The 144179-nt window shown below is 36.9% G+C and overlaps 3 protein-coding genes, 1 non-coding gene and 1 pseudogene across 8 annotated transcripts; 2 read left to right on the top strand and 3 right to left on the bottom strand.

Annotated features, from left to right (window-relative positions):
* The first annotated feature begins 3447 nt into the window (after window positions 1–3447).
* LOC118613929 lies at window positions 3448–3566 on the top strand. Its single transcript, XR_004956014.1, has one exon. It is a non-coding gene; the product is annotated as a 5S ribosomal RNA (ribosomal RNA).
* Window positions 3567–34411: 30845 nt separating this feature from the next.
* On the bottom strand, window positions 34412–53168 carry IFNG (interferon gamma). Of its 5 annotated transcripts, none has more exons than XM_036237136.1 (6): window positions 52928–53168; window positions 50730–51055; window positions 50367–50405; window positions 37883–37951; window positions 37606–37788; window positions 34412–35138 (listed from the first exon to the last, which is right to left on the bottom strand). In XM_036237136.1, the coding sequence occupies exons 2-6, from the start codon at window positions 50832–50834 to the stop codon at window positions 35010–35012; spliced, it is 525 nt and encodes a 174-aa protein (XP_036093029.1). In that variant the 5' UTR covers window positions 50835–51055; window positions 52928–53168; the 3' UTR covers window positions 34412–35009. The 5 variants fall into 5 exon arrangements, 4 of the variants coding, with proteins under 4 accessions (XP_036093029.1, XP_036093028.1, XP_036093027.1 ...); XM_036237135.1 differs by having other exon boundaries at window positions 50730–50943; XM_036237134.1 differs by lacking the exon at window positions 52928–53168 and having other exon boundaries at window positions 50730–52914.
* A 22017-nt stretch (window positions 53169–75185) lies between these two features.
* IL26 (interleukin 26) lies at window positions 75186–92910 on the bottom strand. The gene is made up of 5 exons (XM_016148461.2): window positions 92686–92910; window positions 92544–92600; window positions 92251–92385; window positions 75357–75422; window positions 75186–75272 (listed from the first exon to the last, which is right to left on the bottom strand). The coding sequence occupies exons 1-5, from the start codon at window positions 92854–92856 to the stop codon at window positions 75186–75188; spliced, it is 516 nt and encodes a 171-aa protein (XP_016003947.1). The 5' UTR covers window positions 92857–92910.
* A 3294-nt stretch (window positions 92911–96204) lies between these two features.
* Window positions 96205–96323, top strand: LOC118614349 (annotated as a pseudogene).
* An 11195-nt stretch (window positions 96324–107518) lies between these two features.
* On the bottom strand, window positions 107519–112016 carry IL22 (interleukin 22). Its single transcript, XM_016148460.2, has 5 exons — window positions 111779–112016; window positions 111299–111364; window positions 111030–111173; window positions 110038–110103; window positions 107519–107665 (listed from the first exon to the last, which is right to left on the bottom strand). The coding sequence occupies exons 1-5, from the start codon at window positions 111962–111964 to the stop codon at window positions 107588–107590; spliced, it is 540 nt and encodes a 179-aa protein (XP_016003946.2). The 5' UTR covers window positions 111965–112016; the 3' UTR covers window positions 107519–107587.
* Between the last annotated feature and the right edge of the window lie 32163 nt (window positions 112017–144179).

The raw sequence follows: 144179 nt of genomic DNA, 5'->3' as shown, positions 1-144179 counted from the left end.
GGGCTTATTTTCTAAGAGGACAAACAGCTTCTATTTCTTCCCTCTTGAAAACTGATTTTTGTCACTGTGTAGAGAAATTAGTTACCTGATAAATGGACATTGAACATGTCCATGTGAAAAGGAAAAAACCTTGGAAATTATATAGAAAAAAAAAAAAACTGTCATCCCAAGTAAGCCTTCAGATGATTCCAGCTGTTGCTACCATTTCACTGCAATGATGTAAGAGACATCAACCAAAGCCAGCAGAAGAACAACCAGGTCACCTATGGAAATAAGAAAAATGTTAAATAGTTGCTACTGTTTTAAGCAACCAAGTTTGGGATTGGTTTGATTAGAACAATCATTTAATTAACCTAAACAGCTTCCTATGTAAAGATCCATATTTCATTCACCTGTGTATCCACAATACCTAGATGGGTACACAGCAAATATATGCTGGATAGAGAATGGACGTTGTCCCCCTTTTCAGTACTTCTTTGGAGCAATATCTACCCATCTATCCTTATGATAAAAAATGCCTCTTCATAGTGATATAATAACACCATATGACAATAGTTAAAGCAAATTAGTTCCTAACAAAGATAGATCGTTATTAGACAAACATCATGTCCTTTCAAAAGTTTACTGTACTTATTCAAATAGCCCTTCTAGATTGGCTAACATGTCTACCTTCTCTTCCCTTGGTAAGTATCAAAGGTCTCTCTACTCTTCTACCTGACTTCCTTGGGGATCCTCCTCCCATGATGACACCAAGGCAAGATTCCTGGAGGGAGTAGATATCTGAGATGTCTGAGATATAGATAAAAGAAAAAGAAAACTTGTGCTTTTGATCTGTTAAATAGCTTAGCTATGGTCGTAGTCCAGTTTCTGTTTCTGTCTATGCAATTTTTGGTAAATGACAAAATCTTAAATTTGAACTCTGAACTTATGTCTTTTTTGCACAACAAAATCTGTTTCTTTTATCTCTATACCATTTGCTAATTTCCTATACTTTCTGCTCCTTTACTTTGTTCTAGTCTCTTGTTTTTTTATGCCTAGGTGTTTCATCTTTTATATGCTATGTTCCCTATCTCTATACCTACTATAAATTTGTCATTTTGTGAAATGCTTTATATACATTATCTCATATAACCCTCCTATCAATCTCATGAGTTAAGCATTATTATTTTCAATTTACAGGTAAGGAAATCTAGGCTCATAGAGATAAGTAACTGGTTCACAGTGTCACAGTCAATAGTAGAACCAGACATGCAGCCGAGTCCAGATATACCCAGATCTGTACTGTTCTATAACACAAGAAGTGGGAGATCAGGGAAGGAATTGAGAATAAAGTTAACTCATGTCTTTAAAAAAAAAAGGAAATTGAAGAAAACCGTCAAGTGTGTATTTTGCATGAAGAAACACACAAACTTCTTGAACACTGTACAGACAGAGTTACCCAAGAAAAGTGTTTCTATTTCCACGTATACTCTGGGGTATGTGAGGAATCTATTTTTATTTTTCTTAAAATCATTACTCTGCAGAATCAAAATGAACAAGTGGTGACCACGTAACTGAAAATGTGGTCAAGATATGCTTATAACTTTATTCTTGTTGGCATAAAATTCTACACCACAGCCATTCCTTAGAAGCCAGCTCATGGAATCAAACAAGCAAGCAATATCTACTTCTAAATTCTGCATGCAGAGCCCCATGATGTTCTGCATTGGAGCATAGTGGTGAGTTACTCTGTACCCAACCAACCTCAGTTGCTGTTCCACCACAGTAACAGGGAACTGCCGAGAATTTTTCTCAAACTCACTACCATGGACTCCACAATAAGCAGACACCTGGTGTAGAGTCATTAAGTGTCCAGGACAACTTAATGAAAAGGTGGGGATCAGAACTCTTTGATAAGCTGCATAACCACCATAATCACAAAATGCTGCAACACAAGAAATGGCCCCAAAAATGTTTCAAGAGGTGAGAGCCTTGTCTTTGCATTTTTAAATGATAGTTAAATATTTTGTCAAAGTCAATGTACAGACTTTCATGGAATTATAATGTACCAAAAAATAATAACGTCATCATAAGTCTCTGAGTGCTTATTGCAGATCAGGAACTTCACTCCATCATCACAGCACTTCAGTGTGGATGGTACCCTATGCCCATTTCACAGGAGGACACCAGGCTCTGAGATATTTGGTGTCTCTCCCAGTCACTACTTGATGAATCAGGACATGAATTCCAGTCATTTGATTAAAGAAACAGGAAGATATGGTGATATAAAAAGCAGGATTTGGGACCCAGGTTGCTTATACAAAAATCTGAGCTCAGCTACATATTCGCCATATGACCTCATTCAAATCACTGTGCCTCAGTTTCCTCATCTGTAGATGGGGTTCATAGTAGTATCTACCTCATATTATTTTATTATTTTATTTTATTATTATCATAAGGATTGAATTAGTTAATATAAATAATACACAATGTCTGACATATATGCTATACAGGTATTATCGATTATTATTATTGATTCCAAATCCACTATTTTACTTCTACCCACTCCCCACTCATGTGTGTGTGTGTGTGTGTGTGTGTGTGTGTGTGTGTGTGTGTGTGTTAGAGTTTTAAAATCTAGGATGGAGGTGAGAGGCAGAATCGAGAGAGGACTGAGTATGGCAGCAGGGAGTTTCCAGTAGGTTCTAGGCTCTGACTTGATCACTAATTAAAAGAGCTTGTGCAGCTCTCTGAAGGCAGCAGAGTAAGGAAGTTCTAAGCTCTGCAATCATGTTTCAGGGCTAATGTCTTCTCTCAACTAGAAAATAGATGGAGATTCCAACTTGTATGATCTAGGCCTTTGCCAAGGTTCTCGGTCCATTCACAGCAGAGTCAAAATGAGATCTCCAGAACCTAATTACAATTCAGGTCACAAAGTCAATATTCTAACCCCCTAAATTCAATATCTGCTCTATTAAAGCCCTAATCTACTTGTATATATAGAAATTGTTTTTAGTTGATATAACTATTTTAGATCCTATCCCTAGAAACAGAAGTAAAAGGATTTAACATTTAAACCTCATCATGTATATTGCCAAACTATTTTCTAGAAGTTTTGCCAATTCACACTGGTTCTGTCACACCCACCCATCACTGAGTATCATGATTTTAAAAGGGAAAATCTTTGTTAATGTTGGAGGAGCCATTATGCCTGGTTGATTTAAATTGCACTTCTTTTACTATTGAAGTCAATTTTTTGGAAGCCATTCATATTATTTATTTTAATAGTATTTCTTATGTCTTAAAACCTCTATTCTGTTAGGAGAGTTTGCTTATTTAATGATTTATGCAAGATCTTTATGTAGCAATAATATTATGCTTCAGTTAGTCAAATGGTAAAGACTTTCCTAGTAAGTTGTTGCTTATTAATTTATTTACTTTTAAAACATTTTGTCTATAGCCATGCCAGTCTACGGCCACATCACCCTGAACACACCTGATCCCATCTGATCTCAGAAGCTAAGCAGGATCGGGCCTGGTTAGTACTTAGATGGGAGACCACCTGGGAAGACCAGGTGCTGTAGGCATGAAAAATAAAACAAAAAGGGATTGTAAGCTTACAAATTCCTTGCAATCTGTGAGGTCAACCAAGGGTTGCCTCGCCTTAAAAAATAAAAAGTAAAAAAAATTAAAATAAAATAAAATAAAATAAAATATTTTGCAACAGAGCTTTGAAGATCTCATAAAAATTCCTATATCAAACCAAGGTATTTAAGAAACATATATATCATTCATTTTTTTTTTTAGTCAGAAGTATACATTATTTAAAAGAATACACAGGAATGTAAATTTTATTAGAATACCAGCTCTTTGAGAAAAGAGACCCAACCTGTTTACTCCTTGCTATGTCCCCAGCCCCCATAACTGTTCTTAGTACATAATAGGTGTTCTATTTGTTGTACAAATAGGTACATTGTTATTTTGCAATTTGCAGGAAAGCAGCAAATCAGACTTCCAAAGACTTTTCAGGAATGAAAGACAATTACTGCGGGCATGCAAGATGTTCAGTGAGATTGCCTGGTCTTCTGGCTAAAGTATATTTCATTGTCAGAATTTTAGAATGCATGATCTGGGGCTTTTGTTTGTTTTGTATTTTAATATTTTCACAACATAGATAAATGAAAATTAAGCATGTCACCTGAGAGCTACTTGCCCTTCAAAAACATACCTGCCCTTCCTCTTACTCTCACCAGTGATTGTCACCACTCTAATCTAAGTCAGCATCATTCTGACCTGGACTCCTGCAATGGCCTCTCTCCTGCTTCCTCATTTGTCCTGTCCCAATACCTTCCTATACGGCTTGGAGCATGAGCATCTTAAATCATCAATCTGATCGTTACACTCTCTTACTTAAAACTTTTCATTGCTTCCCTGTGTTTTTAGATAAAATTTAAAATCCAAAGCTCCACATGATCTGGAGTAGGAAGTCCCACTCCGCCTTCCCAATCTATCTTCACTGCGCTCAGCCACACTGGCTGCGTTCTGACTCACGAAACAGGCCTGGCGCATTCCACCTGCGCCCTCCCCACAGGCTGCTGCCTCTACCCACATGGTTCATGCACACTCATGCCTGGCCAACTCCCAGCCATCTAATCATTTCCTGAGCATCGCCTTCCCTTATGACCCGCCCCTCCCCCAGGCTACATTTGGTCTTAGATGTTTCCAGCACTATGTGCTAAACCTTAAGTGTAGGATATTCCTCACGATTTGTCATTATATACTTACTTGTGTAATTCTTTTCTTTGTTTGTTTTGGAACAATTTTTTATTCCTCATTTAGCCAGGCTTTATTTGAAGCAGTACTAGCTCCCCAATACAATAATGCTAATCGATGTTTTTGATGAATCTAAATACTTAGGCCAAGGAAGCATGTATCCTTAATGAGAAATATAATTAAGAAAAAAGTGTCTGTCATTTCCTCTTTCTCTGCCCAGCCAGAGCAACAGGAAAGATTACTGGGTAGGAGTTTGGATTTCTTTCTTGCTTGTGTAATTCCTTGCTTTACCTCTCTCTCCTTAACTAGGTAGTAAATTCATGGATCCAGGGTTTAGTTTATTTTGCTCATCTCTATATCTCTACCACCTACCACATAGCCTGGCACCCACTTGGCACTCAATAAATACACACTGAGTAAATAAATGAATGAGAACAGCTCAAGGCCAACCTCTCCCAGGAGTCTTCCTCACTTATACCCAGACTATAGCAAGACTTCCCTACTTTGAATAGCTAATAGCATTCTTGTTTACGACAATTTATTTTGTCCTGGATGATATGTTGTGCTGCATTACATAATGTGTCTTGTTTTTATTTTTCTAAGTCTGCTTGTTTTCTCAAACACAGTATTCTTTAAGGGTAGGATGTGGCCCAGAGCTACTTCTAGAGCTGCTTTCTGTCCACATTCCTCCTCACTGCCCTATGGACACACTGGCCTCTTAGCTAGTTCTCAAACACTACTGGCTTGCCCCGACCCAGACACTTTAAATTTGTTGTTCTCATTTGGAACACTCCTCCCCAAGATATTTGAATGACTACTTCCCTGATCATTTAGCCTCTGCTCAAAGGTTATCTTCTCAGATAGACTTTGCTTGCTTTCTGACAACTGATCCTACTTCTTGTTCTTCCCAGCACTCCTCATAGAACACAGTGACAGTGGTTTATTATCTGCTCCCTTACCAAAACAAGGACCCATGGGAATCTGCTTGATTCCCACCACATACCTGGCATAGTACCTGGCATGTAGTATTTCTTATATACCTGGCATATAAATATTTACTGAATGACTGAATCCCAGCTCCAATGAGAGTCTAAAGTTCCTGCTCAGACAAAAACAAGCCAAGTAGATTTCAGCTGTTTTAAGAAGCTGATTGAACCTTCACTTTAGGGTCCTGACTCAAGGAATAAGGTAGGCATTCCTTAAGTGATAGATTGCTTCTGATGCGAAGAGACAACTAAAGGAAAAGGTTTATGAAAAAGAAGGTGGAGAATAGAAGAGGGAAAAAGTCAACTGACTCAGATGAAAGAAGAAGATGTTAGAATTAACTATAAGAATTTTGAAATCCTTCCAGCAGCTTCATGTCAGCCATAAAGTTCTAAGTTACTCCTCCTTTTGGCAAACATGGCTCTGAATGAAATGCCTCCTCTTCATGCTGGTAAATCAGCTCAGTACTCATGTACTTGATGAGATATGTCATGCAAAGACAGTAATCAAAGGAAACTATAGAAAATAAATACAAAAGGGTAAAATAAAAAGAGAGAAAGAATTATAGATGGTAATAAAGAAGTTAAATGTTAATATGAGGAAGAAACATTTATAAAAGTCTCATAATGAAAGTGAGAGAATATTTCCTTTGTTAAACATTACTGATATTGTATTATAAGTGGGCTTATCTGTCCAGAGTCCCAAAAGGAAAAGGAATTGAAATGTTTCCACATTAAAAACTGTCCCCAAATCTATACCTTTACATTTGTATGTACACAAAAATATAAAAAAGGTGTGAACGGTATGGCTTTGTTATCATACAATGGTAAGAACTATGATGAATTGGAATGGGGGAAGGTTTTCTGTTATTTGATTGCCTGACTCAGAAAGTAAATCCCAAAACAATTATTTCTCTGTACCTGATCACCCCATATGAGATTAGAATTATGCTGGCAGTTTAATGTTTGATATTTAATTCTTGAGGAGATATGTATAAAAATATCAAGTGTAACTTAGGAATCTGTGATTATCTGAAACAGGCTGGCTTCTACCACTAGCCATTTAACTAATTTACATATCAAAAAATTAAATCTTATCTGAAAGAAGATCTTAAAGTTCTCATTTTCTTCCTGAATAAACTGAAAATCTAGGCTATAAAAATCGCAAAATAAAACTGAGAAGTTTCCTTTGTTCATTTAAGGTTGGTATTTATATCACAAATCAAGAGTTTGAAAAGAAAAAGAAATATATATAAAGTCAAATTCAATAACCAAAGAAAATATAGCAGAGTATGGGAAAGGTAAGTAGAGAAAACAATATATTGAATACAACTGGCATTTATGTATTTATCTTTTCATTTTCTGAAAAACCGAACCATCCCTTAGCAAAAAATCGATAGCATATATTAATTATTTTAACCTCCTTCTCAATAAACATTCCATGTAAACTAAGAAACTCTTTCTTTATATAAGGACAGACTCAAAGCACATAATTTTACCTCTGCTCTAATTTGAGAAGCCCGGGCAATTGGATGCAAAGTCTTTTCATCACTCCCTAGAGCTCCAAAAGTTTTATCAGTCAGTATCTCTTCCCTTCCTGTTTCTCCTTTGCTAAAATGAAACTTACTAAGCCAAAGAAAGAGAAAAGAAGGCAGGAGATCGAAGGGCCAATTTTTTCTTCACTGATAATTTACGATGAGTTATGAAATTTTATTTACAAATGGCCTTCATAATCCCCACCACAATTTGAAAAAGTAGAAAGCAGAATAGTGAAAAGAAATATACCAGTGTTAAAGCCTAAAAATGATGCCATGTCATAACCTTGGGCCATATTAGAGTTTGAGGGAAGAGCCCTTGGCTCTACACTTCTGACCTCTGAGAGTCTGACAGCTCACCCTAAGCTAAGAGGTCAAGACCCTGATCCCTATTCCAAGACACTATGCCACACGAGAGTTTTGAGCAAGTTCATTAAAACCATTTGCAGACTCATCGCTCCTGCCTCTGGAAGGTCCAGAAACAAGTTCACTTTAGCAGCACAGGAAGCACATAGTTGTTTAAGTCCCAAAGGATCCAGAAGCCATTTTAAATGAAGAGACACCAGAGACACTATGGGGGGCTGGCTAGCACTGGCAGAAGTTCCTGAGAGCCTCCGTCAAAGGAGCTGATGGTAAGAGCACATTGATAAAAAAAAAGACCTAGGGCACCTTTTGAGCGAAACTGCTGCAGAGAGCACTAGCATGGCCCAGAAATGGGGGAGACGGCGGTAGCTGTGCCTGGTCAAGCCAGCTACCTGAGAACACTGGTCTCTGTTCTTTCTTTCTTTCTTTCATTATTTTTTCAGAGCAATCGTCTCAATTGTGCTTAGTTAATTATGTAGTCATATGCTTTAAGTCTGTCTTCCCAGCTAGATTATTACCCCACAAAGTCAGAAGCAGTTTCTATCATCTTCATATTTTCCCCAATACCTAGATTAGTATCTAGTCTATGGTACCTGTTCAATAAATTGTTGCTTAATTGAGATATGCCAATTAAGGAATAGCACCTGCCTTTGCTAATGTCTTTGGGATGAAGAGTGCACAAGGCAGAGAGGCTCAGAAAAGGAAATAGAAATTGTTAGTATTTCATTACATTCACCCTGGAGCAATTTGTCTCAAAATATAATAATATTGGAAGTCCTGAAATGAGTAAAAGCTTGAGTAATAACAACAGCAACAACAATAACGACAATAATAATAATTCAAAACTCTAATTTGCACCTTAATAACTCTTTATTCTTCCCAAATACCACCATATATTTATTATTATTTGATTTTCCTGATATAACTGTTTTCATCTTAAAATGAAATTGCTGGACCCCAGGGAGATTATACCTTGTCCTGCACCACAAAGTCAATAAAGCATGGAAGCAGGAATCAAGCCCAGGTCTCACAATTCCACATCCAGTGTTCTTTCCACTTCAACAGTATTAAAATAATAAAAATATTATTAGACTTAAATTTAGTAGTAGATTAGTAGATTTAAATTTATCATTGTGGCAGATAGTCCCTTTGCTCTGGGAAAAGAAAAAAAAATACTTGAGAGGAGTTCTTTTGTGCAAATAGTGAGCATTTACCTATCTTTCTTGAAGAAAACCAGAGTGCAGTGAAACAGCCCTAATGTTAATGCTACCCCATATTTACTGAGTACCTCTATGTGTTTGTCACTGTTCAGAATGAGACACTGTGTACCATATGATAATGTTTACTTGGAGTGTCTTTCAACTAACCTTTATTCCCATGAATTACATTTCAGAGAGAGAAATTTTTCCTTCCAATAAGCATTTTGTCTTCTCTATTTAACCTATGTCTTATATGGGCCTCTTTATGAAGTCAGGTGTGTTGATGTTTGAGTTCTTTGCAGGAGCTGGGATGCTAGGAAGAAGAGACCTACAAGAGGAAGTGCAGGCTTGAACCTCCCTTCATGTCATTGTGCTGAAGCAAAGACCACAAAAAGGACATTGATGGGTTTTGGGGCCCTATGACCCAGGCTAGCATGCATAGTCCCACTGAAAACTTTATTTAAGAAGAGCTCAGAGGCTGGGAAGCAGTGATGTCTGATTCGAGAGTTCTGCTGATTTGCAGAAGCAAGAGGCTAAACCTATACCCTGACAAGTAGGAGTAGGGTTTTTCCTTAAGGAAATAGATATTCACAGTAGGTCATAGTGAACAGACATTAATTCCTGTACGGAGAGTGCGATCAGAGTGGCGAGTTTTAGACAGAATGTGGGGAAGTCTGCTTCTTGTCTCTGGGGCCCAGGGAAATTTTGCAGGATTTCTGATGCTTGGGACCTTATTGTAAGTGGGGCGAGGGGCAGGATTTTGTCTCTACTTGGTGAAGGCCAACTGGAAGCTAAGCAATTTTGAAGGCTCCAAGAATAAAACAATTAAAAGAGAAGTGATTTAAAATTGTACTTCTTCCGTGCTGTCTCAGTCGTGTCACAGAGAATTGCAAAAGTGACTACCCCACAGTTCAGTCAGGTGGGCAAATGGGAGAGTAGGGATCAAGGAGACTGTGAGGATGATCCCCAAGAGATGGCAGGTGTGATCAGAGCAGGCCAACCCCCAGGGTGTCCATGACTGCAGTGGGAGGACAAAGGACATTGTATTTGTTTCTGAGAGCTCCCAGTGTAGTGAAAGAACAATTTCGGCAGGGGGTGCTAATTTCTAGCATTTGGGCCAAAAAGAGGGAAAGCAGTTATATAATTCAGGCAGTTACAAAATTAAAAAGATGTCTTTATTTTATAGTCATAATGATGAGGCCTCACACATGAGTCAAAGCTCTCTGTCCCTAACTTCCTCACCTCCGATTGCACAAAGCCAATGTGCTCATGAAAAAAGATTCTAATAACTCTGAGACAGAGTCAACAAAATACAAATGATTAAACGCCATTCTGAAATACTAAATTACCTTCAGCTGCCTTTCCTTCCTATTTATTCTCTTGATGGCCCCAGAACTCTCTGATAGGCTCTGTCTGAAAGACTATCTGGGTTTCCCATTAATTATGTCCCAGCCAAGCCCACACCAGCCCACAGAGACCTGTTTCTTCCTGCCAAAACACGAGGTGATCTTTGAAACACACTTGTGCGAGGATCAACCACTTGAAAGAATGAAAGGGATTCATGTATCCATCACATCACTTCATGTTCCTAATTTAATCACATTTTTTCGTAGTTTAATGCACATTTTCAGAGTAAACAGAGAAACTTTCGTCTGCTATTTTGTACATAAGTATGTACCAAAAGTCAGGAAGTGATTCAGAACTCACATTGGCTGAACATGAAACACAACCCATTGATTTCTATTTAAATAAACCACAACTGAGACAAAACACATAAGTAGCAATTTAAAAACATAGACTTGGATCGGATTTGGATTTGGGTCATGATACATCCCACAGATGCCCTAGTATCTCAGGATAGTTATTTCTTAACCAGAAGCCTCGCCTGACTTGACAGCAAAATGGACATGATATAGTTATCTTCCTCAGAGGGTGGTTATAAGAATTGAATTATTTAATGGACGTAAAACGTTTAGAAAAGTGCTTGACACATATTAAGTGCTCAATGAATATTACTCTTACATATTTTAATATTTTTAAAATATTACTGAATTCAGATCCTGACAAATGGGACATCCCAAAAGACAAATTTAGGGGAAAAAAAATAACTGGTTAGATTCTGAACAGTACTGTGTTGTGACTTCGTCACTTGCCACTTCTATCTATTGCTTTTTTGATAGCATGCTGGAAATTCAACCACAGTTCACTCTAACACCGACGCCTAGCAGCTCTCTAAATCACTTGTTCTTAAATGAGTCAGCACACACCCAAGCAATTTGGTCACTAATCTGTTGTACACAGGCTGCAGGTTCCCAAACAGACTTGGCTGTCGCTTAAGTAAACATTTGCTGGCAGCATGCCAAGGAGGCTGGCGAGGGTGGGGGTAGTGGGGTATGCTGGTATGCACCTCCCCAGGTTTCCTCATGTACTGAAACTGAGCTGGTGGCTGCATGATCCCTGCATCTGCTACAAAACAAGCCCAAAAGGCAAGGGAGGTGCACGAGCAGTTGGCCCAAGCCGCCTAGAGGAAGCGTCTTCTGCCCACATGCCGCCTTGCTGTAACCAGGGCTCCAAGTCCCACAGTTTCATGACCGCCAACTTCACACAATGAGCTGAGCTATATACAAAACCGTTTCTATCTGTTTCTACTTATAGTTTTTTCCTTGAGTTACAGAACCCAACTAACAGTTTTTAAAATTGTCGATGATATCTGACGAGAGTACTGGAAGGCTATATGACAAAGCGCTTGGTTGGGAAATCAGAAGATCTGAGTTATCTTCCTTGGACATATTACTTATCTCTTGGACCTCAGTCTTCTCTCAAGTAAAATGAAAATAGCTCATCACTCTCACAGGCATCACAATTTCATGGTATTTTGAAAAGCTTTAAAAAAAAAATTCCAATGCTAGATGGAGTAAAATGTAAAATCTCAATGAATGCAATGCTTGGGCAAGAAAGCGCTTTGGTTTTCAACTTTAGGTCTGTTTCTAGCCTTTTACTAAAAAACTTTTCTAAAATAAATTCACCCACTGAACAAGTACATTATAATGACAATTTTTGTTTTGAGAATTTGAGATCTGGAAGTCAGTCAAGGACATTAAATAGTCCGTCCACGTCTTTTGATTTGTAGTTACTATTTCAAAATGAAATTCTTGAAAAAACTCTGATCAGCTGGTTTCCACTTATAGTTGGTATTTCAGCTACTAAAGTTGTTTCGTTGCTTGTTGTCCGTGCCCCTACTCTCCCTTCAACCCCCAGAATGAAATCGAGCTCAATTCTTCCCTTCCATATACAAAGGTTATAGTAACAGGAGCACCTCCATCTTCAGCTCTTAAGGGAGAGACCAGGAAGCTCAAAAAGGAGGGTCTGGGGCAAGACTATAAAGTAATTAGTGATAAAATCAGGTTTCAGAATGAGTTCAGATAATTTGTCTTAAACTAACAAGGTGCTTATTAAAGGGAATGAATGTTAAAAATCTGAATTAGTTTTTTAAAAATAATCAATTGTACATATTCTGAACAGAAAGACAATGGCTTGCCTAGTTTTAAAAAAAAAAAGGAGGTGGGGGTGGGGTAGGCAAGAGAGAGAGCCTGCATATGCACTAGATTACCACAGCTTAAATAACACAGACAAATTAGATTTGTCGCTTCTTTCTCACTTCTCTATTCAGGCTACTGCTGTCTTAGTTCTGCACTGCCACCCCGCCCCCGACACCTCTAAAATTGTGACTGCCAAAGGTCACTAGTGACCACAAATTGGCAAATGAGTGGACATGTTTCTAATCTTAGGACTCATCCCCCTTATAACATTTGACATCACCAACCGTGCCTCACTCTCTTCCGTTTGCTTATGTGATGTTCTCTCTTGTTTCTCCTGACACCTCAGTTGCCTTTTACCAGCCTCCTCTTGTCTTCCTTTGTACTTGAAAGTTTAGTCTTTGTCCCTTTTCTCTCTCTCTACATACACACTTGGCAACCTCACTGCTTCTTATCCCAGGATCTAGAAAGATTATCTCTTGGACCTCCTGCCTCTGAACACATCATTCAAAATCTCTTTTCCTAAAACTGTTAAACTTCTATGTACTACTCTGAAAAAATCTTTGATCAAAACTATTTTTTAAAGAATGTGGGACAAATGCAGATAGGGAAAGAATAAGGTATAACTCCTATTCCTTGATTTTAAGGCATCTTGGAGGAACTAACCAATATTAAGAACTTCTCAATAACAAAAGACGAATGACCAATATTTATTCATTTCTTTCTTTCCACAAATATTCATTGACTCTTTATTTTGTTATAGGTGCTTTTTGTGCAAGCTGTGGTGGGGTGGGTAACAGATGATAGACAACTAAATAAATGAGAAAATATGAGAAAATAGTAAATGATGCTATTCAGAGTATATATAACAGGGAGTAACTTGAAAGCTACTTTGAACTGGGAGTCAGGCAAGAGCTCTCTGAGTGGGTGCCGTGTAAACTGAGACCCAAATAATAAAGAGAAGGCAGCCGGTAGGAGGATCAAAGGGAAGAGTATTCCCAGCCAAAAGAACTATTTATGTGAAGGCCCTAACAGCCTAGCTAGGTCAGTTGGAGAATTAAAGAGGAGGCATGTATGGCTGGAGAACGGTGGGCAAGGGATGCAAGGTCAAAGATCCATAAACTTCAAAATAATCCTACAAAGTAGTTTTTATTATTCTCACTTAATACCCAAGGAAATAGAAGTTAAGAGAAATTTAACTTCATGCAGTGAGAAAGGAAGAACAGATTTTTCTTTGTGGTGTCTTTGATTCTAAAACAGTCTGCTTTCTCGTGGGAGGTTATTCAAGTAAACCCAAGATTTGTGACATTCTGGAAATTTTCCACATCAGTCTAACCCCAAACTCTGCCCAGTTTCAACCCTTCACTGTAACAATAATTTGTTTCCCCTGATCTTTTTATAAACAAGGGGAGCTTTTATGAGACCTCTCATAGTCAACAAAGTTGTTGAGAGGTGTGAAACCTGGGAAGCCCAATGGTTACAAAATAAGTCTAGTAACTGTATTTTTTTAAAAACATATTTTTGTTTTCTGAGTGCAAAAATAATGTACTTATTAATTAAATTAAATTAAATTAAAATAATACGGACATATAAGGGAGAAAAAATAGTCCATATGTCTGTTTTAAATTGGCTTCTCCTTAAAGTTTATAGTTTATTTTGTATTGTATTTATTTGTTATTTAATTTTATGTGATTTTTAAACATGCCCAAGGATGCTAAAGGTAATAAATTACTATATCATTATCCAGATCAGGAAATAGAACATTACCAACCAATACAATGAAGCTTTCAAAATTCCCATCTCCACTTGTACTTATTTCTAGCAGAGATAATCACTATGTTCGATTTGATGTTTGTTACTCTATGCATTTTTTCATACTTTCATTCATTTATACATAGTTTTTCTCAAATCCAAGAAGAGTTGAGGTAAAATAATTGACAAATTGATAAAGACCAGGTGAGGGCTAATGGAACAAAATGAAGCCCCTGGGGGTCCCAGAAATTGAGGAAATTTTCACCCTCTGGGAAGCTCTTTCTTCATAAAAACTACTGGGTATTCACAGAAAAGACTAACATCGAGCATTGTGGAATACCCAAATGTTGCTGAGAATGCAAAATATAGCCACTTTAATAAATAGTTCGGTCAGTTTCTTATGAAGTTAAACACACAGTGACCCTATCATCCAACCATCTACTCTCAGGTATCTATCCAGATTTTTGTTCTCACAAAATATGTACACACATATTTATATCAGCTTTATTCATAATCACCCCAAATCGAAAACAACCCATAGGTTTTTACTGGTGAAAGGATAAAAAAATCTGTGGTGTATGCATTCAATGAAATGTCATTTAGCAATAAAAAGAAACGAACTATTGATTCACATAACAACACAGATAAATCTTAAATGCATTTGCTAAAAGAAGCCACTCTGGTTTCAGGGTTGCATAGTTGTTAATGGTTTCTCTATCCCTATCTTTTTTCTGTGAGTACTGCTTATTTTCGCAGTGTGATTTGAGGTTTCTTTGGTATTTCTTATATTGAGTTATAATGGAAAAAATCTGTATTTCTTTTTAAAGGCTTTTTATTATAAAAAAATTTCAAAAGTTTTTTATTATAAAAACTTTTAAGTAGACATTAATACTATATTGAACACTTACGAATTCATTATTTTGTTTTATCTATATTCTCCCATCTTCCCTCCCATAATATTTTGATACAAATCCCAGAAACTATATAATTTTATCTATAAATATGTATCTCTAAAATATAAGGAGTCTTCTTGTAACATAACCAAAATTCCATTACCTAAAATATATTAAAAGAGTTTCTTCAAAGAGCCAGTCAATATCTGTACTTGTAATAATGTGTGTATGTATATACATACATATATGTATGTATTTGACATAAATTAAGATAAAGTTGTTATTACTATTAGAAAACAAAATATGTTTGAATAGTTAACTCATGACTTCTCTTTTACCTCCAAACTGAGTTCTTATTTCTATTAAATCCAACTCATTAGATTATCTTCTTACTTTCTGAAGATATTGGGCAAGAAATATTCCATCCAAGGCGGCAATGTATGTAAATGGATGGCTTGGAGGCTGGTATAGTCAGTTGTAACTGTGGCTCCAATAGCCAAACTTCCCAGAGACCTCAGGGGAGAGTGGAGATTTCTCCATTAGCCTCCAAATGCCGGCTTGCTTCTCAACAGATTTGTCACTCTGAAATGTCTATTATACTTTCACTCTTACAAAAAGGAAATCACCTTCAATACAAAGCATTCGTGTGCTTCTAACTTTGGCCAGTGGGAACTCTTTGGAGTTGTCTCCTGCTGTGCCCTTTCTATACATATAGAAATATATACACATATGTAGAGATATGTATATACCTTTTTAAAACCACTTTCTTACTTTTCGGAACCCCGAGATCCTCCAGTATCTTCTCTACACCAGCGCTGGAATCAACCAGGGTTATATTCCTTCTCTTGGAGAATAGGTTTAGAAACCTAGATCTGAATGCTATATATGCTAATTACTACTGAGTTATCACCAATTCTAGTTTCTCCCCATGAACTGAAGGAGGAAATGTATGTAGAGACACTTACTCATGCATATTTCTGTACCTATCTGAATACATATTAAAAATAATACCATGAGTCATATTCTAGCCTTAACACTTTCCTTATTTCTAACTTTTTTCTCCAGCAGTGAGACGTCTTCCTTTCATTATTTGCAATATGTTTATGTTAGTATACAAATAAAGCAGTAGTTTTAGAATTGCAAACCCATACCTTCATGAGGAACAAATTTGTCAGCTAGAGTACAATGTTTATATTCTTTTTGTTTTGACTCTTATAGTATCTAGTCAAAACACTGTTTTTCCTTAGATTAGATTAGGGTCCTATTGCACAATTCCCTCTTATAGTTACAGGGGAGGAAAAGCTTCCTTGGGAGGAAAGAAGTTGGTGGAGATAACTAGATGACAATGATTTGAAAATCAAAGAAGCTGCTATTAAAATGCAGCTTTCCCAGGATAACATTATTCTGTAACACTTGAGCTATCAATGAACTTTATAGGAGCCTTACATTATATATTTGCTTGTCTGCTTTGCCATTAAATTAAGAGTTCCTTCAGGGCAAGAATTGCCTCTTAGAAATATCAATATCACCAGTGCCTATAACAGTGTTTAGTTATTTAGATGCTCAATAAACTCTGTTAAATAGATGATAACCTAATTCATTTTGTTAGAGGCCTAAATCTAGTCGGTTGATGGTGGCAGTAATTGAATTTGATTGAATTGAATTCGAGGGAATGCCCAAAGTTACATCTTGTAGTAGGGATTGCCTTGGACTGTAATTCTTTTACGACTTGTTTTCCCCTAAAACAAATCTTTCGACAGTGTTCACTATACTACTGCTTGAACACAGAAAGGGACATTTGTTGAATGTCTTCGCTCAATGCATTATGTGGTATAAGAAATCCATGTGAAATTGGTCCTGTCTCCCTTTTGGGGATAATCCACTTGAGAGCTGAAATAGAGAATAGTGCAAGATAGCATAAAACAAAATGCATTGTAAACTGTGCATCTCATTTAAAATGCTTCCCTATAAAGACCTCTCTGCTTTGCATGTGAGCAAACTGATCTGTCATTGGTGCCCCGCAATTTATGGAATGTAGACAAATCTCCCCACCTCCTGTTACAGGGCCTGAAGCTTATCTCATAGAATATTATTATTTTTGAATGTCATTGACAACCAAGAATATTCCTTGAAAACAACATCTCCAGGATAGTCACTCAATAGCCTGCATTCAATCCAAGTTAGAAAAAATTTGCTTATCAATTTCTTCCACCTTGGTCAGCCAGGTGAAAGAGTTACAGAACAGGTGAAAGGTATGACAGGAGAAACAAGGAGGATGCACTCCAGGCACAAGGCCTTGCTGATGGAGGAGGGCAGGCTTACGTGAACCATACACAGAGGGATCCTGAGGAGACAAAGGGCTTTGAGGTCCTGAACAGGTTGGGGTGTGAGGATCACAAAGAGGAAGTGATTAGGCAAGGAATACATGTCTCCTACTTTGCAGATCTACCCAAGGTGCTAGTTTTCTCACCAAGCTTTAACTTTTGTCTGGGGCTCCGTGTCTAGATCTATGAAGCGCTACCGGAGACCCCTGTGATCATTTCTTCTCTATGGATTACATTGCTTGCTCTCCTGCAGCTGTGGTTACTTCAACATCTGGCCAAGCTGCTTCTTCTCCTCATTTCCTGGGCAATGCCAGGGAGATATAGGCCCCAGGAGTGAGGGGAAGGTGGGGAAGGTGGTGTGGAGGGCATATCCCAGTAGAATAAGTGGCTACGGGCCCTACCTCTGGCCTTGACCCTGCAGACCCTCTCTGCTCACAGCTTCCGTTTGGGCTAAGGGATTCTCTGTTGTGCATGAGGGACCCATTTCCTCTTCCTTCAGTGTCGTTCCAACTTGCTACCCAGACACAACCCCTCACAGGTACCAGCATCTTCCATTTCTGATTAGCTGTGCTTTCTCTCCTGCAATATGTCCTGATGGAGAGCATGATTTCTGGGGCCAGACTTCCTGGGTTTGAGCCCTGGCTCTGCCACTCACTAGCTGAGCAATCTTGGGGCTCACTTTCTTCATCTGTAAAAGGGAAATAGTACTAATATGCCTCTCACAGAGCTGCATGTGAAGCATTCGGAACAATTTCTGGCACATAGTAAGTGCATGCACACATAATAGTACAAAATAAGTGTTTGCTGCTGTCAAATTTTATGACAGAGACCTTAACCTACATAGAGTTGGAGGGTCTGTGGGAAGCACTCTCACACCCTATGCCAATCACTGAAGTCCTACAGAAAGAACTTTGTTTATAACAGAGCTCTCTGTTTGGAACCACCCCTTCCTTTAACTTCCTCTTCCTGGCTGTAAAAGGGAGCTTCTTGCTTCTTCTTGCTTTCTCTTCATGCACGTGGCTCACCATTCATCTCCACATACCGAATTAGAATCCTTTCTTTTCCTTGACTAAGTCTTTTTTTGTAATGAAATACCGAGTTGATTTTTGTTTACAGTGGGCCCTACCATTAATATCTCTATGACTACTCCAATTAATCATTCTATCGACAAGTGTTAATTAAGAAGCTACTTTATGCCCACCAATGGTCTGGGAATAAAACACTCCACTAAAATAAACAATGATAATGATAAATAATGACCTTCACTTAGAGTGCTTATTTTGTGCCAGGCACTGTGCTAAAGATTTTTAGTGACATGCATTATCTTCTTCACTCTCCCAAAGCAATAAGGAGGCGGGGGAGTGGGAGGTACTCTGAGCATCTCTATTTTACATAATCTTCACAAAGCCCCTTTTGCTCCCCCTGAATCGTAAGGTCTTTCTTAGAGCTGGGAGTGATCTACTTCACCTAACTGCACTGTCCTGCCCCTGTTACTGCTAGCTGGTGAAACACCTATAACCCTCCTTTATTTACTTTTGAATCTTCTACCAGCCTGCTTTCCTGTCTCCCCTACCACTCCCATCAAATAAATCTAAATATGGCCTCTCTTCAATTCTGAGAAACTGTTTCCTGTCATCTCTTCAAAGACTACCTCTTTTCTACTGACTGTGTTTAGTGAGGAGCAGAGAGCAGAAATCTAGCCCTCTTTGTCAGCAGAAACAGAAACATTCTTCAGCCACACCTGAAGTCTCTGCATTGCTGGGACAAAGTCTCTTCATATTTGCCATTTGGGGTGTCATTGTTTTGGTGAGCAGTATGTGAATGTTGGTTTTTAATACCAACATTCTGATCTAGTCTTTGAAATAGGAAAAAGATGAAAAATATGTTTCCACATTTTAGGGTAGAAAACCCAGTCTGCGGTTTCCCTGGCACTATTGTGCCATTCAGAACTTCAAGTCATTCAGTCCTATAGGCTGCAGTTTTTCTTATTTGCTAACTTGGTGTTCAAAATTTAAAAAAAAAAAAAAAAAAAAAAACCTGGTTTCCTTAGCAGCATTTGATTTTAATTTTACTGAAACTTGTGTGGTTAAAAACATTCTTATACTAATAGCTATGTGACCTTTAAGATATTTTGCAGGGAAAAAAAATATCTCATAAGATTAGAACCTTGTTTCCCAACTCGGTGTCTTCTCACTTCAGAAACGGGGACCCCTGAAACGATTCTCTCCCTGACTATGCCCCGAATCTTCTCCTAACCACTCTTCTCTCCTCTTCTCACATCAAGAGGGACAATGGGTCACTGTCCCATTATGGAAACGGTAGATACTGGTCCACAACTATTTCTCTAGGTTTCAGACTTTGCCTGGCTTTCTTTGTGTCACTTGATCTGAGCTCTTGGGCAAGGGGATGAAACAGCGGCACCGAAGCAGCAGCAACCACAAGACTTATCGTTAAAAACTAAAAAATGGTATTTAAACTGAAATCAACCAGAATTACATGACACAGCTCATTTCTCTCTGGTATGCCCATAGGTTAAAATCAAATAACTCGATGTCTTTGGAAAAACGCAAAGTCCCAGGTGTCCCGACAACTGTTTGAAAGCCGTATGAACATTTTAGGGATTTGTGGTTGTTCAGTGATTTATGGCGTGTTCCTCTTTGTTGCTGCCTCCTATGACTATGTGTTCTCTGCTTTTCTGATTCATCTGTGGAAGCCTTGAATCAGATATTAAAGTAGAAAAAGAACTCAAGGAAACAATCATTGCTTTTAACTACATTATGACAAACTTCCTTCACTGATGTTATTCCAGAAATTGGTCGGTGTCATATTGTCCTGCTGTCATATAGACATGGGCACACTAGCAGACTGCTATGGCTTGGGGTCTGGCCCCTTCAGTTATGGCAGATTCAACCCCTTAGTGTGTTAGCCTAAGGAAACCGACGGTGGGGATTTCCTGACTCCTGAGCCAAAGTTTCCAGCATGTCATTTTCCAGTTATGCAGCATTTTCTACACTGGTCGTAGTTCTTCAACTGAATGATAAAAACTAAAGTAGCTAAGACTCGGTTAACTAAGATTTCTGGTGTGCCCCAACTCACCCAAGGGCAGTTACTCATATTCACGATGCCTGCTATCCTCAGTGTATATTACTCAGTACATTACTGTCAATGAATGAAAAAACAGAATGAAAAATAGTTGAAACAGTCTTGCCAAACCCACTAGTTTGGCTAGGATGCAATTAGAAACAAAAGAAAAGCAAGGATGCAAAATTATGATTTTGTATATGCACAGATCTAGAAGGCTCTTTAAAATTCAATTAGCCCGGCGGCCCTACAGCTAAATGAGTGGTATTCATTTCCCCATGCCAAATTAATTTTGGGAATGTGCATGGGCAACTTTAATTGTCACATGATTCCAGAGGTTCTACTGGAATTTCATGGGTGGTGAGACCAGAAATGTTAGAAATCTTGCAATGCATGAGACCATTCAGTGCCATGAATAATTGCCCCATGTCCCATACAACTTACATACATTATCTCCCTTAATTTACACAGGTATTACTTTTATCCCCATGTGACAAACTTTTCTGCATGTTAATGGGAAGACTTCATCATCCTTAGTTGTTTGGAACTCTCTATCCCTAGGAGTAATTATCCTATTTCAGCATATCCAGACAGTATTCCTCTTTCAATCTTTTGGCTTCATATCCTCATGGGGCTTGTAAAGACCCTCTCTAGCGACCTTCACTGTAACATCAAAGACGATTCACCACCAGAGATAGCAAGAAATCATTTTGGACACCAGAAAGCTCCTAAAAAAACCTCAAAGATTAATGATTCATATTATTTTTAAATGGGAAGAATATATTTTTGGTAAAATCTGAGAAAATTTCTTACAAGTTCATGGAAAGCTCAAAATTGAGGCATAAGCCTCAAATTTGGGATATACCGACTATACTTCTGTGAAGCTGCAGAAAGATTCTTTCTACTTCCCACTTCATTTTAAATCACAAAGTGAAATCTTATGAGATACAAAGGATTCATTTATTTTTTTCTACACCAATTGAAAGTGTTTCTATTTTCTTTACTGCATGCAAATATTAACAAATAGCCTATGCCTTAGTAGGTTTTCTTTTCTTTGCAAAGGGTAGGATTTACACATTGAACAAGTAATAAGCCTTCAGGTAAATTGTTTTCATGTCAGGATATGTATTAGAATAAATACTGGGTTCTATCTGGTTTAACCAGGAAATAATTGTGGTCTTTGAATGGCCTACAATGGAAAAATTTTCTCATTTCCTGGGTTTTTGGAAGCAACACAGTTTCAAGGTGTTTAATTAATTCCACGGTCAAGTATATGAAATGTAAAACTACATAAGTTTAAAAAAGAGAAATAAAAGTAACCTGCTCACTCACATGTATCTTAATGACCAAACATAACTGAACTGAACTTGGCAATTGCTACATCAACAATTAATAAAATACTTCCATTGAAGTGATTGGTCCTCTTCTCACTCCTCTGTGAGGCGTGAGCTTGATTGGGCACCCTCACCTTAAAGCCAAATTGAGAGTTTGCTTTTCCCTTGAATCAGCTTACTTCACTTTCTCATGTTTGAAGTCTATTCTGCTGAGACTTCTTTGTTTACTTTATGTCATCTGCTTTTCAAAGCTAAAGACAACTCTTACTTAACCAATCTGAGATAAAGTAGGAGCACCCACATAACCATGTAATGATACCTGCTCCCTTAGATTTGTTCAGCATTTTTTAAAAAAATTTTCCATAATACACAATATTGGTTCATTTTCCTTGTGCCTGAAGGCCTACATTATAGGTCATTCATTAGCTTAGCAATGGATGCTTTAAACTTTTTGAAATATTTCCACTAGTCTGGGCGAAGTCTTCAGAACACCTAAGCAGCAAAAAGCAGTTTTGTAAAGACTTATAAGTAATATATTTGCATGCTGAGGTAGCCCAGGTCCCATTGAATATGCCAATAACTAGTACTTTCTAAAAAGCAGCAAGTTCACCTTCTTAATACTAATGATTTTTCAAGTATTGGTGAATCTAAGCATCTGCTAGTGGGTGTTCCCAAGCAAGATAGATGAAAAGTGATAGAATTATAAATAATACTGTTGGATTCTACCAAAAATAGACTTTAGCCCATAAAAACTTCTACTAGACATAAGAATGATTATTCTTCTATCCATAATTTTGCTGTTGTTTGCTGTCCTTATTTTCTATCTATACTAATAAATGTCTTGATGCACTTATAGCAATATGTGTTAATTACATAAACATACAGAGATTTCGTTTTTCATTTTTCATTAATCATTAATATCATTTTCTCATGGTTAAAGAGCAAGTGTATTCCTATTCTTGCTTTCATTCATTCTATTCTTCAACTGCTGCTGTGGCAATAAATAAGAAGGATGTCAACCATGTTTGTTAAAATATAAACAGATAAATATAAAATAAAATCATATATTAGAATTTGGTGAAACATCAACAGATTTTTCTAGCCCGAAATAGAGTTGGCTTCCTAGGACCCCTTATGAAATTCAAGGAAAATGGTCCTTAGAAAAATGCTATCTGTGCGAGTCTAGATGATGAATGATTACTTTATTGAGACAGAAGCTGGCTGACCTACAGACACTCTGTTCTGGGCCACGTGATTTTCTCAGACTTCTTGATATCCCAGAGCTCACCAACTTCTCCCTCATCACTTTATTTCTAGTTCTTCCTGTGCCTTCTAGCCAGGTGAGTCCTCATTGGTCTCAAGGTTGGAGTAAGTTTTGTTCCTCTAGCTAATGATGATGCTTCCTCTCTCAAGTTGTTTGTCTATAACATATCTTTTTTGTTTTTTTTTTAACATCCTAAGCTTTTGAAACTCAAGTGAAGACTGTTTTTTCTTCATTTTCCATTGTTACATCACTTTTCTGTGACAACAAGCACAGAATGATCTGTTTCAATGGGAGATCAAAAATACAGAGAAAACAAATGAGTTAAAGATTCAAAACAATTTCACTACACATTCTTAACATGAACCACAAAATCCTTTTTAAGGCAAGTTTTATGAGTAAGAATTGAAAAGTTTTAAAGAAATTAAACTTTGATAAAACCCCAACAAAATTCAAGTAATCAAAAAATCTGTTATACTTCCTCATCTCATATGGTTCTTGAATCTTGGTACCCAAAATATTACACGGCTCCTCCCAAGAATCATGTTAGCATCATACTATCTTACATTTACATAGAACTTTGCAATTGATAGTAACAAAAATTACATCATTTAATCCTCCCAACGAAGCCAAGGGTCTTTATGACTTTGATTAAATTTAGTTTTAAATCCTAGCTTTAGAAATCATCTCTCTTTCTCTCTACCCCTCAGGGACACAGCCTTTCCCCCTGGATAATCAGCAATCCCCAAGGCAGCTGAAGACAGTAGCCTGGGCCTGATTAATGGTCACATGGTCAGACCTCTGGCAGGCTAAAGATAACATTTTGACCTAAGGTACGTTTCAGCTCCTGAGCCCTAAGGTCCACTGACCTTGGCTACTTTCCCATGGGACTAAACAGAGGGACTCCGGAAAAGACCTCAGAATTTTCACCAAAACCTGAAAAAATGATTCATTACCTTTACCTCATCTCAGCTCCCAACATGACCATGAACCCTTAACTCACAGTATCTTGTGATTTTGCCCTATATAATCTGTAACCTACATGCTATCAGGGAGCCAGGTCTTAAGAGCGCTAGCTCACCTGTGTCTCCAGCCTTGGTGTTATTCCCTTAAATAAACCTCTATTTTCTTTACTGCAAATCTCTGTCCATGTTTCCTTTGGCTGTGATGCGTGCAGACAAAACAAACCCCTTGAGTTTGATAACACTGATACCTTCTGGGTTAGCCAAGGTCACATAGCTATGAGTGATAGTGTCAGATCTTCAAAAATATTTGGTATTTCTGAAAAGTGAGTGTTCCCTGAAAGGTCACAACCTCAGTCAACTAGAGTTTTTATCCCAATGTAGCCACTGAATCATTTGGACTTCTTACAAAGCTTATTGCATTTCGAGATTATTTTCCCATCTGAAGTATGCCGTCAAGTCCCTGTGTTGGCCCTTCCTAACTTTCTGGTTTAAATCTCAGCCTGTTCATACCACAGGGCCTGAGCCAATACTGATATGGACAGGATATAATAGCCAAATCACTTTTACATCCACAGCACACTAATAGGAATCAGATGTGACAAGAGTTCTGATAGTATTTTGACTTCTCCCTGGCCCTTCATCTTCCCAAGTTGTTCCAGTGCACTTGCCCAGAAACCCTGGTCAGTCCCCATTTCCCACAGGCCAGTTTCCTGCTTAGGACTAGATGCTGCCAAAGAGAACCAGCTCATAAGTTGGGGTCCAGCCTTTAGTGGACAGATCTCTGAAAATCATACTTGCCACACTATTCTCCACACTAAGGTTTGGATTACGATCTAAATTACCTTCATCTTCTCTCCCTAAAATGCCATGTCACAGCCTCTCCTCATCTTTCAGAATATTCTGTACCTTCCTGACCTAAATCCTTGAAGCTGGGCAGGTTTTATAAGCCCTGTACATGCCAGTCCTAAACTTCAGTTTTTTCTGATAAGCCTGAGATGTGAAACCTCACAGAACTTACATATTAGCCTAAGTAATAATACTTGATGCCAATGAAACCTCAATTTAAAAAAAGCAAAATCAGTGTCTTTTGACTGTCTTCCTTTGCTAGTTGCTTCCTCTCTCTATTCTAGAAATGAAAAAATTTTCAGATCAAGAAAAATTAAATAGAACTTGTCACAGTTGAAAAGCTAATGACAATGATTTACTGATTTATTCAACAAAAATAGCAAGAATAATAATAGTTACAGTTTATACACAGCATATTTTCTTTTCCAACCATTTTGCATGCATTTTTAAAATTTAATCCTCAAAATGACCGTATGATTCCCACTTTACTGAAGAAAGAAATGAGGCTTGAGGATAATAAATAACATTCCTAAAATTTTGAAACTAATGAAATCTAGTTCTAACTGAATTCTGAACAAGGGTTCTTAACTATAGCACATGTTCACTAGTTGCTAATCAGTATTATTTTATACAAGTTTATTACACATCCAAGGGGGGGGGGCAAACCCAGGATGTCAATGGTTTTCTGATGTGGCTTTATATGTATAGCTCAGATGGCGATGGCACTTTCACCTTTGATCCTTCATCACCATCTGCCCAAAAGACCTATCATAGGGCTGCCAGATTCTCATTCTAGGTAAAGAAACAAGATAAGTAACTCTTGCCTTTATATTTTCTTCTGTATAATGAGGTTCAGGACCTCCTCTCCCAAAATATAGCACCTTGATATTTTGAATATTACAACCTGAAGGAATTTGAGAAAAGTCATGTGCAAGAAGGACTTTCTAATCTTCTCCTGAAGAAGGTTATAAAATCTATACCCAGAGAAAAAGAGCATCCTTATCTCTGAAGACAAAGGACACAGAGATGAATCCGAGCAGGCCTTGCTAAATTTCCTCCAGTTTACTACACTTAGCTCACCTTTGTCTTGTCATATCTTCCCATGCCTTTCCACTCTTCACCAAACCTAGCATAAAAACACTCGGGTATAACAGATTCTTCAGGTCTTTATTTCCTGTGAAGGCTCTCATGTCAAATAAAATTTAAGTAAACATGTATGCTTTTTCTCTTGTTAATCTGTCTTTTGTTAATAGGAGTGAGGAGTGCGGAGTGCCCCAGTCCAGGATTGAGAAAAGGATATTTTTCTTTCCCTACCAACACTCAGATGCAATTACATTCCAGACAAGCCAAGATTACTTCAGTCCTTTCCAATTCTTTCAACTATCCATTTAGTGAAACTACTTGATAATGTCTAACACATAAAATTACTGTTAAAAATAAGACAATAAAACTAAAAAAGGAAGAACATTTGTTTTAGTTGCTCATATAATGATTTTTTTTGTGTGTGAAGAAGCCTGAGTTTGTTGTAAATGATTGCTAAAACTTAGACTGGAAGCTGAGCCCCAAGAAATGGATTCCATTTCAGTCAAAATTAAAGAATGAAAAAAAAAAAAAAAAACCTCTGTATAATAAAAGAGTGAGGAAATGAAAAGTTCCTGGGAGGATATCCTGGTAGGGAAAAGAAACTGGGTACTGTATAGAGAAAGGAGAAAAATGCCTATCCCCTGTGATGGTACAGCTGGAGAAAAATCTTTAGAAAACAGAAATCTCTTGAAAGTGGAATAGTCGATCTTGCCTTAAATGTCCTGCGAAATCTTCAGAAAGCATTCTAAATTAATGAATATTAATGCCTTGATGTGAGTGTGTTATTTTGAGGAGATAAGCTCTATGTCTGGGTTTGAACATGTCAAAAAATAGACCCCACACATCAATACAGGAGTCAGAGTTCATGGGGGAGGCTGGCCTATAGGTCACTATGAAAACTGATGTTGCCTACATCTACATAGCTTAAGTAGCATAACTCAGACCTGAGACCACCTGGGCCAAGATGATTTAGCTATTTGTTCCAAAACTGTAGACTACAGTCTTACAGACTATAAGACTATAAACCAATAAATAACTTCACTGTATACTTCATAAAATTATTAAAAATTGATTTATCTAAAAAATAGTTTGCTTAATTGGACAAGCAACCTCCTTCTGAAGACAATGTGTTACTCACCTAAGTAAACAGATTATCAAATAATTGCTTATATATCAAGACTTTCTTCAAGAACCTTGCCTCCCTGTTTATACTAGACCAAACATATCACATACAAATATCACGAAATCCCGCAAGCTCAATTTCCCTTCATTAAAGACTCTCCTCACAGCACTTGAGTCCATACTCCCTTCAAAGCCCTATTAATAGCCCCCTTTCTGAGACATTAGTAAGACTTTGTCAAGATTTCTCTCCCTTACTGCAGTAGGTTCAACAAACTTAGCTTTGATAATCAATGGATGATTTTTTCTACGTGCTTAATAGACAAGGCAGAATAAAACCTATTTGCTTAGCTATTATAAAATGATGGTGATATCAACAAAATGTTAGGCAACAAATAACATGTTATGAAATAATCTGAGCTCAACTGAAATTTTCCATCCAAAATACGGTATAAATGTCTTTTTTTGTTATTGTTGTTAATAGATACACAAGAGCATAAGAATTGTTTTACATGAACACCTGGTATAGACCTGTGACCACAAAGTGACCCTTGTACTGAGCATAAAAAGTACCAACATTTTTTATTAAGTCATAAATCCATGTTATTTCCAACTTAACTGTTAATTTTCTCTTTTTCATAAATAAGAGTTTATAATCTATTTTTCTTTCACTAATTTTGATATACCATATTACATATCATCATCTCAAGCAGGAATGGAAATGATAGTATCATTCTCCCAGAGTTGGTTGCCAAGTCAGCACCAGTCCAGATGATCCATCCCATCAGCATCCATCGAGCACCAATCTCTTTAAAAGAACATCAAACAATGCACAAGTATAAGTCTTCTACTGTCCAAGAAAAAGTGTCATATAATTAATAGACAACAGCAAAGTTATGAATAGAAAAAAATAACAAATTCGATATTGGACCCACATTTTTTATTTTTGTGGATATCCATGCTATAATTTTGGTCTAGGATAATTTTTTTGGCATATTAAAATCCAGTTGTTCTGGCACTGTTTGTTGAAAAGATTATTTTTTCTCCATTGAACAGCCTTTACTCCTTTGTCAGAGATCAATTGACTATATTTGCATGGGTCCATTTCTTGGCTCTCCATTCTGTCTATTGATCTATGTCTATTCTTTTACCAATACTATACTGTACTGATTATCATCATCTTAGTAAGTCTTGAAATCAGTTATGTGAGTCCTCCAACTTTGTTCTTTTTAGTATTCTTTTAGTTATTCTGGGTCTTTTCCCTTTCCATATAAACTTTAGAATTAAAATACTTGCTAGGATTTGGATTGAGATGATGCTTAATCTATAGATTAAGTTAGGAAGAATTGACATGTTAACAATAGTAAGTCTTCTAACCAATAAACATGGACTATTTCTTCATTTATTTGGATCTTTGATCTTTTTCATCAGTGCTTTGCAGTTTTCCTCATATAGGTCACCTATATTTTGTTAGATTTATATTTATTTCATTTTGGAGTGCTATTGTAAATGGCATTATTTTAAATTTGAATTACTTATTATTGGTATATGGAAAAGTAAATGACTTTTGCATGTTAACCTGTATTCTTCAACCTTGTTATAGTCACTTATTAGTTCCAGAAATTTTTGTTAATTCTTTAAGATTTTCTGCATAGACGATCATGTAATCTTTGACGTTCTATTTCTTCTATTTAAACCTATATACTTTTTGATTTCTTCTGTGAATTTGCTAGATTAAATAAAAAATAAAAATTAAGGTTGTTGATGAAACTAAGATTGGTAACTAGATGATCTTGAGATGGAGAAATTATCCTGGACTATCTCAAAAGGGTGATGTAATCACAAGGGGTCTTATGAGTAGAAAAGGGAGGCAGAAGGGAAGAACTAGGAAGATAGCTGCATGAGAAGAACTCAGCCCAATGTTTCAGGCTTTGAAGATAAAGGAAAAGGGCCATGAGTCAAAGAACGCAACTTTAAAAAGCAAAGAAATAGACTCTCTCCTAGAACCTCCAGAACAAACACAGCCCTGCCAACATCTTGATTTTAGCCCACTGAGACTTATTTTGGACTTTCAGCCTTAAGAACTGTAAAATAATAAATTTGTGTTGTTTTAAGCCAGTAAATTTGTGATATTTCTTGCAATAGCAATAGGAAACTAATAGGACATGTTTTCTGACAATAAATCTGTTGTAATTTTAATTTTTGTTCTTCCATGGGTAAGGTGTTTTTCCCTTTGGCTCTTTCAAGATTTTCTCTTTGTTTTTCTGTAATTTGAATATGATATTCTTTGGCATAATTTTATGGGAATTTGTTTTGTTTGATGTTCTTTAAGATATGTAGTTTTGTTACATTTTTTGAAATTATTGCCAAGTTCTTAGATGTTTCATTCTATGGTTGTGCTTTTTTTAATTTTTTTTTTTCCTCTTTGCATTTTGGTTTGGGAAGTTTTCATTTACTTATATTCAAGTTCCCTAATTTTTAATTTGGCTGTTTCAAGTGTGCTGATGTGCCCATCAAAGTCATTGTCCATATCTGTTACTGTACTTTTTATGTATAGCGTTTATTTTTGATTCTTTCTTAGAATTTTCATCTGTGCTGACATTACTCATATGCTTTTTCATGTTGTCTACTTTTTCCACTAGAGCTCTTAACATATTAATTGTAGTTTCTTTAAATTTTCTGCCAGAAAACTCCAACATGTGCCATATCTGAGTCTGATTCTGATGTTTGCTTTGTCTCTTCAGATTGTGTTCTATGTTATCTTTATTTTTATATATTAATTTTAATATATTACCTTCAATATATTTACTTAATCAATCCCCCATAAATAACCAATCTCCCATCTACACTAATATACTTTCCTTGTATGAATACCCTTCTTACTTCACTCTGACTCCCCCATGCTGGGCTACCCAACTGCATGGATGTTCTCCTCATCGTGAGTGGGCTCTGACACCCCATCCCGGATCATCCATCTATATGGACAACTTCCTCACTCTGCTGTAGTTCTGACTTTCCATGTTAGGCTGCCTCTCTGCAGTGGCTAAATAATGGTTCCCCACAAAGATGTCCACTCTCTGATTCCCAGAACTCATGAATCATAATTTATGTAGCAAAAAAATAGACTTTTCAGATATGATTAAGTTAACAGTCTCGAGATGGAGACATTATGCTGAATTATCCAAGCAGTCCCAATGTAATCACAAGGGCCCTTGTCAGAGAGAGAAGGAAATGTTAGAATAAGAGAGAGATTGAAGGACGCTATGCTGCTAGCTTTGAAGAAGGACGGGGAGACCACAAGTTGAGGAATGCAGGTGGCCTCTAGATGCTGGAAAAGATGAGGAAACAGACTTTCCTCTAAAGTCTCCCAAAGAAGTGCAGCCATGCTAAAGTCTGGATGTTATCTCCCGAGACTGAATTTTGGACTTCTGGCCTCCAAAACTGTAAAATAACAAATGTGTGTTGTTTTAAGCAACTAAGTTTGTGGTCATTTGTTACAATAGCATTAGAAAACTAATATATTCCCCCATTCCTTATTGGACAATCTCCTCATTCTGCTCAGGCTCTGAAAACTTCCACACTAGATTTTCCCCCTGCATATACACCCTTCTCACTTTGTTTGGAATTTGACTCCCCATAGTGGGCAACTATGGACACCTACCTTATTCTGCTCACAAAATTGCTTTGATTTTATTGCTCAGGATAGGAAGGGATGGAAAGAGTGAAAAGAAAAGAGAGGAAAATTAATTGACTATTAATGATGAAATTGCCTAATTGTCAAAATCACCCTGCCAGCAAAGGTGTACCAGCTATTTCTGAGTCACCAAGGGTGAGACATTATACAAGAAGATTCTCCCACTGCATGTCTGCCTGCTGCCTCTGTTGCTCCTGAGCCTAGGGAAATAACTACTGTTACTGGTGTTGAGAGAGGAATCATTGCTGTCCCTAGCTCCCTTGTTTTAAATCACAGGCCATTGCTTCTATAAGCCCCACAATCCTTCTGAAATTAGGTATGTACATAAGGGAAGAGGCAAATAATATAAAGAATAATTTATAACTACTGTATAGACCAACTCAACTCAGGTTCTCTTAAAGGGTCTTCTCCTTATCTCATTCCAAGCTTCCATCACTTCACTTAAAGCAGTCTATATCTCTCCATGTCTCAACACCTATACCAAACTAATACTATCTTCAGACAGAGGGTGGTTTATGTAGCTGCAGACAAACAACCACCTCCTGGGGCTTCATATTCTATTTCATGATTAATGACTTTTCAAGATAATTGACAGTAAAAACTTCCAATCCCTTCCACAAAGGTATGATCTGATTTTATAGTTCAGACAAGATTATCTCACAGCAGTCCTGCATCTGTAGATATCTTAAAGTCTGCATCAACCTTAAATGCTAATAAGAGTGGAGACATCAGTAGCAGCTCACATCAGCTGCAGTTAGGCCAAGATCAGCCCAATTTATTTTCAGCCTTACCTCATTAAAGACTCAAAAGTTTTAGACTCAAGCCTCACCTACTTTTACTAATAGTAATCAAAATAATGTCCCCCGATTATTGTCAAGAACTAAACTGACCCCTTTGCACAAACTATTTTACTTAACCCTACTGTTGTGGAAGAGTTAAGTGAAATAGTTGAAAAGAAAGCCCCAGATACCTAATTCTTTCTGTCCTCACAATCTTGCCACCACTATATGCCCCAAGCGAGCAGAACTAATCTCATTATATCCATTATCATTGTTTATGTCAGTGATCATAAGAAGTCCCAGACTCACAACACATCTCTATGTACATTTTTTTTCATGATCTCCTCTCTTACTCCTACTCACTGCGTCATCTGGAATTTACTACTCAGCTCTAACCAAATCCATCCTATCTCAACTTTCTCATACTCAAAAGATAAACTAATTCTCGCCTAAGGACACTGCTTCCGCTATTTCCCCTTTAAAAGGTAGCTGTGTTTGCCTCTCATTCTTTGGCATGGAGGTAGGGCAGACGTCCTTTCGTCCAAGTACTTTTTCATCCTTCTTCAGCAACCTTGATATATACTCTTTCCCTTCCTTCACCATCTTAGCATTTGTCACCAATTCACTAACCATTATAAGCACACCTTTGTATATTGTCATGTCACTTTCTTGTCCTCTCTCCCTGTCCTACTGGCTTGGCCAAATTAAAGTCTGCTAAATGTAACTCTCTGCCTACTCTGTATCTTTACTCTCAATATGGATAGAAACAAACACTCATCTATATCAGTTGATGTCCCACAACTTCATGATTGCTTACCTCAAGTGGACCCTTAAAGCTGCCTGGCAATCCACATTGCACTCCTCTGATGTATTTATTCTTCTGCTCTTTCCAAGCCTCCAACGATCCCTTTCCGAACCTCACTCTCAGCTTCTTAGTTCATTGAAAAAACTTTAAACAACCAGTGAAAAATTCTTAGTGCCACATTTAGAATCAAATAATCTACCTTCCAACCTACTAACAAAGATGAACTTTCTGTGCACCTGCTTAATGCCAGTTCCTCCTGTGTCCTCAGTAGATCTCTCTTACTTACTCATGGAACCACTCTGCAGTTCTTCCCTCTCTATCCTACATCATCTATGGTGTTCTCTTAGGTAAGTCATTTCCATCAATACATAAACATGCTCTTTCTTCTCCCATCTTAAAAGCAACAACCAAAAGAAGTTAAAACTTTTTTTGATAGCTCTTATCCTGGCAGCTACCTATTTCTTTGCTCTTCCTCACAATAAAAATTTTAAAAGAATTATTCATGCATGCTGTCTTTAATGCCTCTTTTAATCCCATTTCAATCAGGCAACAGAATGCTCTTCTCCAAGATGACCAATGGCCTCCATGTTGTTAAATACAGTGGTCAGTTCTCAGTCCTCATTTAACTAGACTTATCTGCACTTGACACAGTTTATTCCTGAAACATTTTCTCCACTCGATTTTCAGAATGTCTCACTTTTAAGGTTGTCCTCTTATTTCACTGGCTATTTCTTTTAAGCCTCCTTTGCTGGTCTCTCCCTAGCCTCTTAATGATGGCATGCTCGAAGATGCAATCTTTTGCTCTCTTTCTTGTCACTATATAAACCCATAACCTTTGTGAGTTTAACTGGTATTAGGTCTTTAAATACCTTCTTTATATGCCTCAACTCCCAAATTTATGTCAACTGTCCAGACTTTTCTCTCAACTTGACTGATTTAGCCAATTCCCTACTCAGTGTCTCCACTTTGAAGTCTAATGAACTTAATGTTCAAAATTGAACTTCTGATTGCCCTCCTAACCCTGCTCACTCCCCTTTCCCCATCTCAGTTAATGACAACTTCACTTTTTTAATTGCTCAGCTAAAAAATTGGAGTTATTCTTAACTCACTTTACTCCAACCACACTGGTCTGTCGGCTTTTCTTTTACCATGCAAGGCAAGTCTTCACTTTAGAGCCTTTGCAAGTATGTTTCCCTCACCTGAAATCCAAATGGCTACCTCCTTCAACTCTTACAAGTACTTCCTCAAGTGTCATCTCTTCAATAAAGTCAACTTCAATCTCTCCATTTAAACTTCTAGCTTAACCACTCTAAGCTGTTTACAGTTTTCTCAATTCTCCCATCTTGCTTTACTTTTTTCCATAGCACCTATCACCTTCTAACACACCATACAATTTACTATTATGCATTTTATTTCTTAACCGTCTCCCATTGCTAAATTTTAAATTCCCCAAGAGCAAGGACCCTCATCTGTTTTGTTCACAAAGGTATCTCAAGTGCATAGAAAGGTATCCGGGCACATAACAGATGCTTCAATACATATTTGTTAAGTGAAAAATGAATTCTCACCACAACATTATGAGGAAGGCACAATTATCCTTGATCAGATGAGAAGACTGGAACTTAGAGAATATAAGTAATTCATTAAAAGTTATACTACTTGTAATGTCAAGACCAAGATTCCAATCCAGGCCTTTCTCCCTAAAGTTCATACTCACTATTTCACACCCAGTGATATTTGCCCAAGGTTGACAGAGGAGAAGGGGAATACCCAGGTGAAGGACACAGTGGGGAGTTAAGGGGGGAGTGGAGATGGCATATAAATCAATCTGTGTGTGCCAAGCTAAACAATTGGGACTACCTCCCATAGCAGAAGCTCTGAGGTAAATGATGACATGGTTAAATCTATATTTTGGAAAGATAACTCAAACAGCTTCCAAATGGAGCAGTGGAAGCCAACAAATTGCCAGTAGAGAGAAACACATTTAATGGGACGTAATCTAATTCTAAGGTCTCCACAACTGAAAATGATTTTTCTCCTACTAATTCATTAGTAAGTAGCACATTTACCACAGTCCTCACTTAGAAAAAGTCTGACACAGCATAAATAGTTATTAAATTATATTTTATTCATATATGTTAAATATTGATAAACAACAAATGAATTACTTTGCATTTGGGTACAGTCACAACTGTCGACAATATTCTGAAACATCAGGCATGAGATGAAACACTATGTTTTTATTAAGGGACAAGTCATATGATCTGACATATTTGGTGGTGTGTGACATGCCAGTAAAGCAGTGGCTCAGAATGCAGATATGATCACATATAACCAGTGATTGGATAGCATCATTTCATGTATAAATGTTCATTATATGATCAAGTGAAATAAATGCACAACCCAGAGTCTTGCTTAGGTTGGCTGCCTACTTGGCCCCTGAGATAAAGCCTTGTAATCACATAGTCTTACCTAATTAGTTTGAAAACAAAAAGAGTCAAGTGAACTAGTCACAGGATATAGGAATTATAAATAATACATATATTAGATATATAGATATTCATTTTTATTACAAAAAAGTTGCTATTATAAATACTTTGATGAGTTTAAAATATATTCCCCATATAAATAATGTAAAATATTAAATATTAATAAATAGATTTAGATTTAAAATTCAAATGTTGCAGGCAAGATGACCATTATTTCTACGCTTTCCAACCACGAAACGGACTCTGACTCCTTTTCCTCTTCCTTAGGTTAGATTTTGGTGACAGGTCAGTCAACACATTGAAGAGTTCACTTATTGCTTTGCGCAGGACGGTCTGATTATTTACCTATTGGGAAAGAACACAGCAAAATTAATTTCAGGCATATAAGCCATCAGAATACTTTGTTGTTAATGTCATGGTCCATGGAAATGGAAGTATTCCTTTAAAAAGGTAATTTTTATTGACAATATATTACCTTAATAGACAATGGTGTTTTATTCAGCAGTTAAGACTAAAATTATAATTAAATTGCTAATTGTACTGTAATATGGTGGGCACATGATGTAGCCTTAAATTTACTACTACAGAATTCTCAAAATTATATAGTAACAGAAGCCCTGAAGTGGAATGGCAAAAAAGTGTGGGTTTGAATCCTGTGCGTGCAATAACTCTGACTTTGAACCAGTCACCCAACCCCTCTGAATCTCTTGTTTTATCATCCGAACAATGAAGAGAATGTTTAGATGATTTCTAGGCTCTCTAACTAATTCAATCACCTTGTATTTTAGTCTTTGCTGTAAATATTAAATGAGTTAATATAAATCAATGGTTCTCACCTTTGGTGTATAGCAGAAGAACCTAGAGACCTAAGGTAGAACTTAGAGGCCCAGGTGCATGAAGTCAGAGAGGGCCTAGGCCACAATGTGGTCACTAAGCTCCCCTGGTGATGCTGGTATCCACCAAAGTTTGAGAACCACTGATATAGGTTTAGCACTTTGTAAATACCAAGTCCAAGGTAAACAAATGCTATAATTTTTATTTTACCTCCAAATTAGGTCGGTTTAATCATTTTCACTTTGGAATTAAAAGTAAAAATGAATCATTTTTGTATGGCAATAATCAATTACTGATAGAAACATATAAAATTAAGAATCACAGCTAATTTCTCTGTGCCCTGACTTCTATTCCAGTAAATAGAACTTTTTTTCTCACTCTAACCAATAAGAACATTTATGTGAATTCATGCTTAATAAATGAGGATAATTTGCTTTGATCTTGGCTCTGCCACTAGATTTCTTTCTTCCACCTTCCCACATTTCTGAGAATGACTAGGAGAATTCTAGACTGCAGGACTAATTACTAAAAGGTATAATGTGCCTTAAATATATTAGCAGTTGAGCAAAAGAGGACAATGGTTGAGAGTTCACTCAAGATTGCCCATATGAAACAGGAAGCTTGAAGTTTCCAGAAGAATGAAACCAACAGATTTTTTTCCAAGGCCCAGTTATGGCAAAATAGAAAAAGTGTCTATCAGCTGTGTGTTTGTAAGGTTTGTAAGTGATGAATTTACTTGCCAGTGTTCAAAGCATCACCCAGAAACTATGAGACTTATCCAGGACTGAAGAACAAGCCAATGGCAGCACTAGATTAGAAACACATGCTTTTTCAGTCTCTAGGCTCATGGCCAAAGATCTGCTGATCATTAGAAAATGCTATCAGTGGAAAGTAGTAATGGTCTTATAATTTTTCCAAGCCACTTTTGCATCATCTAAGATACTGAGGACTAGAGAAATCCTGAAGAACAAGCACTTATTTCAGCTTCTAGGGCCTTATCTGAAAAGGGTGAGAGGCAGACCCAGGTATAGTGAGAGCTGCACAGAGCACAGGTTATATCAGGGCCACTGCCTTTCTTATAATTATATCAAAGCCAAACCCAAAGGAATATGGAGGCTTTTCTCTCTTAACTAAAATTTTGGAAAATGTGATTTGTCTTTATACTTTAAAGTTATCTTGTAGTTTCTAGACTCAAGCTTTAGACTCAAGACAATTTCATGAGATAAAGCATGAGAGCCTAGGATTTCTCCAGCTGAGACATTCTAGTATCCAAGAGTTGATAAAACAATTATTTCATAAAGTATAAATTCTACCTGTTTTCTTTTCTAAAAGCAAACAACCACTCTCACCTCTACTTGGGCTGTACAATATGAGAGGTTAACCAGAATCTGAAAGGGGAATGCCCTAATGCCTTTCTCCTACCTCATACTCATTTTTAATCCATGGCATTGTAAAGTTTTAGAGCGAAGGAGACCAAAAAATTATAGTGAACCCAACATGCTCCTTTTAAGATGAGGAAACTGAGCCAGGCTGGGTTCATACAGTTCCTTGGCAGCTGAGCTGGGAGGAGAGCACAAATCTTCTCCCCCCCCCTCCCCCCCCCACCACTGCTCTTTTCATTAAGAAATGCAGCCTCCTATCCAAAGCAAGAGAATTTCCATCACACAAACAAGGGGCAATGAGAGAACTGCTTCTCAATATTCCCCTCAACTTATTCTCTATGTCCTTCTCACTGGATTTGTCCATTCACCTGTCTTTATGCAATAGTCATAATGCCAATATTTTCCCAAATGACAAAATTAAATAATCCCCATACTGACCAAAAGCACGAATGGAATCAGCAAGGAGGAGTTTTAGGCATGGGTTTATTTCACAATTTTAACGACTGTACCAGTAGCTAATTTCTACTTTCTGGAAATTAAGTACTTTTGCAAGACCTTCTGCAATGAAACCAAAGAAAGAATTAAGATAATCTCACCGGGATTTGAATCACTTTCTTGAAGTCTTCCAGTTTGCTGTTGTTGCTGTTGAAGAACTTAACACGCAGGTCCTCCTTGATGACCTGCACACTGCTTTGAATGGTCGGGTTATCTTGTATTTTTTCGAAGAGTTTGAAGTAGAAGGAAACAATTTGGCTCTGAATTATTTTTTTGTCACTCTCCTGGGGAGGAAAGAGCACAAGAGAGGTTGATGTGAATTTATCCATCAGAAGATAAACAATAGGAAAATCAGGCAAGTGGAAATATTCAGCTTACCTCTCTCCAATTCTTCAAAATATCTAGGAAAAGAGTCCCACCATCTGCTACATTTGAATTACTTGCATTCTGGGAAGAAAAAAAAAAAAGGAAATTTGGTTTACAATTAGTCCATAAATTTCCCTGAAAGTGTACGTTGAGTTTTATTGCACTCTGATACTCACAATAGTCACTTAATTTTTTTTAACCTTCTGTTTTCTTCTAACAAGTATTCCCAAAAGCTGGTATGTTGGCTATAACCAAAGACTACCATGCTATTTTAACTTTCATACTTCCTAGCATAATCCTTAAATTGAAATATCACAAATGAACTAAACAAGGCCAGTGATACTTCAATTGTCCCAAATAACTATAGTAATAAATAAATAAATGTATTTGTAAGCCTAGTTAAAAAAAAAAAAAATCAGATCCCACTATAAAATACTGCCCCCCTATGGTACAGATCTTTATAACATCTACCTGTGTCCTACGTGTCGTTATACCAGCTTTAAAAGATAGTTCCAGATACGTTTTTGTGAAAGATTTGATTTGATGTTGTGAGAATAAAATAGCTTGTTAAAGTTTGAACATACGTACAACAGCTATAATTATAATACTAAACTTTAAATAAATAATAAAATATTTTAAATGCAAAAATTAGTTTAATTAATCATAAATAAAAATTTTAAAGCAACTCATAATAAAACAAAAAATATTTTAAAATTCAAGCCAGATTATAATATAACTCCTACAGAATCTCAGCAGGTGACTGAGTTTAAGGGTAATTCATAAATGACATAGACAAGGTAGTAGAATTTTAAAAGCACTTTTTGGAGAAAAACATCTATAAGTAATTTTTTAAAGCCAAAATTTTAATTGATTCTTTAATTGATTAATTATTTCAGATTATAATTTTTAATGCTAACCTTAATCCTTTACTCTCACCATCATGGTCATCTAAGAAATTGGAAACTAATAGCCAGTCACTTTTTTCAATATACATACAACTCGACATGACAATTAAACAGATTCGCACCACAAAATTATCAACATCATCCTGCTTTCTACCCATATTATGCCCACCTTTTGAGAGATTTATGAATGCCTCTTTAGTCTCTACAGAAAATCGAGTAGATGGTTAAAGCAAAATCTAAATAATTTAGTCAAAAACTCATCTAGTCAAAATAACACCAAGTCTTCTCAAGATGACTATGGACTAGAGATGACAGCCTATCATAGGTACAACTCCAAGTCAACATTCAGTCGTTTCAACCACAAACAAGTATTATTAAAAGTTCATACTTACAAAATAGTCCTTTAGGTTTTCTATTTCTTTAAAAAATGTAGCCTGGCAGTAGCAGCTAGAAGAACCCAAAATCACGCAAAGCTGAAAAGCTAAGATGTAACTTGCATAATTCATCATTTCGGAGAGAGAAAGGCCAAAGTCACTGAAATCAGTAGCTCCTGTATTATGCTGATCAGGTCCAAAGGACTTGGCTGATCTTTCTCTTTGAATAGCTGATCTTCAGATGATCAGAAAAATGTACTGCATCTCCTTTTGCTGCTGGTATTTATACCTAATTGGAGTCTCATCGGGATTACGTATTTTCACAAGTTTTTTAAGATGAGATGGTGACAGATAGAAAGAGATGCTAGTTAGTATGTATTAACAACTATGGTTTTGTGGCATTTTGGTGTTGTAGTTAGAGTTTCCTTTCAACTCCTTGGGTCTTTTGACAATGAGACAGACCCATCATGCCCACTATGCCATTCTTGTGGGATTCTCTGAAAGCATTTTTACTTCACACTATTCAGGGATTGGAAATTTTTTGATACATCCTATCTTTGCCCTGGTAAAACATTGTTCCAGTGCATTGACAGAGCACATTGATCATTTGTTTGTGGTTGGGAGCTAGTGAAAAGGAAATTCTAGGGTCTCTGAAATGTTTACAAAGGGGGTGCCTTTTAAAATTTTTCTTGCAAATGGACAGAAAGCAAGGAAAAAATTGTGGTTAAAACCCCAATGTGGTGAGGAAGTCCTTCATCAGAGTTAGTAAAATATCTACCACAACTTTAAATTGCTCTGGACCAACAACACCCAATAAAAATAAAATACAAGGCAAACAGCTAATTCTAAATTTTCTAGTAGCCTCATTAATAAAAGTAAAAAGAAACATGTAAAATAATTTTTTAAATATGTTGTATTTAAAGCAATATGCCCAAATATCATTTCAACATGTATTAATACACATTATTAAGATATTTTACAGTCTGTTTGTCATTAAATCCTAGAAATACAGTATGTATTTTATACCTGTAGTACATCTCACTTTAGACTAGACTTATTCCGAATATTCAATAGCCACATGTGGCTAGAGACTGCTGTGTTGAACAATACAGCTCTAGATGACCTATTGTTCCAAATAATTATTAATAATGGAGATTTTTTTTTTACTTTTTTGTTTCTTTTTCTTGCAAATACAAAAAAATATATAATCAGATTCTTCTTATTCCCTTAGTAATTTATTTATGAAGTAAAACACGTGGGGATGGTACAGAAGGCCTGGCATACTTTAGTTCCAGCCCACCTCGCATTTCAGCCTGCACTGTATACACTAGAGTATTGCGTTTATGGATGCAGACTTGAAGCCTGGCTCCACTGCTATCCAGTTATATGATTTTGAATAAGTTTTTTAACTCCTCTATGAAGGAGAAATGGGCCTAATACTAGTATCCCCTTCCAGGCTTCAGCTGAAAATTAAATCACAGAATACATATAAAGTGCTAATAATTTTGCCATGCATATAATAAGAAAGATAAAAGTTATCTCTTGCTATCTAGGCTTGTTGGATGACTAGTCGTTGTCATAAAAACACACCCTGAACCTTTGCTTATGCAATTCCTTTGGCTTTGAGTTCTCCTTCCCCTCATCTGTGCCCCTGAGGGTGGTGTCCATCTATCCAAACCCAGCCTAAAAACCATTATTTCCATGAGTTCTCCAAAAATTATCCTTAAAATTAATCACACATCCTCTACAGAGGGCTAGAACTTGGTTCATACTTTTTTTAGAATCCTCATTCCTCAATCTCATATTAGAGTTAGTTACTCATGTGTTTTCTGACATGTTAGACTGAGTTTCTTAAAATAAGAAATTGTTTCATTGCTTCTATAACACTCTTTTCTTCCCTAAAAACATTTTAGCCTGAAGATGTACCCACAGATAGCACTGAATAAGTGTAACTTTGAATGCTTAATTAAGGATCTACTTTGAGGTTTTTTCCCTCAAATTACAATCCTAATACTATCAAACCTAAACTGCAGGAAACTAGTTTTTAATTAAATAGGATTTATAATTATGTTGGAAACATGATGCTACATCATTAGTCAAATACTGCTTCATTTACTATATGTGGACAATTCCCTTTATTATTTTATGTGAAAAGACCAGAAAATTATTTAAGGGCTATCTTCCCAAACATAAACAAGATCCAAACATTTGTGCAGGACCAAGCCCTTATGTTAAGCCAGCGAAAAGTGTGGTAAGTACACTGCTGCCCACGAAGCCCTGGTGTGGCTCTCCTCAAGGAAAAATATGGCCCAGGTAGTGTGTTTACAGTTGACATAGTGATATGAAACCTTTATCAAAACCTTGAGACATGTTACAGGCATTCAATGCCATCCAGGAATCCACTGGCCAAACTCCAAATTGCTGGAAGAAATATTCCCAATTTTCTGGAAAAGAGTAAAAATTGGTTCTGCCCATCCCTTCATTTATCCACTGGAATATGGTATTGGGGATGAGGAGTTAAGGATAGAGAGATACACAATTGGGAATTACATATTGTCTGGGCATTTGTAAATTAAGAATGCCTATTGAAAATTACAGATATATTTATAGGTACATTTATAATATTGTCAGATATTCAGGATTAGTAATCACATAGCTAAAATCCAAGCTCTAATAACTCTTGATGGCATGCATGACCAAATGGAACACAGAATTACGGAATTATAGAGATTATTTATGGTCTCACTTTTTAGATTTGTAAATCAAGACACCTAAAAACAAAGTGCCATGCTGAAATTTATTCAACTGGATAATACAGAGCTGAGTATAGAACCAAGACCTTTTCCCTAATCAAACTGTCCCCCAATCAATCACTATCCATTAAGGTTACTGTATGTGCCTAAAACTGTTAGATATGTGAATTCAAATTATAATATCCTCTCAGGCTTTGGTTTTAGGGATTTTTTTTTTCTGTAGAAATTGTGAGATAATAGCCTCTAATGTGTGCTTAAAGGTAACTGAAAGACTACTTATAGTCAGTTTTTAACAAATAGTAAGAATGTGAATTAAATTTTTTAAATTCTTGGTAAAACATCCTAGGAGGCCCAAATTCATGGATGTGAGACCTGCACCATCTATCAGAACCTCCACTTAGAATAGCCTACTTTTGGTGTAACACTCTGTTGTTACCTCCTTGAAATTCCTAATAACTTTTTAACCTGGACCCCTCATTTTTATTTTGCACTGTTTCCTGCAAATTTGGTAACTGGTTCTGCATCTCAGGCTAGAAGTGATGATAAGCTATTGTATTTTCATCTTTCAAAATACAATTCTTTGGTTCAAAATGTTGTCACTATAATAGTACATCCATCTATGATCTTTTCCTGTCTTATCAACTTTACCAAAGAAGACATTTCTCTCATTTCTGCCTGTAAAACACCTTGCGTTGCACATGCAAACTAGAGGTTTCACACTTTGTTGGTTCAGCCAACACTGAGACTGCAGAATAATTCACCACTAAGATATCCTTTCAAAGTTTTGTAAACCCACCAGGAGCCAAGGTGTGACCATATTACTAAAACAAAGGGACTAAGAACTTTCTTTTTTCTTTTCAGCTAGACTTTCTTTCTGAAAACTGGCAACGGTTAAGCATTAAGCGTCAGCAAAGTTTTCGATCATACCTCATGCCATCCTCAGTCTTAAGTGAGTCGTTAAGACAAAACTTACACCTTGGTTGCCTTTTTTCCTCTGTGATCAGTAGTCATATCCCTAGCAGTCACAGCCAAATTATCTCATCCAGACTTTAGTGTAGATTTCTTCCACTGAGTATGAGTCAATATTGGATTCATTCCCCCACGCTATTTTGACTTCCGGATCTCCTGACATCATACAAACTTAGCCTACGGAAGAAGAATGACATACAAAATGGAAGTCAACGTGAAGTCAATTTTTCCCCGCAATTTGACTCATAAAATCCCATGTGTTAGAGAAGAGTTTTCTGAATCCCCCTTTTTCTTTTATGCCATCTGGGAAACTTTGAGAGGTAGCTCAAAGAATATAGAAGACACTATATTTATGTAGTAGAGTCATCAGCTTACAATATTATCGATTTTATGTCATCTAAGATTGTGCATTAGATTTATGGTCATACTTTAAAGGTCATACTTTTATACCACAAGGAATTTTAAAGCACCTACTAAGTGCTAACGACTATGATTGATCTATGTGTACCAAAGAAAAATGGGACAGTTTTCTCGTGAATGTTTTTATTTATAGCCTAATTTCAATCAATTAGTAAGGTTTTATTGAGCACTTAATATATACCTACAGCTTTAAGGGTTACAAAGAAATTAACAATGAGACAATCTGGTAAAAACATAAGCTAGCAAGTTGGTAAACTAAGGTTGAGTCCTCTATTCTGGTTAGTGGGTAGGTATCCACATTCTCCTTATCTCCTCCATATTCATCCTTCCCAGGAGGTTCATATGATTGAAGAGAACTGATTATTGAATATATCTGACATATGTATCACCTTTTCTCCTCCTATGCCGAAGGCAGACGTCACTAGTTAGTCATGGCAGTCTCTCCAATTCAGTTTAGGTACAGCTTGTGAATCCTTTTGAACACTGAAATCTACTACCAATTTATTAAAGTTTCATTATCAATTTTTTTCTTGAGGCTAAAGTTTATTTGTTACTATGGCTCTTACCTAAATCTGCTAAATGAGTTTTTTTTTAATTAAAAGAAGTAAAAGACATGATCTCTTCCTCCAAGAACATCAGTACTAAAGGAAAAACAAATAAAACAAACAAAAAACAAATAAAACAAACAAAAACAAACAAACACAACATTACAACCCACGAATTAATATAGCAGAAAGAGCTATGACCTAAGAGGAAGGAGTCCCAAATTCTGATCTTAGATCTGCTACTGGTATAGTATGGGATTTTGAGCAAATCCTTTACCCATGCCTTACATCTCAGCTACATTATCTTAGAAAGAAGAAATGAATCCAATGAATTGTGTTTCCTTCCATTTCTAACATTCTATGTTTCTATGACTGCGATTTATGAAGAATATAAGATGTTACTATGACCTAAGGTTACATGATGTAGAAACTCCAACAGATTTAGGAATTCAAAGAGAAATAATGATGCAAAAGTTGAAGAATTTATCAATGGCTTGAGTGTTGAATTTGAGCTCTGAATTTGAATTAAGCCTGGAAAGAAATATAGAATTTTTAAGTCAGATAACAAATAAAACTTTACAGTTTGTACTTAATCCTCTGGGCTATGCGCATCTTTTCCTAATGACCTCAAGAAGTGAGTTATCCTCTAGGTGGCCCCTGAAATGGCACTGAGCTTTGAAAATATGTGCATCTTTACAAAAAAGGCTTCCTCTCTCTTCTATCTCCCATCATCAAAGTTCCACACAGTAGTTTTAGATTTTCCCCAGGTTAACTGGAAGAATTCTGAATCCATAACCATCCAATAAATAGTAATTTTTTAACCAGGGTTTGATAAGTTATTATTCCTGTGTCCTGACTCCTTGTACTAATTTATAAAGTACCTAAACCAAATTCCCATTTTAGCTTTTCAAATGGAAATAGTTTTTAACTGTTATAAAATTATGTGGAATCCTTTAAATAAAAAAACTAGACAATCCAGAAGAGCACAAGAAAAGAAAAAATCACCACTGATTTTAATACCCATAAGTACATAGTTAGCATTTTGATACAAATTCTTTCATATTTTATCTATATACCTACCACAGTGTCTGGCACAAAATATATTATTTCCTTAATAAACTTGTGTAGATTAATTAAATATGAGGAAAAATAGCTCACTAGTTAAATCCAAGGCTCTAGAATCAGGGTGCCTGGGTTCCATCATAATTTTACTGCTCATTATTTGTTGAGTGGAAGTGAGTTCCTTAACATCCCTGTGCTTCAGTTTTCTCACATATAAAAAGATGACATAAATAGTAGGTGTCTCAAAGGATTTCATACTGTAAATTAGGTTAATATGTGTAATGATGCAATGTCTGAAATATAGTAAGATCTCAATAAAAGTGTGGTCAACATTATTAGTGACTTTCAATATCCAGGCTAATTTTCTTCCTGGTACATGAAATAAAACACTTCACAGTCTCTTTCCATTAAGTGAGATCTTGTGATTTTTTTTGACTAGGCTATTTTGAGTTTAAATAATGTGTGTCGTTTCTGGATCAAAGGCTGAGTAAAGCCCCTGAGAAAACTTCCAGTTCTCTCTTCCCTTGCTGCAGTGATGGTGGAGGCCATATGTTTTAAGGACATGAAACAAGGAAGATCAAGAACATATGTTACCTCTACTTTCTTTCAGAACTCTTATAATAACAATAAAGGGATAAGAAGGTTATAAGCGCTCAAAGAAAGAGAGAAAAGAAGACAACCACAGATGAGAAATATCAATAAAGTTGTGAAAGACGAAAAGAGGATGAGCAAGTGAAAACTGACTTAAACTTTAGTTTTCTCCCTTGTGACAAGTACCCAAGTAGAAGAATTTAACCAGATAAAAATCAGTTCATAACTGCAGGTCTACAGAAGATTCAAGAATTTGTCTATCAATAACCTCTGAAAGAGTTAAGTTTACGGCAGGATTGTTTACTGGACACCCAGTTTAAAAGATATATAAGATGTATATAAGTTAGATCTTTGCTAGGCCACTACCCCTGTCATACCTTGTTTCAAATATAGAAGTTTACTTTCCAGAAAGCTTCTAGATATCTAGCACAACTGAAGAGGACATTAAATGTCCTGATAAGATTAAGATTTCATTAAAAGTGAGACTATTGGCTTCCAAAATCCTTACTATCAGTCCTAGTTCCTTGAAGCAGGTGACTAGGAGATTCATCTTTAGGGAAACTGGTCAGCCTAAAGGAAAAGACGTATTGATGTTTGAGGTTTCCCCCAATGAAATACACTAGTTTCAAGTATCACCATACTAGAATGCTTGTAAGTCAAAAGCTCTAAGCATGTAATATACATATTCAAACAATTAGAAATTCATTATTAAACCTAAAAACACAAGTGAGCACAAAGCACTTCAGAAAACATTTTAAGGTAAAAGATAAAGTTCAAAAAAAACCCAAAAAACAAATAGAAAAAAAAGTAGAGGCAAAGTAGAAAAAATTAAAAATGATGCAGAGGGGAAAAAAATAAAAAATAAGAGAAGATTCATGAAACAAATTTAAAGAATAATAATTTCTCAGAACTTAAAACTATAGCAATAGAATTTTTAAAATTAATGGAAGGATTCAAAGATAAAGGTGAAGAAATCTCTAAAAAAGAACAAAAAGACCAAGAGCTGAAAAAAATATAAAGAAAATTAGGAAAACTAAAGAATTAATTCAGGAAGCCTAACACCTAAATAATAAGAGCTCTAGAAAGAGAAAAGACATAATTGAAGGAAGAAAATTATGACGAAAATTTTCCATAGCTGAAGAACATGAGTTTCCAAAATGAAAAGCCCAATGAATTCCCAGCCAGATGAGTGAAAAAGACAGACTCCAGGGTACATCATTAAATTTCAGAGAAGTCATATATAGAGAGAAGTTTCTCAAAGTTCAAAAGAGAAAAGCAGGTCACATATACAGGGTGAGGAAAGAGAATGTCATTAAGCTTCTCAATAGCAATTCTGGAAACTAGAGGCTGATGGAGAAATATCTTTAATTATATAAATAAATCTAAATAAAATAATGTCCATACAAGAATTTTATACTCAGCCAAACTATTATTAATCAACTGTTAGAATAAGGACATTTTTCATTGATGTGAGATCCCATAACTCTATTTCCCAGGTAACATTTCTCATGAAGGATCTTGAAAGTTCAGAAAATATTTAAGCAAAATAAAAAATTAAATCAAGAAAGAAGATCTGCAATCCAGGAAATAAAGAATCCATCATAGGAAATAAGCTAGGGGATTTTCCATTATAGGTAGGTAGTCCCAAAAAGATAGTTGTGCAGCAGACCTACAGAGCAACCAGCACTTGTTGGAACTGAAAGACTGAGAAGACCCAGAGTGATGCTTCCAAGAAAAAAAAAAAAATGTAACTAATATGTGTTTCCTACACTACAAAGAAATTTCACCCCATCAGAGATGGGTTTTGGGAGATGGTAAATTAGTAATAGGTACATGGAAAACTCAGAAAACCAACCAAACAACACCACTTATTAACTCTAGGAAAAGCAAACATTGTGCAAGAAAGAAGTGTAAAAACATACAACAAATACTATGAACCATATATATCTAATCATAATAATGTAAACTTTACTCCAAAAAAAAAAAGTAATATAGCTATAATGGGAAGATAGTAGGAGGGGATATTAAGTGTATGTATATAGGGTAAAATAAGTCAATTATAATTTTCTATAGTATATACACACTAGCTAGCTGAAATAGGGAAAACGCAATGCAAGAAATTTTCTAGTGATACAGAGCTAAGTAGAAACTGAAATAAGAATTAAAGCTAAATGAATTAAAAGTTATCGCCTTGGATAAGTATATTTCAGGAATGGAAATGCATGGATCAGAGAGCTGCTAATTTTTGGTCGTAAGCTTTTTACTATTTGCAAAGTTTTGGAGTCCCCAAGACCACCCTCATTTATGACAGCAACTGCAAGTTCGGAAGTCCCCAGACCACCTTCAGGTCTAATAGTTTGCTTGAAGGACTCACAGGAGTCAAAAAAGGCATTATATTCATGGCAATGGTCTATTACAGCAAAGATTAAATACAAATTAAAATCAGTAGAGGGAAGAGATACATAGGGCAGAGTCCAGAAGAGTTCCATGCTCAGAGCTTCCAGTTGTCCTCCCCTAGTGGAGGCATAAACAGTACAAACTTTTCCCAGTAATAATGTGTGACAATATACATGGAGTACATTCAACCAGGGGAGGTTCCCCAAGCCTTAGTATCCACAGTTTTTATTGGGGCTTGGTTGCGTAGACATGGTTGACCACCTGCATAACTGATCTTAATCTCCAGCCCTTCCACAGGTCAAGCTGGTACCTTGTGTCTGAAGGACCCCAGTTAAACACTGATACTCTTATCAGTCCAAGGGCTTAGAGGTTACCTCCAGCCATTTGAGGGCAAGGGTCACACCTTTCTTTGGACAAGGTTAATTCACTACACCACAATAATATTTGATTTTTTTCTTTGTTTTTATATAGTTTTGTTCTGTTGTAACATGTGTTAATATGATTACTTCATTCTCAATTGGCAAGTAAGAAAATGATATTAATAAAATGTAGAATTCTTTTGAGTCCATACTGGATTTTTCCAGCATTTTTCATGTTAATGCTTTAAGACGATGAAGTACAAGTGTTCTCACCATTAAGAGAAAGATAGCAATAATTGAAGACCTTAAGGAAAAAGTCAAAAAGTTACAAAAGTGTTTTTACTTTAATGCAAGTAGTGGTTGGTTTTGTGGATTCAAGAATCGCTAAGCTTTCCACTAACTGGGAAACAGCAAGTGCAGGAAAAAAAAAAAAAGCCAAAATAACTTTCCCTCCTGTTTAAAAACAGTGGAATATTAAAATGGCTAAACCTGATATGGGCTTTTTTAATTGGAATGAAAACATTCTCTAACAAAGACAAATGTCCTGAGTCCTACATGTCAAGAAAGCTGCAGCCCGTTATAAGACTACGAAAGATTGATTGCGATCATTGGTGGAAACTTCCCTAGAGATTTAATAATGTTTGCAGTTTGATTAAAATCTTTGTTGTTTTTGTTAATGCTCTGATTGTAAAGTTTTAGAGGTATTAAACCTAGCTGTCCACATAGGCCTTGTTATTTTTAGCTTGAGATTTTGCAGAACGTGAGGTTTTCATTGTATAGTGTTAAAGCATCAATGCTTCTACATGCATTATGTTGATAAAAGTACATATTATTTTAAAAACTTGTTTAAATGAAATATGTCCTCATTATTGCTCCTTTGTTGTGGTTACTAAGGGTGAACCTCACCTATATATGTTACAATTTCTCAAATTAGTTGAGGCCATTATAAGTCAAAACACTATGTAAATTGTAAATTTACATACAAATGTGCACAGTGACCTCACAGTCCAAATATTAAAGATGGTGGAGCCACAGAATGAAAGGATTTTGGTCTTGCTAAGAGAAAGATATCCATTAATCCGATATATCTATTTTAGACTTTACATGAAAAAAATAAAGTTTTATGAGATTTTACCCTTATACATTTTAGGGACATTCATATTACCTTAACTAATATAGCTACCAAAGGCCCATATCTTTACTACAGCTTTTATCTAAGTGAAGAAATATGTTTTAAAATGTTTTAAAATAAATTTTTAGTGCATTTAAAGACTTTAAAGCAAACACTGTCCCTACTTACATGGAGGGTGGTAAACATCACTTCCACTCACATTCTCCGTTACGTGTCCACATACAACTGAAAGGAAAGCTGGGACATGTAGGTGAACTCTGTGCCAGGAAGAGGAAACAGGCTTGGTGAACGTCAAGCCAGTCTCATCCCATAAAGTCTCCCCAGGTGTAATGTACAGAAGCTGATTTAGTACCTGAGCTATCACAGCAGTGATAAGCCTCTTTGTTACTGCTCATTTGAGTGTTAAAAGGCTTACTCAGATGTATATTTCTCTTAAAACGTATTCTCTTCATATTTACTGTAACATTGAATCATGTTTGTTCATATACTTTCCTCTTAGAACTACCTTCTTAAGGTTATTTTTTTTTGAATTTGAGAAGCCTTTATAGTTACTCTGTTTATTTGGTACTCACCAAACTTTCTAATTTTGTTTTCTCACATCCTGATATTTTTCTTTGTTTTCTTGTTTTTGTTTGTTTGCTTGTTTTAACTAGTTCCACAAAGGATTTGAAGTGACTGACATTTAAAGGTTTTGTTTATTCTATTAACTTTAAAAGGTAATGGGTACCACAATGCCAAATAAGAAAACTAAAGTTCTCATCTTTTTTTCCTTCAAAAATCTTGCTCCTTTCCAATTACAGCAGATTTATTATTCCAAACAACTCTAAGCATTTGTCAATGTCTTACAGTAAGATTGGGCATCCTCAAATCTTATATGATTTGCCCCTTTTGAAAATTGCAAACATTGTTTGCTAATTAAAATTATCAATCATGACATATGCTGGTCACATTTATGACTTCGTTTTAAAAAACCTATTACACACACGTACAGTATGTCCTGCCCTGCATCCTCTCAGATTATCTTCTCCCTAAAAAGAAAAAAGAAAGAAAAAAAAGTCAATCATAAGAGGGGGAAATCTAAATGACATTTTACAAAATTTTTAGTCTATACTTCCATTAGAAAGTGAGAAGGCTCAAGATGGAAATATTTCTTCACTACAGGTTGAATGTGAAGAAGTATTTTTCTTTTTCAGCAAGACTGCCTCCTCTCGATTCTATTGGCCTGTGGTCGGGGGTTTCCCCCAAGGTGCCTTCCATCTCTTGATAGAAGTGAACAGTGACTTAGCGGGTTAGGTTTTCTTTTCAGTCACCTGATAGGATTTCCCAGGACAGAAGTGTCAAGCCAGTTTTACCTGACTTCCCCTCTCCTTCCTGTGGGTCACCCTGAGAAAGAAGGAAGTTGCTCTTATCCTCCACTCTGACCTGATGTCATACTTCCTCTCTCTTCCGCACGGCATCTTGAGGCGCTTACAGAGGCTTCCACTTCTGCCACTGGGTGAAGGCTTTTAGTTTTGGGGGCAGTGTTCTCTGTCACAGGAGGCTCCTTGACTTCCTCTTATGTGAAAACTGTAAGAAAACCACCAGCAGAGCTCCCAGGCTCAACAGTTTCACATCTTCGTTCTTCTGAGGCAACTACACCACTGCCACAGCTATAATGTCTTTAGCCAAAGAGTAGAAACTGTGCAAAAGTGTATAAATCCATATGAAATTGAATGCTCTAATAATCTCACTGGACGTTTATCTCATAAAATAAAAAAAAAAAATTCAAGTTATCCGCATATGCCTGTCTCGCCCACTAGATTTTAAGGTCCTGGAGGGCATACTCCCTATCTTAGTCTTCTTTGTCTATTTCAAAGTGCCCAGCTCAGTGCTTGGCATGAGTGTCCAATAATTACTGACCACCAGCCTGGAGAATAAAGCCTGCAAGGCCACTTGGCCAGGGCTGCAAGCCCAAAGAGACCTCAATTTTTAGCTGTAGTTCAGTGTCAAATCTATGTAGGTAACAGGGTAATATGTTACACATGCTGATTTTAGCATTACATTATGCCTACCCACTGTTTTCCTAAGAGCTATAGTTCCATCGATCACAGAAGCTGGTTCTAGTGGTCATTCACTGATAAATACTTGCACGAACAAATGACTAATGTGGGATGTAAAGAAAGTGTTCATATCATAACTGCTCTTATTTATATGGTGACCCTTGCTTCCTTGAGGTTATAGTGATCTCAAATGTCATTAATTTTCTATATTATTTATATATACTATATATAGGTAATTTAATTGCACACAATACTTACATGATAGCATGGCATTAATAAAAACTATTATTTTAAATTATTTCTTTAATGTAGTATCATGGTTAACAGCACGGACATAGATACCAGACTGAGTTTGAATCCTGGTTTCTTAAACTGTCTAAATTCAGCTGATAATAATAACTACCTCACAAGATTTTGTGAGAACCAAAAATGTTATATGTGAAGCTCTTAGGACAATGCTGGCACATGATAAAAACTACGTGAATTCACTATTTTTATTTTAGTGGGAGATATTTAACCCTCTTTCTTTAAGAGCTTTTATTAGTTCCTGACCAGCTAAATGTAGCTGAGCCTCCTCGGCCCCTGCCAAAAGGATATCGTCCATGTAATGAGTAATGTACAGGGCAGGGAAGAGTTTACGAAAAGGGTCAATGGTCTGGGCTACATACTTTTGGCAAAGGGTAGGGCTATTGGCCATGCCCTGAGGGAGCACCCTCCACTGAAAGCGGGGCGTTGGCCCAACATTGTTTACTATGGGGAGGCTGAAGGCAAAACGTTTACAATCTTTAGGATGGAGAGGGATTGAGAAAAAACAATCTTTAAGATCTATGACAAGTTTAAGGAAATCACGGGGAATGGCTACGGGGGAGGGAATTCCAGGCTGTAAAGCACCCATAGGAACCATGGTTTTGTTAACTGCCCTGAGATCTTGTAAGAGACGCCACTTCCCTGAGCGTTTTTGTATGACAAATATAGGGGAAGCGAGACTCGTTGTGGGTTAGTTGGGGCCGTCAGGGAATGATCGGTCATGTCTATAATCACAGAAGAGGGTTTAGAGGGGGCCTTGTCTTGAGGGAGAGAAGTAGTGGATGGCGCGCGGGAAAGGGGTCTAAGACAGTATTCAGCGACAGAAAGCAGTTGTTGTTTATCTGGGTCATCAGAGGCGGCCTCAACGATGTCTCGTATTAGACCCCAATATGAGAAAACGGTGGCAGGGACCACATCGGGCCCCTCCCTGTGGAGCTTATCGTTTAAGTCACGACCTACTTTCTGCCATTTTTTAGGGTGAATTTCAGGTCCATTAACAATGAACCAAGGGCAAACCTTGTCTATAAAAAGAAAAAACTTAATGAGATCCTTTTTCTTAACTCTAACTCCTCTTTCCCTAAGAGATTCTTTTAGGTCTCGAATAAAGACCGCTTCTTTAGAGAGCTGGGAGCCCATGTCTCAGGGTGGGGGCCCGTTTGAGGGCGGGGGCCCGTTTTTCTGGAGACGGACGAGGGGAGACTTACCGAGGACGGGTGACTCTCATGAGCGGTGAGAGGCGTCCTTAACTTGAACTTCTCTCTTCTGTGAGGGGGCTCGAGCGACACACTTCGGCTTCAGGGGTCCGTCTCGGCGAGGGTCTCTACCTCGAGCCCCACGTTGGGCGCCACTTGTCCCGACCCGCGGGACTTGTTATTTGGTGGGGGCGAGGGAGACCCAGCCTGTAAGGAAAAACGGGCGGAGAAAAAGGAGTGGAGGCAAGACAGTATTCTGATCAAGCCTCAAATTTTATTTTTGGATAACAAACATATTTATACGGCAAGAACAAAGGGGGGCAGGCAAAGGGTATCTGTTGCAATATGATTGGTCTTCAGCTGGTGGTGTGAGGAGTGGTAAGGACAGGGGGAAGTCCGAGGTGGGGGGGGAGAGCAGGAGACTATCAGCACCTTCGATGGTCAGCCAGTTCTCGGAAAGACTTGTTTATCATGGGTTTGGTTCTCACAGCCTGAGGGCTTGAGAGACCAAGGGCGCAGCTCCCAACAGATATAGATGTAGATGTTGATATAGATGTTCTTTATTCATTCATCCATCAATGGACATTTAGATTGTTTCCACATCTTGGCTATTGTGACTATTTTAAATAGGGGGGATCAGAGAAGTCTTTTCTGAAGAAAGGACATTTGATCAGACACTTGACTGAAGGGAGAGAGTAAATCATGGACATGACTGGGAGGTGAGTGTGCCAGTCAGAGAGAATAGCAAAATAGAAAGACCCAAGATGGAAGCATTGTTGGCAAGAAGCTATTGTGATTGGACCTGAAGAGCAGGTAGTGAGGTTCAAGAGGTAGCCAGGGACTGGATCACACAGCCATGGAAAGATTTTCGGATTTTATTCTAGAAGTCATAGGATAATCTCTGTTGGGTTTTGAGCAAGAGAGTGAAATGATCCGATGACTATTTTAACAGAATCATGCTGGCTGGTAAAAGAAAATTAGGCTCCGATGAGGCCGGAGGAAAACAATTAGGCAGCTACTGTAGTCATCCAAAGAAATCCAAGTGTGAGGACAAACCTGACTCATGTGTCCACCTCAGAAACAATCAACTGTGAAGTCATATAAAAACATGATGATTCCCCAATAAATCACATATATAATATAAGCCAGGTTGTACAGAAGGAGAAAGGAAGCTGGGCAAATAAAATGTTCCATCACATAGTTTTAATTAACAAATTACCTTACAAAAAGTGGTTATTTAAAACAGAGACACATACTCTATTAAAAGTATTAAAGCAGGATCTTATTTCAATATTAGTGTGTAAATATGTTCTTACAGCTTTGAAATTTCTGGGTTTTGAACATATAAATGGATCTTCTTAAAGTAAAAATTACAAAAATATTGCTTTGATGAGAGTATCATTATCCTTTAACCGTGCATTCTAAAATTTAATTGATAATTTTTTAGTTTTATAACCTAGAATAAAAACTCACAGCATTCTCAGAACCAAACCTGCCCCCCAAAACACTAAACTTAAAGTTATTACTAGTTGTATTGGAAAAAATTTTCAAAATTAGATTTTTTAAATTCATTATCAAGTAGCATGCCAAAAATCAATGACTATCCAGGACCACTTCATAGTACAGCTACTTTTTTGAATTTATAATCCCCAAAAATTTGGTAAGGGGAAGTTTGAAGAAACTTTGAAAAGGAAATGCTGGATTTCTTGCTGTAAGGTGAGTGAATTTTAGAGTTTGATGCAACACCCAATAAATAACATCCCTCTTTTCTTCCTGGTTCTGTGCCAGTTAAAAAAAAATAAGACAAAAATGAAAAAAATGAAAGAGCGTATGTTATTATTTTGCTGATTGAGGTGATATGAGTGAATGTGACTCAAATCTGTGAGCAGGTGGGAATCTTAAAACCGAACCTCAGAATTAAAAACTTATCCAGTGAACCTGTGGTAGGATCTTTCTAGAATAAGAACAAGTGACCGAAGGATATGATGACCATCAGAGCACTAGTGGGTGACATAGTCTGATGATATATTTAAAACAAGAATAAGCTAATGAGTTTTAAGAAGAGAGGGAAAACAGTATAGAGCTTTGTGGTTAAAGGGAACTTAAACTACTTCCACCTCCAAGCCCAGGGGGAATAAAAGGGAAGGGAGTGAAAACAGCTACATCTAAACAGAGCTTTGAGGAAGCCAGGTTATCAGGGGAGAGTCAGCTCAGTTACAACGAGAAAGTGTTACAGATATAAGGGAGCTTGGAGGACACAATGGAAGGATTTAAAAAGCTGGAAATGAGATCAGAGAAAAGGAAGTACAGAGCCATTACAGAGATGAAAGCCTGAGGATGAGGTAAACTGGAAGTCTGGGCTTCTCGTAAATAGGGATAAAGTGAATTGTGGGGTTATCACTGGTGGTCTCAAAGCCCAGAGTGGTGGGGAGGCTATGAATGTTGGAGAACCTATGAAGAACACAGAGATATAAGGTTCCTCTTCACTCCTTTCAATGGGTATGTGGAGGTTAAGGAAGCAATGGCCTTATTTCCTGGGGGCAGGAGACCTTCAGGCTCCTCCTGGACCACCTTGGGAGAGGCCATCGCATCTGCATTAATACCTATAAATGGGGCCTCAGGAGGAAGGCCTAAGAAAGAGAAATTATGTAAGAACAGACACACAGGAAAGAAGCGGTGATTATCATAAATGCTCACAGGCCAGAAGACTTGGAGCTAATAGGAGATATTAGCATTACAAGGGAACTTAGAAGTCTCTGAACTGAATGTCTTCATTTCAGTGAGAAGAAAACTGGAGTTTAGAGCAGTAGCGTGAACTCATACAAGTAGGAACCTACATAATATACCTTGGAAAGTTCTCCTCAAAAATAATCACCCAAAAAGAAAATGATGAGGGGAGAGTTGATTTATTGTTTGGGAAATTTGCTAATGGTAATTAGGCAAAACTTGTTTAAAAACATTTATCATATTTATAAACTATATAAATGTTTAACCAATGTACTATATACTTGAAACTAATAAAATAAAATTTAAAAAATTTATAGCAATTCACATAAAGTTTCTATTGGCAGTGTTATTATTGGTAGCTATCAAGGATGGCACTAACAAATCCTCATTACATAATAGTAGCATTTGATTTTTCTTATACATTTGATGTTATAGTCACCAGTTATAAGCTTCGAAGTGAAGTGTCCTGTCACAAGAAAAATTTAAAATAATGAATTTTAGGATTTACCATTACAACTCTCTCAGAGAACATTCTTTGAAAACCTATTAATAAATTAAAACTATAAGTGGATTATATGCTGAAAAGCTTTCTTTTAAATGATACTTGAGGGAAAGAAAAAAAATTATCCTAAAATTTTCAGAAATTATACTCTAATAACATAGAAATAGACAAAGAAAACCTATATCATTCTTAAACATATTTTGTTTCAGTTATGTTTGTAAAATTTGACAAATTATTTGATGAATCTAGATCTCCTTGAAGGATCTCCACTACATGCGATTATTTCTTAGGACTTCTCTGGCTATTTTGATGACTCTAACATTCTAATGTAGGCTTTTAGATTTCTGAATTGATATTTTGAGGCTCAAACTTGTTCTACTATAACTTAAATTAGCTTTTGAAATAACTTATGGAAAGCACATATATATGTGATACTTTAAATAATTTACATGATTTATATGTATATACTTTTCAATAATTTATAACCATATTTTTCTTGCCAAAAGAAATTAACCTTTATTTAAAGTGTGATAAGCAATTGGATCACTTAATTTTTGCCACAACTCACTCTTATCCATTGATTTGGAAACCACATTCAAAATAATCCTCTCTACCAAGAACTGGCTCTCTGATTCTGATGTAGCAGTGAGGTGCCATTAACTATCATTTCCACCAACAGCTGAGGTTGTGGTTTTGCATTCAGCACTTTTTTCCTTGTGTGGAGTATAGAACAAAAAAATGTTACTAATGAAGTAATGTGAGTAATCTACCGAATCTGTGGTTATTGCTACCATGAAAAGTTTTCTTTTTCAGTAGGAAAGTGTCATTGGTCATTCCCAAGATGTTACACATGAGCAGAAAAAAAGTGAATAATATTGGCTCTAACATTTTGTCTAGGAAATAAAACTTAGTTCTTTACTTGTGGTTAAAGGCAAGTTACTGTGGTAACACCATTTTTTTCACCAGGAGACGAACTAAGCAGGAAGCAGCAACCTGAGAGGTTTCACTTAAATTAATTTTACACTTATGAATTTTACACTCACTGTGTTTTAATAATACAAATAGCAAGCATAAAATTGGTTTCTATACACTTTCTATATTTTTCCCTTCTAATCTTTTTAAACACATAGCATATCAATGTTTTGTTTCCTTAGATGTTTTTCTTTTTCTTTGAAGAGAATCCAATAGATTCCTTTTCTCTCCAGCAATGAATGGTACACCAACTCTTCTGTTTTCTTATTCTGTTAGTATCTCAAAGACATTATGAGAACATCTTTGTGTCTGGAGCCAGGCTTTGCTCTAGGGCCATGTTAGGAGAACCCAGTAATAACAAGTGGAGTGGGGTTCAAATCAGGAGTCCTGTAAGTACATGGTTGCTAAGTGGACATGACAGCTCCATTTTGGACAGCCCACACATTGGGTACCCCTAGATCTTTCTAAAGCTCCCAGAGTCCCCCCTTATCTCCATATCTACTACCTCTTCCCTGGTTCAGTTTGACGCCTTTCTCACATGCACCACTGCAAGTGCCTTTTAATTGCCTCCCAAACTTCAACTCTTACAACGAGTACTGAGGGTCAATGACTATGTCAGCAGTCCACTGTGGTCGATCAAAAGCCATGTCGTACAGTTTGTTAAATATTTTTAGTACCTTTCCTGCCTACAATTCTTTTGCCACATAATAGCTAGAGTGATCTTTATGACATAAATCATGGCTTGCAATTCACCTGATTATAATGATTTTATCTGGCTGAAACCTCTTGAAACCACTGATCTATCTTAACATCAAAAAAAGAAAAACAGATATTACCTGTTTTCCAGAGCATGCAGTAGGCAGCTCATAGCACTGCCATGAAGCATTCTTGCCCAAAACTTGAAACTGAATCTGATCATGCCTCTACTTCTAATTACCAATTTACAAGAAACTCTAAGGAAGAGAGACTTGTTTAATGTCACCCTGGGGATACCAGCAGCAAAAAGCAAAGGTGGAAAATTCTATGAGACAAATTATCTGGTTTCTTCAACAAATAAATGTTAAGATTGAGAGAAAGAAAAAGAGAGGCACATGCAAGAGTGTGGGTACTGTTATAGATCTAAAAAATATATTTATCCATGTGTTTGGGATTCTGATTCAAACAAACCAACTGTGAAAAGACTTTTCATGAGATGTTTAATTTGATGATATTAATAAATAATTGGCAATATTTTTTATGTGTGATAGTAATATTCTGGTTGTGTTTTTTAGGAGTCCTTATTTCGCAGACCTGCCGAAGTATTTATAAGTAAAACTATAATATCTGGAATTTTCTTTAAAATAATCTAGGGCTGAGGAGAAGGAAATGCAAATGAACCAAAATTGCCAGATGTTGAGAATATTTTAAGCAGGATGCTGAGTGTATTAGTTTGTTTAATTTGGGGGGGGGGTTGTTTTTTTACAATAGTCTACTTTTTTTAAGTTTCAAGATACTATAATACAGAGTTAAAAATATTAATAGAAAGAAAACCCTTCGACAACATCCTTTTACTCCCTGAATAAAATTCAAATTCCTCACCCTGTCCTAGTCCTACACTGCTTACTATGCTCCAGCTACCCTGACGCTTTGCTGTTTCTTGAATACGCTCATGTTTTTCCAAGGTATTTATATTTGCTATTTCTTCCACAGAATCTCACATGGCTGTCTCAACTTGATCTTTCAAGTCTCAACTTAAACATCATTGTCCTTTTGTCTTTGAAATCTGCCCTGAGCATCCCATCTAAAATAACTGTCTGCATACCCACCCATCCCCAGCCAATTATTTTTTTATTATTTTATTTTTTTTATTTTTATCATATTTCCCTGGTAATTGTCTTCATAATACTTAGGATATTCTAAAATTACCTGTTTTGCTATTGTTTGCTTGTTTGTTTTCTGCTTCCCCATGAGGTCATAGCCACCCCGAAGGCAAGAATATTGTTTCTTTTCACAGCTATGCCCCTATATTAAAACAATATCTAACAGCAAATACATGTTAAATAAACAAATGGTGCATTGAAAATAAACAAACAACCAGGAAAAAGAACCACTATCAGAGACCTCAAGTTAGCTAATCAGTTGAATACTGCTTCAAACCGAAAACCAAGGCAGTCAGAGGTGGAGTATGACCCAGATTCCCTGGTTGGAAATGAGGCAGGAGCTCAACCTCAGAGTGTTCAAAGATGTTCCTGTCAGCTGGTTCAGAGATGATTGTTGTCTAGTGATATCCAGAATTTCTAGAGTAGTGGGGTCATCATGTGGCTAGATCTGGGGAGAAGATGGTATCTAAATACGTAAATGCTAGGCCCTTCATGAGTTCAAAAGGTGCTACAGGAAGCAGAGCACAACTGAACTCACATCCCTTTTCCCTCCCCTCAATCATTACTCCTTTTAGAGGAGAGTGAAATTGCAGATCTCTGAGAGATTAAGATTCACGGACTCCTCAAAGTAAATTAGTATGTTGGTATGTCGGAATATGAGAAAATAAGAGCAAGTATCAACACATTAACATGGCAATGATTCTTGTTATTTTTTATCCTTACAAATACTACTGAGTGAGATTTAAGGACAGGTAGATCACAACCAAAGCTTCTTTGATCTAAGTTCTAAAATTGAGAATAGTTTCCAACCTGGTACCTGGATTCCTGACTTGCGGATGACAGAATATCTTTCTCAAGAGCACAAGCTGGATGGACAAGTCTGACACAATCTGGCGGACACGAAAACCTTAGCAAGGTGTGAAGACAATGCTAGCACAACAAATCAAAGTTAAAACTACCATTCAAGTCACGAAATGATGGTTAAGTCAAAGGCAAGTCTCATTAGATAACACAGAAGTGAATGGAAATAAACTCTAGCAGCTTGGTGAGGCTCTTAAATTAAATAAGATTATCACTTCAATCCTCCACTTTGTCATTATATTATAACTATTCATCCATGCTTCTTTGCTATATCATGACCACTATTTTAGGTGGTTTATTTTCCTGCCCCATGATGTTGGAATTGGCCATCTAAATGGATTTGACCAATGAAATCTTAACAGACATTATGCAAACAGAAGCTTAAACATGTTTCCGTGATTTGGCTTGGCCTCTTGCACTTCTCTCATTTGTCATAAGAACATGCCTTAGGTAGAAAGAATGAAAGATGTGTGACCTGAAACTAGGCCAGCAGCCTGAAGCCTGCAGCAGAATAGCCCCAGGTAACCCAGAGACCAATGAACAAGGCACTGTTTTAAGATACTAACATTTGAACATTTCACATTTTAACCATACTTTATGAAAGTCTATTAAAATACACACAGTTATTTATTTATAAAATCTATATATAAAATACATATATGTGTATTCCCTTCACATTATATACATGTGTGTGTATCTCTTAATTTTGAAGCAGTATTTCCACCTATCTTCATAAATAAACATTTCTATAAAAGTTTATATAATATTGTTTTTGTTAGATTTTCCTCCAGAAGCTATATATGTATTTCTGTAGTATCTGTGTTAAAAATTCCATTAAAATGAGATTGGGAGGTTTTGAAATATGTAAAGAAAAAAGATCCTAATATTACAATATGTTATCATTTTTGAACTAGAAATCAAATTATGTTTAAAAAATAAAAAAGTGATTTTGAATATCATTTTAAAAAGACTAACCTTTTGGAGTAATTTATTACACAATGTTATCATAGGACATATTAATTTTCACATAGTACTTCAAAACTCAAAGCTCAGTATAATGATTTATTCTGTCCTCTTCATTAATGAACTTGTCATTGTTATTTCCTCAACTGAGGAAGATTTCAGCCATGTCAGCAGTCCGTAGTGTGACAAATCAGGGCTCAGCCAATGGAAATTTCCTAATTATCCAAAGTACAACTAATTCAGGCTATAAAAGTTTGTCAGAAGAGAACCTGTACTTTTTCCTTTGAGAGTTACTACTGTTTCACATGAGAGAAGGGTCTGGAAAATTAACCTACACTATCCCTGATTCACCTGATCAAGAATTTATTTTGGTGCAAGTTCTCACTGCATTCCAATAATTTCAAAGCAATGTTACATTAAAGTTATTTTAAGAAAATTGTAGTGAGTTGATGCTTTGTATCCATGTCAAGTTTGACTACTACTCAAAATGCAAGCTCCTCATACCATCTATGCTCTCTCCAGTACTCTCCTCCAGCACGCTACTCGTGCATCCCTTGTGAATGGAGGCAAGTCATTGATACCTACCTCTAATTCACAGATTGTTTTTTTAAAAGCAGCTTCCAACCTATCACTTCTTATTGTAGATTATGTTACTGGCCCTAAATCTTCTCCCTACTTTTCATCCACACCCTTTGTTATGGAACTTTACAGTTCTTCCCACTAACTGGGGCAGAATTATTTCCTTGTCGCTTGTCTTTGGATTTGACTTGCATTGGTCAATCGAATAAGGAGGATATGCCATCTTGACATTTCTGAGCCTGTACCTCTTAGATCCTCAAAGAGAAGAAATCCTGGGAGCAGAGCCTAGCCAAGATCAGTGATGTCATCTACATATGTCAAACCTTGGTCAATGGACCCCCGGATGGATCTACAGACTTGTAAGTCAAATAAGTGCTTATGTTTGACACCGAATTTTGTGGATCTTTGTTACATAAGATTTGGTGACCATAAAAAACTAACATACATTCCCACCTTCTATTTTAAAAAAAAAAGAAAATTCTTTTAGGCTCATGTCATTTATCTATACCTCTTTTTACACCAATTTATTGATAAGACCTCTTTATGTATTAAAGATGTTAAACCTTTGTCAAATGTTCAATATTTTCCAATGTTTTTATCTCTTACTTTTCTTAAAAATAATTTTCGAGTAAATTTTTAAATTTTTTTTTTGTTTAATAAGACCCACTTATCTATTCTTTATAGTGATGGCTAGTAATTTTGTATTTACAGAATTAGTCAGCAACCTAAGATCGGTAAAATACTTCTATGTTAACTGGAACATATTTATTAACATATTCAAGTTTTTTACTTAAATATGGAAAGCTTTCTACAGTTATGTCTTAGAGCATTGCTGTTGTTCCAATGAAGGGCAGAGAACTTCTTTGTAAATATTGATATTTTTTAGGTTTTGTATTTGAGGACACGTCTTATTCAGCTAAGATATTAACAGGATACAAGATTAGGTGCTGGAAATTTTGAATTAATAACCCTAAGGACAAACAAAGTTATTTGTGAAATTATAGAGATTTCCCTATTCATCCTTTCTGTTTCTGTTTTGGCCTTTCTAGAACAGCTTATTGAAGGACAGAGGCCTTATTTAGAAGGTTAATATTCTCATCTACTCTTCCCCAGCATCTCAGCAGTATCCTGGATCCTGCAACCATTTAAAAAAGAAATTTCTCCAAAAAAGTTATCTGATAGAGGCCACTAATGTCATGGGAAAAGACAAAATACTAGTCATTAAGAGCATCTCTGGGGGCAAGAAAAGGCTTTTGTCAAGCAAGTGCTCAAATAATCAAGTCTAGAATGATCAAGAACAAACCCACAATCCCAGTGACTCAGGTGAGGCAAATTGTATTCTTTGAGCTATGTTTTGGACGTTAACGTCTTTTAAATTTCAGAAAGTCAGAAGATGCTTACTCTGGAAGGAGACTGAGTAGTAACAGAGGAACCTCTTTTTTTGTATTTATTAATTAAGCCAAAAAAAATATAGAGCACTTGCAAAGTCCCAGGCACTGTGCTCAGGCTGAGGATGTAACCATGAGCAAAGCCCTTGCCGTAAGGAGCTTAGAGTCTTGAAAGAGGAAATACAGATAGTAACCAAATAAATATACTAGTGAATATAATTCAGACAATATTTAACTAGTATTTAGAGAGTGCCTCCTATGTACGAGGCCCTACTCTGCATGCTGGGAATATAGCAGTGAAGAAGTCAGGCAAAATTTCCCGCACCTCAGAGCTCAACTTAATGGGGGTGGTGAGACGATAGATGCATAGATAGATAGATAGATAGATAGATAGATAGATAGATAGATAAATGGATGGATAGATAGATAGGTAAATATAGGTAATAGATAAAGTCTAGGAAGGAACACAATTGTTTGTGAATACATAACGAATATGATCAAACTGGAGTTGTTATGCAGGCTTAGTAGGGTGGTTAAGAGCATGGATCCCAGAGCTGGAATGCCAAGATTTCAATACAAGCCATTGGCCAGCCATTCTGTGATCTTATGTACTTCACTTAAAGTCTCTGTACTTCAGTTTCTTCATCTGTCAGATGGGTATAATAATGGTATTATTATGTGGATTATATAGGTTAATATTTGTAGTGCTTAAAATAGTTCCAGGCCCATATTTTACACCTTGGAAGAATTTTTACTAAAAAAAAAAAAAAAGAAAAAAGTTCAAAAGATAAAGAAACGTGGTTTACAGAGAGGAAACCATGTGCAGGCTCCCATGGCTAATGTTTGCACACACCAATAGAACTATGCCAGCTGTTTTTAAGCCACTATCCATTCTGATTGACCAAAGCCCATGTACTATGTTTCAATTCTAACTCATGCAAGTATTCCTAACAGAGAAAACTAAAACACTAGGAGTCTAAAGCTTAAAGAGCAAGGAAGTTAGAGGAAGGATGTCAGAAGATGAGGTTAAATGAGAATACACAATACCCAGGAAGCTAGAGTCAGAACAAAGGTGAGGAGAGCAAGGTGACTAGGGTGCAAAATGTAAGGAGACACTCTCAGAATCAGACAAGTGCCATTTGAACAATGCTGAAAGTAAGGTTCTCCCATAAAATTTGCACACCAGATGCCCCAGTAGCCTCATCCTATTGCCAACCTTTCTGGAGGTCATTTTATGAGTTTGCTTATTATGATAAGGGCAACGAAAAGCCATTGAAGGGTTTTAAAGAGTGAAGGATGTGATTATTATGATAGTATTTACATATTTACCCGCTCTCTCTGGCTATCCAGATATGGAAGAAGCTAGTCAAAGAGATCTAGTGTGGGCAGCAAATGGTGCTTATAAGAAGCAATGCCTAGCTAAGAATCCAGAAAATTCTGAAGTGCTGTGAAGGTGATACATGCTCTCTGGAACAAATTGCCAAAGTATGCTTCAGTGGCCCCACAGCTAGTCCTCACAACCCATTCAGACATTAAAAGTTGTGTCCTGGGACTTATGTATCCCAGACCTATGGCTACCTGGAACCTCAACACCTAAGCCAAGAATAGTCCTGAGCAGCCAGAGGGCCTTAGAAACCTTGTCCTAGCATCTGAATATTGATGGGACATAATCATTATTGAAAGAGAGAACAATGATTTGGACATAGGAGTAACAAAGGAACCTCTAGAAATAATTCAGAATCCCAACAATTGTACTTAGATCTCTTGTCTGTAAGGGTAGAAATCTAAACTTTAGAATTAAACTTTTGGTTGCAAGCAACAAAAAGTTAGAGTCGTATTGTTCTAAAACAATGAAGGAGACTAATTATAACACAACTAAAACATAGGACAGATTTGGGGCATAGTTTAATTTAATATCTAGCTCCACATCTTGATTCTTTAAATTTTGGCTTCCTTGTTTTCGTTTTATTACTAGGCTAAACCTTCATGGCAATGAGAGACCAACAACAGTAATGATGTTACAATCTTTTTCATTCACATCGGGAAAAGATAGTACTCCTTCTTTCAACTATTGATTAAGACGTATGAGCTTCAAATGATTAGACTCTCTCGGATGAATTTCTATGGCCAAGATAATTGCATTGGTCTTGTGTTGACTGAATCATTCATTATGACAAGGATATTGACCATCCTCTATTCTCATCCTTCCCTGCTCCCCGTCCTCTTTACCTTGCTTTATTTTTACTCCATAGTTTTGATTATTTAAGTTATTATTGCATTTGTTTATTTGTTGCCTATTTCCCATTAAAAGGCTGTAAGCTTCATGAAGGTAGAGATATTATTTCGTTCCCCATGCCCAGAACTGTACATGATATAAATATCTATTAGATGGATGGATGACTAGATGGATGATTGGATGGATGAATGAATGGATGAATGGACGGATGGATGGATAATTTAGAGTAGTGTGGGTAGTGAATGGCTATTAAGGAAGCAGGGGACAGGCATGGAGGGCTCTTGGAGGTAAGTTACCTATAACTGGAAAAATAACAATAGAATTGTGGTTAGAGGTTGGAAGTGAACTTGAGGCAAGGTTTCCTTTTGTAAGAAGAGATTTCTTTAGTTATATGCTGAGGAAAGAGATTCAGTGAGAGAGAAAATTTGAACTGTATATTCTCTTTCTAATGTAACATAACTGGAGGAACAAATTGACTTTCATCTCTTATTTCAAGAAGCAAAGCAAATCAGTTTTAACCCTTATTTTGTTTTCCTTGAGTGACATCTAGAGTTAGATTAGAAGTACTAAATCTTTTCTAGCTCTGCTTCATCTCAGGATTATCATTTATATGCATTAGTGTTTCCTAAGCTATTTTCCGTGAAACAAAGACAGAAGATGTTACTAAGGGATAAAGTTAAAATGTTCTTGGATCAAACAACTTCTGGAAACTCAGGTTAAATTAAGTTAAAGAGTTGTTTTGATACAGAGCTTCTCAACACAATCTGAATGCACAACACAATATTGTTAGCTCTAGGCACAATATTGTACAGCAGCTCTCTAGAATTTATTCATCTAGTAAACTAGAACTTTATACCCATAGAATAACGACTCTCATTTTCCCACTTCCCCCAGGTTCTGCAATCATTCTACTCTCTGCTTCTTTGAGTTTGACTATGTCATATATACAGTATTTGTCTTTCTGCAACTGGCTTATTTCACTTAATAATGTCCTCCAAATTCATCCATATTGTTGCATATGGCAGGAATTTCTCCTTTCCTATACCTGAATAGTGTTCTATTGTATGTATATACCACATTTTTAAAATCTATTTATCTATTAATGGATAATTAGATTGTTTCCATATCTTAGCTATTATAAATAACACTGCAATGAACATAGGAATGCTATCACTTTGAGATCCTAATTTAAGTTTTTTTGGATATATACCCAGAAATGGGATTGCTGCATCATATAGTAGTTCTATTTTTAATATTTTGAGGAACTTCTATGCTATTTTTCTTAGTGCTACACCATTTTGCATTCTCACCAACATGGTATGAATCTTCCAATTTCTCCGCAAGCTCACCAGCATTTGTTATCTTTTTGTTTTGAGTTTTTTGGTTTTTGTTTTTCAGTTTTGTTTTTTGTTTTGTGTGTGTATGTGTGTTTGTGTTTAATAATAGCCATCCTAACAGATGTGAGGTGATATTTCATTGTGTGTGTGTGTTTTTTTCATTGTGGTTTTGATTTGTATTTTCCTGATGATTAGTAATGTTGAGCACTTTTTTTGTGTATCTATTGGCCATTTGTATGTCTTTTTTTGAGAAACATCTATTCAAGTTCTTTATTTCGTAATCGAATAATTTGTACTTTTGCTGTTGAGTTGTATGAGTTCTTTATGTATTTTTGGATATTGACCCCTTATCAGATAGGTGCTTTGCAAATATTTTCTCTTATTTTAAAGACTGTCTTTATTCTTCCTTCTTAATTTTTTTATTGTTTATATCCCTCCAACTGAAATGATATTTTCACTGTTTAACTTTTAAAACAGAGCCTGACACATACAAGTAAAACAAGTCAATCTTTGTTAGCTAAATAAATTTTAAAAACAATGTAATTAGATTCATGGAAACACTTGAAAAGTGATATTGGGATAAATTTGAAAAATTGTAAATAATATCAATAAAATCAGATACACATGAAAGTTCAATATATATTTATAGCCAGTTGCTGATAACACTGGGAAGTTAATTGATAGGGAATAGTCACCGTGGGCTACTGTAGTCACAGAAGACTTTGTAGACCAGAGGGAGTCTTGAAGAAAATATAGAATTTGACTGGAAATAGAAGAATAAAAAGCATATAGCAGATAGACAAAACAGCCCGTACAAGATCACAACAGCAGTGTAAGATTGTCTTATACAGGGATATTTTATAAAAATTAGACCAGTCTAGAGGGAAGCATACTTATCAAGTGCTAGTGAAGATGAATTTGTAAACTCATTTAGTCATTTATTCAACAAATGCTTGTTGAGCACCTACCACATGCTGGACTTTGCATTAGAACTAGTGAGAGTAGAGGACCTGATGATGGACTCTTGGAATGTTAGGACAATAACTTGGAATGTTAGGACAATAATGTTTGTACTGTCTCATAGAGTTATTTTCAAGATTAACAAAATAGTGTATTTAGAGTGCTCTGTCAGCCCTTATACTCTATGATAATATTTATCTGTATCATTACCCAGCTGGAGATTGATCTGGTGAAAGTCTCATGTTAGACCATGCATTTAACCAGGTGACCACAAACCACAAAAAAATATATTTCTGAATATGATACAGTGTGTCCAAATTTAGAAAACAAGGTTGTGGTAAAAGTATAAAAGCCATAAAATAGTAAAGCACCATTAAGTAACAGACCTGTTTCATGCTTTAAGAACAGAAACTGCTAGAAACCTTTCCAAGACTAGATCCAAATTCTTTTCTGAAACTAATAAAAAAGTTCTTTAGTTATTTTATTTAAAAGTGGCTAAAGGACATTGATCGCCATCTCTAAGATTCAACGACTACTAGGAAAATATAGAAAAAGCAAATATACATCACATTCCTCAGTGCACTCTTCTGTCACAAATTAGCCAGTTTAAAAGTAATAATTATTTTCCTTAAAACATCTTTTATTATGAGAATTATTACTTTTATTCTCAAAGAACTGGTCGTACCTCTTTTCATTCTGACAAACTTTTCAAAATCTTTGCTATATGTAATAAATAATGCCTCATTAATTTATTCCTATTATTTGTGAGCCCCTCTCTATTATCTTCTATTATCTCATTAAATGCTGGCAGTACAAAGATCAGCGAGGCATGTTCCCCACTCTTAATGAGCTCTTGATTTAGAGATAGAATTAGATAAGGTGTGATAAGAAGAGTATCCTAAGAATTTTGCAGGTGTCACGGCAGCCAGAAGAATCCAGAAGTATCCTCTAATAAAGCCAGGGATGGAGGTAAGAATAAGAGAGGTGCCACCAATAAAGAGGTAGATAGAGTCATAAACTATTAGATAAGACCTCTGTTCTCATGAAGATGGTCAGGAACATCAAATGGAAGGAAGGGACACCAGCTGAGATCTAAATGTAAGGCACCAGCTGTGCAAAAAACTGGAAGAGGACATTTCAGGAGAGGAAATAGCCAGTATAAAGGCCAAGACAGTTAATTGACTGTTTCAGAAACAAATGTCTGCAAAAAAACGAGATCAATGAAAAGGCCTGGTGGGTCATGTAGGAACTTCCAGCCAGATAAGGTTTATTTTCAGTGTATGAGAAGCCACTAAAAAATATCAAACAGAAGGGGATATGCTTTGGCCTACACTTTTTAAGTTCTCTCTGGAAGTCATGATGAGGCTGGATTCAAAGGCAGGAGGTGAATGGAGACAATGAGAACAACCAGACAGGGTGCGGCAGGGGAGCGGTTTGCAGAGGTGCAGTTGACATGGAACGAGGTAGACTGATGGAAGTAGGAGAAGCAGAGGGATTTGGGGTATATTTAAGAGGCAGAACTGCAAGACATGATGACGAATTTGGTTTGTGATAGGAGGGAAAGAAGAAATTAAGGATAACCCTAGCAATTGAGAAGGTGGTGTGGTAATTTACCATATAATAATGTAATAATTTATGCTTTGTAGTTTTTATAATATGTCAATCATAGTTTTAACCACTTTACATATATTACCTCATTTAATCCTCACAAATAGTGCTACAAGATAGGTAATCTATCACACCTATTGTTCAGACAAGGGGAGGGAAGAATAGAGAGATTAAGCTCATTCAGCTTTTAAATTACAGCCTGTATTTGAACCCGGGCTCTGTTGGTTCCAGGGTCTGTGTACTTAACAATGATATCATTCTGTCTTGTATTTCCAAGTTGCTGAAGACTAGAAGATAAACTTACCTTAGAAAGAGAAACAAAATTTCTCTTTTTGACATATTATGTTTGAGATGCCTTAAATGGAGATGTCAAGTACACAGTGGGCTCTGTGAGTATGGAATTCAGGAGATGGGTCAGACTGGAGACATTAATGCTGCCCTCAGCTCACTGATGATATTTAAAGCCATAGGGTTGAATAGGATATATCTAATAACAATCTCTGGGATTAGAAGAGGCCCAAAACAAAGCCCCGGGGTCCTCCAATCTGTAGTTTTTAGATAGAAATTCACTTGAGAGACTGAGAAGCAGCGCCCAGGTGAGGTAGAAAGAACCTCAGAGTAATATGGATTCCCAGAAAGTGAATGACTGAAATGTCAGTTTGATTCTCAGCCAGGCTCTGGCCTCATCGTGACACCATAGCTGCAGTAGTTCAACCTATTATTTTCCAAGTTTAAGGGTCACAGAAAAGAGTCTCTTCCCAGGGAGCAAATTCCGTAATTCACTCTGATTGCACTTCTTGGATCATAAGTCCATTCCTGAATTCTACAGCAATCATTGTGACTAAGGTCCCCCTGGGTAAAGTCCCATCCAAAATACATGGATGAAAAGCTGTAACTCCAGGATTCACTATAGTTTACACTTGGTATGAAATTATTACCAGAATTTTAAAAATTACTACAGCTAAAAAGTACTGATGGGACCTAATTTTCATGAAAAAAATGCTTTCTCACAAGACTCAGAGAGTCTCAAGAGATCACCTTACTGTGCAAAGTCTGTTGACACTGGTGGATGTCCATATCTAAAGCCCAAATACGCCTTCACAGTCTAAGGCACTCAAAGCCTGATCTAAGTTAGGCAGGATTGAATCATAAATGATACAGGTAAGGAAAACAGAACATCACCAGACCCTCATTTGGATCAACTGCTTTGAAAAGAATTCTATTTAAAGGAAATGTAACCATGTGGTTTGGAAGCCATTTCACCAACTCCCTTGTGAGATCTTCTATCCTGTTGCAAAAGATGAGGTTAGGAAACAGCCGTGGCTAGGATTTTCAACATCCCAGGCAACAAGAGTCCTTTGTCTCCTTTCCCTTATCTCTTAACATACCATCTACTCATTCCTTCATTTATTCATTCAGCAACAGTCTATTGAGCACCTACTTGGATAAGGCATGGTTTAGGTACAACAGTAAACAAATCACACAAAAATCCTTATCATCATGAAACTTAAATTCTAGTAGAAGGAGGCAGACTACTTTAAATAAAAATAACATGTAAGTAATTTAGATAGTATGTTAGAAGGTAATATATGCTATAAAGAGGAGGAAAAAGGGATCTAGAGTGTCATGGTAGAAGGTATGGTATTTTAAAGAGAATGGCTGCCATTTAGACACTTTTTTCTGTGCCAGTTACCTTTATTTATGAAGATTTTTTTCCTAATTAGTTAAAAACAAAACCAGCAATGCATGAAGACATTTAATAGATGGAAGGGGGAGTGGGGCCTTAGAGGACATTAATGTGCCACCTCTGTTCTTCAAAGGCTGCCGGGAATACATGGATTCGAATTTATTCTTTGAGAAAGCGGAGCCAGCATGATTTATCCCAAGTGAACTGGGATTAGGAGCTGCCTTGTTTTGAGGGGTGAGAAGCAGAAGGAGTTGGGGAAGCTTTGGACAGGAGTCAAATAAGTAATTAGGGGCTCCTGATTGTAGAGGTTTCTCAGTCTCCATCTCTACCTCCACAGTAAACACCTACATTTATGACTAACCTTATCACTCTCTCTCAACCGCCCAGAGCAGCAGAGAGCTGGGGCACATTAAGCATATCTTCTGACCCTACAATCTTGCTTCTAGAAAGCATTTCTATAAAAATAGAAGTATAGACACGGTTGCTCATTACAGGACCTCTTCAGTGCAATGTGTCCTGACCTCTACCCCACTGTACTGTGTACATTTCTCCATTATTGCTTGAATTTCACCATGATTGTTATCTTCGTATCATCTCCCTTCCTAGGTCCCAAATTGCTAGAGAGAAGCTGAGTTTCATTTATCATTATTACCTCAGTCATGACCATGTGGCTAGCAGGTAGTAAACATTCAATACTGTTTATAGAATTGATTGATTTTTATTTTAGTTAATAAATCACAGCCCTGGTGAAGGACTTCATTCTTATGTTCTGCATCTGCTTTTGAGATTTTCTGTTACTTCTTCTGCTCAGCCTGACTGAGCTTTCACTTTTTGTTCTTACCACTGTGTGTGCATCTGACCTCTCCAGGTGCCTCGCTAATGAGAAAGACAGTGACTCCCATAGCTTCTCTCTGCAGAAGCTGCATTGACCATGGCAACCTGGCAAGAGACTGCTCTCCAAGAGGACTAAAGGGGGAAGGAGGAGGCCCATACTGCCATCCCAGCATCCTCTGTCAAGAGCCATAGTCATCAGCACCATGGAATGACTGACTGGGTAAGCATGCTGTCGTATCTCCGTCTCTGGAAACAATGACGGGAGCTCTGAAACCAGTTTGAAACCTGAACATCGTGGCTTGACTTCTTCTAAACTGGTATCTGTGGGTAGGTTAAAATTATCAAGTTCTAATTTCCAATTATTTCTACATTGGACCAGAATGAGGCAATGGAAATTTATTATAATGCAGAGTTGCCTAATGTCTGAGACACATTCCACCTGTGGCTTGCAAAATGATTCTACGTGGTACACAAATTAACGTGTTTTAGTTAAGAACATATTCGTTTAAGTTTAGTAACATATTTTAAGAGTTGTATATTTATTTACAGTTTTTATTTGGGACAAGTAAAAAATGTGTTGATTTAAATTCATTGTTATGCAAATAATAATATAGGTGTCCTTAGAGAATTCAAGTTGGGAAGCACTGTTATATTACATTCCCTAAGATTCACACCAACCAGTGAAATTACGGCAACAGAAAATGTCAAAGTTGGAAGAAAACTTGGAGGCTATCTAATCCAATTCACTATTTTAATTAGTTATTCATTCATTAAATATTTATTGTGCACTTCCTATGTGTAAGGGTCTGGGCAGAACTACAGTGAATCAGAGAGGGCTGGACTAGTAAGACAGACATTAAATGTGTACCCAGTACAGTAATTATAATTATGATAGGTACTATGAAGAAATCAAACATGTATGAAACTTTTAACAAAAGGATGTTTGAATGAAATCTGAAAGGATTAGGAAAAACTAACTAGGCAAAGCGGGGCTTGGAGTAGGAGGCAGGTGGCAGAAAGAGAAAAGTATGTGTGAGACCCTGATAGGGCAGTAAGAGAAGACCACACTTCCTCATTATGCAGACACCTGCATAAATCACCCATGGTAGTTAATTTCAATCAGGACCAACCCAGAAATGGAGGCCCAAGAGGAAAAGTAACCTGGCATTGGCCACACATCCTAAAAGCAGCAGGACCAAAACCTCAATCCATCCTTTTGTGGGTTTGTACATTCACCATACGCTTATGTAATGCCCTGTGTTCAATCCCTGTTTTGGGTTCCGGGGACCTTACAAGGAATAAAACAGACAAAAGTCCTTCCCCACAAAGCTTATATTCTGATATAGCAGAGACAATCAATAAACAAACAAGTCAATACAAGCATGCCAGTAGAAAAGAAGTAGTTTAGAGAAAAGTGATCAGGAATGAGGGGTTGGCTTGGGAGGGAGGTTGATACTTTGTATGAGTGACCCTTTGATGATGTAGGCAGGGGCCTAAAGAAAGTTGGAACCAACCAAGGCCTCTCGACCTCACGAGGACTCTTTCTGCCACTCCAGGCTACTCCCTGGTACTCAGGCTCCTTCTGCTTGCTCTACAAGCAGATTCAACTCCTTTAGCTCTAATCATATGCTGACAGACAAAACATTTTAATAGGAAATTTAGTCTCTTGGGTATGCTCTAGGAGGGATCTACCGGAAGGAATATCCTTCTATAAATGTTCAATGGCTTTGGGGTTTATAGAGCATTTCATGGGAGTTTGGGAGTCTGTGTACATCTCCAAAAATGTAACTATCTCTGTTTCTGCTAAAGGCCAGAGTGAGACCTGTATATCAGAGGGAAGGCTTCATTCTGAGCCCACAGTGACCTCACCAAACACAGTTTTCTCACTGTGCACAAGGACACCAGCTTCTCTCTTCATATCTGCCTTTTCAATATACCAGTCTTTATTCGAACACAGTAAAACCATGCTTTTTTCCCTTGACATTTGAATAAAGTTTGTCTAAAGTAAGTAGGGTGTTTTAATAGTTGGTAATGACTTTTAAATTTCTATAGTGTGTCCTACTGAGTTTAACAGCCTTTTGACTGTTCTGGGAAATCCAAAGAATTAGGGAAACAAATTTAAAAAATGACGAATTCAATCACCCCAAAATATTGAGGAACATAGGTGAAATTTAATTCTTAAGTACTTGACCAGCAAATGAATATTTCCCAGCTTCTCTGATGTCTAGAGTCCTTAAGTACTGGGGCAGCTGATGAATGGTTTGTGACCCAGACTGGAGACTCCAGGCCCTATGAAGTACAGCACAAACTCAGCTGGAAGGGGTGTCCATCCTAGAAAACACTGTGCACTCTAAAAGTGGGGCAATGAGTAGTTATGGGTGTATCACCACCTTTTAGGTCCATGGCAAAGCCAGTGAGTAGAGTTCTGTTTTCCCAGATGCCAGCTCTTCCAAATGTTCCTCAGGAAAGAAGGCTGCCCCATTACTGATGGTCTGGGAACCTACACTGGGAATGCTTGGATCAGCAGTGCAAGATGAAGAGAAAGTCCTCCAGTCTCCCCCTCAACAATCCCCTCTGCTCACCACACCTTTCCCTTCCTGTGGATTTGTCTAATAATGAGGTCCCAGATAGAGATAAGACATGGGACCCCAGGATGTAAATGGGGAAGGCAGAAAGAAGGAGGAGGTGGGGACAATGAGGTAATTTTGAAATATGAGATAAACCAAGAGAAGGTAGTCCCTAGTGAACTGAATAATGACTATATTGAAAGAAGAGGTGCTGAGGACAAAATCCACAAAGGCCTGGGGGAAGCCCTGCCTATCCATATCACAAAATACCAAATCGTCGTGCTATCTGTGTGCACAGGGGCACAATAAATGCATTGTGGAAGCGTGCCAGCTGTCACACAGTTGCTGTCTGAAATTGCCTTTACCTTTTATGCCAATCCACAAAGCAGAGTCTGTTTTATGTGAAACAATGGTCAATCCATATTACTCATTTAACTGAATGGCTAGCTGTGCAAGTAAGGTGTTTAGACAATATGAGAAGTTTTATTGTGATGGTATTTGAGCTGCATTTAGACTTTTACTTGGCTTCTATCAGTTTTCCTAATTGTATGGCACCCAGAAGGAGCATTATCAAGCTCTGGTATCATTTCAACTCAGTTACTTGTGGTCTTTGTGGCTTGGGTTATCTGTCAAACCCATTCCTAGTAAACCATTCTAAGCAATTTGTTGACTTGGGTGTCCTACTTCATCTGATCTGGTTGTTACTATTGTACTCAGTGAAATTCTAGCACGCTCTCATAGAATAGATATTCAGGAGAAAGAAACACAGTTTAATTAAAATCAAAATCTTTTAGGAGTTAAGTTCTCACCAGACGTAATTAGTAATCATCGAACTCTTAAGTAGACAGAAATCACACACGTAGCACCTGGTCCAGTCTCAGTAACATTATATTATATCCCAGAAATTTGTCATTTCCTTCTACAAATATTATCTGAGTTAATTCTGGTTATATGCTTTTAAATTAAATTTATAAAATGTAGTTAAGAATAATGAAACATTCAGAATGAAAACACTTCCGAACTTTATTACATTAAATTCCTGTAGTCCATTCTGAAGGCCCTAACTTATTGTCTAACTTATAGTATGTACAAATTTAAAAAGAAAAAAAAAAAGCAACTGTAAATTTATTTCTGGTGATTTTCATTATACTTATAAATAACAATCAAACCAATGCACTTGTATCCATGCATTACTTAATGCTTTCCAAGAATTGCTTAATCCAGGAAAGAAGAATATCCAGTTCATTGATGGCTTTGTAGACTCCTCTGTTTCCAATCTGCAGATAAAGTAAATATTTAAAGCAGAAATCTTTCATATTTAAAAAACAAAGTATTTAAAAACAAGGATTTTGAATACTTACCCCATAAAATATTCTTTTCATCTTAGTAATGGATTTCATCTCTCTAGCTGATGAAGCACAGGAAATCTAAGAAATCAATAGTAAATACAGATAATACTGTTGAAGAGGCACTAATAATACTCTTTTACTGATTCAGCAAACATCTATTGAGTAGGTATAATGTGCTGGGCATGGATATGCACTGGCCTCTGTCCTCATAGAGCTTACAGTTTCAAGGGGGAAACAAATGATAAATAAGAAAAGAAACAAAGCTAAAATTTACAAATTACAATTAAAGTAATCCACAAGTCTATGACAGGGATTTACAGGAAGGACCTATTTTCTATTGGGCTCATTTTAAGAATGATATTTAAATTAAGATCTGAAAAATGAGAAGGAGCCTGCTCTGTGAGAAGGTCTTAAAGAAAGGTGGAGGTGGTTGGAGAGGAGGCACAGGAGAGAATAATTCAGGCAGAGGGGAAAATGTGCAAAGGCCCTAAAACAGGAAAGACGTAGTGCTTTCTAGAAACTGAAAGAAAAAAAGCATGGCTAGGGCAATTGAAAAAGGGAAATGTGGGTAGCATGAGAGATGAGAAAAAAATTTTTACATTTTGAAAAATTACCTTGGCTGTTATTTACATTACACAGTACAATATTCAGATGTGAATTGCCAGGAGAGAACACAAGGAAATTAATATTAGTTTCTAAATTAGGAGAAGGAGCAGGCTGATGTCTTGTAGCCTTGCAGAGGGGAAACTGCCAGTCTCCTTTGAGGAGGTGAATTTTCAAACCCTATCAAAGCACAGGAACTGCTTAAGAGATAAGTAGGAGGGGATTAACATAATTTTCTATTCTTCCACTAATTTTCACAGGATTAATTAGAGAAAAGAAAGGGAAGAAAAGGCAAAAATACCTAATTTATCTATTTGGTTTTTACTCATGAAACCTTAGCTCTAAAATAGACCAAGGAGATTGCATATGCCAATTCTTTTCAATTTATAGAAAGAGAAACCAAGGCCCAAATGGGTTAGTCACTTGCTCAAGATGTCACAGGAGATCCTGTCTTAATGGCTAAATATTATGGGCACATCAATAAAGGTAACAGTTAATTAAAACTCATGAAATGGAAGCAACTAAATGACAACATCTATTACAACAAATGAAATATGGCCAATGTCAACAAACAGATTCCATTAGGCCAAAACACAAAGGGAAAAAAAGGAGCAGCATTAGGGCTCCTTTTATTATCAAGAGCAATAACTGAAATAATTTGACAGTTATATCCTTAACGCTCTTTTAGGGGCTTAAAGATAGTGATGGTGTCATGACTCTGCCCAAATGCAGACTCATCACCTTCAGGTCAGACCCTGCAGAGGAAGAGATCCTTGTGAGAGGAGCTTTGATGATCAGGCACAGAAGAGCTGCAGACACAGAATGTTTGGGTTAAGGTGCAGCTTGCAGGATTCACAAGCACAAGGTTGGACCTCCCTGTGATAAGAGCCCTGAATTAAGAGGATGGCATTTCAATACAGACCAGAGGCCAAAGCAATATATGACAGATCTAGGATGGTAGTAGCCAATGTCAGAGATTATAATCAGAGAGATTTCATCCATTCATTAAACAAACATTCCTAAAATGTCTACTATGTGTCAGGCCATTTGCTAGGCACTAAAGATATAATAATGAGCAAAACAGAGTTAGTAAATAAAATAGTTGTATGTTGGAAAAATAACAAAACAAAACAAAAAAAGAATTAATATTAGAAGGTTAAAATTCAGCAGTTCCAGGAGCTCTTCTTATCCTAGTTCCCCTCAAGTGAAAACAAAAATGCTGAGAAGATTGTTATATAAAAATAATAATAGTCAGCATGTATTATGTTAGTATTATGTGTCAGGTGCTACTCTAAAGGCTTTAATTATATTAACCCATTTGGTTCTCAGAACAACCCTATGAGGTAGGTACTATTATTATCTTCACTTTACAGATTGAAAAGTAGAAGCATAGAAGTTAATGTTCTGCCTGTGTTCACACAGTAAGCGGAAGTGTTGAGATCTGAACCCAAGTATTCTGACTCGAGAGTCTGTATTTAAAACTACTATATTCTACTGAAAAAAAAAAAACATAACTTGGAAAAGATGTTCCACCTAGGCCAATCTCTTACTGAAATCTTCAAAATTCAGTTCCAAAGAGAGACTAGGTTAAAAATCTCCGCTCTGTATTACACAAGTTGGAAATGTCAGAAATAGCTTTAAATGATTCAGCTGACAGGCAGAGAGAGAGAGATTTCAATCTGAAAATGGACAATGTGATAATAAACAAAAGAAGAAACCCCGTGTGTGTGTGTGTGTGTGTGTCTGTGTGTGTGTGTGTCTGTGTGTCTGTATGTGTTGTTTTCTTTATTCATTTGTTTTTCAGATTGGAACCACAACAGAAGATTCTAGAAGTATCAAGTCTAAGTCCAGCAAAGATAGGTATGGAGAGAATTTAGAGAAGTCTGCCCATCATTTTATAGATGGAAAGTGTGATTAGATGCTAAGACCTTCTAGCCTGAAATTATCTAACATAAAAATACTTGGCCCAAATCTCGCAACTGGAATAAAGGAGACTCAATAAAAAAGAAAATCAATACTTGCTTAGTTCCAGGGCACTGTATCAGAGTTCTTAGATGTGAGGATCAATTACAAAGCACTGAAGAAGCAAGTCACATGGCACAATGTCAACTATACATGACTTAGGATTTAAAGATTTAACACTGAGAGTGTGAGCCAATCAAATTCTGGACATTACAGAAGTTAAATATCATTAAGCCATTCCTGTTGATTACGCCCTCTGCCCAGAGAACTTAGATCTGCAGTGCACCCCACAGCAGGGTGGGAAGTACAAAAGGGCTTCTGACCTTACTCCATCTAAGACACATATTACCCCAAGAAGAACAAAGATAGTAAAAAAGGAGAAAATCAAAATTTGGCAAATAGATAGATAGATAGATAGATAGATAGATAGATAGATAGTAGATAGATAGATGGTAGATAGATAGATAGATAGATAGATAGATAGATAGATAGATTCTAGATAGATAGATAGGATAGATAGATAGATAGATAGAAAGAAAGAAAGAAATACTTGATAGTGCCAGTGTTGCCACTGGGCTATGCTGATTTATGGGATGCTTTCTGGTACCATATGCTCCATTTACTATAAATGACCCCTAGTAAAGATCTGACCCAGAATATTATCATTTTCCTCGCTGTTTTAAAAATGTCTACAGACCCTGCAGGACAGCCAGATTTTACTGACATGATTCAGATTGCTTTGCTTGAAAGGAGGAATTTATAAAAGAATAGTTTTCTTTACCTTATATTTCTGTGTATAGTTGCATTTGCTGAAAACAGAATGCACAAAAAAAAAAAAGGGTTGGCAGTTTTATTGTAAGAATGACTGAATGATTTGACAAAATCAATCAAAGCGGATCCAATCTAGAATAGAGGCAATTTATTAGTAAGGCTAGAGTAACTAGAGACCTGCTTAAAGAAAGGTGCGAGATAGTCATAAAATAACAACACAAGGCCTAAGCATTCATCATTAATACATTTTTATTGCATACTTACTATACACTAGGCATACAAAAGCATCTCTGCCCACACAGCATTGATTTACTTAATTTATAAAACTACCCTACACGATTAAAATTCCTTTAGGGCATAAGTGATGGCTCAGTAATGCAAAATTATAATACTATGTGATAAATACTGTGATTTAAAAAATAAATAAAACTGCTTTGGGAGACAGCGCAGAAGCAATTCAGCTATAGGATCCCAGAAGGCTTCCAGAAAGAGGAAAAACGTGAGTTGCATCTGGCAGGTGAGTAGTAAGATGGAGTGAAAGGAGCAAGGAAAACGAGTAAGCAGAGGAAGCACGATGTTCAAAGGCTGGAAGGAGCAGAGGTGATTGAAACACTCTTCAGGTCTCCGCTGCAATCCCCAGGCTCGGTTATCTATGGTATAGCCCCCAAGCTCCAGCCCTGCTGCAGCCCATGCTCCAGTGTGCTCTTTTCACAGCACCTATCACAATCTGAGACTAGCCAAAAGTGGCTGAAAGCATTTTCAAGGAGTTTTATTAGGACAGAGCTATTATTACTTGTCAAATTTTTTTTTTTTGAATCTCTAGTATCTGGAATAATGTTCAGCAAATACTAGATACTCAACAAATATTTGGTTAATGACTGAATCAATGAATTAAATGCAAGCATCAGTTTACGGCTTCCGGACATCGGTTTAACAATAGTTGAAAGCTTGTCCTGGGCCTTAGTGAGCATTAGTGCTCTGGAGGATGAACAAATAATACAATCCTTAATTTGTGTCCCCAATATCCTTACATGCTTGAAAAACCATACAAATATGGATTGTGTGTGAGAGCTAAAGCAAAAATAAAAAATCTCTCTCCACTGATAACTCTGAGAAAATGAAATACATGGGTCAATGAGTGGACTGCTTCACATGATGCAGTGCCCCAGAGAATTAACTGCCATACGCTGTTCTCACAAAAAACAACAAAACCTTTCTAAGATGAGAATTTTATTATATTATCTCCTATTAGAAACATATGCTATAGTCTCACAACCATTGGAGAAGTATAAAATCATACATAAGATCTTATACATTTTATTTATGTCCACATACAATTTCAGATCAAATTGTAACCATCCTTTTTTTATTTTCTTTTATTTGATTTGTGGTTTGGGTTTTTTGTTGTTGTAGTTACTTAACCTTAGTGATTAAGATAGTTCCTGCATTGGCCATTGTCTTGGATTCCTGAAACTTTCCTTCCCCAAAAATGTAAAAAAAAAATAAAAATAAATAGATAAGGAATTTGATTAAAGGTTAAACTAATTTTATTTTATTTTTGACAGCAGATGTCGATTTTTAAGCAAATCTTATTAACTTTTTGAAATTTTTCATGTGCAGTCTTACAAATATTTTCTGCATTTAGAATAACAATTAGAGAAGTATATCAGTGAAGCCTGTTTTGAAAATAGACTTTAAAAAATTTTATGTCAGTTTGGCAAATGTTTGAGCATTAGGAGAGCAATACATAACTACTGAGACCAGCAAGGTTTATAGGAAACTTAGAAAGAAAACTTTTAAATCAGCATTATTGGAAGAAAGCATGATTGTATTTGCAACGGAGTTTACATGAAAAGAGGGAAGCATGAATAAACTAGTAGCCAGTGTCTCTCTTCAAAAGCAAATTTGTAATGAGATTAAATTTTTAAGAAAAAGGAAAGACAAGTATCCAATATCTGAGTAAATATATATCAGAAGAGTTTACAGAACATTATCTTATTTCCATATCGTTTATAACTAACAAAATCATTTGATATAATTGCATATAATCTCGCTTACCTACAATTATCCTAGACCTTCATTAAGATTTCTCCTTGTTTCAACCACACACACACAAAAAAACTAAAAAGAGTTTCTAAATACCTTAAATATAAACAGATATCAGGGTAGAATAACTTTATTGCAGATTTTTTAAAATTTACAGTATAATTATCATTCATTAAAATGAGTCCATGCATGGATGTTAACTAGACATTGCAGTGATCATTTCATGATTGGTACAAATATTAAATCACCTGAAACTAATATAATGTTATATGTCAATTATACCTCAGTAAAAAAAAATGCAGTTTAACATATGAGGTGATAGAGCTGTGCTCCGTAATTTTGACAGAGATGTTATATATCATTAACCAAGGAATGAATTTGTCAGCAAAGAGATTCTACAGTATAATTAGAAAATATATTTACCAAGATTAAAACCAGTTACTCATAAATAATTTATCTATCTTCAAATTAAAATGCTACTACAAATTATACATATAATGCAAGTTAACACTAACAATAGGCACTAAAAAATGTATTTGATTATTTGAAAAAATCACTCATTGGGAAATTGAAAAAATGTAATTGGAAGAAAATTAGTGCTCTGTGTATGGAAAGCAATAAGGAAAGACACTAACAATTTTGTAGAACTATTACATGCTAAGCACTTTGATATATTATCTCATTTATTTCTTCCAACAACCACAGGATGAGATTATTGGTATTGTTGAAGGCAGGATTTGGACTTTGCAATTAATAAAAGAATAAAATAGAGTTGGTCTCACTTCTTAATTCTAGTTTCATCAGTTCAACCAATTGTGATTTTAAAAATATTTGAAATTACAAGGATAAATAATTTTCCATGCTTCAAAAGTTGATAAGCTATTTGCAATGGATGATACAAATTACTTTTCAAATGCACTTCAAGAAATGGAGATAGTCTATTTGCTAAGACTTATCAGTCTTTAAAATTAATTACACACAATATAAAGAAATGCAGCGCTCTAATTACCAATTACTAGTCAGGCTTTCAAAATGTTAATTAAAGCAAATGATGAAATCTTGAAAACTAATGGATTTTTTTTCCAGTTTCGACTTTGATGGTTAGCAATTAGGCAAGGTATTTTGGGAATTCAACTAAGCAACTATTAAGTTCCCCTTCAAGTCTGAGAGTATTTGAGTCCTATAAGAATTTTAAAATGTCTTCTTATGTACACATAGGCCAGTTTTCCAAATACCATTCAGCCAAATACCATGGCTAGCAAAGATTATAAAAATAAAGATGTTTATATTACCCATAACTTATTTTCTCTGAACGATTAAACTATCTGAATTACCCAAATCACCCTAATTTAAAAATGTAATATTTTATTAGGTGCTGCAACATTCTTAGAATGTTACCAGAAACAATGAGATAACATTCAAATACAGTGATATGAAATTTCAGACCCTGGAGTCTGTCATGATAATTATCTTGGTGCTATATATTAACAGTAGCTTAAGAAGAATCTAGTCTTAACGGACATGCAAAGAAACCCAAAAGACAAGTAGTATATAAAAATCAAAAAATCTTCTCAAAAATGAAAAATAATTAAAGTCCACAAGTTAACAATGAAACTAAGAGAAAATAACAATTCATTGACAAGCTTGGAAGAATATTAGAAAATTAATTCCTTGTATTGAAAACTGGTAAATAAAGAAAAAATGTTAAGTACTTTTCCTGCCTTTCTTATATCTTAAGTTCCTCTGGACAGCCAAATAGTAAGAGGTAGATTCTGTTTATAGAATTATCCCTGCTTATAACTAAAATATTATTGAAATTTTGATGTATCATTTTGCAATGCCTTATGAATAGATTGAGACAATTATCAATGACTGCTAACATCATAAAAGTAGAAACTACATATACGTGTCTCATGATAAAAGTATACAATACTGTCTATGAAGTGAGCTGTCTAAAACATCGAACCTGAATCTGATCAAGTCTCTCTACATAAAAATCAATGTATGGGAAATAAAGAAAAGAATATATCAAACGAATCTATGAAAATGCAATCAGCAAAGTATAGACTGTGAGATACTCTGTAAAGCAAATGGTACACTTTCTTTCACAAATAACTTGCTAGAAGGAGAAGGAAGAGAAAGAAGAAAGAAGACAGAGAAATCACAGGAAATTGGATAAAATTCAAAGAAATGCATTGATTCAATAGAGGGACAAAATTAGCACTAGACTAAACAACACTTTGGTCCTAACTAACAAAACTTAAAAATGAGATCTGAAAGAATCAAACTCTTTCAAGCAATTTAACTGTCTCCCAAAGTCCAGGAATATTTACAGGACTACAAAAAATACGTAGGACCAAATAAGATAAAATTTATGTCTGACAGCCAATCAAAAATTACAAAGCATGCAAGGAAGCAGGAAAATATAATTCATAACAAAAATCAATTGAATTGATACAAATATTAGAATTATAGACAAGAATATTTAAAAAGCTACTGTAAATTATTCCATATGTTCTAGAAGCTGAAGATTGCTCATGTTAAATAAGGATATTGAAAACATTAAAAAGACTCAATTTAAGCTTCTAGACATAGAACTACAATGAAAAATACTGAATGAGATCAAAACTGCAGAAAGTAAGATTAGTGAACTTGAAGATGTAGCAATAGAAACTATCCACAATGAAACACAGAAGGAGACTGAAAAAACACAGAACCAGTGAACTGTGGGGTCACCACCAATGGCTTAATGTATGGGTAATTAGAGTTCCAAAAAGAGAAGAGATAGAAGGTACAGAAAAAAAATTTTTAATAAATAATGGTCAAAAAATTTCCAAAGTTCATGAAAATTAAAACTTACAAATGCAAGAATCTCAATTAACTCCAAGCACAAGATACATGAAGGAAACTACACAAATGGACATTATAATTCAATTGCTTAAAACAAGTCATGAAGAAAAAACCTTTAAAAGGTAAAAACCCAGGGGAAAAGAAAGACATGAAAGAATTAAAATAAGAACGAGAGCAGATTTCTAGTCAGAAACAATGGAAGCCTAAAGACAGTAGAACAATATTTTTACAGTCCTAGGGGGAAAAAACTATCAACTCAGAAGTCTATAATCAGAAAAAAAAAAATTCAAAAATAAAGGAGACAAAAAGGCTTTTTTTCTGGCATAAAAAATCTGAAAAAATTCATCACCAGTAGAAATGCACTACGAGGTAAGTTAAGTGAAATCCTTCAAAGAGATAGAAGATGGTACTAGATAGAAACCTAGTTCTACACAAAAGAATTGAACAATCTCAAAAATGACAGAACACATAAGAGTTATAACTGATTAGTAAATAAAGAAGATAAAATGAAAGCATTAAAAAAGTCAATCAAGAAGAAGGCAGAAAAAGAGGATAATGGAACAAAGAACAGACCGGAGAAATAGGGGAAAAAAAGCAAGGTGGTAGATTCAACCCCAAGTATACTGATAACCACATTAAATGTAAAAGGTCTAAACATACCAATAAAAAAGTTGTCAAAATAGATTTTTAAAAAACACAACCTAAATATATGCTGCCTATAAGAAGCTCACTTTAAATAAAAAGAACAAATAAGTTAAGAGTAAAAGGACAGAAAAAGATATATCATGCTAATACTAATCAGAAGAAAACTAGAATGGTTCTATTAGTAGCAGAAAAAATAGGTTTCAAAACAAAAAAATATTATTAGAGACAATAGGAAATTTTATAAAATAAAAGAGTCAATCCATCAAAATGACACTACAATCATAAACATTTATGTACCTAATAACAGAATTTCAAAATACATGAACTGCTGTGAATACTGATAGAACTTCAAGGAAAAGTAGAGGAATCCACTATTAATGTCAGAGATTTCAGTAATTGATAGAATAAGTAGAAAGAAAATCAGTGAAGATATAGAAAAAATGAAAACCAGTACAACTAGATCTAATTGGTATAATATGCTCTACCTAAAACATATCTATCTATTCTTTTCAAATACGCATAAAATATTTACCGGAATCGATCAAATTCTGAGCCATAAAACATGGCCCAATAAATATAAAAGGATTCAATCATATAAAATATGTTCTCTGACCAAAATGGAACCAAATTAGAAAGCAAAAGCTGAAAGGTATCTGGAAAAGTCCCCAAGTGTACAGAAACTAAATAACACCATTCTAAATAACCATGGATAAAAGAAATCAAAAGGGAAATTAGAACAAATTTAAAATGAATGAAAACAAAGCACAACATCAAATATTGTAGAATGTAGCTAAAACAGTACTTAAACGGAAGTTTATAACTCTTAACCCCTATATGAAAAAGATGGAAAATCTCGAACTAATAATCTCAGCTTCGACCTTAAGAAAAAACTCAAAGATCTCAAGTTAATGATCCAAGCTTTCACCTTAAGAAAATATAATGGAAAGAGCAGATTAAACTCAAATTTAACAGAAAAAAAAAATGAATGTAAAGTTTAGAATGGAAATCAATGAAATAAAAACAGAAAATCCATTAAACTAAAAGCTGGTTCTCCAAGAAATCAATAAAATTAATTATACTATGAATACTATGAATATTCATAGCTGCTTTGTGATAGCCAAAAACTGGGGAAAACAACATCTATCAATAGGTGAATAGATAAATTGTGGCATATCATAATGGACTACCACTTGGCAATAAAAAAGGAATGAATTATTGATATATTCAATAATATGAATAAATCTCAAAATAATTATGCTGGGTCAAAGAAGCCAGGCATAAAAGAGTATAACTTAATGCCATTTACATTAAATTCTAAGAAATGCAAATAAATCCATAGTAGCATGAAGCAGATCAATGGTTCCCTGGAAACAGAAGGACAGGGGCAGAGAGGGAGGGAATTATGCAGGGCACAAAAATACGAATATATTTATTGTCGTAATTGTAGTGGTGGTTTCACAAGTGTATACATATGTCAAAACTACCAAATTATACACTTTAAATATGTTCAGTTAATTGTATGACAATTACGTCTCAATAAATTCGTTAATAAAGTAATTGTAAATATTAAACATATGCATATACAAATATATATATGTGTGTGTATATATACACACATACACACACATGTGGAGCATACATACTACTGTTATGACTACACTTATGCATGGGACTCCTCAAACTTTTTAGCAGGTCTAAAGCAACTTATTGACTTTCCTCCAAGATTTCTCCTTTCATACTGTGAGTGAATAACACCAGTTAACCAGTTAACCAGCCCCCATGCAGAAACATTATCTCAGATTCTGCTCTCTTCCTCAGACTCTCCTCACTCTTCTCCATGACACTTTAATCCAGGCATATTATTGCAATGATCCCGTCATCGTTTCCTCTGCCTTGAGTCTCATCCCCTACCTATACTGCTCTACAGTCACCTGTGAGACTTGTCTAAAACATAGAGTATTTGATCATGCTATGCCTTTCAATGGCTTTCTATTTTCTATTGGATACAATTTAAACTCCTCAGCCAATCTTACCACACCTTTCTTAACCTGGTCCCTATCAACATCTTCTGGCTAAAATTTGAACAATCAGCCTCCTCTTCACATTCCCCAAACCACTTTACATTCATATTCAATTACTTGCAGTTTCCTTAATATGATATGTTTTACACCATCAAGCCTTTATTCAAGCTTTCCCCCTGCCATTTCTGCCCCTTATTTCCTGGAAATTAAACTTAGTCATCGCCTCCTTTATTAACACTCTTTTGAGTCTCTCCCCACACATATCCCAAGGCCCAGACCAGACAGAATAAACTAATTTCTCCTTTGCACTTCCACAGTGACTTCATCAGACAGAAAATCAGCATTCACACATGTTGGATTTTATGATTCATTGAACTTCTTTGCTTACATCTCTCTCTCAGTAAGAGCATGCCTGACCTCTGAAGAGCAGGGACCAAATCATACTGGCCTTTCCTATCCCAACACCTAGCACAGGTCCTGGAAAATACAAAAGTAAGCCAAATTGCTTTAAGCCAATTTGTTAATATCAGTTTACAAAATTTACTTGTTTTTTTTTAACCATTTATTTTTAGTTGATTGGGTTTTCATTTTGTCCTTATAGCACCGTTTTAAAGAAAGTTCTATTATTGTCGGTCTCAGTTCCCTTCTTATTCATGGGAAGAATTTTTTATAAGGAGAAATCATGTGTTGACTACGATCATGAACAGAACCATCCTGTACCATTGTGCAGATTATGCCCCGCACATAAGTGCCCAGTTTAAGGAAGTGTTCCATTCACGGTACCACGCTCACGCAAGGCTACATTCTTTTTCTAATTTGCAGGTACCCTATAAACTTAGCATATCCCTAGTCATAAATATATACTAATGAAAAATTCTTGAATAATTATGTCACAGACTGTAAGCTATTGATCAAATTTTATTTCCTCTTCTTTCTAGTCATAAGCTATACTACCTTCCCCAGGGTTCCTCTCAGTTATTGTGGCCATGTGACTATATTTTGCCAATGGAATATGAGCAGTTTGATATGTGTCATTTTGGGAACAAGACTTGTAAAAAGCTGATATGTCTTTTTGTTCTTATCCCCCATTGCCTGACTGAATTCAAAAGGCATGGGAAATAGCAGAGCTGCAATATGAAAGGCACCTGAACCCCCGGTTCGTAATGTAGAATAAAGTGACTTCATCCAGAAAAATCCAAATTGGATTTACATGAGTAAGAAATAAACTTCTAAAATGTAAAGCCACTAAAATTTGTGGGAGTATTTTTCACAGTAATTAGTGTCTCCCTGATATTGAAATTGGTACATATACTTGAATGTATTCTTAACTTTGGAGAATTCTTACAAATCTATTCTTTCCACGTATAAGAATATATTATTACTAAATATATTCATAAAAATTCTGCATGTTCAGAAAGATTCCATTTTTGTCACTCCTCTTTAGTCCCCCAGTCTCCCATCTCTCTGCTACTCAGTCTTCATTTCCAAAGGTAAGAACCTGGAATTGAGACAAATTAGAATAGTGCTTAAAACAAAGGAATTCTTTCATATGAAGATAAAAGCCAATCAACTAAAACTAAATAGGTAAGAAAAAAAAAAACGGATTCAAAAGTTGGTCATTTGGTGAATAGGCTATTTAGCAAATTCACTCAGAGATGGTACATGAAATATTCTGAAAATGTTTGGCGGGAAAGAAATGGAGAAGCCAAGGAGAAAGGGATGAAACAAGGAAAGGAAGAAAAACCCTCGGTCCCAGCCACTCAATGGCTACACATCACGTATAAATCCACAAACCCTCAAAATATAGATAATTATGTGTGTCCTTGCCTTCATCACAGAATAATAAGTGGCACAATGTAACCTGAAAAAGAACAAATAAGGAAGGAAAAAAAAATCGGACTATTTACTTGCCATGGACATTTTAAGCTTGAATCTGAATTTTGAACTAATAAATCTAAAGCCTAGAAATGTTCAATGGTTGGTTGGTAATATTAATATTAAAAGAGTTGTACCATTCTATATAACCAGTATTCATTAAAAGTTCCAAGTGAACTGAAAAATGGAAGATGATATTGATCATCAGCTGACAGACAATATGTGATTCACTATCTAATGCCTGGTTGTGCTGGATTTAGATTTTAAGTCTTTTTTCGGTGACAGGAAACAACGCTTACTGAGGATAGCTCAGAGATAACCCAGTTTATACCCCCAAGGTAATTAGATTTGGTAATACAGTACAGCAGGATTCTATCACTGAAACTGTAATATTTCCTCAGCCCAAATATTCCAATTATATCAAGGAAGTTTACTGATAATTTTAAAGGAGGAATGTAGTAATTTGCTGTTGGTAAGTAAAAAATTCCACCATATAATCAGCAAATTCACCCAGAATCAAATTATATTTGGTGAAATAGGGCAGATTATCATATTTAAAAAGTTTATTATCACAAATTAAAATATTTTTGCATCTTTAGCAGAGTAATCACTTTTTAACAATTTTAGGTGTCATTAAAAAGTGTCAAGAGAAATAAAACATCCATTGCAAGGTAATAATTTATAAAGAGCTATAGTATGCCTTATTATTAAATTCAATGTATACAAAATAAATAATTGTTAGGTTCTCTAAGTGATATAAAGCAATCTATATCATATGTTCTGGGGTATTATTATTATTATTATTATTTTATTATTATTATTATTATTTCCAAGTTTCCAGTGGGGGGGAAATATGTTCAGAAGAGCACACACCAATGCTTTATTGTTGGCTTAAATTCAAATACCAAGTAAGTACACACATTAAGTACGTGCCAACATTCTGTATATAAGTCAGCTGTTTCAAATTCAGACAGCATTTGACTCTGGAAACAACATCATAAGTACAGTATTGGTTTTTTTTAAATCAATCCCTCAAAATCCTATTTAGACTAATCCTATTCATACTAACCTAAGATGAATCTAGAGCTCTGGCCTTGAAACAGGAGTGAGACATTTCCTCTTGTTTCTGAATCATGGAAAGCCTTGAACTTTCTGAAGTTTGTAGAGACTCTGTGGAACAGAACCCATAGAACTCGGGGTCCCTTTCAAAGTACCTCCTTCTTGAAACCTTCCCTGCTGCACTTGGACTTGAACTGCACTAGCAAAGTCCTGAATCCCCAGAGCTTTCGGAGCATTGCTAGCACAGTTATTACGGTATTTTTCCTTTCTTCCTCCTGTTATGATGGCTTGTGAAGTAACCTTGCCCTCTCCTTCCTTCACCCTAGAATTCTCTTAGCAACATATACGCAAGTACACACACACACACACACACACACACACACACGCGCGCACACACACACACGCACGCACACACACGCGCGCGCGCGCGCGCGCGCGCACACTGCAAAACTCCTAGAGGGCAATGTATTTTACTAATTTTTCCCATAACAACCTCAATAGCAAGGACAACAAGGAAAATACAGCACGTGTAATTACTTCCTTTATATTGGGTATTCATATATTGACTATACTTAGTGCTCGTTTTGTATTAATATCACATTTAAGTTAATGCTGCTGCTAAACCCTGCCCCAACCACTAATTTAGAATGCCTCCTAGAGCAGATGCTCAGTAAATTTATATTAGACAGATATCAGTTTCTGTTGCCAAAAGTAATAAAATTATGATTGGCTAAAAGATTAAACGCAAGGCAAGCACCTGTTTCCCTAAAGCGAAAGTCTGAGGAAGCTTTCCAAAGCTCAGACTATTCCTCTGACTTCTTTTTCATAGTTTCTGGGAGCTGGTTGGTATATCCCAGGGTATATATACTCCATAACTCTCGAGACAAATTAACCAAAGCTAACAGTGGTGGCTTCTGGTGGGCAAATATAAATAACAGCCTCCCATTAGTTAGCCCTTGGAGATTGAATGGATGTTGTTTTCGCATTTAGCCATAAGAGGGAGCCAGCCACTTAGATAAACCTCCGCGGCCAGCCCGAGGTGCCCTATTGCTCTTACGCTGCTGTGGCCCAAGTTCCTGAAAAAGCATTTCTATTAACAGATTGAGGTCTCTTTAAGGAAAAAAAAAAAAAAAAAAAAAAAAAACTTCAGAAAACAAATTAAGGAAAACTAGAGTTCCGAGACATTCCTATGTTTTCTAAGTTTTTCATTTAGAGCGTTGCCTAGTTTAGTTATAACTCTCATTATGTGTTTTCTACCTATTTGAGCCAAGGAAACAATCATTGCTGAAAAGGGACATGGTTTGGGAGGTTCCAGGTTTCCGGATATGCTGTACTGTATCACGCAAGGACTTCTAGTGACTCACTATCATTAACAAACTTCATTCAGTATAACATTAAATCAAATTGGATGGCTAATACAATAGATAGCACCTACACAGAAGAACTGAGATTTATAGCAAAAAGAGAAACAGAAGGTACTAAAATAAAAAGCTGAAGGGGATCCCTTTTTCCAGATACTGAAACGGGAACAGCCTGCTTGCTCTTTTGGATGACTCCACTATAGCCTACAATGACTGCCATAGGTCCAACTTCCCCAATATCAAGTCCTTCTATAGATCACTCTCTTTCTCTTCACATTTTTCATGGTGGAAACTCTGTAACTGGGAAGAATACTCACCTAATCAGGGAGGCCAAATGAAATTTAAAATTATATAAATTTAAGAGACTATACTTAATATAGATGGCTTCATAAGTTAAGTATAGAAGAAACCAAAAATAAGTGATGGCCTTTTCATTATTTTGGGCAAGAGAACTGGCCCAGAGCATTCTTTCTGTGTTCTATAAATAGCTACCAGTTTGTACTTTTTAATCAATATTATTTTAAACCAAGTCCCACATAAGGATATAACTTAAACTAACCAAAGAAAAAGAACAAAAATTCATTGAAAATTTTTTTTATCTAACTGACCAGTTCACTTTCATGGGCTGCAATTTGGGTTCCTGAGCAACTTTCAATGACCACAAGAAAAAAATATCTCAACTCTTAAAAAACAAAAATCTACCTCCAGCTGCCCAGCATTTGAGAGCTTGTTTCCATCTGCCATCGCAAAGACTGCAATTATCATCACTGCCCCACCTTGCACCACTTCTAGCAAGGTACAATCGCAGAGGCTACAGAAAGCATACTTGGAACCCAAACGAGTCACAGAAAATATTCCACACTCCCCACAGAGGCAAGTCTACTAACGTTGCACAGATTACGACTTGGTATTTTGCTTTGCTTTGTTTTGTTTTTCTACACTGGTCTTTATTACTGTGAATATTTTTATAGAAATGTGGTCACTTTCATCTTCTTAATTCTTTATTGTTTATGGTGACGGTGACCATGCTGCAGCATCAAATAATTTAGGTACCAAAGAGACATACCCCCCTTTTTTAAAGTTTTGACTAAGACTGCACCTTAGAAAAGACATAACTATAAAAAAAAATTCGAGAAATAAGAAAAAAGGCAATCTAAAAGCTCTAATCAATATGGAAAAGAAAGAAAGAAAGAGAGAAAGAGAGAAAGAGAGAGAGAGAGGGAGGGAGGGAGGGAGGGAGGGAGGGAGGGAGGGAGGAAGGAAGGAAGGAAGGAAGGAAGGAAGGAAGGAAGGAAGGAAGGAAGGAAGGAAGGAAGAAAAGAGAGAAAGATAGAAAGAAAGAGAAAGGTAAAGCAACTTAGAATAGTGTTCAGCACATAGTTGGTACTTAAGAAATATTTATTGAATGAATGAAGTACTTGGAATCATAAAGAGGGAATGATAAAAATTAAACTATTTGAGGCGCATTTTATGTTATTTAAGCTCTCTTTAATATGTTTTATAAGCCATTCTTTAAATAACAAATAGTAGTATTCTGAGTTATACATGGTTATTTGATGCTGTTTTCCTGGTGATGAACTCTGCACTTGAACTACAAGCTAACAATTAAAAAGCCCCTTTTACTCACCCTTTGTTGTGGAGACAGTGTTATACATGCTGTTTTCTAGGTAGGTTTCTAGGACAAAACTCACCATATTTGCTGTACATACTTACACAGCGCCTGAATTTCTGCTTAAGGCTATGAAATTCTTCCACAAAGCGTATTTCTTTGCAAACTTGTAATTGGAGTTGACCAAAAACATCTTCCATGAAGAAAGACAGAAGCTGTTCTTGGAATCTGCAGTTTTTCTATATAAAAAAAAGATGTAAGAAGTTGCATAAGGTAAACCATAGTTTTTGTAAAATGCTACTGAAATATCCCCCCTGGTTAATACCTAGTGATAAATGCAAGGAAAAAAGCATCAAACAAGTAGAAACATGAAAATAAAAAAGACCCTCTGGCTTACCATGAATAGCTTTTTTGTTTTCTTTTTTAATAATCGTATATTTTTTATGCGATCTTCCTACAATAAAACAAAGAGAAATAAGTTTTATCCAGAATTACAAATGTCCTTTAGGTCATCATTCTAAGCAGAGCCTAATACTTACTGGAATTGTTGCTTTGAGCCATGCTGCCTTGACATAGAGTATATCAACAGCTTGGGACAGTGTTCCCCTTGGGTAACAACTTTTAGCGAAGGAAGATTGCTTGTGCCTAGCCATTGCAAGAGACAGAGTGACAAGCAGCAACCCAGACTTCAAAATGCAATTCACCCACATCTCCTTCCACTTCACTCTGAACCTGTGTCACTCACGGCAGCCGGAGTTACTTATGTTGGTTAGATGAGAGGATAACCTATTTATTTAAGCCCTCAAGTCTGCCTCTTCAATGAGATGCTGTGAAAGATAACTTACAGTTTATATAGAAGATCATTTTGTTGCTCTTTTTTTTTCTTGCTTTATAATCGAAAATCATTGACCACACCATCTGTGACATTAAGTAAAAGCTCAAATTTACTGGTAAGGTTGGGGCCTCATTTAAAAAAAAAAAAAGTCAGAACTTCAGTTGCATATTACAACAGATTTCATTGTTTTAAAAGTTATGCCAGGCCAATGAAAGAGCCTGATCTTCTGGTGGCTGTGTGAATTTTTTTAAGTTCCCATATGGGAAAAGAATAATCTCCTTTTCTAACGAGTATTCTAGAAAAATGTAATCAAATCAAATCATAGAATGGGCAGCCCTAGGAAATCTGCTTATGACCTCAAATAGATTTTTATTTATCCCTGGCCAAATCCTTCACCTGGCCATTGTTTTCAGCCAGCATCAAGACCCAAGAGAGGTTTTCCAACTTTTCTCAAGAACTTTTCCAGCTCAGAAACTGTAACTCTCCTAGTATATTCAAGATCTGTTTGAAACCAGACATGGAATTGAGACTCACAATTTAGTAGGTTCTTTATCATTTCTAGACAAGTTGATGACACAGACTTTTCCTCTCACTCTAGACTTCCAGTAGAATATGAATTCCTTGAGGAAAGAGATCCTATCTTTTTATCTTTGAATCCTCAGCACCTACCATGGTGCCTCATCTAAAAAGCACACCCAATATCAGTTGAATACTTTCCTTTCCAGATCTGCAAATACAAAAACTAGTGCTCAGTACTAGAGGGCTATGAAGGCAGATGCTCCATGGACTCCCATCTTCAGTTCTGTCCCAAGTCTTCCTGTGGCGATAAGTATGGTTAATTTGGGGTAGCAGCCTCAAGATAAAAAGTGAACATAGCCCAGGATCATATACTGAGAAGCAGAGTTAAGTCACCAAAGCCTAGTGTGAATAGATTTAACATAGTACCCAGGCAAGTCAACACTAAAAATCTGGTTCTAAGAGATTCATCAAAACTAGGCAGAGTCAATAACAAGCATCAGAACCCAAGACAAAGTTCTAAATCAAGGCTACCAGGCCAGGGCTGGCAAAGGAACAAGGAGAAAGTAAAAAGTGAAAAGTCCAAACACTTGATAGTATTTTCTACTGTTTCAAAAAATAAGTGGATCTCTTTGAAGAGCTTAAGCCTCATTTCCACAGGAGCACTCTACTGGTAAGGAACATATCTCCTGAAATGAGATGATAACTTCACAAAGAGCTGCAACAGAAGACGGCTGATCAAGAATGTAAAGTGAGGTTCACTGAAATTTTGTAAAAATTCAGGAAACGAAAGAATTATTTTTAGCTGGAAGTAACTTAAAGAGTGTTTGAACTGGGGCATAAAATACTCTAAGATTTGAGCAGAATAACACCTACTAGCCAAAGTTCCTTTAGACAAAAGAGTGTGAACAGCAGAGATCAGAAGCTCAAATGCCTTCAGAGGATATGGGATTAACATAAACATATTGAGTGGGTAGACATAGGAAAATTGGTACTAAATTGCTTAGATTGACACCAGACTTAAAATCTGCTTAATTATATAGCCTATTAACACAATGAGTGGGTACAATAAAAGGACCACACAAAGTGGACCCTAAATTAGCTACTCAAACCAGTATATGGCTTCCAGGAGCCAATATGGCTTGAGTAGCTAATTTAGGGTCCCTGATATGTACCAACAAAATATAAGTGCAACTTAAATTGCTATTATTGATAAATGAAATCAATGTGGGTTCTGTTTTTCTTTTTTAAAAAACTTCTGGTAGTTTTGTTTCTATAATTGTCTTATACCCCTAAAATTATCATGACACAAGGAAGATCATACATACCCCAAGGATGCCTCTGCTTTGGTTTATAGCCAACTCAAGAAAACTGTGGTCATCTCTTTATGACTAGAAACTATATCACTCAATTGAGCATAGTCATCCCAGACCTTAGTCAGCAGACCTGCCTCATTAGAGTCCTTTAAAAAGTCAAATCTGACATCAAAAGATAAATAATGATCAATATAAAGGATACTAAAAACACAACAAATTACAATTCCAAAAGAGAGTTCCAATGTTGAGTTTAATTTCTGTTCAAATATCTTCAGAAAGATTATGCCATGATTCAGCATTGATTCAAAAGTTAATGTGTTCACAGAAAGGCACAAAACAGCAGTGGGATACAAATCTGATATTAGAGAAGCAAATATTTGTCTATGGAGAAACCAGCAAAATTACAGTTCCTTGCAAAGCAACAACCAAGTGCTAAATGTTAAGAAAACATCGTATCATAGTTAAATTAGCAACATTTTGTTTTCCCTTTCTTAGTGGTAAATAAAACAATAGTACAGCTTTCAACATAGGGCATCTTAAACTTGTTGAAATGCAATATTCAATTACCTCAGTGACTGAATTCCTTCGGGTCATAAGTCCTAAATCAATACAGCTATAAATAAGAAATAGATGGATCTATTTTAAACCAGTCATTCTAAAAAACAAACAAACAAACAAACAAAAAAACCAACACTGAAATCCAATATTTTTTTTCCGAGATATATCCGGGAGATATAAATGAGAAACAGTTCTACATAGATAAATATCTTTAAGACAGTACCTTGGTTGTGTCCCTCCAGAAAAGATAATCCCTCTATACAATTCCACCCAGGAAACCTGTTGTTCTCATGTTTGCATCATCAGAGGGCTGGATGAATACAGGTTAGAGAGAAACAAAGAGTGCTGTAAATGTTCTGGATGGGAAAGAAAGGAGATATGGAAGCTGGATACATGGAGCAGCATGAGGAGGAAAAATGCAAGAAAATTCACTGACTCTCAGCCCATGTTCAGAGTCCTGTGCTAGATGACTTGTACTCTGTTCACCCTTCATCATTGATTCATTCATTCACCAAATCCTTATTGAATGTTTATTGGGCCTTGGGATGGATCAATATAAAGGATATTGATTTGACAAAACATTCTAGTGGTAGCGAAAGGAGAGAGAGACAATAGATAGAATATATAAATTATGAGTAAGTTACGTGTAGTTAGAAAATAATAGATGCTTTGGGGAAAAATAAATTAAACTAAGGGAGATGTGGCTGGAGATTGTAAATAGTATTATCACAGAAAGCCTCAGTGAAAATATAACATTTAAGCACCGGCTAGAGTGAAGTAAGGGAGAAGGGAGTAAGTTATAGGGATAACTGTTCAGCCAAAAGAAACTCTCAGTCTATGACCATGCCACCCTGAACACGCCCGATCCTGTCTGATCTTGGAAGCTAAGCAAGGTCGGGCCTGGTTAGTACTTGGATGGGAGACCACCTAGGAATACCAGGTGCTGTAGGTGGGAAGGAAGGAAGGAAAAAGGAAGGAAGGGAAAGAAAGAAAGACCTCCCAGAGGAAACATGGATTCCTATCTCATGGAGCCTTTTAGACTATTAGTCAGACTTTGGTTCCACTCTGGGTCATGTGGGAGTTTTGTTTTGAGCAAAGGAGCTATATCATATGACTTAGATTTTTTAAAAAGAAAACAAGACTCGTCTGTCTATTAATGAATAAAGGAATAAGCCATGTATATATGTTATTCGGTCACAAAAAGAAATGAAGTAGTGGTGCAACATGGATAAATCTTGAAAACAGTATGCTACATAGAAGACGCCAGACACAAAAGGTCACATGTTGTATGGTTCCATTTATACGAACTATCCAGAATGGATAAATACTTAGAGGCAGAAAACAGGCTGATGGTTGCCAGGGCTGGGAAAAGAAAAGAATAGGGAGTAACCGCTTAATGGATGTAAGATTTCCTTCTGAGGTGATGAAAATATTTTGGAACTAGATAAAAATGGTAGTTGTGTAACATTATGAATGTTCTAAATGCCAGTGAATTGTCCACTTTAAAGTGGTTAATTTTATGTTATGTGAATTTCACCTCAACATAGGCAAAGAAGAAAGAAAAGGAAAAGAAAGGAGGAGAAGAAGAAGGAAGGACAAGAGGGAAGAAAGGAAGGGAAGGAGGAGAGAGAGGGGAAGGAGGGGGAGCAGACGAGGGAGGGAGGGAGGGGAGGAAGGAAGAAAAGCAAGGAGAGCTCAGCAGCTGATGCAGCAGAAGAGAAAGAAGCCACCTCTGAGTCATAGCTACACCAAGCCTTATCTGTGGTCCTGGTACTTCCCTTCTTATACACTCCAGAAGAGAATGTTTTTTAACTATGTTATAAATGTGAGCATTTTAATAGCTCTGAAAAAAAACAAAAACAACAGTTTTAAGAAGAGAATCCTACCTCATCTGGTTTTTAAGACATAGTTAGATCATTTTAAAATGCTTTTTTAAGGAGACAATTCATGACCTGGTTACTTGTTTTTCTGCTGAACCAGAAATTAGTGTAATTAAGACAGGCCTTGACTGTCATGTGTGACAATGTAGTATTCCATAGGCTGGTTGAGAGGAAAAAAATTGTATATGCTAAAATAAGGGGCATAGCTAAATGTTTCCTATTATATTTGAGAACGCAGTTTGTTTTAGAGCATCTGGTATTGTTCCATTTTACAGAGAAAGAATCTGAAGTCCAAGGAAATTTAATCATATGCCCCAGGAGTGCTCAGCTCAAAGAGGCAGAGGATTCCATTCGGGCTCATGGGACTTTAAAGTCCCTGTGTTTCCTATGCCATTGAGGCCTCCCACTACTCTGGAGAACAGGACACAAGGGACATCTGAGGCTGTGGCAGACACTACAGAAATAAGAGATGGGACAGTGACCCAAGTTAAACAGAACAGGAAGAAAAGCACCAAAGGAATATAAAACAAAAGGTTGTGATATTTTATAACTCTTACATACACATTATAAAAATATATAATTTTATATAATAATACTTCACAAAGATATTCCTTTACTTAGTCTTCCCAACACTTCTATAAGAGGTAAAGGAAGTCTTGTTTTGACCAGTTTACAGGTGAGAAAGCTGAGAGTGAAAGAGGTTAAAGACTTGTCTGAAGGCATGAAGCCGAGAAGTAGCAAACTTGAGTCTTGACTCGTGTCTTCAAACAATAAACCCAGTAGTATTTCCACTCTACCAGTTTGCCTCTGAGTGAATAAACATGATTTATGTGTAAGTCCAAGATCTTCCGATGGGCACTGTGAGAATAAACCTACCGCATTATACATTCCAATAGCTATTATGCAATATCAATCTTCATAGCTTTGTAGGTATTTGGTTATCTTAGTATTTCCAGATTTGACACAATGGTATTATACGTATTGATCATTTATTCTCTGGCGATGAAAGGCATAAAGGCATATCATTCTTAAAATCTGTGGATAATATGGTACCCTAAGTTTGATTTGAAAAATAAAAAAATAAAAATAAGTAACAAATTTCCCATAAGAACCCACCACAAAGGATCACAGGAAATAGACCTCTGCTTCTGGCCCCTTCCTTAGCCCAGGAAAAGAAATGGGAAAGAAGAGCTGCACAATGCACAAATTCAAGCATTCTCCCAAGTTTTATCAAAGTACATATGACTTCAAAATAGCCTCATTTTCTAAGTACATTGAAAAAGGTTTACAGTGATAGCAGCAAGAATTGAGGCAGAATTTAGAAATCATGACAATGAGAGTCTTAGAAATCTATGCTTTTTTTTTTTTTTGTCCAAATATAGTCATCATTAGTTGGCTCTGTGGCGCAATGGATAGTGCATTGACTTCATTGGTGCATCTCTTCAGCTCTGTGGCCCTGAGTCAAGCACCGACAGACTTTACTCAGACTGAGCAGTGCATTTGAATCTGAATTTGCAGGCCGCTAGCAACATTTCTCCCTTAAGGACTTCCTCTTGCACTCAGAGTAAACTCCAAAGTCCTTTCAATGGCCTAGAGACCACCCAGATTTTGCTCGTTCTCCTCATCTCTCTGACCTCTTCTGCTACTACTCTCTCCCCATTGCTCACCTACGTTAGCCACAATACCTCCTTGTTTCTCTTCAAACTCACCAAACATGCCTGCATCTCAGAGCCTTCGCACTTACTATTCCCTCTGCCTGAAATGTTTTTCCCCCCAGATATTTGCATAACCAGCTCTTTCAAGTCTTCGTTAAAATATTACCCTCTCAGCAAGGTTTTCCCAAGACCTGTAATGGGCTGAAGTAGGTCCCACCAAAAATTCATATGTTGACATTTTGACCGCCAGAACCCCAGAATATGACTGTATTTGGAGAGAGGGTCTTCAAAGAAGTAATCAATTATAATGAGGTTATCTGAATGGGCCTTAATCTAATGACTGGTGTCCTCATAAGAAGAGGAGATTTGAACACAGACCTAGACAGAGGAAAGACCTCATGAAGACACAGAGAGAAACCGGTCATCACAAGCCAAGAAGGGAGGCCTCAGAAGAAACCAACCCTGCTGACACCATGATGTCAGATTTCTAGCTTCCAGAACTATTAGAAAACTAATTTCTGTTGTTTAAGTCATCTAGTCTATGGTGCTTTGTTACAGCAGCTCTTGCAAACTAATACCCTAATTAGAATTAACCCCATTCCCAGCTCTTCCGTCTGTTTTCTGGTTTATTTTTTCTAAACCACTTATCATTACCTAACTTACGGTATATTTTACTTACGCATTTTGTTTTCTGTCTTTATCCCTTTGATAAAATCTAGGCTCTATCAGGGCACGGATCTTTGTCTGCTTGGTCATTGCTGTTACCCCAGTTCTAAATAGTGACTAGCACATAGTCTTGTGCTCAGTAAAGACTATGGGATTACTGAACTCAGTCATGATCACTATGAAATACCTTGCGAGGTGAGACAAGACCAAAGGGCAGTTAGAGCTCTAAGGAAGGAGAGAAAAAAATCTGGGTACTGACATGAAGATAATAAACTCTGCATTAGGAGAGCTTCTCTGGATGTTTCTACTCAACTCACTTCTGAGCTCTATTGAGCAGCCACAAGCAGCTCTTTGTCTTCTCATTTTTTCTATGAAATCTATAGAGCCCACAATGGGAATCCCCTCTCTTGCCTTTAATATTGTTTCCTGCCTCTCCTTTGCATTTCGAAGCAAACCAGAGTGTTAGGAGATCAGATCAGCTACACATTGCGCTTGATGGGAAGCTCTCTTCAGCTCTGTGCTGACTACTCCTTATCGTTCTGCATCTGTCTCTCATAACTCCCTTCACACTGTCCGTTTTCCTTGCTGCAGTTAAATAGATCTGGGTATTTTGTATTGCAGGCCTGGGTGCTCTCTGTGACAGGAATCAGCTAATAAGAGGTCTGTTATCTTCCCACAAACTTGTTTTACTGCTCATCTCTTCCAGGGGTTCTGCCCTGAATTAATTAATTCTTTCTTTCAAAATGCATATATATATATATATATGCATTTTGATATATATATATATATATACACACACCATTCCGCTCCTATAACGAATGTTTTATATAAGATGTATGTGCATGTATATATACACATATATATACACACAGATTTTATATATATTGAGAACCTACTATGTCCCAGGCAATGAGCAAAATAAACCAAAATCTTACCCTCGTGGAGCTTATATTCTAATAAGGAATTCCCTTAGCCCAGATTCCTCAGAAAATAAGAGTTCGAGGTAAAGCTTAAGTGCTGATGCTCTATTAGGGATCAGTGAAGGTGAAGGAAAAGAGAAATGAAGCCAACAAGAATGAGCAGCACATTCACTGTGGTACATCAATAATCTGGCCAGTGTTTCATAAAGAGAGACAGCCAGTCTTTTGGTGATTTAGGATGTACAGAAACACCGTGCCTTAGGTCAGATCAAGGGAAAGAGGAAAAGAGATGAAAATAATACTCCAGCTTCCTCTCATGAAGTTTTGCCATGTGGGGAGTTAACTTCTCACACTTCTAACTATTCCCTGGTCCCTTCAGCAGTCAATGGGAAGACAGATTCTACAATCTATCCCACAGCGCATTTTCTGAGTCCAGAGTGGCAGAAGGAGCCAGAAATGATCACTACAATAGCAGCTGAGAACAAAGGAGGCCAAGAGAATCTGAGATGGCCCACAAGATGTGATACAGAGATGTACCTCTTATTGTAATACGAAAACTCATTGTCACTAAAAAATACCTTAAAACATAGATTCATCGATTGTAACAAATGTAGCACCCCGATGGGGGATGGTGATAACAGCTGAGGCTATGTGTGTGGTGTGGGGGGAAGGGGAGCAAGACATATATGGGAAATCTCTGTACCTTCGCCTTAATTTTGCTGTGAACCTACAAATCTAAGAAAATAAAGTCATTTTTTAAAAATGATTAAGAAGATGAAATAATAGCACAGTCATGGAGTCATGGGTACAGTTCCTGGTTCTGCTATAACAACTTGTGGTTGATAGGGAAATGTAACACAGTGCTGGTTAACTCTGGGTCATATGCAGTGCTAAATGCGTTTGTCATCTGCTGTTCATGCAGATCTTATTAGTTGCCCACAAAACCATTCCTTTTTACAGAATTTTTTTTTGTTGTTGGTGTCAATGTGCCTAGTGCCAGAAAATGAACTGTGAATGCTCTAAGCCAAGAGTTGGTAAATTATGGCCCAAATCTGGTTCACAGCCTGTTTCTGTAAAGTCCCTGAGTTAAGAAGGGTTTCTACACTTAATTAAAGGGTTTGGGAGGAGGAGGAGGAGGAGGAGGAGGAGGAGGAGGAGGAGGAGGAGGAGACTAAGAAAAAATATGTAATGGAGACCACAGTGCTATTTCTGGGCAAAAAGGTGTGAAAGGAAGTCTACCTGGGAGTAAAGCATGTCCATTTTGGAGTAGGACAAATAAGACATCCCTGAGCTCCACACTTGAGTTGTGGGGGTTTGATGCTTGAGGTTTGATGCACCTTATTTCTCTCTTATGAACATCATTCAAATTCAATTTAGAAAATTCCAATTCCATCCAAGATGGAATGATTTCATTCTTACATGAGGGTGTCACTCTCCTTACTTTAAGGACAAGGAATCTGCAGTTCAAAGATTATGAGACTGAAGAGCAGATCTTACATGCTCTGGGGACAAACCCCAGTACATTGAAACCACTTTCTGAAGACAGAAGCATGGAGACTTTGAAAAAGCCATGGACAGAGAACTCAGATGATGCTACTACTATCATGGCTTTAGACCAGGGGTTTCTCACCAACCTTCATACATCAGTAGTTACCAACCGGGAGTGGCCTAAGTAGGCCGTGGATGAATCTCTACAGTCTGAATGTTCTCCTGGAGGTAAAATCTCTGCTCTGGCTATGTCAGAAAGCATTTAATCGCTTTATATTTAGCATTTTTAATGAATTTTACTCCATATTATCAGCAACGTCACATTTCCCATCGTTCTTATGAGGCATCTGGTGGTGGGAAGTGTTAGTAAATGATATCAGCTGCCCAAACTCAAGAAGAAGAAAGTCGAAATGCAGAGTGTTGATACAATTGCCTTATCCACGTACATCAGGTTAAGGGCCAAGGCATGGTGTGAGTCAAATCCTGTTAGTTAACTGAGCTCCCTTTTCAGAAGTTCTGTCAATAACTGAGTTCCCAAAGACTAGAAATAGGAAGTGGTATAGAATTAATGTTACCAACTGCTGGTCATCTCCTACTGCATGTGCTCCAGCCACACCAGAACTCTGGCCCTCCCCTGAGCCCTCTTTCTCCTTTCATGCCCCAAATGCTGTTCGATCCTTTATGCATCTAACCACCAAAACTTTATCATGCATCTATAAAGTACCAGGTATTTTTAGGTCTTGGGACACAAAGATGAACAGTAGTTTGTGTTCCTGAAAAGCTCTTGAGATAGACACATAACAGAAAACTGCAGTTCGATAGATGATAAGAGAGAAATTATGCTCTGAGGGTCCTGAAGATGGAGCAATTAACTATGCTTACATTGCAAAGGGGAAGAAAAGGGGAGGTTTCACAGAGGAGATGACTTCTGAACTTGTTGAAATCCTTCTTATCCTTCAAAAGATCAGCTCAAATGCAACTTTGTGTCATCTGCAGTGGTAATTGTCATCTCGTTGGTGCCTCTCCCATAACACATTTCAGTCCACTTGTGCCCCAAGCAGTTGTTTCCTGTCCTTCTCACAAAACTGCAGGCTCTGTGAGGACAGCATCCAAATTACATCTAATGTTCCCATAGCCCCCAGCATAAGATCTTGCACATGCTCAGATCTAAATAGTTGCTGACTAAACTAAACTGAATTGACATTTCTAGGGTGTCATTAACTCAAGCAGTAATGTGAAATTAATAAGGTTCCTGGGCAGTCGCTGTGTCTAAAAATAGCATCTGCAGTGATGGCAAGATGAAAATGTCACAGACAAGATAACAGCTCATAAAAGCATCTCACAGGATATTTATTCAAAAAGAAACAGCACGTGCCAGTAAGGACACAACTGGTCAATTTCTAGGTAGTATTGAAGTTAACCTGAACACACATAGCTAAGTGAGATATGGCCCCATAGAAATAAGGAAGGAACTGTGATTAAAAGAAGCATGTAGGGTCACCCTGAATATCCTTAGCAGTTATAAGAATGAAAGGTCACACACAAGAGAAGAAACCACAGGTTGAGGGGAGCCAGATTTATTCAGGTGTGATAACTCTCCCACCCTCCATCTGGCATAATAGTCCAGCCGAAACTAAGATTCCCACACACACCTAGTGTGGAAGCCGCAGGGAGAGAGCCACAGAAAGGAACGAGAGCACTCCTGGGTCAAAGGGGCTCTTCAGTTTAGGTAACAGTCAGTACATGTTGACCTAAGCACCTCTATTTCTTCATGGGAAAATCTGTTGAAGAAATGGGATTCTTTTTATTAATGAATGTGTTTTAACTTTAGAAACCATAATACTATTGTTTCTGATTTTCTTTTATTACCAGGTCAAAAATTTACACACAACTCAGATATGCCAAAAACTAACTTTATTCATGGTCCATAAATAGTCTCATTTAAATTGGTAGACTCCATCCTGCTGCTAGGCAGGGGGTGGGGAGAGAATGGAAGCAAGAAAATGGATACATAGGTCAGAAAACATACATTACACTCAAACTGGAAAAGAGTTAATGGGATTGATTATTTTAAGGTTTGGAAAGAGCTTAAGGAACACTTCAAGAAGCATGGAAGTACCCTGAAGCTAACAACAGCTGGAAGCCTGTTAGGGGACAGAGTTGGAGGAATTTCTAGAACCAGGAAAGGGAATTGTATGGAAGAGGGCTGTTTGTCTGCAAGGAGCTGAGGTTTTTAGTAGAAGTACACAACCAACCCTGCCTGACAATCTGGCAGTAGGGTTCCAGAGGAATAAATACTCTGACTTTATTCTCATCCTTCAATCTCCTGCTAACTTCTTCCATTTGCCAAATGCAGTGGAAAGCCAAAGGGCAAGCATGTATATGGGACAATTCATATATACCAGGCACAGAGTGGAGTGGAAAAGAACAGACCAGATTGACACAACCCATCCTTTTGTCTTGAACATCTACTCTTGTCGTTCTGATGGAAAAATATATGTCTCCAACACAGGAAATACTTAAAATGTCATCAACTGCCGTATCGTTACAGGATGATGTCAACATGGTCAAACATCCACCTGAAAACCAAAATATCAACCCCCACAAGCGCTCTCTATGTAAGAAGTGGGGAAGAGAGGAGAAAAGAGGACAAATAATTTATTAACAAAAACCATATCTGCTATAGTTCCTTTTTTACAGCTATTCACAGACTCTAAATTAATAATCATGAATTCTTTCTTCCACTACCCATTCCATTTTACTTTTCCCCTCTGCCTGCACTTTCATCAGCTAGGTCTTTCACCTGGTAATGTGACTTAAACACTCATTCCTTTAGAAATGGAGTTCTTAATGATCCTGTCTCTTTGGGGTTGATGCAATTTTCTGTTGACAATACTACTGAGCAAATTGACAAGACAATCCAGCGAATCTCTCTGGTCCAGTTACTGTCTGTCTAAGCCTCTTGGCACAGCAGTGAAACGACTTCCTCTTGTAGATCAGGGTCAGTCATCCTGGCTTTCTCCGCCTGTTTTTTCAACAATAAACATTCCTTGAAAGTAGATTTTAAAGATAAAGTTGCTATAGCTGTGGTTGTCTCTGAGACAACAGGACCTCAGCTTTCCACACTGGCATCACTGCATTCTGTTCTTCTGAATTTGAGTAAGGAGTGTCCTTACTCAAATTCCTGTATGAAGCGCTGCATGTTAGTGAATAATATAGTGCAAAAAAAAAAACTTTTTCCTGTTAGTGCACATGATCCATACATAGCTCTTATTTCCCAGGCAGCCCCAGCCAGGTGTCACAGTAAGAGTCAACACTAGGTTTCTCTTACTCTGCTCTCATCTACTCCAGTGCAATCATCCCCCCTCCCTAGACTATTGCCCTGGCCTTGCTTCTGTTCTTATTGCCCCTCTCCCTACATACATACACACTAGACCTGCTCTCTATCCAGCCAGCCACAGCGATCTTTTTATACAACATGAGTTATATCAAGTCTTTCCCATGCTCAAAACCCTTCAGTCAATCTATCGTCAATCTATCTCCAGGGGCTTGTGTCTCACACGGCTCACAGATTAGTCTTCTTGAATACGTGGATGTTGCCATCTGCTCCTGGGAGAGGAGACACTCAATGTCTCTGCCAGTGCCAAGAACAAGAGCCATGCTGATGATGCCAGCCAAATGCTAGACACTGCCAACGATGCCAAAAAAATTTTCTTATAGCAGGTGCCAATGATTATGTCAAGACTCCCTATGTGGAATTTGGACTATTTCATATAACTGCCAGATTTGTCAGCACTGTCCTCCAAAATTGAAGATGATCCTGGAATCTTATGCCTTATATTCATTGGTAGTCAGAATCTTTAAATCTCTCTTTCGGACTGCTTGCCTTGGGATGGAAGCTTTTGTGTTTCCAGTTTTAGGAGTATTCTTCCATTTATGGCTCAATTTCTAGAAGATTGGTGAAAAACAAGTATAATACCAAATCTTACTTAAGGCGTTACACAGAGATTCATTTGGAAGAAGAGAAGAAAGAGTCCTAAACTGCAACTTACCCCAGAAGTAATCATAATTTATATTTATAATTATAATTTTATCATCCCAGTACCTCTCAGCATTTAGAGCCCATACCCAACACCAGTAGCTTTACTTAACCCATGAATGAACCTACAATTGTATACATGCTCACCAATCACCATAGGGCTTAACCTAATCCTGAAGTAACTTACCAACCAATTTGTGAGTTACTTGTAGGATAAAACCAAGGGTCCTGATTTTTTGTAAAAAGAAATACTTTGGAGAGCTGACCATTGACTTTCACCTTCTCTGGAAAGACCTAGACATTCTTCAATGCTGGGGTCGTTTATTCATTCTTCTAGATAGAACTAGTTCAACTTCTATCTCTACATCTTTGCTCTCTTCTCTGTACCACTGTACGAAGTTTGAAGATGTACAACTTTCACTCTCAGTTCAGTATGCTTCATAATATCTTTCTCATCTTCCACATGCAAGACTTCTCCACGAGTGCTAAACACCACTAGCAGATAAGACTCCCAATTCAGTTCGCTCTCCCTTTACTTTATTTCCTGACTCACAGGAAAACTAGAGAATGCTCTCCCAAACTAGAACTAAAACAGTTCACCTTTAGCAATAAAGGCTCCATGTATATATCCCCCAGCAACCTCACTTCTTTTACCCACAAACTGCTAACAATGCAGATGAATTCTTTTCAATTTCTTACCTTTTTTCTTTCAGAATTACTTGCTGAATCAACATAATAAATCTATCACAATATAGCAGACAGCCCAGAAATCAGATAGACCAAACTCAATATGGATCAACAACTTATAGTTACACAATGTTTTTGACATGGTTCTGATTCAGTTTTCTCATTTGTAAAATAGAGATAATACTAATAGCCACCTCACTTGCTTAGAGTCAAAAATAAAGTCATTTATATGAGATCCTTGGCTAATTTAGCAAATGAGAATGATCATGTCATGATGATGATGATATAATAATATTAAAGAAAAAATGTCACAAAGCCACAAGATTTAGAATATCAAAGTATTTATTGATTTCCAATAAGCATATTATTAAACATATTTTAGATATTTATTATCATAAATATTAATATTAGTCTTATACATAAGTAGCAATATCACATGATTTCTATAAATAAATTCATAGTAAAATAACATAAATAAAATGTATACTTATAACAATAAATAAATTCATAAATATAAAGTATTAATTACAAAAACAAAGTTATGCAGGGATTTTTTTTCCTTAAAGAAATTGGACATCTTATTTTTTGTGTGAATAGACAATTGCTTAAAAGTAAATTTCTGTGTATAAAAAGCCAACTACAATAAAACATTAAGAACAAATCTCATTATGACCAGAAGGACTACCTTCCGGTCTTATGGACACAAGTGACATTGTTCTCTTTTTTAAGCTAAGCAGGGGGTTATTTAGAATCTACCTATGATTGTGAAGTTTGGCTTCCCACTTTCCTTTTTTGGGGGGCGGGGGAGAGACCTCTGGGGATCTTGTTATTATTTCTAACAGGCAAGAAGTGTTAGTATCCATTTTTCAGCTTTGCTGTGATCAAATGCAGGCATTTCTCAGAGTCATAAACAGCAAATCTAGTTCTCCAATTGCTTTGATTTCTCCACTCTCTCCAAGCTGTGAATACAAGAAAGCACAAGTATTTAAGCATTTATAGCAAGTTTTTAAAAGAGGAACAAATTAGAGGGAGATAGTATGGTTAGATTGCTGGAGACTGAAAAAAAGTTTTAGCCTTTCATAACAGATTAGTAATAATACCCTTTTAGCAGGAGTACAATGTGATTTGCCAAAGACCTTAAAATTGTGTCTGTCTGAACTGAGCAGGCGCCAATCTCAGTTGTACCTCACACTAATTAAGCTGTTTAAAACTACTTCCTAATCAGAGCAAGCAGATGGAAGCTGTGCTGGGGGGCCCAGAGGCCCACCCATTATGCCCTGCCATACCTCATGGCCCCAAGATTGTCTATGACCAATTATTTGTGACGATTTAACTCAACAGCCTTGAATCAAACTACACATTTACCAATATACATGGGCTCTTTCTGTTCTCATCTTCCTGACAAAGGGGAAAAAATAGGTTTTGATTTTTGTTGGGAAAATACCAAGTAAGTCCTATTCAGTTGATTTAATTAGTAGAAAGTCAGATGCACGTTCTAACAACCCTTTTTCTTCTTCTTTCCAAGTAGTATGTGAATGAGGCTCTCAAAGCCAATATGAGAAAGATCCCAAATTCAAGCCCAAAGCATCCTTCTCTGAAGTTCATCTACTCTATTAAATTTGCTGTAGATTATTTCAGGAAAAGCTATAAGTCATCATTAGCATTGTCCTTTATACTTTACTCTTCTTTCTCTTTTTGCTTTCTTCCACCATTCCACATCTCCACACTTCCTATGCCATAATGCCAGGGGATTTTTTTTATACTTCATCCATTCTATTATAACCTGCTCTCCACTTTTCCTTCCAGTGACAGGGATTACTACCTCCCAACACTGCCCTCTCGTTTCATATAGTGCTGACCAGTTTTTTTCTCATGTTGAGCTTTCTCTGGACAACATTCTTCTCTCTCACCTATGTTTTCTGGAGCTACAGGGTTTAAAAAAAAAAAAAGAGCATAACCACTCTTCCACATGGCAACCTATTGCAAATGTGAAAGTAGATTCTCTCAAAATGGAGTAAACGCTTTAAAATCTCTTTTTTTCTCACACGGATCACCATCAGAGTTTTCTCTCTAATGTCACTTTTCTAAAGACAACAAAGTAAGCTGACAGGAATCTTTCGAACCAGAATAATTTGAAACCAAGTGTACTTCTTGGCTATGGTGTGCTAATATTCAGCCTTCTACATGTAGGTAATATTTTCTGTGATAAGAGAATTGATCTTCACAATGAAAAACCACAAAGCCTTCAATTATCAAAGGAAGAAACAGTCGTGTTCATTGAATCATGCTCAGGAATAAATGCTTTAAAAAAAATCAAGATGGAAAAAAGGGAAAATTGTGATGACACTTGTTACTGAAAATTTCATCAGCTAGAGCCTTCATGTTTCTGAGGTTTAATTGCACCTGCTTGCAAGGGCATCACTTTCGCTGCTGCTAATCATTCCTCTGGTTTTTGGATGAGTCACAATTGCTAGTCTGAGCCTTGAACTGTTATTCTTTTCCCCAAATAGGCCACATGATGGTATTATTCACTATAGATATACACTAGCTTACATTAGATACATGCTCACTAGGCATTCATTGAGATAAGAAGAAGACTAGAAAGTAAGAGGAAGGGAGAGAAGAAAAGATGTCCAACTGAGACTTCCATTTCACTATAATAAATCCATTACTAATATTTGCATTTGAAACTGCGTAAAGGAAATCAAGCGTTGTTCACTCATGCTTTTAAATTAAAATCAACAGCTCTTGGGTATTGCAATCTGATAATTAAATATAAGTATCCATCATTCCAGAAATTCATCCTTTATGTAAATCCAGCTCTTTTGTTATGGTTGTTCTGGGTTTAGTTCCCCAAGTCCTAAATCATCAAATTAGTGGCTTCGAAAATCACTTCAAATAAATTTACCCCCAGGCCTCTTTCTGTTTTTAAACAAGTGCTTCTTCAGATGACACGAATAAGTAGGGATATTAAGTTTCCCTAAGAAATATTAAAACTAATATGTAATTCTGCTGGAGGAGTGTTGGCCTGGATGGGATTCAGAACTGCATTCTAGCTCTGGCTCTGCCACTGGCCATCCCCAGACCACGGGTGATGAGACTAGATGACCTAACTTCTCAGCCAGCTCTAGAATTCTATAATTTCCAAAATTTAGAAATTGATTTATAAATACATAAACACATCTATCTACATATGTACCTAAACCATCAATCCAATGGTAGAAGAATTAAGTAAAAAAATCACAACTAGGGGGAAAAAAGGAAAGGAAAGAAAAATAAAACATTTGTCTCTCCTATTTAATGATTTAGCATTAATGGTTATTAATAGTACCTTTTTCACTGTGTCCTTCAGCTTTTGCACATTTCTTTGGATATGCTGATCATCACTCTCAATATGCTACAAAATAAAAACCAGAGTAATTATTTTAACATAGTTGTACTATACTTTATGAACCTCAGTGTCCCTAACTGAGGTATGTTACAATTCACCTGGAATTAAAGTTCTTAACATTCTTGCCCACAATGACCTAGATTTCACATGTGACCTAGATTTTCAGAGTGTTTGAATTCCTTTGGACATCAAAATCCAGTCATTCCCCTTACATGGGACCTCTCTTCACCTTTGGGAAATCCTATTGAGGTTTAAGTTTGTGGAAAGAGTGGAGTGGTTTATGCAAATTTTATCAAGATTAAAACCCTAAATGTACCTCATCAAAAATGCACACTCAGAGCAAGAAAAATACATAAAATGTATTGTGTGAACAGTAGTCCCGCCTTAATAAATACTAGGTCCCCTTTGCTCTGCTCACTTCACTCAAACCATTTTTTATAGTTTTAAATGTTCAGAGGCATTGCGTTCACACATGTGTGATTTTATCACTTCCCGTAACAATGAAAAGGCAGGAGTCTTTGCCCATCCACCACGGAACGTTAAACTTTCCGATTTCCCTCTTTCTCTTTCCCATCTCCTCCCTTTATCAACTTATATTCAATGGATCCATTTCCATACCTAGGCAGTTTTCCTTCACAGCTCCCAATACCCTTCTCAACTCACATAACCTGAGTTGCTTTTTCTCAGGGACAAATGAACCTTCTATGCGCTCATTTTTTAGACCCCATCCATCACCATAAACTCAAAATGTGACTCAATTAAAACAAAGACAAATACTCTGTGATTCTAAATAACTCCTATAATGGTGTTGCTGAGGCATCGCTTACTGCCAGCATGGGAGAGAGGCAATGAGAGTTGGGGGCTCTAAATGGGAGAAGGAAGGAAGGCAGCTAACTAGGAGTGGGTGGACTTAGGCTGGGAGGAGAACTTACGCATTGGCTTAGCTTGTTGCTGAGCCTGGCCAGGAAGGGCACTACTTCCTGCATGTAGGGCTGGAATCTATCAGACTGGGGGAGCAACACTTCTTCAAGGGTAAAGTTCAGCACCTGCTTCATCAGATAGCAGCGCTCACTCATCTGCAAACAAAAATGAACCAGCAATAGTCAAATGAGAGGACAATCAGAAGATGCGAGCCAACATCACCACCACTCCAAATAGTCACGGATCGCATGCTGCCCTGCTCATCACCACTATGGCTTACATGGACTCCACGGAACAGTTTCTCCCCAATGAGACGAACATCTGTATTGTTATCTGCTGAGCTAGCCTGGAAGAGAAGAAAAGACTAAGTGCTTGGACATTGAGGAGACAGAAGAAAAGTCTGTAAGTAGAGATGTACTTTATACCCTATCTTCAAAGCAGCTCCATGAACATTAAGGAATGAATTTAGATGTGTGCATGAGTTTAAAATATGCACAGAAAATGAAGTCAGATAGGCTACTAAATGGCTCCTTTTGGGGTAGGCCTCAATGTATGTGTTTTAAAAGCCAAAATAGAAGGCCTTCTGGTAAAGCCCAATCTTCAAAGAATTCTTGAAGAGGCATAGAAAATGATCTCTGATCTACCAGAAGAGATAAATGATGAGTTCTTAAAATCTTCAATGTGCTCTGAAGAAAATTTTAAGAACTATTCAGGTTCCAAGTAGATAAGATGCATAAGAGAGAAAGATTGAGATGAGTACCTCTTTAGCCAGCATGAAAGTGTGGTTGGTGATGTAGGGCTGCTGGAAGTTGGACTTGTCAAGTCTGCAGAGAGACCTGATGGGCACAGCTGCTCCTTGCTGCACCGACAAGGCAATAAGAAGAAGGCAGCCAGTGGCCAGAGTCCCCATAAGGGAAAAGCTCACAGATTTCCGCAGGGTGGCCATGACAGACAACTCTAACTCAAACAGTTGGTGGCTAGGGAAGAAGAACCTAGTATCAAGAGAATAAGAACATAAAGCGAAAAAGTTAGGTTTCAAGAAGTACCAAAAAAAAACAATTAAGTACCACACAAACCAATCATAGCAAGTTTACACTTACCAGTTTCAGCGATTCTGCTTGTGATGGGAAGGTAGACACTGCTGCTTTTATAGCGCCTAGGACACCAATTTTTTTTTATTGTGAAAAATATGACATCAGCAATTATCTAATTTCCAGTACTGTCTTCTGAGAACTACCTAACCACCATAGGAGCCCACAAAACACCACTCCCTCTCCGTCCCACCTTGATATGCAAGTGTTTCCCTAAAACGTCATTATTAGGGCCCAGAGGGTGATTTTACAGACAAATCCTAGAAATTTTCTAAACCCTACATGCTTTTCAAAGAAAGCAATTGCTTTGTCTTCGTAGATTCCAGATTTGGTATAATATTTTTTGATCTCCTATAGTAACTGAGTAAGCATTTTGGTCACGGACTCTTTCCTACGAGCTTCATAGATTCTTATCTCATTGGAGGTAATCAGAAATAAGGACCCATGCCCTACATCTTCTGCTTTAAAATAAATAGTAATCATAGCTTGGAGATATTTACATTTCTAAAAATAATTTTATCTAATTTTTTAATATGTTGAATCCTGAAGAAGACTTACATTTTAAAAATTACACTTTTGGCTTGTCTAAACACTGTTTTTCTCCCATTCTGTGACTTTAAGTGATTATAACAATTATGGTAGGTACAAATTTACCTTAAATTTTTTTAATTGAATTATAATCGATATCAATTCAAGTTAGGAAATATTAATGCAGAACAATCTGGTGGCTATTTTTCTCAACATGCAGGTATGTAAAGAATACAGGGATACAGTGTTCATCTTGAAATTTTACCTGCACTCATTCAAAACAATGCACAAGTCTCAGAATAATATTTCCAAAAATCTTATAACAATTTCTAGTATATATGGGTGTCTGAAAAAGGGAATCTTTCCAGATAGTGGTTACATGTTAACTTCAAATTATTAAAAATACATTAACTCCTAAATAACACCTAAAATCTAGACTCGAAACCCTCCAAAGTGGCAGGAGCAGGGAGCAGGTGCACCAATGTACTGCTAAAGGAAGGAAGGAATGTGAATTCATGCAGATAGTTAAATCAGACTTTTCTCCTCATAACTACTTAAGATAAGGAGTGTTAAATAACTGGAAGAAAGAAGGTGAATAATTGTAAAATCTTGAACATTCGTGAGATGGCGCAGACCGAGGCGAGGAGCCACAGTGAAGGGTCGGGACAGCATGAGGACACTAGTGTTTAGGAAGGCGGCCTTAGGAGAAAAATACAAAAAGAAAGGGTAGGAAGGAGTGAAAAAATAACAGACCCATTCCAAACGTTTGTTCAGAGATGTTAATGAACCCAAGATAAGGAAATTTTTCTTTATTCAATTTCTTATATAAGACATGGCCGTATTTGTCCAGAACTCTATATAATTATATTATATTATCACTAGAATTAAACTATGCTGTGGATTAAAAAGACTTTTGTTGGGTTGCCTGAGAACATGCACACATATGAATTCAAGTGTACATAATTTTGTTTCCAGGGGAAAAATGTTTCGATATTATCCAATTATATGATTTTAAGGGAAAAGTCTCTGTCTTTTTCATCTCTGTGTTTCCAACACTTAGAACAGTGCTACACATGTAGGGACTCTATTTACTCATGTAATATGTTCTTATCCAATGAATAGATACATATCTAACATAGGTAAGTAGATATGCAAAATTAAATAATTTACTAAATATCTTTGGAAACACACATGGAGATAATTTGGGGACTGCCTTTATAATACTTCTAAAGTTGGGATTTAACCTACTACTATTTGCCAGCTCTGTTATCATTCCTGAATAGGGAATAATTAGCTATGAAACAAAAATAGAATGCCAGAAAATTGCAAACTGGTCTTTAGTAGCAACGACATGTCTGTTATCCATTATACAGCCCTGATGGACAGTCATTAATAAGATAATGGAGCCAAGATCTTAAGTTTTAGTGAGACTGACTAAAACTCACTCAAGTGAAAATCTGTTCTGAGGCTGTATTGGTTCTCTAAATAGTCATACAGGAGGCTCAGAAATATTTGTTATTTTGTATATAACATAAAACTGATCCTGTGGAAAAAAACAAGAGACATGCGCACTATATAATTTCAGATCATAAAAGGCCCTCTCTTTAGCTGTTTCCTTATGAATTTTCAAATATCTCCCAGAAGCCACCTGAGAGAAAAGAAACCCCAGAGTCAAGCTTCCAGGCCCCAGACAGAGTATACCCACGGTTGACCTTAGGTATATGCAACAATTTACCTGCCCTAATGCCAAGAAAGCCTAACCAGAATTGCCAGCCAGAAGGTAGGCTATTCTGTCTCATTACCAATACTAGTTCTAGCACCCAGAACAGTGCACATAGCAGGTAATGAATAAATATTCACTGACTACATGATAAAATGATTTCCCAATTTGTTGACTGATGCTTGGAAATCCTCAATACATTCTTTTAAAATACATACTCTCTAGGAGAAGTAGGACTTTAGGTATCTCAGGTAAAAAGCACTGTATTCATCATACTCCTCAGTATATCACACATGATCATTGTTTTATACAAAGTCTCTCTCTCTCTCTCTCTCTCTCTCTCTCTCTCTCTCTCTCTCTCTCTCTCTCTCTCTCTCTCTCTCTCTCTCTCTCTCTCTCTCTGTGTGTGTGTGTGTGTGATACCACCACCATCATTCTCCTTTCCTCCACACCAAACATCCACCACCACCTCTATGCTGGCCATAGTCCTCTGCTCTAACATATTTGATATATATTTCTATATATAAATGCATCCTTGAAAAACATAAAGTGTTGTTTAGTGCATGTAGGCATTTTGTAGGTATTTTTATTTTGTAGAAATGTTTCCCTAGCTTAATCTTCCACTTAGCACTGTAGTCTTATGCTCTATCTTTGTTGCTGTGTTTAACTCCTATTTCTAACATCACATTTCATAGCGTGTAGCCATATTTTACTTATTCATTTCTCCTTTAACAGGAGAAATAGCACCTAAACCACCTCTAATTGCCCACTCTACAGACATTGCAGCGCTAAACAACCTCATCCAAGTCATTCTAATGACATTTTAAAAAATATCTTTGGAATAGTTACTAAGGAGTAGGACCACTGGGTCATAGGGATAAGTTCACCTACTTTTACTAGATAGTGCCAGATTGCTCTCCAGAAATGCAGCATCTATCTACTATCTGAGATCAATGAAGAAAATTCCTGTTTTCTTATACCCCCACCTATACTTGGTATTATCCAGCTTTAATTTGCCAGCTTTTGAATATTTAAAATAGCATCTCATTATTGTTTTAATTTGCATATTTCTTCATACGCTTGTAGCCACTTGGGTTTCCTTCTTTTATGAATTGATTATTTACATCAGTTGCTCATTGGTATAGTGGGCTTTGGTTTGTTGTTGCTCTTCCCGATGTTGTTGATTTGTAATAGTACCCTGTATATTTAAATGTTACTCTCTTTTGGGTTGTAGACATAGCAAACCCTTCTCCCAATTTGTGTTCTATTAATTTTGTTTATTTGTCCTTTGTTGAACAGAAAACTTAATTTAGATGTCATTTAAGGCATTTTTATTACATGATTTGCTTTTATTTTTTTTAAGTTTTCAATTATAGTCAACATACAATATTTTATTAGTTTCAAGCGTACAACACAGTGATTAGACATTTATATAACTTATTAAGTGATCACCCCAATAAATCTAGTACCCATCTGACACCCTACAGTTATTGTGATACTACTGACAATATTCCCTATGCTATACTCTATAGTCCCACGACAAATTAGTAACTACTAATTTGTACCTCTTAATTTCTGCCCCCTTCACCCATTCTCTATCCCCCAATCTGACAGCCATCAAAATTCTCTCAGTATCTATATGCTTGTTTCTGTTGTTTGTTTGTTTATCTTATTCTCTAGATTCTACACATGACATTTATCTTTGTCCGGCTTACTCCATTCAGCCAGCACAATACCTTCTGGGTCCATCTATGTTGTTGCAGATGGCAAGATATCATTCTTTTCTTATGGCTGAGTAATGTTCCAGTGTGTGTGTGTGTGTGTGTGTGTGTGTGTGTGTGTGTGTGTGTGTGTACACCACCTCTTCTTTATCCATTCATCCATTGATGAATGGACACCTAGGATGTCTCCATATCCTGGCTACTGTAAATAATGCTGCAATGAACATATGGATTCACATGTCCCTTCAAAGTAGTGTTTTGGATTTCTTCAGATAAATACCCAGAAGTGGGATAACTGGGTCCTTCTTTGTCTCTTGTTATAGCTTTTGTTTTAAAGACTATTTTGTCTGGTATGAATATTGCTACCTCAGCTTTTTGTTGTTGTTGTTTCTATTTTCTTGAAACACCTTTTTTATCCCTTTACTTCAGCCTGTATGTGTCTTTCGATCTGATGTAAGTCTCTTGCAGGCAGTATATGTAAGGGTCTTGTTTTCTTATTCATTCAGCCATCTTTTGATTGGAGCATTTAATCTACTTACATTTAAAGTTATTGTTGCTAGATATGTAGTTATTGCCATTTTATTATTTATATTTTATATCTTTTATCTTTTTTTCTTAAAGAAGTCCCTCTAACATTTCCTGTAATACTCGCTCTGTGGTGATGGGTAGCTCTTTATCTGTCCTTGGATTCTAAATGATAACTTTACTAGAAAGAGTAATCTTGATTGTACATCCTTGCTTTTCATCACTTTGAATATTTCCTGTCAATTTCTTCTGGCCTGCAAAGTTTCTGTTGAGAAATCAGCTAACAGTCTTGTGGGAGCTCCCTTGTAGGTAACTGATTTTCTCCTGCTGCTTTAGGATTCTCTTTTTCTCTTTAAAATTCAATTGCAACATGTCTTGATGTGGGTTTGTTTGGGTTTAACTTGTTTGGGACTCTCTGTATTTCCTGGACTTGTATGTCTATTTCCTTCAACAAGTTAGAGAAGTTTTCAGTCATTATATCTAGAAATAGGTTTTCAGTTCCTTGCCCTCTCTTTTCTCTTTCTAGTATCCGTATGATGCAAATGATGCAAATGTTGGTATGCTTGATGTTGTACCAGAGTTCACTTAAACTATCCTCACTTTTAAAATTCTTTTTTCTTGTTGATGTTCTGTTTGGATGTTTTCTGTTACCTTATTTCCTAAACCTCTGATTCGATCCTCTGCTTCACCTAATCTACTGTTAATTCCTCCTAATGTATTCTTCATTTCAGTTAATTCTTTCTTTCTGGCTGGTTCTTTTTGATGTTTTCTATCTCTACTTTTGTGTTTTCTATCTCTTAGTTAAAGTTTTCACTGAGTTCATCTACTCTTTCCCTAAGTTCATTGAGCATCCTTATAACAAGTATTTTGAACTCTGCATCTGGTAGATTGCTCATCTCCATTTTGTTTAGTTCTTTTTCTGGAACTTTGTTCTGCTTTTTCACTTGAGACATGTTTCTTTGTCTTTCTATTTTGGTCGTCTACTTGTGTTTGTTTCTATGTATTAGGTATGGCTACTATGTCTTAGTAGACCGACCTTATTTAGAAGGTCCCAGTGACAGTCTTCCATGGTCACCTGAGCCGAGTGCTTGAGGTATGTCCCTTGTATAGTTTGTGTGTACCCACCTGTTATATTTTAGCCTTCATTACTGTTTGCACATCAGTGGGATGGATTAACCCTGAAGCTGATTGGTTGTGATACTGGCTGTGACCAATGGAGGAGTTGTGCAGAGACTAACCCTATGGAGTAGGCTTCACTTTAGCAGGGCTCTGATGTCTGTTTTGTCTTCCCTTTGAGTGTGTCATCCTCAGAAGTGACCCCTGGTGGTGCTCCAGCTCAGAATGAAGCCAGCCACTGGGCATACAGCCCGGGTCTTCCTAGGAGGGGCACTAGCATAGGCCAAGTTCAGCTGCACCCAGTGCCTTACCCGGGGCCACCTGGCATGAGCCACCAAGCAGATGGCCACTACCCACACTGGGCTTGTCACAAACTGAGGCCAGCTGCCACTAGTGCTGGGGTTGGTGCTACTCAGCAAGAGGTATAGGGGACTCTTTTTTAGGTTTTGTGAGCCTCTGAGAGACATTAGGAAAGTCCACAGCATGAGCCAAGACAGGCCATCTGTATGAAAAATCCACTGAAAACAGCTTAGGTGGGCCCACACATTGGGAGGGGCTGGGTCTCAGAATCATCAGAGCAGGGCAGCCAGTGTCAGCTATGTTGATGGAGACTCAGATATGGTGCCTGCCTTGGTCTGAAAGCTAGGCAGGAGAGGGTTCAACAAAGGAACAATGCCCTCTGCCAGCACTCCTATCTGGGAAAAAGCTTCCCCTTCAGCCCTCTCCTTGAAGCCAGACAATTCGGTTCCTCCCTGTATGTCCCTGACACCTTTCAAGTCTCTGCCTCAGCGCTGGAGCTCAGAGGAAGTGAGTCTGTCTGTGAGTAAGTCCACATGCAGCCCTTAAGAGAAAAGTCTGAAACTCCCTTAGCCCTCCATTTCACTTAGCCACAATCTCTGCTGGTTTTCACAACCGGAAGTTATGGAGACTTCTCTTCTTGGCACTGGAACCCTGCTCTAGGGAGCCTAGTGTGGGACTGGGACCCCTCACTCTTCCAGGGGGACATCCACAGCCAAGACATTTCTCCCAATTCTCAACCTCTATGTGTGAGTTTGGGACCAGTCCATTTTCTGTCTCTACCTCTCCTACTAGGCTTGAGGTAGTCTCTTCTGTGTATCCCGAGTTATAAGACTTCTGTTCAGCTACACTTCAGGAGACTCCCAGTGATGGCTATCCTGTAGTTAAGTTGTAATTTTTTTTCAACTGGGTTGGTCCTAGGATTTCTTTCTATGCTCTTCCCACCTCACCACCCCCAGCTTTATTGAAATATAATAAACAATAGTTGTTTGTATTTACTTTGTACAATTCAATGAGTTATTTTTCAATTATAGTTGGTATACAATAATATACCAGTTTCATTTGTACAGCATATTGACAAGAGATCCACCTAACTCACAAAGCGATCACCCCACTAAATCTAGTACCCTTCTTCTCCCTTACATATTACAACATTATTAATCATCTTCCCCATGCTATACTCTACATTTCATGTTTATTCTGCAACTATCCATTTGTACTTATTAATTCCTTTGCCTTTTTTCGTCGTCCCTCCCAACCTCTCCCCCATCTAGCAGCCTTCAAAATATTTCCTATATCTGAGTTTATTTCTGCTTTTATTGTTATTGTTGTTGTTTATTTCATTCTTTAGATTTCACATGCATGTGAAATCATGTCATATTTGTCTTTATCCGACCCATTTCATTCAGTGCAATACCTTCTAAGTCCATCAAGGCAATATCTTTTTCCATCCCCTTCCTTTTAATCTGTGAGTGTCTTTTAATCTGAAGTGAGTCTTTTGTAAGCAATATATGTAGGGGTCTTGTTTTCTTATTCATTCAGCCACTCTATCTTTAAGTTGAAACACTTAATTCTTTTCCATCGTTGATAGGGATGTAGTTATTACAATTCTTTACTCTTGTTTTTGATAAGTTTTTCTTCTTAAAGAAGTTCCTCCAGTTCCTGTAATACTGGCTTGGTGTTGATAATTTTTTTTAGCTTATTTTTGTCTGGGAAGCTCTTTATCTGTCCTTCAACTCTAAATGATAGCTTTGCTGCATAAAGTATTCTTGGTTGTAGATCTCGATTTTCATCACATTGAATATTTTTTGCCAAGCCTTTCTGTCCTGCCTAGTTTCTTTTGAGAAATCAACTTCCAGTCTTACAGGTGCTCCTTTGTAGGCAACTAACTGCTTTTCTCTTGATGTTTTTAAGATTCTCTCTTTGTATTTAACCTTTGGCATTTTAGTTATGATGCATCTTAGCGTGTGCCTCTTTGAGTTCCTCTTTCTTGGGACTCTCTGAGCTTCCTGGGGTTTGTATGTCTATTTTCTTCACCAGCTGGGGGAAGTTTTCCATCATTGTTTCTTCAAATAGCTCTTCAACCTCTTGTTTTCCTTCAGGTACCCCTATGACATGGACTCCTTAAATTATTATTATAGTTTTGGCTTCTTATTTCTTGCTGTCCTGATTGAGTCTCCTTGGCTTCCCCATCCTCTATATAGGTGATTCGATGCTTGTCTTTATCTACTTTTTTAATTCTATCTAATTTATTCTTCATCTCATAATGTGTTCTTCATTTCATACTGGTTCCCTTTCATAATTTCCATTTCCATTTCTATGTTTTTTATCTCTTTGTTCTCACTGAATTCATCTACACTTCCCATAAGTTCATTGGGCATCTTTATCACCAGTATTTTTTACTCTGCACCTGTTAAATCGTTTGACTCCATTATTCCTGGATCTCTGTTCTGTTCTCTTATATGGTTTCCGCTTCTTTGTCTTCCGATTTTGGCTGCCTTTCTGTGTCTGTTTCTATGTACTAAGCAAAGCTCTTAAGTTTCCCAGTCTTATTAGCATGGCTTTGTGTAATGGGTATCCAGGGGTTCAGCTGCAGGCCAAGTTTAGCCCCAGCCTGTGCCCTTCTGGATCCACCTGCTAAGATTCAGCAAGCAATCTACAGATGCTATGTTTATAGTTCCCGCAAGAAACCACATCAGAAACCAAGGCCAGATGCCACCAATGTGAGTCTTGGCTCTGCTTAGCAAGGAGCACTGGACTCATTGAGGACATACTTGGATGTGACTTGGGTAGGACTGCAAGTCAGGAAAGTTGGAGTTTCAGGGAATCCTCTTGATGAAGCAATCTCTGTTATCCAGTTTGGTGACATCTCAGCTGTGGTGGCACTGCGTCCACACACTGGGAAGCGGCGAGGGCTCAACAGAGGAACAATGATACCACCAGCAGTTCTGCCCCAGGTAGAGCCTCGGCTCTGGCCCTCATTCTGACAACTCAGCATCTCCCTATAAGTCCCTGGTGCCCCCCTCCCGCACCCCATGCAGCCAACCCAGCAATAGTACTCAGATGGAGCAGGTCCATCATCCAAAAGTTCACTCAGGGACACAGCCCTTTTAAGAGTCATCTGCAGCTGCCAGATGCCGTGACTGTATCTTCTGTCTCACTCAGCCACCGGGGACCAGGTAGCCTTGCATATTCACCCCTTCCTAGCTTCTACCATTGCAGGGTGATTATTTCTCTCCCTAATTGTAGTGCTTGTGTTCATCTAGATCCTAGGCGACTTTCCTTGCTATTTGCTCTGTGTTACTGTCATAATTTTGATTTGGTCGCAAGAGGAGTGAACAAACCCTCTATCATCTACGGCATTTTTTCTCATCTCTTAGGTTGTAATTTTGATGTGGCTGAAAGAAGAAGCAAGGACAGTGTTTGCTTACTCCACCGTCTTGACCAGACATGGTTTGCACTTTTAAAGCTTTTGTTCTAAAAGTTCCTCTCTATTCCTAGGTCACAAAGATACTCTTCTATCTTTTCTTCTGTATACCTCATGTTTTTGCCTTTTACAATCAGGTTCTTCAATGCCTTTTTGTATATGATGGAAAGTAAGAAATCCAGTTTTATTCTCTTTACATAGTAAGCCAGTTTTTCTAATACAGCCTTCTAAACAGTGAGTTCTTTATCATATGTGAATTTATATGAATATATACACACATATGTATATACATATATATGAGCTCTCTATTTTCTCACATTGGCTTATTTATTTTTCCCTTATTGTTCTTTAGCTTGTTCCATAATATTTTTATTACTAAAGAGTGTCTTTATAATTGAACAGGAAAATCTACCTTCTATCTACTTTTTTAAGGGCTGATTTAACTATTCTTGGATTTTTCATATATATTTTATACAAATTTATAACAAATTTGCCTAGTTCCTGGAAAAATGCCAACAAATACTTTCATTTGGCTATGATTTAATGAAATGATTAATTTGAGGAGAATTAACATCTTTATAAAATTAACTCATTCCACCCAAAAGCATTTGCCATCTCTCTACTACTTTAGATCTTTTTTTATATCTATTGATAGTGTTTCAAAATTTTCTCCACTGAGATCTTGTGTATTACTTTTAATTTCTAGTTAATTTAAAGAGGAAATGATATTAAGCTGTTAGTAGTCACTTACACCTTGGTATAAATGAGTACCAAATTGACTTGGAAAAAGAGACTTAGGATTCTCATCTTCTGAGAACATAAAGTATGTATGTGTGTGTGTTTTTTCAAGGTCTGTCTAGAGGAGAGATAAAGGTACCCAACAAAGAATAAAGCTAGAAACTAGGGTTTCCAAACAGGAACTTTATTTATTCCTCAGTTCTGCTTGAAGATAACCCTACAGTACCCAGGACAACTTCCTACCATGGCCACCTCACCCTGTTAACACCTTGCCCACAAAAACACTTATCAACCATGTCACCTTTCTCTTTTTCCTGAGGACTAAAACTTGTGAATCTTAAAGGGAAAACTATGTATGCCACAGGAATGTGTTATAATATAAATGACTATAGTTTTCTCTCTAGTAATAGAAAGTACTTCAATAAATTTAAATGATGAAAGAAAGCAACATTTATGCAAATTTCTCACTACTCTTGTGCATATGAAACAGAATTTGATATTGGCTTCCTAATGTCTGCCCTCTCTTGTCACAGATTTTTAAAAATCTATTAGTCCATCCCAATCTCTCATTCTATTTATTATTTTTAGTATAAAAAAATCATAATTCACACTTGCTTATAACACCAGATATTCAAAGTCATAATTAATTATTAATGAATCTTTTATCCCAATTCTCTAATCAGTTTTAGAATTATTAATGTTTCTCACAATCATTTGCACAGCTTAATTATTTTAGAAACATAACTTAAAAAGAGTCATATTCGGAATTCTATGTATTCAACTTTACCAAACCCTTTCTCTGATGGGAAAACTGTGAGCCAATAAATGTTAAGTAAAGTAGACATTCTCTACATTCTTATGACCCTGTTCAAACTTTTTGAAATGCAAATTATTAAGTACAGTACCAATTCACATACATCGGTCTTGAGAAAATGCCTCCTTTTCTTTTTCTTTGTCACTGTCCTAATTTTAAAACTGTGTATATATCATAAATAGAGTGAAGCATCACTAATTTAGGCTAGTTAGACAAGATGTCATTTGAATCAGTGGCAAGTCTGAAATGCACTGTTTTTTAAAAAAGTACAAATCTGTTTTCACTTTCAAATTCTTACAACCAAATAAACTAAGCTAATAATATTTCATTCTGTTTAACAAATGTCTATTTTGTTGCTGTTGGAATATTTTACCAAGTAGGGGTTATTAAACCAATCTTTAATAGTTTAAAAAAAATACATTAAGATAACATAGTAATTGTGCTGTAGCAGCCTTAGGATGAATCTGAAGTGGGCTTACTTTTAAGAAAAAACATTGACTGAACCTAAATACTGATTAGAGAACTGGAATTTAAATTGTTCTTATATTAGTTAATTAACATGCCTTTAGAAAAATTAGAAGTATCTACAGGCCCTTGAATGAGTAGGGAAGAAATTAAATAGAAGAATGGGATGAAAATAATGCTTTTTATACTTAACAGGCTGGCAAAGGGAAGAATTACAATAACTAATACAGTCATAGACAAGTGGGATTATCCATTGAAATGTCCACTTGGGTGGGCTAATAGAAAAATATCTGAGTGAGGTTTGCCTAGGAAATGTAGCAGAGACAAAGCTGCACACAGGATGGTGGAAGAGAAAAGTGGGGCAATATGCTTTCTTTTTTCACTTATTCATTCATTTACGATAACATCAGCTCCATAAGAGCACAGTCTCTATGTGGCACAATCCTTAAAACATTATAGGCCCTCAGTAAGTTCTAGTTGGATAAGTAAATTAATTACAAGTAAAAATGTCTTAATGATGATTGCAATAATTATTTTTGACCATTTTATTTATGAGCTTCTAGCACAGTGCCTAGAATCCTTCAGGTATTTAATCGTTCTCTTAGGTAAAGGGACAAATGAATATTTCTTGAAAAAGTAACTTTCATCATTTTTATCTCTTCTCATCTTTTCACCCACCAGAGTGACTAAAACAAAAAACAGACAATACCGATTCTTAGCAAGCATTTAGAGCAAATGGAACTTTCATAAGTTGCCTGTAGGAGTATAAATCAGTACCACTTTAGAAATCCGTTCTGCAATATCTACCAAAGCTGAACAGATACATACTCTACGACCCAACTATTTAATTTTTAGCTACAAACTCAACAAAAATGAGTTTGTTAACAAGAGACATTTACAAAAATATGCATAGCAGAATTCTTCATAATAGCCCCAAGCCAAAAACACTAGAATACATAGAGTATAGTTATATGCAGTATAGTATATACAGTACAGTATATAGTTATAAACTGATGATAATGTACACAATATTTCTACATGTACTCCAAAGATGAATCTCACAAACAAATGCTGAGTGAAAAAAGCCAAACACAGAAAAATATAACCCATGTAATTCCTTTCATGTAAAGTTCAGAAAACAGGTAAAACTGGTCTATCACATTAGAAGTCAGAAGAGTAACACTTGGGATGGTTAGACACTGGTATAGGATAAAAGGGGGCTTTGGGGATGTTGATAATCTTTTGTTTCTTTATCTGGATGATTATATTTAATGACATTATTCCTCAGAGTCAGTTGAATCTTTCAACTGTGACCCCGTTCATATTTTTTCTAATTTGGCAATAATTTCCAGGGCTTCCTCTGCTCAGTCTGTACCTCCAGAGAAGTGACCAATGTTGGCTTTCACTATCTGTTCAGGGTTCTCCTCCTAGGTCATGGACAAAACCAGAGGTATACTTGTTTATTTCTAGAGCTGGCCCTACATGCCCCAAATTTAATCTCTGATCAACCCTAATGTCACCAAACATGATAATTTCTACAATAATGATTGTTGAATATCTGCCATGTGTCTAGTACTGTCGTGGGTCTGGGGAACTGTAAAATGACCAAGACATGTTTTTGTCCTCAAACAGCTTAGTAATGCAATTGATTCCATAACATTTTTTAATTCAATTATTATGACTTAGGCACTGGGCTCAATAGGAAAGATGCACAAATTAATAAGGTGTGTTTCTTGCTTTTGAGCACTCAGAGTGCAAAGGAGATGACAATTATACAAAGAGAAAAATAATAATTCTATGCAGTATTATCCCACAAATGTATATTAACACTGAATGAATAAAACATTTTACAATGGAATTACAACCATCACAGTAGAGGCGCCTGATTAGAAATTGACATTGAAATGCATTCAAAACTACAAGATGTTGAATTTGAGTAAAACTTTAAATATTATTAGTATTTGGACCAGTCCAAAGAATACAAGAAGAATTTCCCAAGAAGAGGAAATAGCAAGGAAAAAAGGCTTGGAAATGGGGCTGGTCAAATAAAGAGAAATGACTAGTTAGATTAGAATGGAATGTTGCTGAGAAGCGATGGGAAAAGGTGGGTAGTGACAGTGAGAGCGACTTATGAATAGCTTTGAATACCAGCCAGCAGAGTCTAAACTTGAGATGAGGGAAAATAGAGTCATTATGGACAATTGAGCATGAAGGGGAAGGAGCAGGAGCCCAGAGGATACCATCCCTTTCTCCTCTATTCCAACTGAAATGACTGGGGAAGGAACCGGCTGGAGCAGAGGTCAAATCCTGCTTCTCTTGTGGAACAGGGTAGAGTGGGAGTGAAGAATGAGAATGGGAATGCCAGGGGCCAGGGAGATTATGTGTTTGGGGAGAAAGACAAAGGGTGTTGGTGGCTTCTGGATCTTACCCTCGTAGAGATGGCCTGTGCACCCGAGCTGGAAACCTTTAGTGAAAACAGAATGAAGTGTTGGTTGAGAGAGATTCTTTCTTCTCAGCTAGCTGTTTGGACGACTTTTTGACACAGCCTGAGAAAGATCGTGTGTTGAGTAAAACCAAAACCTTTCTATTCTTCATCAGAGACTGAGACAATATGGAGGCGATGGAGTAATGAAAACTGATTTCTTCAGCTTCAGGGTCGGCTCGCCTCATCTCCACACCTTGCCAGGAGAGAGGAGCACATGGGAACGCGATTTATGCTGAATTTTATCTTAAGGTGAAACTTTATTTGTTAACGTCAAGGAAGTGACCAGGGATGTTCTTGCTTTAGTAGGATCTTTGCCATGATCTTTTTTTATTCTCCTTCCCACAAACACCCCAGTCACAGCCCATTGGTCTCTTGCCCTCACTCCCCATCCTCCTGCGCCACCAGGACCTCTCTTCAGGTTCTCTAAGAATTGAATTAAAATTCTTCACACTTGCCATCATCTTGGTCCCTGAACCAGATTTGTTCTGAGTACTACTTAGACATTCTCATGCTGTTTTCAGCCAGTTGTGAGAATGTGCTCCTGCTGGGGCTTTTAGGAACTCTGCCTGATTCTTTGGGACTGAGAAAAAGAAGGAAGTTAAATGATGTAAATATAGCTTCTGTTGGAAGGAAAATAGATTGTTTATCTGTGGGTACAGCTATGACACTGCCTGGGTCACATACTTTCTAGTTTTCTTTCCTTTTCTCCATTAACACTACATCAATTACTTGCATTTGTAAATAACTGTTATCTTCAGTTAGGACTGCTTTGAAGCAAAATTGTGGAATAAAATAAGAATGCTCTGGAATCTTCATCTCTTCCTTTCTATACCATGTCACTCACCATTGTCTTTCGCCTTCTTCTCTCCTGCTCACACCTTCTACCTCAGTCTGTTTTCTATTCATACTGTGATAAATCATAAAATTAATATCCATAATTTTCAGCTGCTCCCTTATATTTTATCTCATTTACTCTTCATAATAACCTGTCAAATGATGTTATTCCAATTCGATAGGTAAGAAATATGAGGCTCAGAAAGGTGAAATAACTTTCTTCAAGTTACACTACTACATAATGATAACTTTGGGACTAATAAAGAGTGCTTTCCATTGCCGTGTTTTATCTCAGAGTGAAGCATCAAGCTAAATGCATCTCCAATTAAAAAATTTTAGCTATTAGGAATCCAGACAAGGAAAATATTTGGTCAGCAAAGAGAATTCCTGGAATCCATGTAACTGTACCACTTCCCCTTCCACTAAGTCAGAGTACCTTGTGTTTACTCCTATCATGACACATGTCAATCTGAATTGAAATACCCTGGTTACTTCTCTAACTCCCCAATTATAGATCACTAACTCCATCAGGGCAGAAAGATGAACATGTCACTTTTTACTTGCTTCTCCTGTAAATCTATTAAATACCATTCTCTCTCTCTCTCTCTCTCTCTCTCTCTCTCTCTCTCTCATTCACACACACACACACACACACACACACACACACATTTTGCCTAGGGATGACCTCAAATAAATGAAGAGAACAGGAAGTAAGAATATGGCTACTCTACATAACTTGCAATAAATTACGTGATTATTCAAACTGAACATGGAGGGTTTTTTTTTTTAAAATAGGAAATCTCATTTGGAACAGAGATTGAGAGAATGCTTGAGAGACAATGGCAAGGAAGAAGGACAATGCCATGTGGAATTAAGGGGAGGAGAGAAGCAAACCATCTGCTTCCTCATGTTGTGAAGGATGAAACCTTCACTCACGTGTCAAGGAAGCCCCTTTGTAGCCTATCCTTTAAGCTAAAATAGGCCTGGAAGACCCACTTGAGAAAGATCAGGTCAGAAAAGATGATGTCTCTGTGTCTCTCAAGAGTCATCCCATTCTTTCTACCACAAGCCGGCAGGCATGCCCCAGAGTGACTCAGTGGCAAGAACTACCCAAGTTCGCTGCTGATCTGCTTTCTCCACATCAGATGCAAGGCCATCTCGAGGGCACTCTAGGTGAAAAACCACAGTGGCAACCACACACATTTTTATTAGACCTATTTTCCTCTTCTTCCGTCAGCCCTGGTCACCCTTATGTTGACCCCCATGATATTCGGTGTCTCCAACATTTCCCCCATAAAAACACCAACCACAGGGGAAGTGCCCCATGCTCTAGACTCCACATTCTGCCCCAATCTCATCAAAAATTTACATGGCCTGTGTTGCTACTATCCAAGGCGGCACCAGGTCAGTAAGAAGGTAATGGCCAACTGATCCATACCTAGGCATTAAGTGCTAAAAAATTCTAAATGCAAATAAGCATTTTTGCAGGATTCTTTAACATCTTAACTCAAAGGAATGACTAATGGAAACTTTGAGCAATGACAGACTTGTAGAGGAAAGATTTTGGATAAATGTCTCTTGGCAACTTTCTATGCCTCTTACACATGTGTTGGGCTAGGCCTTATCTCTGACCCTGTGACTTTCTCATAACATTAAAATTTCTGTGACCTCTTTGGAAATATTTGTGGTTTATTGCATTTACTGTAATTGAAGAAGAGTAGAGGGTTTCTTGATATTTTTGCATAAGATCCAAGGCGTCAGAGACCTTAGAGTGTATTTACTACCAGGTAGCCATTAATTAACTCACCCATGATATCCAGAATACCTCTTCCAGAGAGCCTTATGAGAACATGTTCTAATATCCTGTTTGCCTATGGGATTCCCCTGTACCACCATGGTGGTTTATTATTCTCGACAATGACATAAAATGAAGAGGGTTGGAGGAAAGAACTGGAAGCTAGCATCACTTTACCTCAAGAGCCACAAATGCTTCCTTCTTTCATTTTTTGCACCCACAGATAGAACCAAACTCTGCCTTGATCTTTTGACATAATCCACTTTCCCAGATGTCTACATTTGTCACCCTGTGTTGCTAGGTGATATAGTCCATGAATTAGTGAAACTATAGTCAACTGGCAAGACCGTCATTCATCATAATAAATTAAAAGTTCTGGCATTCTAAGAGATGTTCTCTCCTGATATCCTAATCTATCTACAAAGGGGCTTTCCATGACTTTACTAAAAGTCAGTCTCTCACAAGAGCATTTATTGCATGACCTCTGTGTGCCCACTCCTGTACTAGTCCTCAGTATATAGGAGGAAAGAGATATAAGGAAAAATTCCTCACCTTAAAATTAAATGAGTGAGACAAACACTTAGAAGAAGCAATTATGGAGCATTAAAGTTTCAAACATTGTTGACATTGAGTATAATAAAGATTCAGATCAGAGTGAGAAACATGAACATGTATATATTTCTTGTTAAAAATCCTTCTTTGTTTAGCCCAGCCTAGTCAGATATGAGTGCCTTTCTGGAAGAAGTGGCATTTACGCTAAGACTTGACAGATAAGTGAGGATCTAATTAGGAGGCCAGTATTGGGAGTGGAGTGGGGAGGGGTGACAGGGAAAGGTGAGGAAGGATAAGTTGTCGGTAGAGAAAATAACATGGGAAGTCCTGGAGTGAAGAAGGAAAATGGTATATTCAAATAATGAAGTTCTGTATGACCTCATTGCAATAGGAAGAGTAACAAGAAATCTTCCCCGTGTACATGTGACTCACTCCCTTACCTCCTCCAGGTGATTGCTCTCTCTTAATCTCCCTCACTCTTTTTAAAAGCAATGTTTGGTTCACAGAAATTGAGCAAAAGGTACAAAGATGTCCCATATACCTCCAGCATCCCCCCCCCACACACACACACATGCATGGCCTCCCTTTTATCAATATCCTTCCCCTTGGAATGGGACATTTATTATAATTGATGAACCTATATGACCCATCATCCTCACCCAAAATCACCCAAATCCATTAGGTGTTTGTTCAATAACTCTCTCCTCCAACTTGCCAACACCGCCAACATATATATTCACTATTTTCTTTCTGTATTAATTATATAATTTGTTACACATCTCTATGTAACAAATTGCCCCAAAACTTAGCAGCTTAAAACAACAAACACCTGTTATCTCATATAATTTCTAAGGGTCTGCTCTGGGTCATTCATGACATTGTAATTAAGAAGGTAGGGGCTGCAGTCAGCTGAGGCCTCGACTGGGGCGGGAGGATCCACTTGTAAGAAGGTTCACTCACACGGCTGCTGCTGGGGCCCTGGGTGCCTCACCGCACGGGGCTTTCCATAGGACTGAACATAACACCACCACTAACATCTTCCCAGGGCGTATGATCTAGGAGTGAGGAGGAAGTCGGACTGCCTGTCATGATCTACTCTCCAAAGTCACACACCATCACTTCTGCCTTAGTCTATTCATTTGAAATGAGCCACTAAGTCGAGCCCACACTTATGATAAGGGAATTTGGCTCAGTCTCTTAGAGGGAGGAGTGTCAAAGAAACTGTGGACATATTTAAAATCACTACTTCTTCCATGCTTTATTTTCTCTCATGGCATTTATTACCACCTACGTAATACATTTTACTTATGCGTTTATTGCTTTTCTTAGTGCATTTAATCGAAATAGAATCTCCAAGAGAATTTTCTCTGTTTTCTTAACTGTTGAATTCTCAAAACAGTGCCTAAAACATAATGAATGTCAGTAAATATTTGATAAATGGGTTGATAAAGGAATGAATAAATGAATTGATGAATAAATGAAACAAAGTTGGAGCAATCAGCAGAGGCCAGACTATGCAACACCTCCTAGACCATGTCAGGGAGTTTGGGTTTTGCCCTAGGAACATGGGAAGCCATCAAAGAGTTATAAACAGGTGTCTAGCATTCATGGATGTTGCGCAGAGATTCTTGCATTGGTTGTGGAATTTGAACTCCATTCCTCTGAGGTCCTTTCTGATTCACCGTGTAGCCCATATTACCATGCACAAGCCCTCATCAACTGTGTTGCTGCAGATGTGCCCACCTCACCTTCAGAGTTCCACCTACTGTTGAAGGAGTCTCACAGTATGAAAATTGCTTGCTCTAAGTAATCGACAGATTATAGTTGGGCGGCAGGGTATTATTGTTCACTGACTTGTAAAAGTCTCAGACTTTTACGATATAATCACATTATGAAAGAATAACATATCCCCAAATATTTAAACAAAAATTGCACACTGGGATAGGCAATATTCTGAGGATGATATGAAGTACTTTTGTTTTTTTTAATCGGTAAGAATTGCATAGCAAAGAGAGCAAACTAGAAAACATTTTCCCAGTGTTAAGGGAAAGCAGAATAATGGCAGCAGCAGTAGTGATTAGGCAAATCATTGATTGTCTTAGACAGCACTTCCACTCTGAAGATGAAGGAAAGCAAAACAGCCCCCTGAATAAAGCTATAAATAAAATTTTCCTTGAAATTTTCTGCACATTTCTGCATAACAAAACCAGAAATCTGTAATGTTAAAAGTGGTTTCCTGGATCCTGTTCTCCAGAAAAAAAAATCTCTTTAACAGCCTAGTGCATATTTCTCCACATTTTTACTACAGATGTACTAACTAAATTATTCTTATTCTACAAAAATGGGGTCAAACTATGCACACTGTTTTGTTTTTATTTTTTTGTTGTTTTATTTTTTTAAGGTTCTGTTTGAATCAATGCATGTTTTCTTAAGTTCTGCTTAAGCCTGCTTATAACCATGTCAAAAAAAATTTTTTTTTTCTTTCCTTGGCCACTTCAGACTATCATCAAGTGGCACCAGTATTCAAGTTTCACAACCCTATGGTTTAGCTTCACCAGGAGGAAAGAAGAATAAACACATATTAAAATATATGCAAATCAAAATGATATAACAATTCTATCAGTATGCCCATTATTTTCCATGAAAAAAGACTTCGACATAGAAACATATTGCATTTTGTAAACACTGCATAAAAGGTAGTTTGTTGCCTACTTTAAAACTATTTAAAATTTTTTTCAATGTTGGAGATGGTGGTTGTTGAAACTCAGAGGAAGAGAGGAAATGTAGCTGAGCTTAGATGTGTACCTGAAGGCCCAGGGAAGGGAGAGCATCTATAAGATTCTAGGAATGTATTTTTTTCCCCAGAGAACACAGCCCCTGATGTGGTCTGAGGAACTGGTTACTGGCATGACTTGTGATCCTGTCCATTGGTCAATCAAATATACTCCGAGTCATCAGTGCCCTTAAAAAATTCGAAGTTCATTCCTTTCCTCAGTAAACATCTGTACCTCCCCTCCTCCATGCTGGCCTCTGGACTGTGTTCTGAAGATGGTACACAGTTCCCGTTTTCAAGGTGTTTAAAGTATACAGTATACAAAGTCAGAGGCAGAGTTCTCTGAAAGTAAAGAAGACATGGAACTAGAGATCCTTTGAGCTGAGTCCTGAAAGAAGATACAATTTACCCAGCCCAATAGGGATCATGCACAAAGTCACCCTGAAATAACATCTATGAAACTCAGTTTCCTTTGATGGAAAATGGGTGTAACTATGTATATTGTGAGGATTACAGATAGTATATGTCAATTCTCTAAATCAGTACCTGAGACACAGAAGCACAAAATAAATGTTGGCTTTACCCTGATATAAATGTTAACTTTATATCTGGTCACAGTGAGGAAGATGGATTGAAAGTGTAAGAATGGGGGTGCAATACTGATTGCAGGCAGAGGAATTGAGAAACCAGTAAAACATTCTAGGCAAGCAGGAATGGGGCCAGACCCAAGATGCTGCAGTGGGGGCAGAGAGCAAGAGAACAAGCCGAGAGACATTAGGAGGAACAATCAACCACCTGGGGGCTGCAGACAAAGGGCAGAGAACCAGAAAAGTTAGGAAGCATAGACTCATCTGCCTTGGTGGCACCATTATTAAACTGAGGCCGTTCTGGTAAGAGAACATCAATGAGGTAGTGAGTGGGTTTTGAATTTGAGGGGCCTGAGGAATACACTTAAGCAGTTATATGTACAGGCATGCAGCTTGGAAGAAATGTCTGGAGTCCTTTCTAATGGAAGAAGGGTTTTCTTAGAGATTTTATAGAAGAGCAGTTGGACCAAATAAAGAGTCCCAAAGAACATTGACATTTAGGAGTGGTAGAGAATGAGAAGTTGAATTTAAAAATACAGTTGATTTTCATTATTTGCCATCTCCATGCTCTTTTTCTCAGCTTGACTTATTATTCACATACAACATAATGCAAGTTTAAGGTGTACAGAGTGTGATTTGATACACTAATATGTTGTGAAATGATTATCACAATAAGGTTAGTTAACACTTTCATCATGTCACACAATTATCTTTTCATTTTGAGGTAAGAACATTTAAGATCTACTCTCTCAACAACTTCTCAGTATATAATACAATATTATTAACTATAGTCACCATGTTGTACATTAGACCCCAAAACTGACTCATCTTATAAGTTTGTACCCTTTGACCAACATCTTTTCATCTCCACCCCACCCACATCTTCACCTCCAGCCCCTGTCAACCACCATTCTAGCATTCTAGTCTCTATTTCTGACTTTGGCTTTTTTAGATCTCACATATAAGTGATATCATATAGTATTTGTCATTCTCCAACTTATTTCACTTAGTACGATAAATGCCTTCAGGTCCGTTCATGTGTCAGAAAAGCAGGATTTCTTTCTCTTTATGGCTGAATAATATCCTATTGTGTATATATGTTCCCCCTTTTCTTTACTTATTTATCCACTGATGAACACTTAGGTTATCTATATGGCGTGATATTGTGAATAATGTTGCAATGAACACAGGGATGGGATTATCTGTTGGAAATAAGGATTCCATTTCCTTCAGATATATACCCAGAAGTGAGATTGTTAGATCATATGGTAATTCCTTTTTTAATTTTTTGAAGAACGTCCATCTTCTTTTCCATCAAGAGTTGTAATTATCTTCTATAAAGTCCCCATGAACACTGAATTAACAAATAATTAACCATTGCTCTTAGGGAAACTACAGGGTTAACCTCTCACAAGCCTCTGGTCATGACATTTTTATCATAACTTTGTTTTGTGTGTGTTTCTGTTTAAAAAGATATTTAATATATGTTATGGATTCATTAACATTGAACTCAGAACCAGCAGCACTGTAACTCACACCTGAACAAAACTTATCTAACATACATGTTTTCTCCATAAGGCACATCACAGGCTTCTTGCACTTAGGAACACTCGACAGCACTTCAGCACTGTATTGGAGGATTATTTTAAATAGCAAAGTCATTAATGAAAAAGCGCAAATATGAAGAAAAAAAGTGGCACTAAATAAACCACAAAAAGGAAACCAGTTTATAGTATGAGAGCTGAAAAAAGGCAGAGTGTCACCTTGTTCGACCTCAGCTGAGAACAAGCACGTAGGGAGACTCGAAGTTGTTCACTACGCCTCACGTGTCTGCAAAAGACCACAAAACACTGCACACATTGATTTAATTTTTAAGAAAGTGAATTCACAAATTTGGAATCTGCAAATAATGAAGATTGACTCATTCGGAAGGAACTGTCATTCTCAAAAGAGATCAGTGTCATGGAAGGAGACTATCAGTAAAAGGAGAAGACGAATAATAGTGTCACATTCCACATAGCACTCAAGTAAAATGAAGACTAAATAAGTATCAATCAGCTGGATATTTACAATATGGTTAATTGTTAGCATTTGTTCGAGCACTTATTTGGCAGTGGTTGAAGCAAGAGCATTGTTGTTATGGACTGGAGAATAATTGGGGTGGGAGGGTGAACAAATGGAAGGAGAGGAAACAGAATGGTTTGATGAAACTTGGTTTTTCTCTTAAGAGAAGGAGACATTCAACAATGAAATTATCCATTGAGGGTAGGGGTCTTCTCGCGGTCATTACAGCTTCCCCTAGGGCCTAAAACAATGCATGGAAGTGCTCAATACAAGTCTGTTGCTACTAGGCCTGGTTTAATAGAGCTGGGAGTGACTTTTGAGATTATGTGCCCAAACCCCTAACTTTGCAAATTTAAAAACAGAGGCCAAAGAGGCCGAACGATTTGTCGATAGTCCCACAGCTAGTTAGTGGCAGAATTACAGCTATAAACCCAAAACATCACCATAACTTCAGTGTACTTTTTTCTTACATCATGGGGTCAAAACTAGGAGAATGGAAATAGGAGGGAGGAAAAGTATTTTGTCACATCACTGCAATAGGAAGGAATTTCAGCAAACGGAGAGGCTGGGTAGGCTTCTTAAGTGAAGAAACCAAATTGCAAAACAGTATGTATAGCATGACTCCATTTTTATAAAATAAGAACAATTTATTTAGCCAGCACATACTTCAGAATAAAGATTAAGGATCACTAGACTATTAGAGGGGTTTTCTCTGTAAGGTTGAATTACAAATCTTCGCTTTTAATAGTAGATGTTTCTATAGTGTTTAGATTTTATCTAAGGGTATATATTACTTTTTAAAAAATAAATAAATGAATAAAAGAAATACTGTTAACACCTAAAGAGGAAAGTTTACCACTTTTAGAACCATACAATGTTGTCTAAGTAGATTAGTGAATCTTTGGCCAATGTGTAGAACCAGCTTTGTAAGGATGCCTGACGCGGCCCAGAACAGCTGTTGAAGTTTTCTTCAAACACCAGAGGGATCTAAAAGGAGGCTAGGAGAAAAAGAATTACTACTGCAAAGTGGGGGGAAGAGAAGTGGTGGGATGAGATAGGAAGGCATTCCCACTTGGGGGGCGGGCGGTGGGGGTGGGAGCAAGTGATGCTAAAAACAAACCACAAATAATCTAGAAATTAATAACATGGGCACTTACTGAGAAAGAAAATGACTCAGAAGTTTGTAGTATCAAGAACAGATGATTTCCTGCCCATTCCCACCCCCACCTCCTTGCCCAGCTCACATTCACACATGCACGCACAAACAACTCTGCCACACTCCTGCTGCCCGCACACCTTTTAAATTACTAAACTAAGGAGCTAACTAACTTCATGAGGGTAGCTTGGGGATCTAATGAAGTAATTCATGCAGAGAGTAAAGCACAGCAGCGGACTCACAATAAGCTATTATCATGGTGGCTGAATGAAAAGGTGACCTTCACATTGCTTACACCTTGGGGAAATTCACAGATTTGTTTTATGCTACCGGTATATTTTCTCTTAATTAAATGCCATTCCATAGCCTTGTTTGGAATTGGGAAACATTGGGTGTACATGTGTCCTGCCTGAAGATGACGCTAAAGAGTCCCCCACATGATGATTCTGTTTTTTGAAAACGTGATGGAGAAAAGACAGTTTAGAGGCCTTGTTAACCAAAGGTCAGGGGCACTCCCTTTTCTTTTTCAGACTCTAAAATAATCAGATCTTTTTGAAAGTCAGTGTGTAAAAAGTTTAGAACTCTGAGAGACAAGCATCAAGGATAAGACTTTCAACTTAGATACCATTTGGTAGTAATTAGATATTCTCTGTATTGGTTTCTCAGTGCTCCTCCATGAAGTTTCTTTCCTGGAATTGTCTCAAACATCCAAGTAGAACAGGAGACCACCTTCCCCTTCATCCTCAACCCCATCCAATTCTCATTCTCATGCCAACTCTTTATTAAAAAAAAAAAAAAAAAAAAAAAAAAAATTCTCTACCATCCGACTCTAGGTATATAACAGCTGCTGCTTCCTTTACTAGATTAGCAATAGCAGCACCTTGGCACTAATATATATTGATGGGTAAAAAGGTGAGACTTTTACACCCAATGTAAGTGACAGGAGTAACTTTCTTTCCCATTTGAAGCACTAAGAGGAAGATTTCCTCTCTTCCCTAAAAGAAATGTCACAAATTAAAATATGCTATAAAGTCTCAATAACTGAAGCAGTGTGGTACCACTAGATGAATAGACAAGTAGGCCAATAGAAAAGAATAGAAAGTCAGAACTAGAACCAAATGCCTGCAGGAATTGGATAAATGGTAAAGGCAGCATCTCAAATCAGTGGCGTAAAGATGGACATTTTAACAAACAGTGCTGGGGCAATTAGGTAGTCACATGCAAAAAGACAAAGTTAGATCCATAACTACCATAATGTTCATTAGAAGTGAACAAAAGTGAATCCCTCTGTACAATCAGAATAAAGAAGACCTATCTAACTATGATTCAAAATTCATAGGTGATGAGAAAGAATAATGATGCATTCAGCTATATAACAAACAAAAGCCTTCTGAATGGCAAAATAATAGTAATAATAATAGTAATAATTATGACATATCAAGAGCAAAGTCAAAAGATAAGTGACAAACTGGGAAAGATATTTGTAATTCATATCTCAGGCAACGTAATCTCCTCACTATGTATTTTTCACAGAAACACAAATGCCCTTAAACATGTGAAAAGATTCTTATTCTTAGTCACAAAAAGACAACTAACTGTAAATCATAACTGTATTAGGAAACCATTTTTTGCCTATCAGATTGGCAAAAATCCAAGTGTGTGACACACTCTGTTGGCAGGGCAGTGGAGAAAAATGCTCTTATATAATGCTGGTTTGAGATTCCTATGAAGCAAAATTTGACAGTAATCATCAAAAATGCATTCATTCTGAATTTAGCAATCCCACTTTCTATTATCCCACTGCATATGAAATAGGTCGCTTATACAGATTTATTCATTGCAGTGTTGTTTGTAATTATAAGATTTTAATCTTCGTATTCATTAAGGTTATCTCAATGCCCTAAATGCCCACTAAAGGGGACTAGTTAGATAATCTATGGTACGGCCACACAAATGGAATATTATACAGATCTAAACAGTAAAAAGTAGATGCTTTCTGCATATTAATATGAAAAATCACCAGATGTGAAGATGTTGTATAATAAGAAATATGTATTTGGTTCCTGGCAGAGCTCCCAAAACTCTTGCTATTTCCTGAGTGATAAGGATGAGGGAACATCTTTTTTTATCTTATTTGTTTTTTGTCCCAGGTTCTTGACAAGAGCTTGTAAGACCCTTGGAATTTGGGGAGTGATAAGAATGTCTCTTTGTATGCTAATGAAGTGACTCTAGTTGGGCTCTTGGATAGCTTCAGGATGTGGCTGGTTTCCAGAGAAACAAGATCAAGGCAGGATTAGAAGGCTCAAACTTTCAACCTTATCTCCCAGACCTCTGGGCAGGGGAGAAGGGGTAGAGGAGATTGAATTAATGCCAATTGCCAATGATTTAATCAATCATGCCTATGTCTTGAAGCCTCCATATAAACAAAGAGGTTCAGAGAATTTCTAAGTTGGTGAATGCATCCACTGCTGAGAGGGCGGTATATACCAAACTCTACAGGGACAGAAGACCCTATGCTCAGGATCCTTCCAGACCTCCCCTTATGTACCTTTTCAATCGTATGTTCATTTGCATCTTTTTTAATAAACCAGTAATAATAAGTGAAGTGTTTCCCTGGGTTCTGTAAACCATAATAGCAAATTATTGAACTTGAGGAGGACATCGTAGAACTCTCTATTTGTAGCCAAATGGAACAGAAATGTGTTCCAGGTGACCCGGCATCTGAAGTTGGGGGCAGTCTTGCACAACTGAGCCCTCAACTGGTGGAGTGTGCACTCTCAGGGTAATTAGTGTCAGATTTTTTAATGTGAGGAAAACCACCACACATTTGGTGTCAGAAGTGTTCTGCGAATAGAAACTGATCACAAGTAGTATTACTGGAATATTTATAGAGAAAAATGGGGAAAGAGTGAAGCTTTTGTGTAAGAAAGGAAAATAAAAAAATATATTTGTATTTGCCTATACTTGCATTTTAAAAGTATAATAGGAATACACGAGGAACTCAAAAAAATGCTTAACTAATTTGGAAAGAGAATCAGAGTAGAAAGAGACAAGGGTGAAGATAAAACAAACATATATAATTGTTTTATAATGTTTGGATTTTAAACCAAAAGAATATATTATTCACTCAAAAAATAAACTAAAATTTTAAAGAGATATAACATTGGCACTGAATAAGATCTAAAAACTAGAAAACAAAACAAAACAAAAAAACCACGCTTCTGTGTCCCCCCCTTATTTGTAGCATATGAAAATCATATCCTCAGATAAGGCTCTGCACAAGCCCTGCAGAACCTCTTTGCCTATTGACAGATGAACAGGAGTCTCTACCTGCAGGACATGCTTGTTCAAGAATGCTCAGGCACAGGAATGTGATAAAAGGAAGACTCCATATTGGAGGAGAAGGAAGGATGTAGGAACATTGAACGCATGCTTGGAGTGGACTCTACGGTCTTGTGGATTCAGTCTGGCTTATTGGTTACATTTTCTAAGAGAGGCAATATACCGTGATGCTCAAGACTGAGGTCTCCAGAATCAAGTGGGCTTAGATTACAGCCCAAAGTATACCACTGATGAGGGATGTGAACTTGGCTGAGTTACTCAATTTCTATAAATCTCAGTTTCCTGATCGTTAAGAAGATTATCCATATACAGGCACCTAGCACGATGCTTGGCACACAGTCAGGGCTTAGTGAATAATCACCATCAATATTACACAACCTGTGCAAAAGATGACCTGCTGTTCTGCATCTCATCAAAAAACTATCATGCAGAGGCACTGCAATTTTGAAGGAAACATACCCAAAATTTCATTGTCGCTGTGTCATTTTATTTTTCATTTTAGCTCACATTTAAGTTAAAGAATGTGAAGTCCTCATTTGCACAGCTCCTGTTGGAGTCCTGTGTGTGAAGGTGTAAGTGTGAGTGTGAAAATTCTTTCAAATAAACCTATTCTTCAGATGCAGGTCTAGAGGGCCCCCTTAAAGCAGGAGGCAAACCATTTACAGCAATTTAACGATGTGGAGGAGAAAATCTCAGCTAAGGTTGGACTTCTTTTACTGACTCAGTATATCCTTTAAAAGCAATTAAATCATTTGGCTTCAGAAAATCTTTTCAATACAGGTACAAATAGCAGCTTGGATTTTTGTCCCCCAGCTTTATTATGATACTACTGACATATATGTAAGTTTAAGGTGTGCAATGTGATGATGTGATACATGCATGCATTGTGAAATAATCATCATTATAAGGTAATTATGATGGTAGTTAGCATCTCTATCACCTTACATAATTACCTTTTTTTTGAAGTGAAAACATTTAAGATCTACTCTCAACAATTTTCAAGTATGTAACACAGTATTGATAACTATACTCATGCTACACATTAGATCCCAGACTTATTCATCATATAGCCTAAAGTTTGTACACTGTACCCTGGCAAAGACTATTCTCCTCTCTGTTTCTATGAGTTTGGCATTTTTAGATTCTATGTATAAGTGAGATCATAAAGTATTTTTCTTCTGACTTATTTCACTTATTATAATGCCCTTAAGGTCCATTTATATTATCACAAAAGGCAGGAGTTGCTTCTTTTTATGGTTGAATAATATTCCATGATATGTGTGTATGTGTGTGTGTGTGTGTGTGTGTATCACATTTTCTTCATTCTTTCATCCATCGATGGACACTTCATTCATTCATCCAAGGTTATTTCCATACCTTGGCTATTGTGATTAATGCTGCAATGAACAAGGGGGTGCAATGATCTCTTCAAGATAATGATTTCATCTCCTTCAAATATAGACCCAGAAGTGGAATGGCTGGATCATAGAGTAGTTCTATTTTAACTTTGTTGAGGAAACTTCACACCGTTTTCCATAGCGGCTACACCAATTTCCATTCCCACCAACTGTGCACGAGGGGTCCCTTTCTTTTCACGGCTTCATCAACTCTTGTTGTCTCTTTTCTTTTTGATAGTAGTCATTATAACAGGTGTGAATGGTGTGGCTTTAATTGTTGCATAATCACCTTGGTTCTTCGATTCTCTCACGCCAGTGTTCATGGTAACAGTAATATCTGCACGCTAGAAGGGACTCGGTAAATTCTATACTTGGTGACTAAGAACTGAGCCACGACCCAGAGAGATCATTTCACTGGCACACCAGTGCAGAGGCGTTTCCTTTATCTTCTGAGACATCACAAGCTCTAGGAGTCTGGTGTTTATCTGGGAATCCCACTGAGGGAAATCCAGCATACTTAACTCCAGTGGTGTTTCTATGGCCATTTCACAGTTATGCAAGGGAGAATCAATGCCCTTGATTGACCTAGTTTCACAAGCAGTTTGGCAATGCTGCATTGTCAAAAATCATTTGCTATCGATGTGCGTGCAAGGATGTTTATCAAGTCCTTAGTGAGACTAGTTGTAGTAACAGAGAAGGTGGGGAAGTCTGCTTTGATTTGCAGATCATTTTGCAGCCATAGGTAATCTGATAAATTTTTTAAGTGGAATAATAGTTCTTGCTTCATATGGCTATTGTGGTTCTAAATGAGTTAAGATAGATTAAGGAGGCTAGAACTGTGGGAATCAAGAGAGCTCAGTAAGTACAAGCATTTAGAACAAAGACTCCTCCTATTACGATACATAATTATTATCCAGACCCACTTTGCAGAAGAGAAGTTATGCTGGAATTTAAGTTTTAATCCAATCAGTAATTTGAACTACATGAATTACTAATATTTGATGAACTGGGACCTAAAAAACTGGCAATTTCTTATGGTTCGACCTATTTAATTTAACTCTCTTTTAATTTAAACCTTGCTGTGTCAGAGAAGGAAAAGGAACTTTTCCCATTACAATCCAATCTCCTATGTGACATTCTTGGGTTATAGTCTTGAGGACAAGCCTCTTAGACTGGGTGTTTCCATCTAGGTTACCACTTTGCCATTTATGTAGCTGCCACAAGGTGAGCAGTGGTGCCTCAGTCACGAGCTCCGTGGAACATATCAACTGGGCTTTCCCCAGGCATGGCAAAATATAACTATATTAAATACCTAGTATGATTCTCTTTACCAAGCTCTAAATACTGCATAACAACCAAGTAGTATACAATTTAGAGTAAGGCATTTGTTTTAAATAAAATTAGATTCATGGGCCTGCTGTGACTGAAGTAATTGAACTGCGGCTATCTTTACCTGTTTAGAATAAAGTTGGTTTTCTTTATTCTTCCCTGATGAAAACCAATTAGTTTTTGACTTATATTTCAAAATTCAAAGAGATTTTATGTAGCTCCTCATGATTTTAGAGTCAGACTCTCTTGCAGTTTAATTCTACCATTTAGCTATCAATTCCTCACTCGTTTGAGAGAAGGCTGTAGGTGCCCCTTGTCCATTTCTCCATGGTGGTAGAGAGGAACGTACATGGTTTTGGAGTTCAAAGGTCTGTGTTTGGCTTCCAACTTATCTCAGTCTCAATGTTTTTTGCTGGCAGAAGAAAGACAACACTCATAAGATTGTTCATAAAATTGAATTAAATAACAGGCAAAGGACAAGTCACATAAAAGACGTTCGTTCCTGTTACTTCCATTCTGATAATAATGAGAACTTTCTGAATGTTTGCTGTATACAAGTCACTGTGTAAGAATCCTGTAAGGACCTACTCATTTAATCCTTGTAAGAGTAAACACAGGCTTAGAAAAATTCAGTAATTTGCCTAAGAGATGACATCAACATGTTAAAGCAAAGATCTAAATCCAGTAAGTCTTATTTCACAGCATATATGTTGAGTAACCACATTACCCAAGGAGATGCTTTTTCAAAAAGATATCACAGTTGATTAATACCATGGTACTTCTACTTATCAAATGTTTAAAACTTTGACAAATAAAAGGCTTAGAGAAATCATTCTCAATTAGTTCACGCAGAGACATCCCAGATGGTATCACGACTTTCTTACGAGTTCAATTGGTGAGAGTAAAGCTCAGGCTACTGGCTCGGGTTACAAAAAACACAATTTCATTTATTTTTCTCTATAACGGGACTTAACTTTCTTTCAAGTCTCATTCTGGTGGGTGGTAAGAATGGAGTCCAGGTAATCACAATCAATTAAGAATTCATCTCACTCCTCCATCATATCCTAGGTCATACCCACATTCCCGCTTACCAGGGGAGGTAGAGAGGATACTAGTCCTCTGTTACCACTCTTATTTGCTGAGATGTATATCTTCCTAATTGACTGATTAGCACCAAAGTCCACAGGCCTGGCACCATTTTCATTACTTCTGAGCCCCTCTCATAAGTGCAGGACAAATTTGAATGTTCTTTCATGCTATCTGTGGCCATGAAATTCTGGGATGCCATTTTACAACCTTTCTACTAAGATCCTCCACAGGCCACACAATCATTTCTAATTTTTGCCAAACATGGGCTAGACATGTGGCAGATTTCCAAAGGTTTGCCACCTCTCTAAATTCTACCCAGGAAAGTGAGGCAGAGATCCCTTTTCTCAGTAGTTCCCAAACCAGTGATGTGCTGGTAAATGTTTAACCACCAGTTCTCCAGGGGGAAAAGTCTTGATTTGTCACAGTTTTCAATTTCTGCAGTATAAATATTTCCAGCATGGCCAATTTCAAGCTACCAATGTGAGAGCACTAAGGTGGAGTTGGAAATAGATGCCACATTGGCTCCCATGAGCAGGGACAGCTGGCTCCAGCACACCATTGCCCCAAACTAACTGAATTGTTTATAAATATCACTCACTCTGTCAACCCCAGACTCCAGGAGAGTCTCAGGGAAGGACTCCTCCTCAACAACCCACCAACATCTACCCTTCTCCTTCCATTTCCATCCCTATTCTGGCCACTTTGAGTATCTAAGGGTCTAGTAATATTGGCTTTGTCTGGCTACATAATCATTCGATTTTTATCTTTTGAAGACAAAATTCAAAAGCTTAACTCACAACTTCAGTCTTTGTTCAATGACGATCCTTTATAGGTAATAATGGCTTATGGTTTAATACTCAATTGGGAGAGAAAAAGCAGTTTAACAGAAAATAGCACATTGGGGGATCAGGGTAGGCAGGATCTATATTTACTACATCAAAATATTAACTCACTACATTATAGAGAATTCACTCCCTCCCTCAACTCCTAAACCATCAGTGAGGTTACACCCCTACTCACTCCCCACACGACAAAGTCACAGCATGTACTTCAGGGGATGCTTAGGCTACAAGGTTAGGTGTGCAAGAAACACAATTTCATTTACTTTTCTCTATAATGGAAATTAACTTTTAGCATGATAATTTGGCCAATTTGTTAAAATTTAAAATGCATACACTCTTTTGACCCAATAATTTTATAGTTTTTGATATATACCTGTTATAAGTTAAATTGTACACCCCCCCCATTCATATGTTGAAGTTTTAACCCCCAGCACCTCAGAATGTGACTGTATTTGTAGAGATGGTCTAGAAAGA

This window comes from Rousettus aegyptiacus, unplaced genomic scaffold, assembly GCF_014176215.1.
Source record: "Rousettus aegyptiacus isolate mRouAeg1 unplaced genomic scaffold, mRouAeg1.p scaffold_m13_p_2, whole genome shotgun sequence".
In the NCBI taxonomy this organism is placed as follows: domain Eukaryota; kingdom Metazoa; phylum Chordata; class Mammalia; order Chiroptera; family Pteropodidae; genus Rousettus; species Rousettus aegyptiacus.
The sequence above is the reverse complement of the archived record's forward strand: the minus strand, read 5'-3'. Positions and strand labels throughout refer to the sequence as shown.

Bases quoted from the DNA above. Each gene is read 5' to 3' on its own strand.
- IL26 (XM_016148461.2), bottom strand. From the start codon at position 92,856: ATGTGGGTGAATTGCATTTTGAAGTCTGGGTTGCTGCTTGTCACTCTG. The intron at 92,601-92,685 runs GTAAGTATTAGG...GTTTTATTGTAG, and splicing joins GGCTCAAAGCAACAATTCCA to GAAGATCGCATAAAAAATAT. The intron at 92,386-92,543 runs GTAAGCCAGAGG...TTTTTTATATAG, and splicing joins AAACAAAAAAGCTATTCATG to AAAAACTGCAGATTCCAAGA.
- IFNG (XM_036237136.1), bottom strand. From the start codon at position 50,834: ATGCCGTGCGGAAGAGAGAGGAAGTATGACATCAGGTCAGAGTGGAGG. The intron at 37,952-50,366 runs GTACGTGTGTGT...TTTTCTTCCCAG, and splicing joins GATGCAGGGCAGGACATACT to AATGCAAGTAATTCAAATGT. The intron at 35,139-37,605 runs GTGAGATTATCT...CTTTCCCAATAG, and splicing joins AGAAAGTGATTCAAATCCCG to GTAAATAATCAGACCGTCCT.
- IL22 (XM_016148460.2), bottom strand. From the start codon at position 111,964: ATGGCCACCCTGCGGAAATCTGTGAGCTTTTCCCTTATGGGGACTCTG. The intron at 111,365-111,778 runs GTACTCATCTCA...CTTCTCTTCCAG, and splicing joins CTTTCATGCTGGCTAAAGAG to GCTAGCTCAGCAGATAACAA. The intron at 110,104-111,029 runs GTAAGTTCTCCT...TTTATTTTGTAG, and splicing joins GCAACAAGCTAAGCCAATGC to CATATTGAGAGTGATGATCA.